Source organism: Melospiza georgiana, chromosome 5 (assembly GCF_028018845.1).
Source record: "Melospiza georgiana isolate bMelGeo1 chromosome 5, bMelGeo1.pri, whole genome shotgun sequence".
Taxonomy (NCBI): domain Eukaryota; kingdom Metazoa; phylum Chordata; class Aves; order Passeriformes; family Passerellidae; genus Melospiza; species Melospiza georgiana.
In genome coordinates, this window is record NC_080434.1 from 13,551,198 (window position 1) to 13,695,376 (window position 144,179).

Genomic DNA, 144,179 nt, shown 5'->3' on the forward strand with positions numbered 1-144,179 from the left:
TTCCTAAGATTTCTGTGTTCTCGCATTTAATAACCTTTTTATGGATTCTGTGACTCCACAACCTGCAGCAATGAATTCCATAACTGAAGTACACATGTGAAGGAGTATTTCCATGTGCAAGTTTCAAACTTCCTGACAAATAATCAAGTAATTTTCATTTTTGTTTGGTACTTATTCCTGGCTAATGAGAAATAGGTGCACTATACCTTTGTAGTCCCAGGCACCCTGTTCTGCATTTGTGCAGATTCTGCTGTGACCTTTGTGAGACAAAGCACTCAGAAGGAAAATATCTTTTCTACATACAGATGTTGCATTGGTAATTTCATAAAACTATAGTGATGAAATAATTTTGATAACAAACATACAACTATAATAGTGAAATACAGTGCAGCAGCTGCTGTTCTGGTTGACAAAGTGCAACTCAAATTGTAGAGGTGAAGCCCCCAGTGTCCTAAGCCAGAACCTCACTGTGCTGGCTACTCTGCTAGTGCTGAACAAAAACCACTTCCTCACCCAATAATAACAACAGTAAGAGATATGTGAACAAAGACACATGAAAGGAGGGTGAAGAGCAGAAGATAAACTTGGAACCAAAATGTGTCCTCTGCATGTTTTATGATTTTCCAAACTGGACTTACTATCTAACCAGCACTTGAAATTAAGTTGGTTTTAAGAAAACTAAAATTTGGTGACTCCAGGCTAAAACAAACAAGCTTAAAGTTGATGCAATATTAATAATCCAATCAGACATTTGTACCTGGGGGAGGAACAGAGATCAAGGTCTTGCAAACTACAAACAAAGAGATGAGATAGTGCTGGAGAGGATTTTTTTTTTCTTTCTAAATACTGCATTTGTTCAAATTCCTAAACACAAAGAACTGTGTCATCACTTCCCAGAATACTTTTAACTTCCATTTATGTTTCACACATCCCAGCACAACCTTCCCCTCACCATCTCTCTCTCATTTGTGGCTCAGCAGAATGCAGCAGCATTTCTTTCACATGCTGATAATTTTTGACTGATAATTATTCCCCAAGTATGGAGAAAATGTTCTTTCACTTCTATTGCCCAAACACCCTGCTTTCCTCAATGTAAATGGATCAGTGCCAGCCAGAACCGTAAACTTAGGAGAAACAGCATATCTTGAACACATTCCGCAGTGTTGTCCCAAGGCAAACCTATCCCTACTAATGCCTTTCAGCCACACATTGCAGGGTGCAGTACTTTAGTATATAAAGTATATAATCCTTTGGGATGCTTTTCCCCTCCTGAACACCCCAGTCCTGGTTACCTGTGACGTCCTGTGAAGCACAAATCTGGAGCCATGAGCTACTCCCTTGCCTCCACGTGGCTCAGCTCGTGTTGCTGTTTACTCCACAGCTGGCAAGTGCAAAGGGCTGGTTTAGGACAAACGTTGACAAAAACGTGCTCATCTCATCCCATTCAGCATTATTATTAACAGATGGGGTGATGGAATAGGTTGTGCACTTCTTGAACTGACAAATGAGAGCAGCCTGGAAAGTCTAAGAGCATGCTGGCAGATAGGAGCTGGAATTCAGAATTACCTTAATGCACTGAAATTAGTAATGTGCAGGTTCTGTAATGCAAAGAGCAGTACTTTTGAACTTCAGCCATGATAACCAAACTTACAAATAGGAAGTTCTGTAGAGAAAATCTTATACTGGAATTTTTAAATAGCAACTTTCTACATGGCATGGAACCCCTCATTTCTATCCAGCATCAAAAAGACTTTATCTATTACATTATGTCCTGGGCACCGCTCTTCAAGACAGATGAAGACAATGTGGAAAGGGTTCAAAAGAGGATGGTAAGAACAACAAATGTTTGATGTAGAAAATATGGCCCCTTAAGAAAGATTGAAAGAATTGACCTGTATAACTAAGGGAAGATTGTAGATAGAAAAGTGAGAGATACTTTCCTATCAAAAGGAAGGGCAATAAGCAACTTCCAATACACCACAGGATGGGAAAAGAAGTAACCAGTTTAAATTATGTCAGGATAACACTGGCATAAGAAAACAAAAAATAAGGAAATTCTAGTATCTTAATCATTAGAAAACAATGAGGAGAGCTCATGATTTCTCATCAATGTAGAGAGAGACTCAATGAGTCCTCAAACTCTCCTTGAGCACCTCCTGTGGCAGCCCCTTCTGCCCCCATTGCTGAATCCACTTTCAGCACATGCTCTAGGGAAGGAGCAAGACAGATGCTTGCATATACTGTTAGTACCAGCATTCCATGGAATGGCAATACATTACAACAATCCAGGCAGTGTGTTGTTTTCCTGTTTTGCCTTTTTCTGCTAATATTTTTGTATGAATTGAGTAAAAGTATTTGTAGTCTGCCATATTAGTAAATGCATTACTTTGGTCTTAAAAGCAGAAAATATTTGAGATGCTTCTATTAAAAGAGAGAGCTAAGCAAATGAACAGAAGCATTAATATCAAAAAAGCACTTATAGAGGGTGATACAATGTAACAGGCATTGGAAAGAAACACTTTAATATATTCTAAAAAATACAATTTTGTCCAAAGAAAGTTAAATATACACCAAATGCATAATGTGTACACATGCATTTTATCTCAGCAACCCATAAGAATTCTCAGAAGATATTTTGCTGCAACTAGGCTATAAAGAATTAACTTTATCAGAATCATGTTATCTATTTGTCTCAGGAAATAACTATGTAGTTACGCTGCCTGCAGCATTACTTTTTAATTTAGCACCATAACAGCGGAACTGAACAGCATGTAAGAGTGACTTCAAATAATAATTTGAGTACAAAATTAGCATTATGTGTGAATGCAAAAAACGGTGACCACCTCTGTTAACAGTTGGTTTTCCTATCTTTACTGCATTGAGTGTTAGGGAATGTGTGGTTTTAATAACCAAATACATATGCTAGGAGTGAGTGGCCAGAGCAAGCTGCCTGTCACCAATTTACACCCTGGAACCTGTTTGTCCAAGCCATTTGGGAAGGATGAACAAACATAAGATGGTTGGTCTTCATCCATTAGTATTTGCTTAAGAATTAATATAAAACAACCATAAAAGAAAGAAATTTCTCAAAATCAATTTCTTATGTAAAACACAAGTGGACAACATAAGCCTTGTTCATCTAAAGTATTGCATAAGCATAACAACTCTTTGTAAGGCAGCAATACAATTTAAAAAAAAAAAAAAGTTGAATCACTTGCTGTATATAGAGCCAAGTAACTTACAGTTTGTGCTTCTTAATTCTATACACATAACAGTATAAAAGATTAACATAATTTGTTTTATGAACTCAAGCAACTCGGGCAAGAGGTGTTGTCTGGGTTTTGTGAATTACAGTGGTTTGCATTCATAGGAGTCAATGGATCTGCAGGGCTCAGAAACTGCTCAGCAGAGCATCAGCTGGGCTCGAGTTACCAACATCTTAAAAACTGCTTGTGTCAACACAAGTGCTGTGCAAAACTTGTCCTGGCAGAGTCCCACCAGTGAGGCAACAGTGATAAATGGAGCTGGGAATTCCAAGCAGTAGAGTACAGAAACTTGTCAGCCAGGAATAATTAAATGGAGTTCAGTGCTTTACCTTGTTGCTTGTAGCATTAACAACACAGCCAGAAACTAGCAAACAACCAGGCAGCGAGGCACCAAGGACCCAAGCTGATACACTAACCCAAGAATTCTGTAGATGACCAACAGGACAACAGAGGGAAAGAAGCAAAGAAATCAGAAAGAGAATGTGAGGGGGCTTTTTTCTTATTTTTTCCTAAAGCGTTAATGAAGTATATCCCAGGTTTGAATTTCTAGTATTTTTATTCACTTTTATTAGATGTTCAGCTCTTTTCTTGAAATAAATTTCAAACAAGATAATTTTGCACATTAACAAAAAAGCAGCCTCTGTACTTTTGCATAAGGCCTTACTGGAATGATTGACCCTGTGTATATTCATCCTTGCCTACAGGGTTAGTTCTTAGAAGTAACAGCTCATTTTTGCTGAAATGTCTACAAGAACAAGAAATCTGGAGCTGGTTATGAAGACAGCAATTCAAAGTGTGGATAAACTGCATCCTGTTCCTGCTAGCAATCTAGTGAGAGACATTTTACTGCTCTCCAGACCAGGAAGGGGCTTATTTATCTCAAGAGAAGCTATTTAATTCTGAACAGCACAGTATTTTAGCAAAGATCATAGGCTTTTCTAAAACAGAAGGAAAATATGTGAAAGAAATTTGTAAGGTGATACAATACCCAAGTGCACTTGTGCGACTATGAGCATAATAAATAATTATATATAAAAGTGTACATCTGATCCTGTAATCAAAATTATCTCCTTCACATTGCAGACTGTGTTAATAAAAGGCAAAACATAGCAACCCCAGCAGGTAAATTACCCAGTCCCATGTGTCATTGAGAATCACCTCCCATTTAGTGTTCTATAAAAGCCATTACCTGGCAGTGATCACAGTGGTAAGGCAGCTTCTTATCCATCCTTTCCTTACTGAAATCAGCACGGCCTCATGGACCAGCTCAGGAGATTCATTCAATGGGATGCCAAAGGTATGTAACTAGGTATGTTAGAGTACTTTACCAACAGCTTTGTTATTTGTCATCTTGTCCAAAAGTAGCAATAATGTACCTTTTCAAGATACAACAAAGAAGGGAGAGCTCAAAAAAGCTTGCAGAAAAAAATTTGTATGCTTACTTAAAAAATGTTAAAAGCCTTTAGCTATTGGCCCTCTGTGTATTTAGAATAAAGCTAATACAGTTTTAACTAGGGAATTGCTAAATAGCGTTTTCTACAGAAATCTGGAAGTAGAGTAAGAATTATTTAAGACACTCACAAAGTAGTGCTAATGAAAGCAGCAACATGCTATTATTAGATTATCTTATACATTAAAAGCAAAACTTTTATTGATTTTTTTCTCAGGTGAAACATAATTTTTACTTACTACTATTTACTATACTAGCTATGCACAGGAGGAGAAATTCAGCTTAGCTTAATTTTTGCTAGATTCAAAGTTACACCTCTGCTGATTAAGGCAACTATTGTTTTTTGATGGCACTTGGCTTCTATGTAGGGACATGCTATCATTCTTATACTAGCTCAATGCATATAAGAGAAATAAATAGTCACAGCATTGTCCTTGGAGAAAAGGATCTGACTTGCCTGTGATCTCTTGTTGCAGTCTATAGGCTCCAGATGCAGAGATGTAGGAATGTAGGAATGTACTTCTCCCTCTGTTCTGTTTTGGGGAACAGGAAAAGAACTCATCCCACTGTCCATGTGCTAGTGAGAGAGAAGCCTACAGCAAAACCAGAAATCTTCTCCATTCCAGCATGATGTACAAATCCACACAGGGCTGAACAGATTTGCAGTGGGCTCCAGCAATCACTAGAGCTAGGAGAGAAACTTTTGAACAGTTTTGCAGCGGAAAACTGTCTGAGGATAAAACAAGGTCAGAGTAAATTACATAATATTGATCAAAGTACTTACACAAACCTTAAAAGAGCAACATGAAGTAAATTCTTTCCCTTCAGAAACATTTTGAAATCCAGCACCACCTGGGATTTCATTATCATGGTCCAGAGACTGTGGGCCAAAGAAAGGCCCCAGAGCACTGATGTGGTCACGATGTGGCTCTGGCAGACGACTCTTACATCCTTTGTTCCTTTGCCCAGCTGTAATAGCCTTGAGTAACTCAGCCTTAAAAAGGCTATATTCCCTACGTACCACACATGCAAAGAATTAAAGCTAATTTTTGGATACAAACAGAAGAGAAGCATTTAATTGCGGTTAAACACTGATCTAAAGAATACATTTTTAGATATTAAAAACTGTCTCACAAACTTTCTTGATTTACTGTTCTTATGGACTTAATGCCAAAAAAAAAGTAGTGGATGGCAATCTGTGGAAGCAGCACTTTGCAAAAAGAGAGATCCAATTTTGACAAGGTACAAAAAAGATCTCATCAAGTTTCCTTTATTTGGATATTTTGGGAGAGAAAATTAAGTTTAAATCCATGTCCAAAAGGTTATTAGGCATTAAGCACAGTAACATTACTGCAGTTCCAGATATTGACTACATTCATTATTGTTATAGCCCTTTTTAAACTTTAAAAATGGTCTGGTTTATTTTAATATCAGTTTATAGAAAACATTATGCAAATGAAAATTAAACCCATCCCATTTCAAAGTTATGGAATCAGACAAGTGTGAACCTAAGGAAATGAGATTGGGTATTCTTTTGAACCTGCAAACCTTCCAATACTTATCTTGAAAATTTTAATAGTGAAAGAGTGAAATTCCCTTTCATATAATTCCATATCGTTCATTTTATACCTAATTTGTCAGAGCATGTGTGAAGGACCAGTCCTTTATGGAGTTGTTGCTGTAAAAATGAGATGTTTAACTTTTCACATAAGCTCACAGCAACCTATGGTTTTAGACCCCTGATGTATGTCAAAATCCTATCTTTCCCCCAAAAGTGAAACTACTCTTAAATTAAAGTGCTTAAACATTTGTGGGCTTGAAATACTGCAAGATATACTTTATACTCAGGGCAACACTGAGCCCATCTCTTCCCACACAACCCTTCCATCCTCAGAATCAAGTTCATTACTTAAAGAGAGAATTTACAATTAAAGGGAAAATTCACATCAGAATTATGAGGATTCCTTTTTTTTTTAGCGATGGTTAAACGCTAATTTTTTTTGAAATTTTAACTTTGTTCCACATTCAGGAATACTGGAAAAGATACGATTGTGTTTGATAAAGAAACTGCTGCCAGACTGGGAAGACAGAAGGAAGTACCACGAGGAGTTTGCCTCATCCACTTCGTTCCATGGCGTGCACAACATTGTGCACAGGCGGAGCAGGGCCCGCCGGGCGCTGTGGCTGCTGGTGGTGGCGGGCTGCCTCGCCACTGCGGCCTGGCAGATCTGCAGCCGCCTCAGCTACTACCTCAGCTGGCCAACCACCACGGCCGTGGTGGTCCAGTACGTGGAAAAAGTCAAATTCCCCGCCGTGACCTTCTGCAACTTGAACAGGTACAAATTATGTTTGTTGTTTGCTCTTGAGACACAGCACATCTTCATCTGAAAGCAGATAGGTTTCACAACCTGTTTGGACAAATCGCATAAACCAAGGATAATATGGCTATGAGGGGCATGTCTTCCACATGTCCCTCACCACCACACGATACTTAAAAGAGGATGAAAATACAAGAATCAAGAAAGGGAGGCTGCTTTTATAAACTTCCCCTTCCTTCAGATGACATGATTTTTAAGTTTCACAACAGAAGTTGGAATAGAAAAACTCTGGTAGTAGTGTTCTGTGTATCAGTGTTGCTTTTCAGTGTAACTAAGGGGCAGCCATCAGCCCCATTCAAGTTAAAAATAAAAGACAAGATTAAAAAATTATTTTAAACAGGAACTTCATGCAAAGGTAAAAATCTTAGGTAAAACAGATATTCCTTTCTCAGAGGTGCTCAGCCTTTATGACTCCTGCTGATGTCTGGAGGTTTTGCAGGACAAAAACATTTGGGTTGTTTGGAAATTGTGTGTCTAAGCAAGAGCTTCACTACAAATTTCTACATTTGAAGACAGTGTCCAACATTCAGTGCAGCCACTTCAAAAATAATTTAATGAAATTGTGGCTGATTTTTAGAGCAAAAACATGGAACAGTTTTAGAAACACAGAAAGCTTATCCACATTTTTTTCCTCAAAAATTAGTACATTTTCTCATTTTCCACATTCTGCTGGCAGAATCAGCCAGAAGCCCAAATCTCAAAGGCCTGGAGTCGTTCTGCCTCTCTCTGCCACTTCCTCATTACCTGCATAAAGCTACCCTGGGTTGTACCACACGATGGGCACTGCAGACAGAAGTCTCTCTGGCTGCAGTGGGCTGGCTGTTATAAACAAGCCTCAGTTCTTGTACCTATAGCAGCAGCACACCATAAGGAGCCAGCCACTGAGCACAGCATTTTCCCATCTAAGTAACAGTTTGCTGCCATATCCATCTGCCAGTGACGCTGTGCTTATCCTCCCCTCCTGCTCTTATTAACTGGGGTTTTTTCATTAGCAGGACAAAGAGCCACAGCACTCCCTTTGTCTTTATTTTTTGACTCAAATTTAGTGGTGAAAAGCTGTTCCTACTAACCTTCCTCAAACTGGGGCATGAAGATCTCTTACACAAATATATTACGTTAATACATTTTTAAAAATAACTTTATAACTTCTGTAAAGCCTTACTTTACTTCAATAAAGAACTTCAGTGCTGTACATAAGGTAAGCACCATCAAAGTCTCATCATGTTTTTGAGTCTTTTCTAGTGGATTCAAAGAGTAAAGATCACCTTTGATTAAACCACCACGCCACCAGCTCATGGGAAGGTACACTGTCTAGAGTGGGGTGCAGCGCCTTAGTAAAGCAGGCACATGAGACTATTGCACATGTGCTTAGAATTCCATTTCCAAATTAATGAAGACAGCTTTTTTTCTGGAAGGGACAGCTCCTCTCAGCTAGTTTCCCACCCGTAAACTCAATTGTTCAGCTTGCATCGGTTCTACTAATCTGGTTGTTGGTTTACGTGAATGGTTCATTTTTGTATTTGCAAGGTTTCCAGACAAAGGAAGAAATGATGGATCTAGCTTCCCAATGGAAGGAACGTGGATCTAACTCCACGTTCTTAGAAGGCTAATTTATTATTTTATGATACTATATTATATTAAAGAATACTATAGTAAACTATACTAAAGAATACAGAAAGGATACTTACAAAAGGCTAAAAGATAAAAATAAAAGCTCATGACTCCTTCCAGAGTCCTGACACAGCTTGGCACTGATTGGCCAATGAGTGTAAACACTCACACCAGAAACCAATGAAACAATCACCTAACACATTCCAAAGCAGCAAAACACAGGAGAAGCACATGAGATAATATTATTTTCCTTTTTCTCTGAGGCTTCTCAGCTTCCCAGGAGAAGAATCCTGGGTAAAGGGATTTTTCCAGAGAATGTGACGGTGACAGTTCATTTACTCAGTGGTTTTTAATGTTTAGTAAATAACCACACACAACAGAAATATTTCCTATATGACTGACCAGAATAGCCATGGGAAGGTGGATATTTGCTGTTTCCAGATATGGAAATACAATCCTAGAGATAGGGACTATATTGTTTGTTCATGTTGCAGAGATCGAACTGCAACCTGTTGGGCAAGAATCACTCATAGTTTGTGAGCAGATAGCAAATTTGTCACAGTTTTGTCAAAATTAGCCTTGAGATCAGTCCTATAACTACAGAATCCCAAGAAATTATTTCCCTTTCTCATTGGCAGGTTTCAAGCTCATGCTGTGAGCAACCTGAAAGTAATTTTTTTAATTTGGAACACTGTATCTGCAATTTTCCAAAAATTTGCTATGGAAGAAAAATATTCCCAGGAGTTAAATGATTTCCTTCTTGGGAACCAGAACTTCAGCATCAAAGACTTCACAAGGCAAAATGGGTTTTATCTGAACAGCAGCACATTGCTTGAATGTGATTTTTTTGGAAAGCCATGTTACCCACAGGTAAATATGTTTATTTTATTAAAACAATAGCACAGAGAGGAAGGGGATATATTCTTTATACTCAACTTAAAATATCTAGCTTTGCCACTGCTCCCCTATTGCTCTTTTACAGTCAGAAAATAGAGAACAAAAGTCCTGCTCTAAATTATCCTGAGGGTCTCAGTTCTCCCACTGACTACAGAGGCAGCCTGCTGGACTCTCTGAGCTGTAAGATGGGAATTCAGTTTAAATTGCTCTCTGCCTGATGCCACTTCTGCACAGACAGCAGCCCTTGAAAGCTGTCACACCCCCAGGCTGTATCTAACAACCTTTTCCATCAGTGGCCTAAATGAAGGACAGTTTGAACCAAGTTTTTTTTACATGACGTGATTCTGTGGTTTTGTTCTTGAGGTCAAGAATACAGACAGCCAGGGTAACAGGAATTTTAAATCTTGCAAAGAAAATAGCCCATATTTGAGAATTTGGGATGACAGCCAAAAAATATGATCGTCCCATTTTTATGTCAATTATTCTGTAAAGGAATTCCCAACTTAGACAGAAATGTGAACAAAGTCAGGTTTATATCCTTTCAGATTAATCTAACCTTTAGATATGCTGTAGATTCTAAAATTAGGCATTAGAGACTTCTCTTAACTGGAAGACACTAGTGCTAAGAACTAAACTAAAGCAATGAGATGCAGTCGTATTAAATTCCGAGGTGGTTTCAGGAAAAAATGCAAATATTGTACTTTCATATGTGACATGACATTTATTTTTGAAACAGTCTGCACTAAGCAGCTAATGGAAAAAAATTAAAATTTATTTTTGAATATATAATTTCTATATAATGTAACAGGTATAGAAATAACACAGGACCTCATTAAATTATTCTGAGCAGCTCATTAGTATTAATAAAGAATGTGAAATTTCTCCTTTAAACTTCATTTTCTATAGAAAGGGCTGAAATACTTTTGAATATTTCATTAAACGTCTCTTTTTCTGATTGTAATATTGAGCACTTTGGAGAAAAAAATAAAACTAAATAAGTCAACAACAACCCCAGTAGCCCCTTTCTTGCATTGTAATTAAGGAAACTACAAGTGTTCTTTCTTTCATTTCACCCTTTCCTATTTTCCTTTATTGAAGGATTTTGAACATGTGTTTACTGAATATGGAAACTGCTTTACTTTTAATCACAATGATCTTTCAGCAAGAAGAGTGAGTTTGTCTGGAAGAGGCTTACATTTGCTTTTTGATGTCCAGCAGGTACAGCTATCTTAAGGATTATAAGCAATGAATCATGTACTAACTTATACATTTTTGTTTGGTTTGGGATTTTTGTTTGATTGGGGTTACACAGGCCTCCAGAATTTCATGCACAAAATTCAAAATCAAGACTATTTCCAAGTGAGAGGGTATTTTAAAGGAAATACCAAAATAGAGCTTTAAAAAGACAGAATTAGTAGTGACTCTGTCCCCAGCTAAGGGGAAGAAGGTTGTGAGTGAGCATACACATACACTGCTCATTCAGAACTGAAACATGTCATCAGAAGAGTGATTTAATTTTATACAAGCAGTTCATCTTAATAAAAGGCCCAGAAGGGAAGGTCACCTGGTGCCAGTTTCTATGTAGCACCAAATTTTAGTTAGAGCAGCTGCAGCAGCTCAATGCCAGCCAAGACCTTTGCACTGTAAATTGTTTCTGACATTAGAATTGTCTTTGACCAACAAAAAGGCAGAACAGGGAAGAAAACTAATAGATTGATAAATTATTAGACATTGGCTTTTGTTCTCTAGGAATTATGAGTCAGGAGTGAAAGGTTCTGAAGAGAATAATGGAAAGCTTAGTGAAATGTGATGGGTAGTTGCAAGTAAAAGGAACAAATCTCCAAGTTATGAGTAAATGCTAACCTATGACTTCTTGCATTTAAAATTGAGGTTGCCAAAAAGAATAAAAAGGTTAAAAGTTTATAGCAACTGGAAGGAAAACCACAGAGGTAATGAACAAAGGAAATTCAAGTCAGTTTGCTTCTGTACTTTCCTGTAAATTGCCAAAAATATTACCAAACAGCACAGTACCACAATAAATATAGCTAAAAGATCAGATGGCAAGCAAAGCCAAAACGATTTAAACAATTCTTTTTGTATCAGGACAAATTCACCGATGAGCCTACCCTTGGTTATACTGACGCTGGAATAACTTTTGTTGTGCACTCACCCCAAGAGCTGCCGCGCTTTGATGGGTTGGGTTTGCTGACGCCCGTGGGCACGCACGCGCAGGTCGCAATCCGCCAGCTGAAGGTGAGGGCTTTGTTACTGGAAGGAGTGTTTGTTACTGTCTCCTGTTCTCTTCTGAAGCACTAACAATGAATCAGACATTTTGGAGTGCAAAATATCTATTATGCCTTAGTGAGTCCAAAAAATAACATTTCCTCCAGACGCAAGCGAAATTTGGGAAAATATCACTGCTTTTCCAACTTTGTCTACCAAAGTCAGCCTTATTTCCTGTAACTTTACAACCTCATTGACAGATAATGATAAAAAGACATCACAGAATTTCCCCTATCAACACATTCTGCTATCATTAAGGGGTTCTCAAATTTGTAGCAGAATTCAAGTGGAGTAGAGAACCATTTTACACTAAGCTGTCTAACCAAGCCCTACTTTTGCTTTGAGAGAGGGGACATGAATTTTTAATCCCAAGAGCATGTACTGTAATTGCCTCTAATTAAATCACAATGTTACAGCTTGTGTCTTCAACAGGCTTCCTGCAGCACTTCAAAATGTGGAAAAGCAATACCAGTGCTTAAAACAGACCCCGAAAAAATTGTATCTTTTGTTATTATTATCCTACAGTCGATTATCCAAGAATACCCATGGGGAGAGTGCAAGCCTGATATAAAGCTTCAGTACCACAAGATTTATAGTACTAATGGATGTTTGCTGGAATGCAAAGCCCGGTACATACAGGACTGGTGTGGCTGTTTGCCTTTCATTCTTCCAGGTATTTCTCAGGAAAATCATTATACCCCACGCTGATCATCTTCCTGGAAGATCTCATGTGTTATTGAATAGCCAGAGCTATTGCTATATACTGAATAGATAAAGCACACATCTGAAGGAAATCTCCAGTTGATGTTAATTAAAATTCCAAGGAAACAAGCAAGATATTTGGTCAAGGCTAGACCTAGCATTGGGTCATTGTCTATTCTTAGGATACAGTCCAAAAAATAGAAAGAAACAATTATGCCTCAGGAGTGTGAGACAGGTCTGTAGTCTTCAACCTGATTTCCTAAGGAGCTGGAACTAAACCCATAAGAAGGCATAAATTTTCACACATAATCCAGGCAACTTACTTTGCAGGCAGGTGTTCAGTAACCACAGCAGAAGAGCTGGCTTAAAGACAGAATCTCAGGACTCCTACATGAGCCACAGAAAGAGCCTGGCAGCAGCAAAGGCTCCACAAAGCCAAAAAGGCTGTATGAAGCCTTCTAATCAGCTTCAAATGTGGAGCACCAGGTGCATGCTGTAATACTCCCCTAAAGTATCCAGGTTGCTTAATCACTCTAGAAATGTAAGGCAGTAACAGTGAGCTCTCACACCTTTTCAGCATTAATGACAATACTGTCACCTAAAGCAACCCTGGAACCCAGATCTCTGCTCTTGCACCTCTTTTCTCACAACTGGTGGGCAAGAAAGCCACTAAATCACAAGAAAGCCTGTACTGACTCATTGTATTTTTTAAATGTGCTCAAGCAAGGCAGAAGGCTCTTACTAAATCAGACCCCCTAATATGTAATCTCTAGTCTGTTAGTTTGGGAACCCCTGGGAAAGGAGGTTGGCAGCCTTCTGCAAACTGTCATGGAAAAGGGGTTGCCAAGACAATTAAGTCTGGGTCTCCCATGCCTGGGGTGACAGCTTTATACAACTTTATACTAGGACAAATAGATAAAGGAGAGCAATGCCTTCTGGAACTGTGTGCTGAACTGCTACACCACATTTCCGTGTGATGGAAAAAAAATTTAAAAGGGGCGAAACTGAGGCCAACTGAAAATTTTGCTCTAGTTCAGCATACTATTTTACATCCTAGATCTCCAAAAAACTCCTACCTTCGTTTGGGTTTATTTTTTTTCATTTCCACTAGGAAAAGCAGAAATTCCTGTCTTTAGCAAGCTAACACCAAGAGTGAGCCACTCTACAGCTTAAAGGCAGTTCAGGCTGGTACACATAATGAAGGTGTTTGCTCCATCAGCAGCCTCCTGGCTTGGTCTGTTGTGTCTCTTCAGCCTGTACCCCTCCTGGTGTTGGCAACTGCACTGTGCCCAGCCGAATTGATTTCTCAGTTGTGTAATCATTAACCTGAAGTGATGAGCAAGTTTTGATGACATTACATTTCAGTTTAGTACAAATAGAGCTAAGGGTTAGATGGTTAATTGAGGCTCCTAATACTTTAATTTATTTTTAGGAAATGGAACAGAATGTGACTTGCTGAAGTTTTACAAATGCGTTTATCCAGCAGTCTGTAAGTAAAAACTTCATATTCATTATTTCCAAGCCAATTACAAATAGAAGACAATATCAATAATGAAAATAATCTGAAATAGAGTACATCCCAGTTCATTTAATATTCTGAAAACAGACACCAGACAGAGCATGAAATATATGTCCATTAAAAAAAACCACACAAAAATACTCAAAAAAAAAGTGTGTGTATGTATGTGTATATATAAACTAATAGGAGAATTCATTTTAGCAATCAGAAATGGTTTAAAATGGAAGAACATCCAACTAATATGCTTTCAATTACCAAGCCTCTGGCTAGCATTTTCACATCTTCACAGCATCCTTCTAGATCCAATGTTATATTCTTTGTGCAAGAAGAGTGAACAGTACAGTAATAACAGGTTTGTTAACAGGTAAAACAGAAATCACTAGCTTTAAGATTTCATCTTTTTAAAAGTAAAATATAAATTTTGAAAGCACTTGAAATGCAATTCTTTTCCATAAACAAATAATCTATGCACAGTGGGTATGAAATTTGTAAGTCACTGCAACAGACTGGAAAATACATAAAACAGTAATCTGAGAAGTCACTTTTTATGAACCTCAGAAAGCTTTGTTTTTGAATTGGATTGGTTTCTATTGTGTAATGTGACTCTGAGTGATTAGCAGACTCAGAAGTTGGTGGGGGGGACTGTTTTGATAAGGTGTGTGCAACATTCAGGCCAGATCTTCTACTGTCAACAATTACTTGTTTCCCTGTAAGCTATTTTAAAATGGATTCCACTAAGTTCACATTCTTATATAACCATGATCCTTAAAAGCCTGTCATGAGGGAAGATGTATATTATTTTACTTAATAGATATTCAGTGACTGAATGTCAAAGAAACCACAGAGCAATAAGCAAAAATGACCCCAAATTCCTCTGAAGGATGGCCAGGATTCAGAGCTGGATACCAGAAGGTTTGCAGATTGATGGTCTCTGGGATCTCATTTTAGGGGCTGACCCTCCTTTGACAGTGTTGGAGAGGTAAGATAACAAAATAACAAAATAGATCTGATAACAAACTCCCAAGTAACAGCACACTTATCCAGTATCTGCAGGACCCACTAAGAGCATTATTTTAGCAGCTCTAAAGGCTGCCTCTCCAGAATAAAACCCACAACCCCAGCATCCCTGGAGAGTATTTCAAGTCATGAGCCAACAGGCTGAGATATCTCTTCCTCTGTGCTTTGCAAAAGTGAGAAGCCCACCAGCAGAATGAACAGACACTGCCTCTGCCACCCCACAAACAGGACAAATAGAGCATCACAAGCAGGAGATCACAGTGCTCATCTCACAGCGATGGCTTATGATTTAGGAAACATTTGTGCCTTACAATTTTTCATCCACATTGTTTTTCTCTAGCTTTGCCAGATTTCTATAATGATTATTTTCTGTACCTCTTTCTGTAATTCCTTGTTAAGACAAATGGTTCCCCATTTTCATGGCAGCCAGACCTGCAGAATTTTATGACTTCTCTTCAGTGTTTGAAGAGGCAAAGCTTTCCCTAAGCCTTCTTAGCTGTCTTGAGCCCAATTATGAAATGGCAGGCAGAGGTTAAGGTAAAGTGAACTTATCTTACCAAGGTTTTTACAGTTATCAGATGATAGCCAACTGCAATTGGAGCTGCTCTGGAAGATGTTTCTGTGCACTGAAATGAGCTGGGCAGGCACTAAGGCATCAATATCAAGTATATATACCTAAGTATTTAATTAAAAAGCTAGCACAGAACATGGAAAGTTGTCTGTTGTCTTTTTGTTTAACTGTGGGTGAGAAATAGTAAGCACATAAAGCCCCAATGAAGACAGAAAGACTTAGAGGTGCTGTATTTCTTTGGAAAAAAATGAGAAATATATCTCAACCCTTGTTTTTGTGCACCAGTTTCCCAAATGAAAGTTGCAAACACTTATTTGATCCTTCTGGTATCTGGTAAGTATCCACTTTTCTTGGGATAATTAATGCACACATTTATGAAAGACAATTAAAAGTAATTTAGTAAGTAATTTTTAAGTTTTTAATCTGTGTGCTTTCTAAGAAATATTGTATAAAATTATTTATTCTGAAATTTCAGATAATATAGAGATAAAAGGATTATGTACAGTAGGAACACACAATTCCACTTGCCCTGCCCCATGTGAAGAAACAGATTATCCTACCACTGTCACCTATTCAAACTTTGGAGGAGAAAAAGCCATAAAATATTTTTCTACAAAACTGAAGAAAAGCCCAGAATACATCAGGTAATCTTGCTTAACACCTTGTCTAATAAAGAAATTATCAATTCCTTTTAACCATGGTAGCAGAGTGTATGATGACAATATGACCTTAAAAAGATATTCTTATGTGTGGTATTAATAACATGGCCTGTGAGACAACATAATCTCTTGGACAAACTGGTAAAGATTTATACTAATTCATGTCTGCATTGATGTATGTATGCATTATACACATAGATACATATATATATGTATGTATATAATATACTAAGATACACCTAAGACTGTATAAAAAAGAATAGAAAATGCAATTACAATGTAATATTCTCAATTACCTTCTCTTTCATTAATCTCTGATGACAAAGATTTTTTATCACTGTTTCAATTAGGAATAAAAAAAGTAGGGTTATCAAACATATTCACAATGGATTCATTAGAGAAAACCAATCTTCACACTTCCACAAATTAGGGCAATGAAAAAACACAAATAGATGCTGCATAAAGTTTTTCTCCTTTTAGCCTATTCCCAAAGGAAGTTTTGTAAATACTGAAGACCTGGGTTTTATTGTAGCAGCAAAGCTAAAAATTTAATAACATTTTCTATTGCTAGTAGAATTCCTTAACACTATTTATATTATAGAAGTTATTTAGAAAATCTTTGGTACCACATCAATTCTCACAAGGTAGCAGAAGACAGAAACAGGTTGGTTGTGTGTGATTGAAAGCACTACTCAGAAAAAGGAGGTGGAAAATTTAATCCAGTTTCATACACTGAATTGCCTCTTTCTCATAGCCAGAGATGTCAGTAGTGCAATTAAGTATTAAGGCAGGTGCTACATGAACTCATGGTATATACAATATCAAAGTATGTTTATAAATAACTGTAGAACATTTGATTCCTGAAATATCTATGAGTTTCATTCTCTCAGTGACTTTGGTTTTCTCACTTTTGAAGCCATCAGTCTGCAAATGCTGACTGATATGCTGGCATATGTTTATACATGCACAGGAACTATACAAATCATAAAATGGTTGGGCTGGATGGGACCTTTAATGGTCAACTAATCCAATTCCCCTGCAATGAGTAGGGACATCATCATCTACATCAGGTTGCTCAGAGCCCAGTCCAACCTGACCTTGAATGTTTCCAGGCATGGGCTAGTCACCACCTCTCAGGGCAACCTGTTCCAGTGTTTCACCGTGCTTGTTGTAAAAGATGCCTCCCTTACACCCAGTCTGAATCTCCCCTTAGTTTACAACCATTACCTCTTGTCCTATATCTGCAGGCCCTATTAAAAGTCTGTTCCAAATGAACATTATGAAAATGAAACCTGTTATATACAAACAATAATAATCCCTTCAGGACATTTTATCTTTGTTGATTATTTTATTGTCTGCAAACATTATGCACAACTCAGTAATTATTCAATTACATAAGGGAACATACAAGAAATTCCCCTGTAACCAGGCCTTAACCAATAGGAATCCTGCCAACACATTAATGAGTACACATTTCAAACTATAAAACATAGAGATGTAATTATTTCTGAAGATGTTATGAAGAAAAAAGTTAAATATTTATTGATAATTCTGCTAGCAAATCCATTACAAGGGCAGGAGCCTTACTAACAGAATCTAGGAGAAAAGGATAATTTTTATACATTAGCACTACCTGAATTTTAGTATTTTCACCCAAAGAGATAGAAGTGATGATTTTGTATAGAAAACACTTTATTTTCATTAATATTGTTAATGAGCTCACTGTCACTGCCAAAACAAAAACCTGCAGCTGTTAACACTTCTGAAGAATCACAGGAGGGTTTGGATTGGAAGGGACCTTAATGATCATCCAACCCGTGTGGACAGGGATACCACCCTCTACATCAGGGTGCTCAAAGCCCCATCCAACACAGCCTTGATCACTGCCAGGGATGGGGTATCCACAGCTTCTCTGGGCAACCTGTTCCAGTGCCTCATCACCCTCACAGTAAAGACTTTCTTCCCAATATCTAATCTAAACCTACTCTGTTTTGGCTTAAAGCCATTCCCCTTGTCCTATCCCTACATATCCTTGTAAGAAGTCCCATTCTGTGGTTTTTGTGAGCCCCCTTTAGATACTGGCAGGCTGCTGTGATTTCCCTCCAGAGGGTTCTCTTTTCCAGGCTAAGCAGCCACAAGTCTCTCAGCCTGTCCTCATAGGTGAGGTGCTCCAGCCCTCTGATCATCTTCATGGCCTCCTCTGGACTCTCTCTACATCCTTTTTATGATGGGAGCCCCAGAACTGGACAAAACACTCCATTCTGCCCCTCTACTTCACTCTTCCCTCAGTGTTCTGGTCACTCTTCCTTCCATGCAGTCCAGGCTGACTCCAAGGGCTCCAAGTGCACATTGCTGGTTTGTGTTGAGCTTCTCCTCAACAAACAGCCCAAGTCCCTCCACTTGGGGCTGCTCTCATTCGATTCTCTGTTCTACCTCCACCTGTGCTTGTGCTTGCCCTGATCCAGGTTCAGTGCTTAGCACCTGGCCTTGCTGAACTGTGTGAGGTTTGCACAGGCTCACCTCTCAAACCTGTCCAGGTCCCAGCTCCTGGGATGGCAACCCTTCCCTCCAGCATGTCAGTCACACCACACAGCTCAGTGTCATCGACAAACTTGCCAAAGAAGCCCTCAGTGCCACTGTCCGTGTCACTAAAAAGATGTTCAACAGCACTGGTCAAAATATTCTACTTGGACATTGAGCCATTGACATTATGTGTGCAGTCAGTTTTTGTGTCAGTTTTCTTCCAAACCCATTGTTTTTATATTCCATTTAAGATTTAGGCAGAGTCTTTCTGTAGACAAGATACCATAAAGAGGAGTTCTTCACTCCTCTTTATTACCTGAGTTATTACACAGGTCTTGCTCAAACTGAGATTTACCTACTCTTCCACTTTTGCAGCAGGCAAGAATATAATTAGATAAGTGAAGCTCCTTGCAGAGGGTAGAACTGAATATCCAAGTTTAGGACAAGCACTGCTCTGCAAAAACATCCCAATTGAATTAAGCACAATTAAATATGCAGTTGCATGTAATTAAGAGTGGTAGGCTACACTTTACTTGACATGTCCATTCAAATTTCTCTCAGTGATCCCTAAAAATAATGAGTCTATCCCACAGTACAGATCTAGAGCTACCTTTTCAACACAGTGGGGAGATCTACTCCTGCTAAACTGCTGTTGTTATTTGGATTTAGGGGTTTCTCCTTCTCTCATGTAACTGATTTTGATAAAACTCATCTAACTTCTCATTAAAGACACCATCCCTCTCCCTGGACTCAGACCATGCTGACAAGATGTTGGTAAAAATGAGCAGCACTCCTGACTGTCTCAAGTAAACTCTGTATTTGTCATTAGGCAAAACCTTGTGCGTATTGAGATTAAATATCATGATCTGAGCTACAAAATAACACAGCAGCAGAAGGCTTTGACTATCTCTGAGTTGCTTGGTAAGTGAATGCATAATATTTATTATTGATTAATAATTAATCTAAAAATAATATTAAAAAAAAAAAACAGACAACAAACTCCCCCCATTTTTAAAATTCTCCCACTTCCTGAATAAAAAACTACTTCTGAACAAGAAGCACAATTTTTATATGTAATAGTAATAATCATGTCTGTCTCGTGGTAATTTTTGATACAGTCTCCCATCATTCTACTAAAGAAGCCATGGTGTGGACAGCAGCTGAGAGTAAGAGTTAAGTTTGGCACTAGTTTATGGTTCTGTTACACACAGGACTGTAAGAACAGTGACATTGGGGGATTTGGAGAGGAGAGGAAGAACATGGGAATGAGAAGCAAGGGAACAGCTAAAAGGGCATAGAAGTAGTAAATATTTTAAGTATCCATTTCACAGTAGGATGTCTTGTGTTGTACTTGCTTTATTTAGAATTTTCAAAAACACATTAGTCCTTTTCAGTAAACTTTCTTAAGAATATTAATTCTGTTTTCCTAAAGTGATGGATTATGTATACTGAATTTATGCAGCACTTGAGCCTGGCAGGGTTTTGTTTGCTTGCTAGACTAAACCAGATGCTTTGTATGACACATGTTTATTTCCTTCTATTACAGCTGATGTAGGTGGCCAGCTTGGATTGTTTTGTGGTGCCAGTATGATTACAATCATAGAACTGCTAGAGTATGTTTTTACTAACTTCTGTTGGATGTGCATCTTTCTTCTTTTGAAAGCCCCTGAAATGCCTCAATGGAACAATCCATCCCAGAACCAACCAACGCAAAAGGGAAAAAAGAGGAGAATACAAGAATGTTAATGGCTTGTGGAAGTCTGGAACTAATTGGTTTTGCAAATTCCCTTTCTTTTTAAGATACAAAGGAGACTGTAATATTTTACACTGCTCTCCTTATTCTCCCTATTATTCCCTAAAATGATTTAACTGTGCTAAATAACTTTAAAGAGCGCATTTCACAAAGTCTCACTTTCCTTCTCATATAAAGAAAAATGTAATCTTTAAATTTGATTTAAGAAATTATTTTTTTTAAATATCATGGCAAGTGATGCTGACATATGATGCAATTTAGCATTCATAACCCAGATTTTATCTTCTGTGTTTTGAGTGATGAGAAGTAATACACATGCCAATTTATCTCACAGAAATTTCTTGACTACCATAAACATGGAGCATTGCTATTTCTAAAATGCTGGTTCCTTATTAGCAACTCTTCTAGTATGTTATCATTGTAACATATTCCATTGAAGAATATGGTAACTTCACCTAGAACAATTAGGAATGTGCCTAATAGCAATAAAATTTACAATACTACCTGTGTGAAACACATCAAAAAATCTCATCAGTCTGCCAGCTATTATGGAGAACAACAGGGCATCCAAGTGGATGGCAAGTGGGCAAACACAGGTCAAGTTCAGTGTTTAATGGCATGAAAGATGATAATAAAGGCTTCATCTAAGTCTTACTAAATATGAGTCAGTGTAAGAATGTTGTGGCTTTGGTACTGATTCAGGCTTCCTGAACATTTATTTCAGTGTTCAGAAAAGCTTCCATGATTTCCTGCATCTGTTTGGGCTTATAGAACAGTGGTGGTTTAGTCTTCTACTTTTTTAAGACTGCAATGATTAAATAAAGTAATAAGTATATTTACTGAAGAGCCAAGTCCTTAAGGTCAGATATAAAGTAATGAAAATGCTACCACTTGGCCATCATTGGCAACAGCTTCCCTTCAGCATAAGCCCTAGGATTTGCAATTCAGGAAACACAGGAAATGTCTTTGCTACCTAGAAAGAGTTGCCTTGATTTTTGTCCTCTAACCTTTTTTCTCAATTCTTATTTATTGGTCACTCCACTTCTGCTGGGACTTTCCCCCCTCACTGTTACCAAGCACAGGCACATTTGGCTCAGCACTGCTATAAAAATTGTTCTAACCCCACTGTTCAAGGTGTGCATTAGCCAACCCAGAGGAAGAATGGAAAGAACAGAGCAAACATACTGCAATATTTCTCCAAAGCCTGCCCCCAGCCTCAAACAGTTTCTAACTGTGGAATTCTCGAGCCAAAAGAAATTATAGGTTTGGAAGTAGAAACCAGGTATTATCTGACTTATGGAAAAAAAGAAAAGCAGGGTAAAGTTTAAACACAGTAATCAAGCACATCTTGTATTTCAGAGATCAAAGTGTTTTGTAGCTATCAATCACAATGATTTGTTTTGTTTGCTTCTATTAATAAGAGCTGAATAAAATAACATTAGTATTGTAAGGGCTAAAGAAAACAAAACTGGTATTGTTTCTGTCCAAAGGTTCACGTGAAATGAGGCACAGAACATCCTAAAAAATCAGCCAAAAAAGCACCAGTTCCCAGAAAGGGAACGTACTGAAATCTTTGCTTTGTTTAACAAGACTAAAATGACTTTTGCTTACACCACTGACTTTGGACAAGGACAGCTGAAATCACAGCTTGGTTACAGATTCTTTTAACACACGTGGCAGAAGGAGTTGTGAAGAAAGCACAAAGACTTGTTTTGCCCAAGGTCAAGTGACAGACTTGGATGGGTTTTTTTTTTCAGCAATGGTTTGTGATAAGATTATATAAAGCAATTGATTCCCAGCACAGCTAAATTTAGCAAATGTGCTGTGCAGCAGAGCAGAAGTAAGGGTGCTTTTGTATTTTGATGTATGACTACTCCTCTATTATGGCAATAGGATTTTAAAAAGTGTTAAAATGTCTGGCTTTACTGACTGGGTGACAATGTCATATCTGTAATGACAGCAGAAGCAGGGTATTTTAACAGTTTGATCAGATCATCTCCTACTTTAGCATGACTTTGTCGCTTATTTATTCAGTTTTCCTTTTCACAAGTGCACATCCATGCTCCAAGAAAACATACTGGCAAGCTCTTCCCATAGCAATTGATTCTAAAATGGTAGTCTTAACAATGAAATTAGTTTATATGATTGGAAAAGCTCCCTTAAGCTTCTCTCAAGTATTTTTCTAATATGCAATATAGAATTTTGTAAAAAAAATTAAAAATACATTTTAAAATGCATTCTGTAGAAGCCATTAAACTTTAATGCTGTAGAGAATCTCATACTCTTGCATAAATTTTCTGAAGAACCAAAGAAAGAAATTTAGTTACGTGGATAATGACCTGTGTTTGGGAGCTCTGGATTTTATAGAGTGGTGTCACATTCACTTATGAATTTTATAAGTATTTTTCATAGAGTATTGTTTATACATAGAGTATTATTTATACATAGTATTCATTTTCAACTGAGTTCCTGGTATGAGGAAGACAGACAATACTATCAGAGAACTTGCCATGAGAGAATGGGGTGGGGGAAAGTTGGGGATAGCTAAAGACATGAATCACACCTTTTGACAAGTTTTTTAGCTCATTTCCCTTCTTCTAACTGTCTCACAATACTACTATTGCAATGTACATGGCAGCCATCTCTAAAGGAGTGCCAGAAAGTAAGGAATTATTCAAGAAATAATTTCCTTTTTTCCCAGAGTTCAGGAAACAGGTCTGGCACTTGCTTATTTGGCACAGCAAAATGTAGAATGTACAGAACAGCCTGTGCAGAAGGATTTGGAACAGACTCTCATGGCGTAGATGAATTCACTGCAACATTTCACCAGTAGATGCCCCACTTACCTTAGGCTGCTGTTCACAAGGCTCCTCTTGCACAGTTGATTTCTCAGCACTTCTTAGAGAATTTCTCAGAGTAGCTGAAGTCAGATTGTTTCCCTCTGGTTAATGATGTATCAGCTGGGGAAATATTTCAAAGGAGCTCCTGACAAACCTGCCATTATTTAAGGGACATCATCTTTGCAGCATTATGTTTAGATGGATTTCTGAGGAAAACAAACAAAAAAAAAGTACACAGCCATCCCCACTCTGCATCAAAATAACCTACCAAAGCATTTCTTAAGGAGCTTAAACATGCCAGCTGATCTAACGTTGCTTAAGAAAGAGTTGGTTAAGGTAAAATAATTATCCTCACCAACTACTTTAAGCTGAAACTATGGGGCGGGGAGGAGGATTATTTCCCTATATAATCACTCAAGTTTGAAGGCACTTAGCTGTGCCTACACCCTAGCCCAAATACAAGTGATTGCACTGTGTGTGAATCTGGTGCTGGCAAACCTTCAGAAAAGAACTCTTCCTCACCTGAGTAGTACCTCATGGCAGTTGTTCAGTATTTTGGAAATCCAAACATGATCATGCAATTCTAAACCCTCCCAGACCAACATAAACCATATTGTTTCACTCACACTGTCTCTCAAAGTATGAAGCGTTTCCAGAACTTCATACTTCTGTACACAGAAGTGAGTATCCCTTATGAGGCTATAAACATTAGTACATCTTGTCATACTAACTGTATCCAGAGTTAAACACATTTTTGTGTTGGCAGTCAGTGTGCTCAATAAACTCAGGATACAGGAAATATTTCCAACTTCGTACCATATTAATTACTTGTGCAACGTTGAAACATGACAGGGTGATAAATGATAAATTCTGTATGGTGAGGGTACTGCTGCAGATCCAGGGTTATCATCACATCTTGTTCATGTTGCTTATGGCCATCCTGCACTGTTAACCCTCTTGCACTCTGTCCCTTCATCCAGCAGGAGATGCTCACCTCTGTTCACTCCTCACTGAAAGCAGTCACCACGAGAAGGAAAGCTTCTTTAGAACACAAAAACTTCCAAATGGCTCTTGCCACTACACACACAATTGATGTTTAAACAGGGAACACCCACGCATCTCTTGTCTCAGGACAGAAATGCCCAAGATGGTGGGGTTTTGTGGTTTTTGGTTTGAGTATTTTTTAGCATCTTTTGGGATCAAGACTACTTCCACAAAACTAGGAGAAAGAGGTTCACACATGCAGCCATTCTTTCTCATGTGAAATTCTAGAACACTTATATCTACAGAGAAGAATGTCATTTTGCAACAGGAAGCCTGCTTAAATGCATATCTAGTTTTGCCTTGCTAATTCTTGGGGGATACTTTCAAAGAAATAACCCTGAGCTTTAGAAAATTTAGTACCACTTCCAGTACACTTAAAGGTCCTTAACAGAAAGACTGATAGCCCATATTTGTTAGTATTTCTGCCTATTTTGTGACACTCAAAGCCACTCTCCCCTTAGCCAGTCATTTTGAGTTAAAGAGATGAACACTAAATAAACACAGGTTGTGTCCCTGGTGGATATCAAATCTCAGCACAGCATTGAGTTCCCTTTTCTCATTCTACCTATTTAAGAACTTGGCAAACAGGTGTGCAAGGCAGGATTGATGATTAGACACTTGACCATTCCTGCTACGCCCCTGACACACTGTGTATCAGCTGAAGATAAGAAATAGGAACAGTTACAACAAGGAATGCTCTCATGCACAAGCTGTAAAAAACGTGGGTTTGTCAGGGCTGCACACCCACCACAGAACATGCAAAAAGAGTTCATTAAAAATGAAAATTTTCTTCTGGTGTTTTTCAACTGAACCCATATGCCTCCCACAACAATGACTCATTTCTTATGCAGTTTCCGTAACTGATACTTCCAATAACTTTAGCTAAGAATTTGAATATAACCCTTTCGCCTGGGGTAACCAACAGGTCTTTGTGTACAGTAGCTACAAAGAGAACATCAAAACTTAGAAAGCCTACTGTGAATCCTCCCTAATAGGACTAGCCCAAGAATATTTTCCTGTTGGTCACCTGGCCTGCTACATGTTTAATCCTGAATTGCACCTAAACGTTTCTAGCCCCATTGCGTAGGACTCATATTACATGCTACACACTTTGATCCAGAGTTCAGCAGAAATTTTCCAACCTTAAAATGCCAACAACTTCAGACCATGCCCACGTAAATATACTGTTCACTTATAGATTGTGCATGCTCTAGTCTGGAAGTGCTGCATCACATCTTCATCTTCTCCTGTAATCTGAATAAATGGAATTTTCTGAGGCTGTTTTACTCCAAACATCTAAGCAATGTATGAATAAAAATGGCAAACAATCTCCTACATGAAACAAACCAGGTATGAGAAAAAAAGCCCTGTTTAACTGGAGAAACATCACAAAAGTCTGTTTTAAAACTAATTATAAGAAGCTGCTCACTGTTTAAACATGGAAGTCAAGCAAACAGTAACAAGTAGGAGGAAAATTTTTTTAAAGGCCATACTGTTACTAAGAGACCTACATAATTCTAAAAAAAATACCTGAGAGAAGTGAAGTCATAGAGTGCATTACAGCACCAGATTTTAGAGAATTCATTTGTCCTCAAGTGTAAGTTGCTCCTTGTTCTTTTTTTCCCAGTATTCCAGTTCAGACAAGGACTCTGCTGTGTGAAGTACCTCACAGACCCTGTTCCAAAGAAGACTGTAAGGCACCTGGTTTTCTCCTCAATTCAAGCACATGTGTGTTTGGGAAGCCACTTTACATGGTCACATAAGAAAGTGTGGTTCGGCAGGCAATGGTAACTACCTTTTGTCTCATTCTTACTGATTGCACAGAAAACTTAAATGTCTCAAAACAAATGGCCTAGCAAGCAGAGAACAGCAAGAGCGCTGTCATGTGATAGACATGACTTTTCCTGAGCTTCCCTTGTGAAGGCAAAGAGGTTTTGTACCTGGTGTATGAAGAAGGGTGGAGAAACAATGCTTTTGAGTTGTGGACAGAGCAACTTCCTGTCACCCAGTTGCTTTGATGACATCTTTGGGTTTGCTCCAGAAAATACTCACCCACATAGGCTCTGCTGGTGACACTTGCAAATACTGCATTATGAGGTTTACATCTATATTTGGAAACAATCTATTTATTCTTTATTGCTGACACATGGCTGAAATCCCACTGGCTGGCATTGCCAGTTTCTGCAGACTCCATAGGAGGCTTTTAGTACAATAAGCCAATAAGAAAACATTGCCAGAAAACTCTGTCTGGAAATCAAGAACATTTTTAGCAAATTAGTAATGGTATTCAATTCCAAAGATGCATCCAAGAGTGAAAACCATCTCTTTAGGGAAGAGGAAGGAGTAGGTTCCCATTGAAGAAGAGAGTACTTCTCATGATGGTATAGCTCATATCTCTGAGGAAAATCAGGAGAGCAGAGGATTCAAACAGTTGCTGTGCTAAGGGAAACGCTAGACTTTTGCTTTCTCAACCTCTGTGTCTTTCACAATGCCCAACAGGAAATAAGCCTTCTAAAGGCATAATCTTCTACTGAATGTGCACCCATCAATGGAATTCAGCTCTTCAGCTCCATTAATTAACCCCTACATAAAACACTCAACACATTCCCACAGTGTAAAGTCAATAAAAAATAGTTCTGAATTCAGCTGCATAATTCTGACATTTTTGCCTTAATAAAGAATATAAACAAGTCCACAAAGTGATCAGTAATTTACATGATATCAAGATCAGACCCAGGATGCCCTGTAATGAAAATATGCAACAGCTACTTATCGATATGAATGCCATTAACAACAAACTATACAATAGTGGTTAAGGCTAGCAAAATTCTCCAGGATTACATCAGGGACAAAGTTTGACTACTTCTTTTTTCCAGTCTCCCCATCTTAATTTATAAATACTATGTTACTCAAAAGCATTCTACCTTTAAATAATCAGCAGAAAGAGGTTGAGGGTTAATTTCTGAGATTGCTCAGCAATCAGCTGAACAGAATGGCTCTCCTGCTGAGAAAGCTACAAGTGGAATGGATTTCTAGCATGTATTCTGAATGCATGCACTTGGTTTTGTATTACTAAGAGCAGGTTGATGAAATAAAGCATATACAGAACTTGGTAATTAAAATGAATGCACACTTCACATGCATCAATAGATGAGTATTTGCCCTAAGGAGGTGAAGGACAGCAGAACAGAAAACAGATGGCAGGCAGCTCTCAGATCCATGAACCAAAACAATTATTTTGGCCATGCTTACAGAATCTGTTAGTGCCCAAATTCTGTCCCTCTTTTTCTTGTTAAAAGTGGAAAAGGAGCAACATTGCTTGGTACTGTTGTTTCTTTGGATGCTGATGGAAGATAAAGTCCTCAGCAAGGTCTTGGGTCTCCAGCACCTTGCCCAGGTCCCCTGCACCCACAGAGCCACACTGCCTCTGCTCCAGGGCAAGGCAGGTGCATCTCAAATGCTGCTGCTTGTGCAAGTGTCCAGACAAGGAGAGAAGCCCAAATGAGGCCTGGTGCTCAGGAAGCAACAAGTCTCCTTTTCTTCACCCTCCTGATTATCTGCTCCACCTGCCCCTGCAGGAAGGAAAGAAGAAGAGTTGTAAAAGCCTTGGCAGTGCTTAAAGTTATTGCCTGACTAATCTGTGTGCTGGTGGGTGGGGACCATTCCTTTCATAGCCTAATTTCCCACTCAGAATCCTGTTCCACTGATTACTACTAATTTTTTTTGCACCAAGCTGTGCACTGATAGAATTCACCCACTTGCATACCAGCCAGAATAAAGCTGCTTTTTGTTTTTCCACAAGCAGGGAGCTTTCCTGCTTGTTTTTTGTTTAGGAGCAGGAGATGTTCCAACCTGACCTAGTGACTGCTATTAGTAACTCTAATGACCTGTGGATGTTTTCAAGCACTTGACTGAGCAAGTAAAACAGCTCTGATAAATGCAACCCAAAGTTCAAATCTGCATAACTGAGATGCACAGAAGGGGAAATGTTACAGAAACAGATGAAGGAAAGAAGCAAAGACTTTAACATCAGTCCTTCCAGTTTGTCCACATCCTCATAATTAACAATGGAAGTAGTTTGAAGGCTGCAGAACAGAATAAAAGCAGATGCAGGGAATTTTGGCATACTCCAGGTATAAGCAACAGCCTGGAAATAATATATTAGTTCTTCCTGATTTGCAAGTATTTTTATTCCTGCCTTCAATTCAGAGACACTTTCAGTAGCACTTTTCTCAACAGAAATTTTCCTGTGTATTTACCAGAGAGCTGTGGAGAAAATGAACATAAGGAACAGAAAGAGATGTGTAAAATGGACTATTCTGCATCAGGAGTGACACTGTTGGTCAGCAGGAAGTCCTAGCAGAAAAGTGAGCACTCTACAACAGAAGCCAGTCCTAAAGTGCTGACGAGCTCTTTCAAATACTTAATTAACAGACCAGACAATTTTTTTTTTTTGCAGCAGCAGTTTACAATTGCCATGGGCCTTCATATTCATGGGGACAATAAAATCAGTAATGCAAACAGAAATAACCCAAAAATCTTTGTATGAGAAACTACACATGAATGAAGAATTTGAATGTTTAGAAAGACCTGTCAATGCAGCATCTTTGCCTTGTAATTTTTAAATAGTTTAAACAAACTATCTCTCAAATATGACCTCCTATGATGGAACAACTTTAAGTTATTTGTAGGATGCTTTTCTTCTAAGAGCCTCATGTAAATGCAGCTATAGGAATGCTGGGTTCTGCTTGGGCAAAGTTGAACTTTTCTTGAACAACACTGTTGTTACGTAATCCTTCCCAAAATGTTACCAAAGATCTGTGTCATTGTAACCGTGTCTTATGTTAGATGTTGGAATATTATATCTTCATATAAAACTGTAGCTTATGTTACCTGCTTTTACACATGAGAGATGTTACAATTCAAAGTACTGATACATCCATTGTGGGATCTCAGCACATCAGTCCTGATGTGCAGAGACACCGAGATAACCCTTGGGGGGCTCGGAGGTCCTGGAATGTTGCCAGAAGTGTCTGGTGCCTGGACTTTGATCCTGCACAGGAGACAACACCTGTATGAGGATGGGAGGGTCTCACTGGGATAAATGGTGAGGGGATAGGTTAATTGTAGTGTGAAACACAGGGTTTAGGATTTCGGTACAGGGGGGTCCAGAGAAGTAAGATGGAGGAATTGGGGCATGTCCTGTCCTTCTTCTTCTTCTTCTTGGCCTCCATCTTCTGTGGTGGCACTTTGGGATTGGTTCTTACTAAAAGTGCACTTGTCAATAAGGGTGAAAAGCATTGGGGAAAATAGGTAAATATCTTATACGTAGTTTTGGGTATAAAGATAAGTGACCGCCCCGGGGGCTCTCAGTGTGCTCATGGCTAGCTGCTGTGCAGACCTCTGTCGGGCTGAGAGAAAATCTTGTAGATAAAAATTAATAAACACTGAAGACCGAGAAAAAACCTAAAGACTCTTTTCATCCTTTGGAGCGTGGGCTGCCCAAGGACATCCCGAGCCTTTCCAGGCCATCAAAAACAGCCGAGAAGGGACAATCCATCAGAGACACAACATTTGATTTGTGCATTCCTGAACTAAAATGTAATGAGCTACATGATGTATGGGTTTTGGGTAGCATCAATAGCACCAGTAATAGATGAAACAACCACAAATATTGGACTGACTTCTGAAGTCCAAAGCAGTCAGCAGTCAAGAAGGAAAAGGCTTTGATTTTCTTCAGAGTGCCAGGGGCAGTCAAGGGTAAGTTGAAAATTTAGCACTTAGTAAAAACAAAACCAATGAACTAAAAGGATGGACAGTGCTCCTTGACAGCTATGCAGCATGGTTTGGAAAATAAGGTTCAAGTGAAAACTGAGATTGAGTCACTCATAAAGATAGAAATGTTATCATTAACCCCAGCCCTTTTGCCCAGATAGCCTCTCCTTTCAGACTTATAAAATGAGCAATGGAAAGAAGCAATTGCTTTCAAAACTAAATACTTATCTGTATAAACAAAATTGATCTTTCTTTTCTTCCAGTGATGAAAGCAACATAGTAATTATTTCCATGGTCTTCCTTTGGAGAATTGAGCGCTTCAGGAAAGGAAATTCTTCCAACAGCTGCCAACTGTAGAACTTGCAGTCTGTACACCACTCATGATATTCTATTCAAGAGCATGCAGCACTCAAATATGTGTCTGTGTATATACACATGGCATCTATAAAGCCTGAAGGGTAAGATAATGTAGGCAAGGCTGTGTGAAAAGGCATGAATCCTTATTTTGTGGGCAAGTTTCTTATCCTTTAGATCATTACAAAACTGCCCAGAAACACATATATAATGTGACAGAAAGTGAGGCTTGGATTTCTTGTTCAGGTAGTTGAAGCTCTGAATGCTTCACTATGCCCTCTGTGGAAAAAGAATACTTACACTTCAATCTCCTTATATGAGGGTTTTTGGTTTTTTAAAATAGGTTGTTTCTGAACACTTTGTATAGGAAAGCTTACATTTATTAAGTTGACTTGCACAAAATATCTGAAAATAACAATGCATAACAAGCTGTCTTTTCTTTCCAGGAACCTTAGACCCAGTGTTTAGGACTTGTAAGAAATAGATCTGCATTTCTTCACCTAATACACTGCATATTTCAGTGTGATTTATGAAGGTGGTTTATTTTTCATACACTTCATTAGAGCACTGTGCTCACACTGACACAGGGGCTGAAGACAGCCTCAGAGTTTTACTCCTTATCTGCAAACTATGAACTTTTAGTTTTTGTGGGAGGTATTATTTGGTTTTATTTTTAAACAAAGGCTCAAGGACTATTGGCTTAATTAGTTCAGGATTATGATTAACACCTGCTAGGAAGTGTGAACATTTTTAGCCATTTGCTGGGGCTCAGCTAAGTTCTGTCATTTTAATCACAAGTCAGTTTTTAGAGCACTAGACAGGACAGCACATTTATCAAAGTGTAAAATCAGTTGTTAAGGGCTAGAATGACCCTGACAACCCACAATACAAAAAGGCACACAGGTTTCCTGCCAGACCTGCCTAGCATATGAACAGATAGACCCTCGACCCACAAAACTGCTGCCCTTGAAAGCACAGCTGCTCTGTGGTGTTAAATCTGTATTAGGTAATCACCTCTGGAAAACAATGCCAATGTGAATGCTGCATGTGGGAAACAGTCTGGGACAAAACCCTTATAAACAGAGATCCCACATCTTCATCCCAGAATAATAATCAAAATATTGTTTTCACATTCCACTCTTGTAATTATCTCCAAACAGTTATATTGGCAAAAAGACCTGTTGATTATGATGAAACTGAACATTAGCCTTTTCCTGTTAATAACAAAGAATTAATTGGTAGAGACAGCATGTGCTGTTGCAGTTTTTCCAAAGTCTCACCCAAAGTCAGACAGACGGTAGAAAAAAACTCAGTGCCTCGTATACATGCAGCTGTAGACTGGGGAATGGAACCTCTTTTTTTGTTCTTTTTTTGTTTTGTTCTGGTTTTGGGGGTTTCTGTGGTTTTGGGGTTTTTTTGCAGTTACATTAGCACAGCTCAGTTTACTGGCTTATTACTTGCTCCCCTTCCCATGGTCAGGTCAGTGAAAGGATCTTGTTATAATGAGAAATAAAATCCTGTTAAAATAAAACAGGACTGTAAGTCCAGTCACTTCCCTTTACTTGGATGTGATAAGCCAACACATTGACTGGCAGAATTAATTTATAATTGCCAAAAAAATCCCATTTCTACCAGTGTGCTGATTGCCTGGAGAACATGAATACTACATTCTCTTCAAAGTTCTCACAGTGCTAGAATCTCATGACCAATTTTTTTTTTTTTTTAATAGTATTTGATGGCTCTAGAAATGCATGGAATAACCATTTTACAGTTTGTGACAATACAGCAAAGTGTTGACCTGTCTACATGGTGAATGAAAAACACATTTTAGGATACAGATACCTCAGACCTTTCTCTGGCTCCGTGGAGAGAGGTGTTGCTGACAAGGCCATAGACATTGCAGAGTACAAGAATGTACATTGTAGTGCACAACTGCCTGCAGCACACTCATTGATTAGCTTTAGATCTTACTAGAGGTTTGTTCAAAACAAAGGTTCTGGGGCCTCCAGCACCACCCATTCATATCAGATGCTAGCACATCCCATCCTGTTTCCTTCTTGTGCCTATGACTGTCTTTCAAAAGTGAGCTTGGAACCAATCAGATATGATTTGCACTACCATCTCAAATACTGTAACCAAGTAATGAAAAAAAAATCTCACATAACCTTATCAGCTTTGTCTTCATGTGTCCCTCCTGGAGGATTGCCTTTACAGAGAATCCTGGTTTGGAAAACAACTCTTAAGACCATCAAGTCCAACTGTTAATTTAGTACTGCTGTGTTCACTGCTAAACCACATTCCCAAGTGCTGCCTCTATTTGCCTTCTGAACACTTCCAGGGATGGTGATTCCACCACATGCTTGGGCAGCCCGTTCCAATGCCTGACTACCCCTTCACTAAAGACATTTTTGCGATAATCCTGTAAGCAGATATCCAAACAAGCATCTCATCCATTGTTTATCATTCTGTTTAAAAAAAAAAGTCAAACATGAAGTTATGTCCCCAGAGGTTGCTCCTACCAAGGACTGGCCCAGCAGTTTGGAAGCCAACTGCAGTGCCCACTTAAAGACAGCAGTAGAGGCACAGAGCCCCCTGCACAGCCAAAGCACAAACACCACCAAAAATCAGTTTCCCTTGCCTGTCTGATTTCACAGGAATGCATAAGATCCAGGAGATTCCGAACAACTAAGCATTCCATAATTTGCATTTTCATGGCTGATCTCCCCTTTTTTCTCCTTGTTCTAGTTTTTCTTTTTTAAACAAAAAATACCAGAATAAAATACATTTATAAAGACCTTTGAAACAGACTTTGATGATTACTCTGCCTCATGTTTCAGCTAGAGAGCCTCTATTGAAAAAGCAAATCATTATAGTTAAATAAAAGAGGCAGTAGAACACACATAAAAGAACTAAATACCTGCAGAAATGTTTAACTGTCAACTGAGAGTAATATTTAACCAAACCGTAAATTCAATAGTTGAATGCAACATTTAAGTGGAGACCAGTTTTAGTAACAGAAGTGGCTAAGTGCCTAAACTGTACTGAGATAAAAAGCTCTTACATGAACACAATATGAGCTATTATTCTATGCTTTAAGAAATTTCAAAATTTTAAAGCTCCCATAAGCTTTAGATGTTATGTTACAAGGTAGCTTAATGGGAGCTTTAATATTTTGAAATTATTAAGAAGATACAATATAAACCCAGAGCATTATTTAAGTTTTCTGGCATGCCATCTTCTACCAGCTTGAAGTGTGATACAGAACTTCATTTTCTTCAGAATCATTTGCATATGAGTTATATCAATACACAACCACAGCTGTCACAAATTCCATGTCTTTCAAAGGCACCATAAAGTTTTTGTAAGCTTGAACAACTTGATCAGTCCACATTGCTGCTGTGGACTTACCTGAGAGAGGGCAACCTCTGCTGATGTCTTGGGGTGTGTTGCTGTTCAGCAGTGAGATGATGCAGAAGAAAATATGAGGTTTCCTCCCTTCATTTCCCATTCCTAAAGCTTGGGTTCCTAATGTACCTCCTGCTCAATCATACAGCTAATAATGTTCAATCATAGAGCTAATAATGTTTGATTGTTAAATATTGCCCAAGGGTTTCAAAGGAAGGTTTTATACATTTTTGTCACCTCATCTACTGTTTTTGAAGCATCAACCTCAACATTCTGAACATTACTTTAATTTGAGGATGTGATCCATTAATGTGAATATGTGAGACATTTGGACATTTGCAAACATTAGAACAATGCCTCAACAATTTATTTAAATATGAACTGCAAATTATTTAATGGAGAAAATATTTCTTTTGTATCAAGCAATGAAATAAAGTTTTCTACCAAAAGAAAATCACAAGATTTCTAGAAGTCCATGGAAAAAATAATTTATTGCAGTTTCTTTTGCACATTAACATGAAACATTTATACATATATATTCTGTGCTAATAAGATATACTAGATATAGACAATTTTTATACACAAAGTAATTGCACTATTCTATTTTATAATGCAAATATTCAGAAATGATCAGTCAGATAAGAACAGATACTATTCACATAAAAATGCACTATATATTAAAGTTATGGAAGGTCTATGCATCTGAAAACTTGTCCACTTTTACTGTGTTATATGATGAAACACACTATGACCCTTTCCAAGCTTTACATCCCTTAATTATGTCATGATGCCTAGAATATAACCAGGTCCTCTCAAGGAATAACATAAGATCATTTCTGAAATTAGAGAGACCAAACCAAAAGGCAACTGTATCAACCATGTCCCAGCAGCATGCCTTCCAACTCCAGGGGCTACATCAGATGAGCATCAATGCACTACGAGCCATCTAAAATTGTCCAGCAATCTATTAATAATATGACAATTTAATTTTGTTTATATAAATCAATGAGAAATACATTGCAAGTGAACAGCATTTCAGTAGAAGTACATTGGCACATGCTTCAAATGGCAGTATCAGAAAAACAGCTGCCCCCTCCCAATACAGAAGATGTTTACAGTGTCCACAAAGGGAAAATGCAGGATGATATCACATGAGAAACCTTTTTCTAACCAGGAGTTTACAGAGCATCAAGTGTTATTCACAAAATGAATGAGAAGCATGGTAATAGCAGAACTAAATGTGATACCATATATGCAATAATTTTCATAATGCTGCTTTAAGTTTTTTTTTAAATATAGTTCCTTAGGTTCACTGTCCTGCCTATCAACTGAAATACCTATCTTTCAAAAGTGTCATCAATTCACATAACCACAGTACTTCAGAGATGAAGATGAAGATGTGAAGTATCAGATTGAAGTGGTTAGCTGTGGCGTGCATACTACATGGATTCATTCAATATTATCTGGTGGTAGGAATGGTCACATGACTGACATGCAAAAATGCATATCAAAAAAAGGAAAGCTTGAAATACATGCTCATAGCAGAGGTATAACAGTACCAAACAATAAGGACAAAAAATTAGCAAGCAAGCCTGGAGAAAAATGGTAAGTATGACTTCAGGAGTAGGGCAAAGGACAATGGTATTGCACATGGCAATGGGAGATATAATGTGAAAGAACATCCATAACATAACCTTACTGCCTGCACCCTACTTGGAGACAGCATTGCACCCTATTCAGCGTCCTCTTCCTCCTCCCTCAGCTCAGAAAGCATCTTGCTTTGTTTCCTTGAGAGCATGCAAACAGAATTTGAGAAGTAAGGAATATTTTTTGAAGCAACAACACGGTGGGTTAATGCAGTGACAAAATACATTTTACAACTTGCAACCAGTATCAGTAAATAGTAAAAACTAAAAAAAAAAAACAAACCAAAAAGCACAGGTAATGCTTGTATTTCTTCCATGTGTATTGTATGTAGGAATGAAACAATTCCTACATGTCCTGCTGAACTACCAGCTCTGCCTGAGATATTTCAATTTGTTCCCACCAGTAATGTGGGAACAGGGCAGAAGAGAAAGATATTAAAAACTAGAGAGGGAGTAAAATTGAAGTCATACATCTGAAGCTCTTGGCAAGATTTATTTTTTACAACAAATCTGTTTCTCAAGAAACTTCAGCTGAACCTCTGTTAAAACAATGAAGCCAGCAATAATTAATTTTATGCAAACAAGCAGATGCAAAGTGATTAACTGGTCACAGTTGCTTTGTTGTATGTGTATTTCTGATGCAATTCTACTTATTACTGTACTGGTATCATGGAAGAGATATCAGAGAAAAAAGGTGAAGGAGCAGCACTCCAAACCAACACTTATTCTTATAAATTAGGTCTTTCTCAGAAGTAACTGCTGCTCATGGGACTGATATTAGAGATGTCAACCCAGGAATCAAGTTTGAGGCATGCTGAGCTGCTTCAGCCCTATCATTTTCTACTGGCCCAGTAGAGAAACAGTGTATTTTTAGCTTTGTTTTCACATCTCTTATGGCATCTGTGAACATTTTGTCCTTTCTCCTCACCATGTTCTTATTACTGGTCTTCAGAGTAAAATATGCTGATAGATTTGAAATGCTGAGCTAATAACTCTCCACTGAATATAAGAAAAGAAAAACACATCACTAATGTGCATCAATCCTAGATTGAAGATACTGGAGATAGAAAACTTCACAATAAAAGCATAATTAGCAGAAGTGTCTTCAGGATTATTTAAGAAATATTTTCATGCTTACTTCTATATGCCACTTCTTGCAATATTCTGCAGTGACCTTTCAGGAAGTTTACCATATAGTTTCTAAATATATTTAAACATGCTTTTATTTATTGTCATGTACAGTAGCCCTGTATATAACAATAAACAGCACTGCACAAAATAATACATTAACATTCTGCAAAAAAATTCTGAAAAGGAAACCAAGACTACATGTTGGCATAAAGCAAAGTGATTACTTTAAAATGATCAAACATAAAAAGTTGGTTATCTGATTTTTTGCTTTTGGATCAAAACATATATGCACAGCCTATAAAGTGCCAGAAAAAAACACAAAGAGTATGTTCACAGGAGAAATAGTTCAGAAAATCTTAAAGGAATAAAATTTTGTGCATTTTTTGTGTATGGACAGATGAAATTGTGCAGGCAGTAGAAAAGAATCAAAAGGTTAAAGGAATATATTCTTTCACTTTTCAAAATCACTTCTAACAAAATGATTATCAGTTCATCACATCAGTGTATATTTCTATTCTCCTGTGCTCCCAAACTTAGTACAATTTAGAAGATATACCTGTCTTGGGAGAAGTCCTTCTGTCTCTAAGAATTACATCTATATCTGAATTTCAGAATTAATAAAAACTAACAAAATTAGAAAGGCTTTTTCAGTGTGCTTAAACTGTGAGTCTTAAATGCTCCTGAAAATCAGGCTCACAATACTTCTCAGTCAGGTTTATTCCTGCCCCCATGTGTCCCTCTGTAAAGCTCCATTACTGGATAACAGTATCAGCAAGTGTCTCTCAGGACTGCTGTGAGGATTAACAGAACCACCTGTTGTACAATATCTCTCAAAGTCTTAAACTACCTGAACCTTTCATACTAAACATATGTTAGGCTAAAACAAGGAAAATACTCATCTGACTCAGTAACTGTCTAAAATTTACATTTAAAATTATAATGTGTCTTGAAACAAATGATAGGACATTTATAAGGCAGAAAAAAAGTGAAAGGTGTTTAATTAAAATGTATTTTAAATACAGATTTTAAATAATGGTAGCCATGTGAAGTTATCTTACTGTAGAATAAGAATAGAAAAGTATTCTCAAAAGTGGCATCCACAATATAATTGTAAATAATATATATTCAAATACAGAATTAAAATGCAGAGCTTAAGTACAGAGGGTTAATACTGGGAGTTACCATTAAAAAGTCAATATTCATATACTTGGGTACCAGTGGTAATAAATCTGGATTAGATCTCCTAAAAAGCCTAAACTGTTTAAGAGCCTAAATTGAACTTTCAGAAGTATATGAGCATTCAGACACATAATTAATTTCCTCTGACTTACAAGAATTACTTCAGCCAAGGTGACTGATGACTTTCATTATTTTAGTCAAGGGTGTTTTTAAGTTTAAATACATAGTAGAAAACTCATTCCTTTTATATTGCTTCAGGGCAAAATTCAAGCTATGTAAATTACTTCTATCTTTTTTTTTTTTTTCTTCCTGTTGACATATTGGATGGATTGTATGCACCTGTTCAGCTATGGCAAAGCAGCTGGCATACTGTAGCCTCATTGTCTAAGTCTGTACCACACTTTCAGTCTAGACCTCATCGGCTTTTACTGAAATTCTGGATAATACATGCCCAGAATTCTGAAACTGAGGCATAAGCTTAAAGGTCCCTCAGTTCTTGAAGAGCTCTACCCCACCTCATTTTGAGAAGACAACTTAGGCTGATATGTTTGTAATTTACAAGAATTAGTTTTCACCCTGTGTATTTCTAAAGCAGGACCTCTGCCATGCAACAGTGTCTGAACAAGCAGGGGCCATCTGGGGTTAAGAGACCACCACACACATCAGGTGTGAACCTGCTTGCAAACAGTTGCTTGACTGTTGCCTAAAGATTTGAAAACACTTTTTTTCACTCACTGCAAGAAAGCAAATGGGAAATTTTGAAGTGCTGGTAACCAGACATGTCAGCTAAACAGAAACCGACATTATATTGCAAAATCTAGTACAGTGCAGAAATCTGTAAGAGGGAGATATAAATATTTAAACACTTGGCATTCCCTCAAGGACTTTATGAAATCAAAAGTACTCTTTCAGGAACTGCACAAACTGCAAAGACAAATAATCAAGTATTTTCAAGTACTGTCAAGATAATAAATGTGTTAATGAAAGAGTGTTGCACAAAAGTCGTCATTTTTTTTCTGTGGAACATTTAGTTTTGCAAATGTAAACGTATCTCCATGGTTTAGATTAAATTTTTTAATGTTTATGTTTGGAAAAAAACAAAATTACACTCTAGTTACTCATACCTCTGTCTCTGTACTCTTTCTGGACAAAAACCAAACCTGCATTGGTTCTTTTTTGCCCTTCATAGAAACTGGACCTCTGTACTCCAGGTGGAACTGAGGATCTGAATTTTCTGGTGTCATAAGACACCTGAAATTGAAAGAGAAAACATGTAAATGAATGGACTTTGCATGCAGGCCACACACTATGCAAAATATTAAACATGCTACATGTACGTGAGCAGACTATCAAAAGATTCAACTCCATCTCTACATCACTATTATACTTGCAGACCAATAACTGTGTACCATAATGCAGTTTGCCATACAGCTCCATGAGAAGTCACAGACTTAAATGATGGTTGCATGAGGACTGTCACTTTCAACTCCAAAAAACCTTTATGGTATGCTGACAAAGTGATTTATTTTAAGATGTCAATACCAATAAAAATAACACATCACTCACCTGTAAGTGTATTCAGAGACATTGATCTTTCCCTTTTCTCCAGTAGTTTCTGTTCTGCTTGTAAGATTGACGGTATTTCCAAAGAGACAGTACCGTGGCATCCTTTGACCTATGACACCTGTGACTACCTCTCCAGTATGGATTCCTATGGTTATCTTTAGAGAGAAAAAATTAAGTCTGAATATTCAAAAGTAACATAATTCATCTGATGCCTCTGACTAAACACAGGCGACATGCTACTCATATCTACTAGAGTTTATTTTCCCAAAATGCTACTCCTGCTTCTTCAAAGCCTTGCATTTTGTGGGTTTTGTCACTTCTTTGTTTTTTAATTTCAGTACAGTGTCATGCCTCTGCCTTCCACATGAACAATCAAACTCTGTAATTTTCCAGCATCCACCCTGCTGTTATTATGTACTGTGAAAATAAAGCGGTGAGCAGAGAGGCACACTCTGCAGGTCTGTGCTTAATGACTGCTCAGAAGGTGCAGAAAAGGATGGCATGGGCCAAGAAAAAAGATGTTTCTCAAAGGAAAAATCATGGTATTTTGTATTCAGAAGGTCAAGAGATAGGACAGAGGTTTGGAGAAGCTCATTCTAGTAGCACATTACAGTTACTTTAAAGCCCCAAAGCTGAAGTACACAGCTGAAGTACACAGCTCTGAGCTAGGTGATAGAACAGCAGCATTCATGTAAATAGAAATATGCATTGCACTCAATCATTTTCTGCTCACAGCCTTCTGATGAGGACAGTCAATGCTGCTTGCCCAGTTATGCATCAGTGCTACAGCATCTCCAGAAAGTCCCACAATGAGTGAAATTCCACTAATATACACTGGTGTCAGTAATCATTTCTATATCTGTCTATGACACTGTAATTCTCTTTTTAATGCAATAATGTCTCATTCTGACATGAGGATCTGAGGTGTGATGAAAAATATCAGGGAGGGAATATTATTTTTCTGCTCATTGAGTTGAAGAAGACCCAACAGACTATACTTGATGCACAATAGGAATTCACTGATTATATTGAAATTATCAGAAAACAGACATAAATGGTGTGGACTTAAATGAGTCCTTTACCTTTTAAAGCATAATAAGCATTTTAAGGTCTGGGACCTGTACATGTCACAGCTACATGTGACTTCTCATATTATTTGTATATATCAGTCTCAAAATTTAACAATAACAAGGCCCATCCCCTGCATGGACTGTGACTAGAGCATTATCTTATTTCAAAACATTACCATGCTGTCAGAGAATGGGTTTTCATTCAAGCCCTCATTTACTAACCTGTACAGGCTCACCATCTACTTGAACTTGGCCTGCAATTTCCATCATATCCAAAGCCAGGTGGCAGATAGATCGTGCATGATGCATGCAGGGCTCTGGCAGACCACTCACTGTCATATACTTGTCCCCAACTGTTTCCACCTATCAAGATAGATATTTTTCAATTACTTCATTATTATGGTTTTTAGAGTACTAGAATCGATGTAGTGTTTCAAGACTGCTTCTCCTCTAAAAGAGTTCCCTTTCCCTTTCATTCAAATCACCCTAATTACTGTCATCTCTGCTTGTTATTGAAGGGGATTTATCATAAACCCACAATGTAGCAACTTACAATGACTGTGATTGTGTAAACTTGAGTCTCTCTTCTGGTGTCTTCTGAATGAAACTGAGCTCTATGTTTGTTCTGACTCACACTCTTAATTCACATGGTACAGGACACAAAATTCAGTTCTAGCAAGACCTAGGAATGAATCTCATAGATATAAACACACAAGCAAACACATATACATATTTATGGGATGCATATGTATCTATCTCTGTGCTTTCCTGCTACCAGCCACTTGCCAGCCATTTGCAACTACACCTCACTCCTGAAGTGAATGAAGGCATGAAACTCACATTGAGTAACTGAATAGTAAGTTATAATTTACAATTAGAAGACCCAGGAATAGAACAGAAAAACTTAAAGCACAAGGTCAGAAGAACCACAAATGGCTTGTATGAGTTCACATCAGCTAAATGTGGAAGTACATTTATATGTCCACCTAATGGGTGACTGCAGAAATCATGATGAGAACTTAGCACTTTATGTTCCTTCAGACATTTAGAGAAAACCAAAATACTCTTCTGTAGCTATCTAATATCAGATAGAACAGTTCAGAATGAGAACATAAGTTTTTTTTTTTTAAAGCCTAAAATCCAAGAAGATTGGAAAAGAATGACACCATAGCAAATTATAGAAAAGTAACAGATTAGATTCTTCAAAAATCTTATGCTTACCTTATAAACAAATGGATTCCTTCGTGAATCAGTCAGAATATCAAATCTTGTGTAAAGATCATTTAAAAGATTGACAATTTTCATGGCTCCCTCTCCAGAGGCATGTTTGCTACAAAAGGCATTGAAGCCCACAATGCCACTGAAGAGAATGGTGACGTTGTCGTAGCGCTTGGCTGGCACGGGGCGCTTGTGCCTCAGCTCATTTGCCACTGAGGGCGGCAGAACAGAGTACAGCAACCTACACAGGCAAGGAAAGAGAGGCAAAAGTGAAAAAAGAGAATCTGGAGAAAGCTGTTTACAGCAGCACTCTTCATATATTAAATTCCTAAACCCCCCAGAGGGTTTATAACATTCTCCCACCATCAACAAGCAATAGAAAAAGTGCTTACTGAAGAATATGTTATTTGGAAAACAGGAAGTGATCATACCATTTAGAACACATTAGTATACATCTATATTATCAACAAAATGAGACATGTATTATTAATTCTTCTGACATGATTTGTTAGTAGTGTCTAGGATTCTTTTTACTTCTTTCTGCCACATCCTCAGCTCATGTAACATGGTTTTTCTCACAGAACCACAAAAACTGAAAAAAGACTATGAAGAGATCAAACAGTTTTCTGTCTCTGATTAACTCATGCATTTCTAAATGCTTGCTCTCTGTTGAGCATGCTGGTTTTAGGGTCTAGAGAGTCTTTTTAATAGTCTATATGATGTATTAACACTTGTTCATATTACAAATCACATATACAGACCTTCACCCTATTCTCATGTGTCTTCCTTCAACTATCTAACTCCTATCTTAAGCTCCTTTTCCCTCTCTGACTTTTTCACAAATCCTGAACATCATTTTGTACACAGCCTCCTGCACAATCCCTCATTAGTTGCATTTTTGGCAAGTTCACTACTTGAGTTATAATTAGTGAATACTTTTGGCACATCACACAGTACGTGACACTATCTGTTCCAGCAGCTGCCATGAAGGCAAGAATTCCTGAAGATAAAATGACTTTATAAAGTAAGCCACCAGGAATAAAGAGAAAAAATACTTCTTAGGCTTTGTTTTCTCTGGTTCTCCTGTCCATCCCTTTCAAGTATTTTTAAAATAATTTCCATTACTCCACTACAGAAAAAACATATCTGTCAATAGAATTAATACAGAGATGGGACTGTGTTTTATAAATAAAAGTCAATCATGAACTCCATGCTACTTTTCGCAAAAGCTTTTTTTTAATTTGCCAGTCATTGTTGAGCTGAAATGCCATAGACTAATGACTTTGAAATTGACATTATAGTTATCTGTAGTACAGGATTTGGGGCCCAATGCACACTGTTATGAGTTATTTTTACGTACATATATCTAGATAAACCCAAATTCATTTCTACAAGTAACTACTACATCAAATTCATAGCATTAAGCTATTCCCAAGTTTCAGCCTTACACAAACTGCTTTCAAGGTATGTTTTTCTGTTCTATTATCCTGTGCCAGAAAGACAAAAGTTGGTTTACTGAACTCTGTCAAATAACACCACTTGGGCATTCATCAAATTCACCTCCGCTACAGTGACCGCATGTAAGTTTCCAAAATTTTAGGTAATTCACAAGTAAAAATGAATCGTCAGCTCCTTTTTTATAACTTTTCTTGTCAGGGAGGGAGCCATCAAAACATCTAGGCATATAATGGCCTAGACTGTGAGTGACATTTGACAATCTAAATAAAGACATACCCTATTAAATGTTCTTTCTCGACTCCAAAATTACCAGTCCTGATTATCTCTGATATTTCTTACAAGATTCTGTTATTCTTTAAAGAAGGTAGCTATAAATAATATATCGCTCTGAGTGTTTCAGCCCAAAACTGGGATTTGGTTCTTACGTGTCTGTCTTTTTCTTTTCATCCTCCAGTGCACGCAGAGTGTGCTGCAGTCGGTCGGTGAGGATCTCAAGCTCCTGGGTCAGTTTGTATTCCTCTCGGAACTGCTCTCCCAAAAGAACCAGATCACGGGTGGCATCATGCAGTGGGATATCACTCAGATATAAACCTCTCCTGGTTAAATCATCCAAGTTCATCACACTGCAAAGCAGAGAAATATACACTAATATAGGCAAAATGAAACTTGACAAAGGAGCATTTAAAACTCAAATAAACAGCAGTCTGCTGAATAACAGTAGAAAGATGAAGCTTCTGAAATTGTGATGAGCTGTACAACATATTCTAGGAAAACCTTATTTGTGATCATCCATTTTAACCCACAGCACTTGATTTTTGTGTTTAAATACAGAATTCTCATGGAACTCTCTTGTGAAAGAGTTCCATGAGCATATCAAACGCATGTACTTCAGCACACAAAGTGAGGTTATGTAAAGAATCTTCCCATTCAATCCTCCATTCCAACCACTTTTTTATCACCAATCTATTACATTAAAACTACTGCAAAAATACACGAATCCACATAGAAAACCAAGTCACTGTCATATTCCTTAGCATTCTCTGAGTAAAAAACAAAACTTGCTAAAAAAAAAAAATTAATATGAGGAATAGCCATTTGTACAAACTGGGCAAGAGCAAGCCAATGTTTCTACTGAGTATTTAATACTCAGTCAAGTTCCAATGTTTAAATGCTCCTACCTCTTTTCGTATAAACACATCAAAACCAATTAAATCAATACTTGAACCAATTAGTCTCAGTAGTACTACTCTCATAAGTGTTCTTAAAATTAGTCATTGTAAAATGAAAATCAATATCATAGAACTCTAGGTTTGAAGTACCTTGGTGAACAAAGAAAGAGAATGCTGTCTGCTTCAGGCAAGTAGATCATTTGCCCTTTCAGGCGTAGGCAGCTGATTTCTGTGCCAGTCAGTTCATCTTCACACTCCAACTTTTCCACATCCAACAGCCCCTCCTGGTGATGAAAAGTCACCACTGTGTAAGGGCAATGGTGTGTTATGCACCAGGCCTAGTCTGTAAGTGCATTCACTACAAAGGCAGTCAGAATATTTGGAACAGACTTACAGCTTACCCTAAGCCCTGATTAACTTCTCGTTTGAACACCATGCACTGTCTGTATTTTAATACTACATTTTGCTACCTTGAAGACACAAAGCATGGTATCTTTCTTTACATTCATGTTCCTAACTCCTTGTTTTCCACATTGCTCCTTAACAATAGTTTTAACAATAGTATTGCCTGTTCTGTGAAGTTCTTTCGGTGCCTGAGATCATCTCTAAGAAATCATCCTAGTTTCCCTCAGGTACAGTTTTCATTAAATAAACAGGGTCCTTGATGTAGTAGGCATTACTCTACACACTGCATCTGCTCATATCACACACCTTGTCTCCCGCCCTCTTTAGAGAACAGGACACAGACCTTTGTATGAACATAGGAGTCCAAGCAAGAACACATTTCATATTTGTCTCCCACACTCTTATGAAGTAAAGTAAATGTAATTACGTCTCTACATTTGCTTGGATACAACACCATAAACTAGACTGGCACCTTGCAGAGAAAGCATGAGACATGAAGTGTGTTTACTTCACCATTCCTACAAAACACTCTGCTTAACAGCTATTCACAAATTCATACCTGTGACTCTCTCTTGGCTCAAGACGCAAATAGGTCTGAGCATACTACAGAGAATTTTCTCTGAAGACTTCTGAGCTTTCTGCACTTCTTATCTCTCCAAAGCACACATCCTTAAAGAAAAACAGGGAAAATATTCTCTAGTTACCTTAGTCCTCAGTACAAAGACTGTATTGATATGGGAGAGGATCCCATGGAAGCTAATATCAATATGAGGCCGGACCAAGGAGAAAACTGACAGCAGACTGCAATTTCCTGGCTGCAGCTACAATATTAAAAAACAGAAAAGAGGAAAAAAACCCCAAGTGTTATGCTTTATAATAAAAATATACATAGAGTAATTATATTCCATTTTATTAGATGACAATACCAAATAGAAGAGAATTTATGCATCTCTTCATTGAATAACAAAGTTTTTTAATTATTCTCTTACTGCATATGGACATGACCATAAGGAACAAAGCTGTTGTAGAATTAGGTTATTTTCCAGTCCTTTTTCTAACAAGAGAAGCACAATTTAGTAAATATTATACAGTTACATTGGAATGCTGTTTAGACAGAGAATCCTAAATCTGTTTTATTCATCTTTATAATTAACCTGTGAAACATCTATCACTATGAATTTTCTATGGCTATCCATGCATAAGAATCATCTAACCTGTGGAAGGACTCTGTATATAGCATTGCCACATTGTGTGACCACCAGATCTCTGTCAAATATGATGTGGAAAGGAAATGCCTTGCAGAAAGTGTAGGGACTGATGCGAGACTCTTGGGTACCGTTTTCCTCAAATCTGTCAAGGTCCTCATAGTAGTCCTCTTCTTTAGATTCTTTTTCTTCAATTAAAAATTGAATGTGGTCACACTCCTCATTTCTCTGTTGAATAACCTAAAGAAATTAAGAAAAAATGAAAAACTGAAAACTGCTACTCAATAGTAACTGGACTGCTACTATGGAGACAGGAATGTATTTAGAGGAGAAAGATAAATTCAGGAATTATACTGACATCTTGAAAAATACCTTATTCTAGTAAGAATTTGTGATTTCACAGTCTTTGTAATTACAGGTGAATAATTATGCCTTTGCTTAGCCACAGTTGCTCTCTACAAGAGCAACATAGTGAAGATCACTCAAATACAATTTATTAAGCCTGAGTGAAATGCAAATCCTGAAATGAGGGGTCAAGGCTCAGGTTGTACTTGATTTTTTTTCTTGCCAGAAAATAGGGTGGCCCCTTCCCCTGAAATGAACCTGTGTGAGCTTTGAATCCCACAGAACCCCATAATCCTTATTTTGATCAAAGATGTTTGCAAGGCGTATAACACAACAGCAAATAGTGCTGACTGTTTAGTGATGACTACATAGTGCTAAGAGGGTGGATGTGTCACTGACAGCAAGAAGGAAAGTGGATGGAACACGTTAGGATATACAGTCCTTATACATTCCAGCAGACTGCAAGATCAGAGCCAACAGACAAAACTAAAAGCAATCCTATCTGGGCTGTATTCCACATTAAAGGAAATAACAGCAAAACTAGAATCATCTACATCAGTGGAATATGAAAAAGGTGTCCTTAACACAGCATTACACTCTTCAATAATTTTACTCAAAGTTAGTAAAAAATATGAAATTAATAGGGACTAGTTTATTTGCAGCGAGAGTCATGTATGGCAATATAATTTAAGGTAATAACTACTAGAATAACATCATTTACCCTGAGAAGCCAAATTCACCTCTTTTCAAATTTAATTACACTTAATGATTGGGAAAGAACAATTCTATTTACATAGTATTGTTTAGCAGCTTTTTTCTGGAACATGTTCCACCTGATTCTACTTTCATGTTGACTCTGATCCTAAAGTCATTGAAGCAAAAAAAATGATTTCTTAAAATTTCTAAAGCATCCTAATTTTGCCCTTTACACATATCTTAACCACAGAGATTAACAGTTACAATTTGAAAACAGAACAGATTTGCACAAACACTGCAACTGACCCCTAAGATGTTAAGTTTATTAAATATTTGATCTCCAAAACTGCCAAAAATAGTACTTGATGGGCTAGGGAGTGCTGATGCCTTTTTTTGTTCGTAAACAAATGGAGGAGTGTAAAACAACAAAACAGTATTTTATTGTTAAATGATGATTAATTTAAGGTGGCAGTGTTCTTTGATCTATAAATTGACTGCTCATTTGAAGGAAAGAGGCTTTTCTGGAGGACAGTTTAGAGCATGAGCCCGATTTAGGTGCTCTATAGCTGTGTGCTGCATTATTCTCCTCTTTCTTTTGCTTATGTAAGTAACTTAGAGAAAGAACAGCCTACTAAATTTACCAGCTAATGTAGTTACCCAAAGCTGCATGTACAAATAAATTCAAATGTTGATGATGAGAAAACCTAACTGCCTCAAAAACTGTACTGGTAATCCACATCTCAGTGTATGACAAAGATAAGTGGGAAAATATGACCTAAGAAGGGGTAAGCTTCAGAAAAAATAAATGGTGGCCATCTGAGGAAAACATATTAAGTGGGTTTGTCTAGGAGAATGGAACATAGTAGATGAAGACCTAGTTTTCCTCTGAATTCAGAATTTAAAGGTTTTCCACATCTTCCTTTTAAATCATTATCCCTGCAATTGTGAGAGACTGCGGTCATATTGAAGATTATCAGAAGGCAGTCAAGAGTCTTAGCTCTTACTTTCTATCATTCATGTACACTCCCACAGGTTTTATTTTAACAGTACCATTATTGTGGCCAGAGATGGCTGAGATTACACACAGAAACCTTTTTAAAATTGTGAAGATTTATCTCTAGAACTGATCTATGCTTCCAGATTATTTCCAGTCTTGGATCCTAAAGTGTTGCTCTTGCCACAAATGGAAAAAAAAAACCGTGCATATTTTGGATAAAAACTTTCTTAATTCAGCAAAGGTGATTTTAAATAAGCTAATAATTTTTAAGGATATGTTCATATTAACAACACATCACCTTCCAGACAGATTATCTCCTTATAGCCATCTTAGTCACTGCACACTAGTATTCTGTTACCAACTTGTACTTACAGACTTTTTCCTGCAGCATTTAACAGGTTGCTTTTAATAACTTCCCATTTTATTTCATCTATTATAAATGAATGATGCATCAGTGAACAAAACTCAGGCTTAGATTAAGAAAACTACCTATAAAAATAGAACTGCTACATGTTTCCAGACATCTAGCTAGTTTGAGCCATGACCCTCTGCAGATCCTACAAGCTCACACAGTGACAAAGTCAGTCCTCACAAATGCTGTGCTATTTTCCTAACCTTTACAGATTAGAACTGTGCCAGTAACAGTGAAAAGCTGCAAATTTCCCAAGCATCTTCAAGTTCATTTGAAACACTATTTTTGACCAGACTCCAGGGCATCTAGAAATGCCTGCTGTATTAGTGCAACATGCTAGTACAGCAAATGAACACCAGGCCAAACACATGGACATGTGTCAGACCTACAAGACAGACACAGAGCCAGCAGCACATTCCTGGTAAACATGATATGCTGTGGACATGGCTGGTTTATGCAATTTTATTCTGATCATTCATGCACAGACACTTATTAACAGATGCTTTAATCATACCCCTCTCCAGGCTACAAAATCCACTGATGCATCCCTAATTAACTTCCCAATGGATATGCAATTTCATTATGTCCTTTCTGCTCACACAACTTATGAACTATCTAATCTTCCTATCTCATTACGTCATTCAGCTGGTCAGCAAATTCAAAATTAGCACTTTTGACTGTTAATATAAGATGTTAAATTCTGTTCCTTCACCCTTACCCCTATAGATCCAAACTAACTGGCCAGGTATTTGTTTGGCATAAGGACCTGCCCTAGATACTCTGATAAGCTTAAGTAGAATAGAACTTATCTACTGTTTCATCCTGCAAGCAAAGTTTGCGAGCCACACAATTTCAGTATCATTTAAATATTGTTGAAGAAGCCTCTGATAAATGCTTGACAAATCAAAGTTCAGTCACAAAGCAACAAAGCCAGCAATCAAGTCTAATTCTTCCTCCCCCTGCAGTCTTAGCTGGTGAAGTGACATCAGTTCACAATGTCTAAAGAGCTCAATCACCATAGTAACTGCAGTTAAAACTGAAGGGAGAAATCATTCTCTTGGTTTCAAAGAGAATACATAACATCTTACTGCTAACCTGCCTCCTGGAAGGCACACCTTCCAGGAGATGTAGCTTCAGAATTTGTCCTTGCCTAATCAAGAGAAAAGTCACACCAATATTTCAGGGAATGACAATTGAGAGCAAAGTTATTTTAAAATGAGTGTGGTTTAATGTATTTGGTGAGCTTCACACAAGATATTAAATCAAGAAGTATTGCTGTGATACAGAATAAATAATGAGCACATGCTATCTGTTAAGCTGTCACTATGTGTCTACAAGACTCAGTTCTGTAGATCTGAGCATATCCCCAGGACACACTCATATTTCAGCATGGCAGGACAGAATGTCCTTGGACAGGGCTCTTTTTTGATGAGATTGTGAAAATTAATACAAAAACAGGGGGGGTTTGCCCTTTAAAGGCCAATACAGCATGAAATTCTTGATCTCTTCTGATCAAAACTGACTGTGCAATGCTGCTTAACAAAGTTCACTGTAGTTGCTTCAGAATGATCCCAAGACAAAGGAGCTCAACTGTGGAAATGGCAGTGAAAAACTTTCAGTTTTGCATACCCAAAGACAGAACCATGGGGATATCTGTCCCTGGCAGCTGGCATCAAAGCAGACTGTCTCACTTCACCAAACCGCTGTGCCTGGAGATAGTGAAGTTTACAGCTGCCCCAATACCAAAATTAGAGACTGACCATGCTCCATGACTGACTTATCTTCACGCACAGTTGGCATTGTAATGTGTGGACCAGCATCGCTTGTCTTCCATGACAAGTACCCAAGTAATTTTTAGACCAGCTCTCCAGCTGGTCACATCTTCACTTTGTTTTTTCACACTGCCATTAGTAAGCCTGAAATTATCATCTTGTCAAGGACTTTCCCTGTTCTTTTCTCATTTTATATTGTAAAACATCTTCCCTATGTAAAAGATTGTGACAGTCTGCTCTCAAATAACAGAACTGCAGAAGTCTGCTCTCCCAACAGATTTTTGGGCTCTGCTGGATTATGTACAACACTCTTTGTTGTCCATACCATTAGTAGCCTTGAGGAAATCCCTGTCCTGACTTCACTTTCACAGGTCACCCTCATTTATATACAAACAACCTCTGACAAGTGAAGCAAGAGAAGGCTTAGCCAGTAGGCTGCTAACAGAAATCTCATGACAAAGTTTGGCACCAGCACTGTGATGATTTTTCAGTTCTCATACTGAGACTGGCAGAACATGAACAGTCTTAGTGCATACACAAAGTCAGCAACAATTTTAGAGACAATACCTGCTGCAAAAATGATTCAGTCTTAGCTCTATTTGCTAAAAATGGATTACCATATCAGAGAAGATAAGGAAAACTGGATTTGAACTAATTAATCAATTAATGTCAACTTGGGCTTTCCTGAACTATTCAGCTGGAATTTTGAATCCATGTTCAAAACAAATTGGTTTCCTTTCAATCTAACAGAAACAAAATTACACTTTCCCCCAACCCCATCCCCCCTTTCCTTCTGCGCACACACACTCTAGGTGTTAAAAGAGAAAGTAAACTTCCCAAAGGACACCATTCTGGAAAAAGGAAGCCCTACTTTATTTCAAAGATGTATAGCTTTAGATATATATATATATATATATATATATATATATATATATATACACACATACACACAAAATTGTTCTGTGTGACTCTGAAGAAAGATGATAAAATGAAAACTTTTTTTTTATTCAGCTACTTCTCCACCCCAAGAAACAATGTGAGACAAAACAAGAACAATAGTTCTTTAATATTTAGTTTCCTCTTGCGATCATTAGTTGGTTTTCTCTGCAGGTTGAGGAAGGTTATCCTTCCCCTCTCCTCAGAACTGGAAAGCCACACCTGGAGTGCTGTGTCCAGCTGTGGGTTCCTCAGTTCACGAGAGACACAGAGCTACGAGACAGAGTCCACTCCCTCTAGGGAGGGCTGCTAAGATGACCAAGGCACTGGAGCATGTCTCAGAAGAGGAAAGGCTGAGACAGCCAGCGCTGCTCAGCCTGGAGAGCAGATGGCTCAGCAGGATCTCATCCATGCACACAAATACCTGAAGGGAGGGTGAAGAGAGAATGGAGCCAGGCTCTTTTCAGAGCCTGGACAAGAGGCAATGGGCACAAACTGAAACACAGGACATGTCTGGACATCAGGAAACACTTTTCTCCTATGAGAGAGATGGAGCACTGGCACCTGTTGTCTGAAGAATTTGCAGAGTCTCCATCCCTAGAGATAGCTGAAAGATGTCTGAGCATGGCCCAGAACAGCTGGCCCTAGGTGGCCAGGCACGAGCAGGTGAGGTTGAACAAAATGACCTCCAGAAGTCCTTTCCAACCTCAGCCATTCTGTAACCCATGAAAAAAAATCTAACCACTTAATGAAACAAAACCAGCATTATCAAAACCAATTAATCTCTGCTACCACCTATACGGAGACTTGTAATATATTAGACAAATTCAACCAAAGTTTCATGGAAATACAGAATTAGAAGCATGTATTCTCTCAAGCAGATTTATATAAGCATTTCTTTAAAACAGATGGAGAAGAAAAGTGGATAACAAAGTATTAAACATCAAATTGCAAATATCAACATTATACTAAGGACTGTCATGTAAGATGTTTGGATAAAGACATTTGAAAGGACAAGTCGGAATTTTTCTGCAAGTCAAAAGATGACTCCCGTAATAACATTGGAAACTTTGAGCTGGGCACTGAGGTTTTTATCAGATTTTAAAAAACCCCGTTCTTCCTTAAGCAAAATGATAATTAGGTTCAAAACAAAAATTTTACCATAGAGGCACTGATTGTTCCACAAAACCTGAAGGAATTAAAAGCAATTCCATTGTTCTTCTGGGCTGTGCTGTTTCAAACAATGCATTGCTGACAGACTAAAACACAAAAGCATTAACTCACTAAATTATGAGGCAAAGAATGGAGATGAAATAAGTTGGTCTATTTATTCTCCTATTCTCAATATTTTGAACAGTGAAGCTACCTACTTATTACAATGCCAGACTTTACTTTAAAACCTTCACTCCATACCACTCCTGATTAATATCTGACCTGTGGAGTAACAGAGGAAGGCTTCAGCATCTGTGGATAAGCTGCAAATTTCAGGTTTTATTTTTTATCATTTTTAGAGAATAAATTCTCTCCTTATCTACACTGAAGTTTCTGAGTACCTGTGGAGTACAGCAGTGTGCAATGTCCTAGAGATGTCAAGACACAGGCTTCATTAATCAGGAGAGGCATGAAAATGTTCAGGGTTAAGGGTACATTCTAACAGGGAGAAGTTTAAAACTGGGGTAACAGACAAAATAAGACAATATAAACTTTCTTAAGTTTAGAGTTTAATACTATTTTTAGGCACCTATGTGCTTCTACCTCAGACAGTCTAGAAGAACAGTGTAGGTTGAAATTAGACTTTGCATTCATTTACAGTAGGTCTGACTAATAGTATTAAATACCTATTTACTTACAGTACAACTGTAAAATTTCCAGAAAAGCCTAAAACAGTCAAATTAATATAAGAAGTAAATACATAATAAATATTTAAACCTCTTTAGAACACATATTATTTGTGAGAAGTTCTAGGATATTAATACAATTTTCTCAGCAAAGTAACCTTCAGATTGAGAGGACAGTTTATCAAAAGTTTGTGCTGCTAGATGCTTTGGACAACCCAGATTTCTCCTCTGCCCCATGGATCACTTTTGCCTCTGTGTGGACCTCTGAGAGACAGAACACTAAACCATGTAAAGGAACACATAAAGGTAAAAAAAAATATGAGGAAAAAACTATACAGAGGAAGTGAACCCAGTTCACTTCCTCAGTATAGTTTATTTTATAACTTGACACCAGCTGGAAAGCAGAGCTGAAGAAGCTGCTGAAGACAAACCTGAGCACTGAGAGAACAGGGACTGCTTAAGCTGCTACCAAAAGAAATGCTTGTCAAGGAACAGCTTCAGCACTTTTGCAGCCAACTTTCCAACATGGTGCTCCTTGTCTATCTTAACACTTCAAATAAACAGGGAACTAAAAAGAGGATTGTTTTGATTGTGTTGTATCCCTCTGTATCTGATTACCAACACCTGCTGCAAAGTTTGAACTGCGGCTTTCTACAAAATAGAATCTAAACAAGGACACAAGTATATCACCCACTATACACAACTAGACATGTACTATAAACTTGAGCTAGCTTAGAACAGGAAATCTAAAAGGCAAATACTTCAATACAGCAGTAAAAATATCTTTGTTATTGGATTGCTTGCAAATCTCTTACCTGAGCAAGATCATGTTTTTGTGATAAAATAATGAATGGATTTTCTCAGAGAGCATACAATGAAACTGCTAGAAATGTAGTATGACTAGGGAATATTTAAAAAACCCAAAGATTGATTGGTGTATCTGCTTAGATTCTTTTCTACTTGATAAAAAAAATTTATATTAGTTTCAATAATTCTAATAGAAAAAAGCTTTCATTTTCTGTTTCTCCCCCCACACCTTAGACCAAACTCTGATTTTATATTATTACATATACAGGACCTGATTAATCAAATCTTTCTGTTACTCTATATGGGCAAAGAAGAAGTCTCTTTCCCATTTTACCAGCGAGAGAGCAATCATGTCATTACATTAACTCTGTCACTGAGGAACATTTTTTTCACTTCTGGGGCTCTAGGTGCATATCCAGTCACATTTCCATGCAATGACAGCAAGAAACCGACAAACATGTTATTTTTTCTGGCCAGAACTTGGCATGCTAGCTGGGAGGAAAACAGTGCTTGCTGCCCAGGCCTCACCAATGAAGATCAGCCTCACAGTCTGCACATAAATTAAGAATATAGGACAAAGAGGAAATGTCTGTGTTCTCAGAGAACACAGTAGACAGTAAGAAATATATGCCAAACATCAAAAAAAGGGGGAAAAAAGCACCCTAAATGAGCCAGTATTAATTTCTTTACATGTGCTTTTCTGAATAAGGGGATATTGCTCTGTACTGTTCCCAGTCAGGTCTGGCTGCCAGTTAGAGCTGGCCTTCTCAGCACATAGCTGTGTCCTTCAAGCAACACAAATGATGATGGCTCTTCCTTAGAGTCATGCCACTTCTTCACAGAAGAGAGCAACAGTGAAAATTACTGTTTGCCATCACTTCACCTTTAATTTTGTTGTTTTTTTCCTATTGACATAAATTTTCAATGAGTATATATCTTCAGACATTACCTTCATGTCTATTTCTGTACCATGGATCTGTTGAGCTACTGTTTTGATGATGCCAATGACAATATCCTGCAGACCTTCTCTTTCAGAATAGTAATGCAGAATGAGTCCCTTCCCCTTCTCTGCATCCGTGCATCTGAAGGAAGGGGCTCGCATACCCGGGTAAATTGTAGCAAGGTGGTCATGCAGAGCATCCAGGTTCTGGAAGAAGAAAGTAAAAACATGATTATAAGGCATTCACTCACTATTTATGAAGAAAGTAAGCACATATTTTGTCCAATCCGAATGTCCCCTTTCTCCTAGTGCTCATACTTCTACACATTTGCCTTATTCTCTGTAGACCTGCCATCACAGCAGGCTTTTCAGGTAGCCCAAAATGTTCTATCCACCATGGCAACATTTGAACAACGAATGGCATAAAAATAAGGACTACTATAAATTACTCCAGATAATAGGAAGTCATGCTTGATTATGCTGTATTTTGAAACATTCAGATGATTAAAGACCTTCTGTGTGTTTCTCGGTCTGGTACCTCACCCAGTTTCATTCCTTCCAGTTCTTGTCTCTATAATCTACTCTTCAAATATGAGTTCAGGAGCCAAATACAAATAAGCATGTCTGAATAAACATAAATCTTTGTCCTTATTATCAGTGAAAAAGCCTAGGTCTGACACCTTAAAATCAAGTTTACAGGGCCTGACAAATTTCAAATTTTAAAGTTAAGATTTAAATGCTTGAAAGACCAAACTTAAATATATCTTTTCTTTTGACAATAATTGAAAAATTCCACAAAATAAACAGAAATAGCACAGCTGTTGTAATAATTTATCAGGAAAAGTTGTTTAAAAAAGGGAAGAGATTTTTTTTCCCCCTGCTATTCTCCCAGATATCTCACATGTTTAACTTTAAATTTCAACCAGACAAATTGTGATATGGAGAGGAAAGCTAAATTATAAACTTAGGCATACCTAATCAGGATATTAGAGAGAACAGTGAGATCAAAATTAGACTTACAACACTTGATTCAACTTTGATTGTGATGCAATTATCAAGGATCCATTTACTGTACATTTAGCATAGAAAGAGAAACCTAGTTTGCAGGATAGAGCTGCAACCCACAATTTTTTATTTATCCTCTAAAATTCACACAACTCTTTGCATCTTAAGTCCAGAACATTACTGCATATTTTAAATGTTGTTCTCTCACTGCCCTGCAAGTGACTGCTACCACCAGGCTTTGCATATTGTTTTCTGCCAACATAGGAAGTGAAGTGAAAATATTTTCAATGTGCTGTCTGGGAAATTCTCCACCTTTCATGAGCATCTGTCGATCATCAATTTGTGGAGGCACACTGAACTTGATTTCATGTGAGCTGTGAGGTGCTTGAACAGCTGCCTTTTCTCTCGGAGACCTCCAGACAAAATGACACTCTTAGCAATGAATTCCGTGGGATGCACTTAGCCTGGAATTTCCTCCTTCAGTTTTTCAGCTTGTTTCAAATTCATGTTTTTGTTGCTATATCAACATCTCCAAATTAGAACATGAAGAGGCAACAATCTGGGTGTCAATTCATTCCAGCTGTTAGTGGGCACTGACAAAAAGACATAATGCTTGAAGGCAAATTCTGTAAGAATTTTGCAGGGTTCAAGACAATGAAATTGGAAGAGACTGCTTTGAAAGAGTGTGGATGAGAAAAGAGCAAGAGAGATGACTCTGAAAGATTGCCCCACCATCTCCTTCAATGGATGCAGAGCTCCAGTTTCAGCAGATATGCCTCAGAAACAGCTGGGAAATATTGACCTTTTGGAGAAAAACTCCCAGGGAGATACATGGGAAAAGACAATAATCTTTCAGTTACACAGTCACCAGCTGAAGAATTTCAAACAGGGAACAACCAATGTCAAGGACAGGATTTTTGTAAAATGATTGCCTAAGTATCAACATTTAAAGTAAAGATTTGGCACAAGTGTGACTAACAACTGGAAATAGCCCCATCCTGCAAAACCACTTTGCCACCCTTCCACTCCTTTATGGCCAACTCTCTCAAAGCAGTGTCACAGGTGAAGTCCATGTGACGTGTCCTTCAGCTCTTACTCTCTAATCTTCCAGAGTGGGGACTTACAGCTCACTGTATTCAAAACCTCTCTCCGAGACATAACCAAGGAGAAGACAGATTTTTCCAGATCATGGAGCTGAAACCACTCCTAGACCCAGACACTGTCATTGTTACTCCTACTCCTATTTCTTTTTTGTGCTCAATCCATTTCAAATTGATATTGCAGATTCTGAAAGAATGAATGTCTTTTTTTCCTGTATGTTCACATGCTGTGGGCCAGAGGTGAGGTCAGGTACAGATCATAGTAGGCCAAGCTCTCTCCCTGAATTCTTGGCTCCTAGACTGCTCAGATGTATGCCAGAGCTTGTGCTGGGACCAAAGAACAATTCCAGAGCTATGAGTGATCAGAACAGTGATCAGCTCCATGGAGAAACACAAGAGAATCTCCAGGAAAGAACAAGCAGTCAAACTAAATGGGGCTGATTCTGGTCTGTCTAAAAGTGAGAGCTGTGGTTGGCACCTGAAATACAAAGATAGGCTGTTCAGTGCTGTGTGGTACACAGCACCTGGAGACTTATCTAAAGGAGGAGTTAATCCCCTGAATTTCAATGCACTGCAAGTATGAAAGTCTAAACAGCCATGTAAACAATTCCTTAAATGGGAGAACTAACCACTTTGATTTTCATTCAATAGAAAGTTACTAAACTGAAAATAAATCACACTTTGGGTTTCTTAGGGGGTACCTCTTTTCACATTGCTTCTCTTTGGCACAGTGTCTTTCAACATCATTTGCAAATTTTCCATGCTTGAGTTTTTCACATAAAGTATAAATATTTGATTTAGTTGCCCTTTTTATTTTCCTCTTTCATGAAGCTTGAAGTACCTGTGTTTCAACTACGAATAAATGAAATTTTCTTGGGATGTCAAAGGAAATGGAATATAAATGTGAGATTTATTTTTATATCTTTTAAAAAGCTGCAGTTCTCAATTATTTTGTATATATCCTAGACTCCGTATACATTTCAAGAAGCACGTTTTGAAACTCTACTATGTTAAGAATCTGAGAAAAGTTTGGGACATTAAACCCAATCTGCACTATTTTTGTAACAGGTATATAAAGTCGTTTCCTGACCTAATATGACTGCTGGAAGATGCAAAAGTAATAAATCACAGGTAGTGTTGATTTTCCATTGCAATAAAAAGCTAAAAAAGTACACTTCTGGCACAGCTACTAACACATTAATCCTGTTAACATTTAGAGAAGTATATAATAGCCAATGTCATCTGTTAGCACTGAAATTCAAACAAAGCAACTTAAAATACTGTCATTAGAAGAATATAAATGTAAGCTGTTTCCACTTTTGTAGATGTTTGGTGTGTATAACAACCATGTCCAGTCCTTCCACCAGCACACATGGTACGGAATGAAAAGAGAAGTATCTGGAAAAGGGCATGAGGGAAAGCAAACAGAATCTGTATTTCTGGCCCATACATGAGCAACCAAAGTTACTCCTGTATAAAACCAAAGTATCTGAAGGCTTGCTTTGAAGGCAGCCTGTGAATGAAGCTATGAAATATAAAGGATGTCACATCCCACAGTGGTTTACAGATTGCTCCATGATGTGTTGGAACATCCACATACACTGTTCTGCCCCGCAACTACAGTTTGTGGGATTTGTACAAGAAGTCTGGGTTGACTGCATCTAGGATGCTCTGGAATGATGCAGGTTTTGGGGCAGTGAGACACAGAAGTAAATATTCAAGTAATCCAACAAACTATGATTCTGCTGTTTCCTTTAATGCTGGAGAGATTTTAAGGGTACAGATGACAAGAGGCTCCTATATATTCAGAGAAAATCAAGAATTTTGATAGTTAGCTTTTGGGCACTCTCCAGTTCAATTCTTTTAACCTCATTACAGTAAACAGTTCTCTCTAAGAGTCATGTAGATCACAAATCTTAAATACAAAGTGCTTACAGAAGCGAACAATCTTCAGGTGACAAAAAGGCCATTTTTCTACACCTAGAAATAACACTCTAGAGAAGACTCTACATTTCTTCCATGCTATTAAAGAATCATTTTAATTTTGTGTTTATAATGCAGTATCATGCTGTTCTGCAGTATCCCATCCTCAGTTCATGGATGAAGGACAATATCAAGAGATAAGCTGTTATGAGCCCTTGCTCTGTACATAACACACTATTAGAAATATCCAGTATCTATAATAAATCAGAGATAACAGAAGAAAGATCATAAAACCTGAAGATCACATTTTCTGTTACAATAAATAAGGTAAGTCTACTTATCACAGACCACCCCTGCAATCAGTTGCATATGAATACTCCTGATGCAAATTTCTCTTTGGAATTTCAAATTAAATTTCTTTTGACTAGGCAACAATTCTGTCTGGTATATGAAACATTTTTGCAAAAAATTCTTACCTGCAAAAACTCTCTGACATTTGAGCCCAAGACACGTAGAATTGTATCATAACCAGATTCTTGACAAAACACAAAAAACATCTTCCCAAACATTTGAAGAATTTCCCCAGCATTTAAATCTAGTTAAAACAGGAAAATATGATTCAGTCCAAACACTGTATTTCATGCACTTATTTCCTTACTTTTGCATTCAAAAACAAGAAAGACAGTACCTAAACACTATCCAGATCCAGTAGGTCAAGAACAAAGCAAGATTCAGGGTTCATATGGCAAATAAAGAGCATCCAATAGAGGAATTTCATTAAGATTTGCCAATTACTATTACTATTTCACCACACTGTGCATTTCACACATGTACAGCATTTAGATTTTGATACAGAAAAATGAATCACTTCCTGAAAATAAAGGAACTTGGTTGTTAGTAGTGCTTGCCTCAGCAGAGTTGATTCCAATTTACAATAGCATGAAACCACATCAGCTGCTCCAATTCAGCATTACTACAGTCATCAGTCTTATAGATTCTTGGCTAATTACTGATGCAGAACAATTTCATACCGCACTTGGGCCTGCAGATAAAATAATGCTGATGGGCATAATTCTATCTTTTAAATTCTAGACCAGAGTTGCAATGATTGAAAATGAATGCAACCCAAATCAATGGCTGATATGCAACTAAATGAAATGTGTCCATGCCACAAGCATTTCTGTGACTCAGCACTGTTCTTCAGCAGAGATCAAGGATTCATTCACTCATTCATACATTTATTCATTCACTGCTCTTGCAGCAGTGGTTGAAAGTTGCAGTTGCAGCAGGATGTTGTTACTTCACGACTGCTCATTACACTGCCCATGTTGTGTGGATGAGGTATATTTCTTCAGTTTAACATGGAATACTTTGGAAATAATAAAAATAATTTCAAGCAATAAAATAAGTACATTTTTCTTAGAGATATACAGAAATACAATTCTCTCTCCTAAGATTTAAAAAAAATTTTGTGACCAATACTCCATTTTCACTTCCCCTGTGCTAAATCCTGTTCCTCTCTGCTGCACAGATTTGGGGGGCAGGAGGATATTACCTTTTTTGTGATGAATAGGTAAAGAAGATATCTGCATTACTTACTAAGGACCTTGCTTGCAGCTGCAACGAGGTCATAGGTTTTGGAATCATCGTAAATTATTCTGACCAGAAACTGTCCCTCCTCATCCAGCTGCGCCTCCTTCCTAAAAAGAAAATAGAATAAAATCTTTTTGCTTGAGGGAAAAGCACCATATGGATAAAAGTCTTTTAAAACAAAGAAGCCTGTATAGTTATTTAAGACAGAAAATTAGAAATAAATTTGTTCCATATCCCAGTCATTAGTGTACAATACAAATATTTCAGACCACAAGTGTTCTGAAAATAATAATTAGCTACAAGAAAATAAACATGATTTTTCAGTACAGAGCCTCAAAGAGAAGTTGCTGTACTAGTAAAGACACAATCTGCATTTTAAAATAAGAGACTATCCAATAATGCATCCCATGATGGGCTCTTTAAACACTTTTTGCTTTTTCATTCCATCACATTTTAATTACACTTTATTTACAAAAGGTGTGGGATGTTTCTAACAACCATTTGCACATACATCCAAAGAGGAATTTAAAATACAGATGCAGGTACCAAATCAAATGTCTTTTTTCAGAATTCTGCACACGCCAAGCAGATAGGAAGAAAAAGGATGCTAGGATTTTGCAAGGCCTTGTTCTCATATCACACATCTATTCTCACGTGTAAAATGTCACCATTTAGCTAAAGCAGAATAAAAATACACATTTCTTCACTAAAGGAAACAACTCTCTACCCTAGGTTTAAGACAAGACTCATATATATGTCCTGTGCACACTTACTCCAAGTAAAAAACCAAAACAAAATGACTGCTTTGTTTTTCATGTCCTTTCCTATTCTCTTCAACTTGAACATCAAGTCAGCAGCTTGTCCAAAAGGCAGCACAAATCTGTAGGGTTTGTTTTTTTACTGAGGAAAACAAGTTGATCCCCCAGACAATGAATGTGCCTCCCAAGCTTTGCCTCTGGCACAAGTGAGTTCCTAGGGAGGACCCACGTGTGCCCTCCTCCCTGTTTTACCCTGTGTGCACGGCACAGGAGCCAGGGCACTGGTGCTGCAGGAGTGGTGAGTCCCAGCTCCTGGAGCACCTCCATGGGCAGGCAGAGCCCAGGACACTGAAGAGGCAGCTCCCATGGGGCTGGTCCTGCTGTGCACAGAGCATGCCAATGGACATGGCCCTGGCTCTGCCCAGTTTCATGTAAAGCAGCATTCTGCATTTGCTCTTATGTCCCTTGCACGTTTTTCTTCAGCAAATGAGGAGATGTGCAGAGAGGCCTGCCGTGTTCTCTGATGAAGTCGTGCCGTGTTTGTTGAAGTCCTCATCTGGAAAATGAGCACAGCCTCCTTTCTCAGTGTGCTTTTTAAAATAGGTGCTCACTTCCTGTGGTGTTGCCTACCATGACTCTCTACAGAGATAGTGTGCTTTGGAGAAATAATGATGAAGTGAGACATTTGTAAGTACTCATGCTCTAATTGATGTACTTAGAATATATTTTGGCTCAGCAAAACTAATATGATCACAGCATCATTACTGTATTTGCAGGTGGAGGGTCACAGCTACCTCATTAAAAAGAAATTATACCCTTTCATCTAAATCTATCTCTATGCTGCAGTTCATTTCAGGAAGTCAAAAGAAGGGCAAAGACACAGGAAAGCCTTGAAGTGAATTATTGAATCACATCTTGCATCACACCAAAAAAAAACACCAATCAGTATACGATGTTGCTCTTTAGAAAAATACCCTCACAATTAGAAAAACTATAAAAAAAGCAGATTATGAGGTAGGTTCTTAAAAAATTCTAAGGACAAGGGATGCAAATCAAGACATTCCTCAACTTGGTAGTAGTATAATTATTTTTCTAATGTACAAATTAAAGAGGACAATGAGTAAACAATTATTTACTAGTACCATGGTAATGAAGACCTTTTACCAGAGTATGACTGGTAAATTGAGTAAATACAAAGAAATGCTCTTTGAGATATGGCTCAAGCCTACAGAGCCAGTATTTCTAACTTCTGAATTTTTCTGGGTCACCAGAGGAATTATAAAGACCTATAAAAAGTAGAATTCTAAATCTACTATGTAAAATCCTGCATCCCCTCTATATCAAACACTTTCTCTCCATTATCATAACATAATCACCCATAAATTAAAATCAAATTATTTGACTGTAACTCAGGTTTTAATTTCCTAAAATGGTGTAATTGATTTTAAAAGTAAATTAATACAAAATAATAATGCTTGCAGAACAATTCAAGCACTTACAGATGTAGTGGAATTATCCATCCATAGAAATAGAAATATCTCCTGAGGTACTCAAAGGGAAGAGGTCTGAGAATTAAGTACTCTGGTTGATCTTAAAACTGCTAGATGGCAAATGGTACTGCTGGGAAGGACTGATTCCCATCTCATATGGCAGTATTTTATTGAATTAAGTGAAATGACTTGTCATCTAACCCTCCAGTTTGTAATCATCAGTCTTTGGTAATCTGTTCACTTAATGGATATCTGGAACCCATTATTTTCTTATTCCTCTTCATCTTCCTTTAATCTTGCTCCTCACATTCTTCCCACTGTCCAAAAATTACACAACACTGTTTTCATATTATTTTAAAAATATATAAAAATATATTCTTTATTAATACCAGAAGTATTGAAACTGTTACTTGACATAATCATTTTTATACTCACTCCAAGAATGATGAACTGAACACAAGCTAAGCAATTTTCCTAAAGAAAAATGACAAGGTTATAGGGGAGGTGTGACTAAATGTACCTCATCATTCCACCTAAAAGAAACATCATTCTCTATCCAATGACATGAAAAATATTATAATAACCTTAATTAAGCAGGGTCTTAAGCAGGAAGAGAGGTGGGAAATGATGTCTTGAAACATGAGATCAATCAGGGACAGGAAGGTAAAGTTTACAACTCCTAAGAACAGAACTGAAATGAATATGAGAAAAGAAAACCATCTTGATTTTTTGGTTCTCATAACATGGTCTGTAACAAGCCAGCTACAGTTTGGAGGGATGTTTGCAAAGGGTGAACAAACTTTCCCACATCTCTGATACGTGCTGTGCTTTCTTTTAGTCTCTCTGATCTGAGCCAAACCACAAAGGATAATACACACATCTGGAAAAGCAATGAACATCCTCAAAAATACTGCATACTTACACAGTTCAGTAGACACAGCTTTTCTGTGTGAGAATTTTCTCTATGAAAAATTTACCCAGTTTGATGTTGGTATCTCTTTCAAAACTTCTTGCATTTTTTTCCAACTACATTGACTGGAACTTTTCCTGTTTACTTCTCTGTGCCAAGCCATGCTTCTTTTTTTCTTATTTTATTTGTCTTTAGTTTACTTTGTCAAAGTTTTTCTTCAACATTTGCGATTTCTCTGAGACACCACTTTTTAAAATCACCCCTGGGTGTTTCAGTTATTTCATTCTATTCCATTTAATTATTTTAACTATTTTTTTACTAGTTTACTCTAGACGCTTTGGATCACTCAGCAGCCATCTTCTCTGTAGCCTTACTGATGTATTTCCCACTAAAAATACTTTTAAGTTGAGCAAAATTTTCTAGAAAATTTGTCAAAGTAAATATTTACTCCTGCAGGGGATTACACTTCTTAGTTACTTCTCATGCAGGAAAAAATTTCTCTGCTTGTTCTACAAATATGGCAAATATCATGACAATGGCTAATCAAAGACCACGTCGAAAGATAAACTGCCTTTTTAGGATGCATAGTTGAAAATTACTAAATTTCAGAACTTTCTTCTTCCATTCCAAGTCCATTCCTTCATATTCTGAGATCTGTTGTGCTGGGGCATCCCAGCAATTTAGACACATGTTGAGCTGAAATAAAATTCAGTTAGACATCTGTTTTTCTGTATTATTTTTCTGCTAGATGAATTTCCCTGTCTGCTCCATCACCTTTTCACAGAAGTTGCTCTGCATACAGACCACACATAGGCACAGTGATTGTGGACAGGCTTCTGAAACCTTTCTGCTTCCCTCAGTAATCTAACAGCAGTGAGAGCTTCCAAAAGTCTTTCTCTCTGAAACACTACTCTTAAGACTATATGTGATGGGAAAATGCTGCTGTGAGTTTATCCAAAATGGCCACTGCAAAGTGAAAGCAATCCTACTTTTTCAGAGGCACTGCTCCTTCAGCAAGGCTTCAAAACAGCAGGGCCTCTAAAGAACTTGTGTGAGAGAGCATCACAGCCACCAGCACCAGAGGCTGACCGTGACCAACCTCCAGCAGCCCAGGACACCGGGCAGTGTCATTCAGGTGGACACCTCAAATTGTTTCCCCAAGGCTGCAGTTTTCACACTTAATTACCTGACCCTACCTGATTTCTCAAAGCTGCCTGCACTTGCTCTAAGGAAATGGTTTTATAACACGGGCGAGAGGAAGAAATATATGATAGTGTCATAATTAGAATTGATGTTAAGAGTGAGGCTGCTTTTTCAGCTTTGCAGAGCTGCTGGGGTCAGCTGTCCATAACCTGTAATTCCTTACATTTGTATTTGGCTGACCACATTTTAGAGAAAACTTCACAATCCATAGCTTTACAAAAAACTGTAGCATTTCCCTTGAAATGTTTTGCTGCAATCTTAAGTTACAGTTTTTGACCAGATAAAATTGTGGGAGGAAATTAGCATAGTTCTAATGTTTTCTGCAGACTGTGGTGTTTGATCACAAAGACATTAACAGCAATAACATGTTGGTAGCTTTCTTAAGAACTTGACTGGAAATGAGCCAAAAGCAACAAGCTCTGGCAAATTCCCAAGCCCGGCTTATTTCTTTAGTGAAGAAGCAGTATTACAGTAGCAAACTCCTAACTTTTATATGGCTGTTCTTTCAAAATAAGTTCCAAGTCAAATAGAACAGAATTTACAATTAATGTCTCATTTACATTTATAGAGACAAAAGTGTAGGGTTTGCTCCCCTATAAATTTATGTTCAAAATGTTGAAATACCCCAGGATTTTAATGCTCTTCCCAAACTGATTCCTGTCACACGAGATGGGATATTTCATGTTAAAACTTACATCCTATGACATGCCTGCCCTAACTTCTACAGTCTGGCAGCCCTTTTATTTACTCTAGACTAATTCTGAATGATTACTCAGAGCTATTTCAATTGTGGGAAACAAAGATTCCAGCACAGACTTTTCTAAAATGCTTTGTTTTCCTCCAGAATGTTTCTATTATCCAGGTTAATGTGAGGCAGTTTACTTGGGCAAGAGAAGAACCTTAACCATTGCACCATGGAAAATAACAGCTATACAGAGGATATTTTTCACATAAAGATTTGGCCTTGAAATCAGTGGAAAAATTCCCATTGAATAGATGAAAGCAAGATCAAGTCTTAAAGCAGCCTTTCCTCCATCAGTCATGCTAACACCCCCAAAAATTTAGCAGCACAGAACAGCATTGCAGGTGATACATCTCTGTACAATGGTCTCTTTGAAAATCTTTCCCATTGTGCAACTAGTTTAGTATTTGTAAACACGCTACTAATGTTCAAAGGTGATGTTAATAATTCACAGAAATGGCTGAAATGCTATGTGTGGACAAGCATTCTGTGAAGTACTATTCCTAAAATCAGAACAGATGCTGCACTTCAGATGTTTAAACCATAGGATGCACACATTTTTATATCTCAAGAGGTTTGATGTAGAAAGGGTTTCTTTTGCCATTTTTGGAGATTTTACAGACAACACAGCTGGGCAAGATGTCACATCTGCCTGGTCTTACTTATACATAGTCCATTCTGCACAAGGTGAGTTTTAATGTAGTTTTGCAGTGAGACTGTAGTATTTAAAGTGAATTTGCATAAATCGTACTCAGGAAGATTGCTGCTGACAACACTTTTTTTTCCTGTGAAGTCATACTTGCTATCCTGCCTCTGTAACCAGTCAAAAAGGTGAAATCTTAAGAAATTCTTAAAGAAGAAGAACCCTTTCCATTTGCATGAGGCAAGTATTGACAAATATGTGGTAGAAGCCTGTATGAACAATTATTTTGCATCCTGAAAATGCATAGGCTTCTCTCTGATATAACATTATGGCTTAGAAGCTGCTGGTGTCACTTTAAGAGATCATCCAGTGTCCCAAAAGCTCAACTGGATCTCTTCCTACCAAAACTCAGCCCAGAGTGTGTGCACTGGGTGTGTCACCTTGAACACACCAAAAACAGCAGCTACTTCCAAGACCACCTCCAGGACTTCTTCCATGATTCATATTGTTTCTGCTGGGACTTTTGCCACCATTGTGCTTCAGTATTCTTGGTGTACCAAGGATGGAAAAGTGCTCGTTAAATTGAAGAGATCAGTCAAAACAATCTTAATGACAAAATAACTCCAGTGCACTTAGAAACCCAGCATGGTTCTGATCTCACTGATAGGAGCATGTCAAGTTTAATTCCGTTCCAAGAGTAGCACTCTTAAACAGGATTACATGGGTCAGACCCAAAGATGGTATCTGTGGACCCAGAATCATTGCCTTTGCATCTCGTTTACATTAAAATGGCAAACTCACTGCTCATATTACTTCACAGACACTTGTTTTTTCAAACTGTTTTGAGTCTTTTTTTCATGTGTTTCACAAAGACGCTTTACAAAAGTTATTAAAAATATTGAGCCTCTATTCTGAAAAGGAAAAAAAGAAAACAGGCTTGTACATGTTTTGGATGGTCCAAGGATATTTTAAAATACCCAGCTGGGAAGAACATAAATTATATTAAGTTACAAGATTAAATAAAAATGGGAATCTGTCCAGGAAAATGATGTTCTGGGTAAAATAAATAGGTGTATTTATAGACTTCACAGTTCTGAGCTATTTCCCAGTTTTACAGGCTGGATATGGGAGTGTTTAATGTAGGTTTTCAAAACAAGATAATACTAGAAGATACAGTTAACAAAAGTACAAGTTCCTTGCTGCTACTACAAACACTAAAAATATTATTAAAAATATAAAGCCAGTATTATTTTGCTTCCTTTTACGTAAGTGGAATAAAAAGAATGGTATTTACAAAATACTCCTTCGTGCATTTCATTAACAAGAGTGAATGATGTGTTTATAACACCTGTTATCCTGGCACATCTAAAAGCACTTAATTCTGGGAAAACTGCAAAGTACCTGAGAGATTCTGGAAGAACACACACACCAAGTTTCATAACATGCCAGTATTTCATTTTAGCCAGCCCTTTCCCAGAGGAATTAAATAATTTGGCATCCACTGAGTTTAACTCCTGACCTTCAAGCAGGTCCTTCCGCTGTGAGGAACTGAAATAGCAGGAATTATAGTGTTCTGACCCTATGAAGCTTGTAAGTATTAACCTCCCTACCCATGAAGAATCATCTAGTCAGAACCACTTAAAAAAATCTTAAAATACTGATTAGAACTTTGGAATAGTATGAAACAAGGACTTTAAAACAGAAACAAAAATAAATGTTGTTTTCTGGATAAAACCTCAATAATGTTAAAAGGGGTATGGATTAAAAAGAATCATCTACTGTGATTTCACCACTAATGGCTTTCCAAAGTGTCCTTCTCATATCTATTTGTAGGAAATCTGTATTTTTTCAAAATTTTTGAGATTGATCGAACAGAACATTGCCTTCAGCACTGGGTAAACCCACATGGTACTGAAAGAAGCAGCAAAACCTCCATTTTCTTGCTTTTTAACAGATCACTGCAATTATTTACAAGTGAAAACAACATGATCCAAAATAAGAATGGATTCACAATCTAAACTATAGTGAAACAGTCAATTTCTTTCACCAGCGTGCATTGTGACAAGAGAGCTAAAATAATTAACACAGGATGTCTGCAACACTTGAGCATGAAAGAACCAGTAAGTTCAAGTAAATTGTAAAGCACAATAATTAGTTGTGGGCTGGGAAAGGGAAATATTGAGCAAGCTCCTAGCAGTTCAACAAAGAAGGAAAGAGGATTCACAGGGACTGACTGCCCCCACTGCAGCACACGGGTATGTATGTGGGTCTACATGGTACACTCCAAAACTCACCTGGTCACCACCCAGAATTCTACAGTTCCTGGGGGGAGAAGTACAGAAGAAACGAACAGGAAAGGCAGCATTTTGATGGGAGAAATCCCAAAGGCTTTAATTGGATAAATAAAAAGGCTTTAATAGGATAAAATAAAATTGAAGTCTGAGACACACCAAAACCTACACCTAGAAATTTACAAGGAGGTTTGCACTGAGGTTCTCCTGCAAATCAACCCCTTGACAAGAAATACCAAAGAGAACTGGACGGCTTTGTCACTTGCTTCCACTACAGATGATTACTAACTGAAGTGCCCCAGTCACATTTTGTACAGATATTTGATTCTTATTTGCTGTTTAGTTTGCATTTTTATTGCATTTTTATTGCCCAGGCCACATGGTGATTATGTAGACTTAATATGCACATACACATGCACATCAATATTTATTTGCTTATGTACCTAGAGACACAAATAGATTTTCTCCAAAAATTTTACATTCTAAGCTGTTGATTATCCAACTTCTCTGCCACCAGAAGTGATGCTGTTATCACTGCAGACAGACTGTTACAGACTATGGCACTGTTTTACATGCTTTCTAAAGGGCTGCCCTATATATAGAAACTACAGTCAGCTCAAAACTGGAAAAACACTTTCCAGAACAATTACAAAGAAATTAAACACATCTCATAAAGAGCCTTAAGCATCTGGTGAATTTTCCTTTGCAGTTTAGTGAAAGCAGGAAAGATGGACTCAGGCGCACTCAGCACCATGAGAGCAGCTTGCTCCAAGCAACATTTCCCTGCCTGTTCCCAGGCCTGTGTGGCACAGCATCCCACCCACACCCAGGAGCCCACAAGAGCTGCTCCTCTTCCTGCAGGCCTCCAGCTCCCTCAGTAGAGGCTACATGCTACTCCACTAAAGCATAACTATTTTGTGTTTTGTTTTATCCCATTCCTCAATATATAATCTCAGACTTGATTTACAGCAGTTTTCAAATCCAGTTCTGAAGAGAGAATTATTCCTTTCTAATAAGTTTTCCTGTGGAATTGATCTCCACTAATTGCATGCAGAAGCATTAATTAGGTCTCCAACAATCTCATGAGGCCAATTATACCATTTCCATTTAAAATAGGCAAGAACACCGCAGATCAAAAAGGTTTAATTCACTTAGGGTGCCCAGTATGTGATCAATGGTTCTGTTTTTTTAAGATACTCAGCACTTTTTATGCTTAAAACACAACATTCATGGACTTTACAGCCTGCCAGCATCAGCCCTACAAAGTATCTAAATTCCCACTAATTTTAAAAGCTTGCTATTGCAACGTAAAAGAAATTTTCACTAGAGCTGTTGTGCATATTTTCCTAGGTTTCTGAAAAGCAATCTACACTATAGTAGGAGCTATTACTACACCTGAACACCGTGCTAAGCAATAGCAGTAGGTCAAAATCTTAATTCTCACAGGATTTGTCAAGAAATATAAGTTGTGTTTTGATATAATATTAAAAAGAAAAAAAATCTCTGACAAAGTGACATTTTGAACACAGCATAGAGACACAGAAAGCCAAGCTAAGGCCTTCACTCTGCAACTAAAGAAGGTTTTTATTATTTGCTTTGTTTAAGTAGTATAAAAATGGACAATTTTTGCTGTGAGAAATTCCCACAAAACAATGCATTCCAAGTCCATCTCCTGTAAAAAAAAGTATAAAATATTTTTTCAGAGGCATTTAATATTAATTTTATATTATTTATTAATATTATTTACTATTTTAGAATTGCAAATTCTAGATATATTACAAATATATTTAATCAGAACAGCACATCCTGTCAATGAGTTCCTAATTACCTAAATGCTAGGGAAATCAGTGGAGTACCATTTTTAGATAGGTAAATTAACAAAAGCATCCACCTTTCCTGACTTAAGCAGGCAATTTACAACACTACTAATAAACCTAACTGCTAGGAATGCCTTTGAAAATTTACCCCATAATATGCACTCTTAAACCACCTACATTTCACTGCAAAAGCCACACCAAGTCACTACAGTCTGACCTATGTTAACCTTCACCAATGGGATGTGGAAGTTTCTGTCTGTTTAGTTTTCATTTTCAGGCCCTGCAGTTTCTTTCACTTCCCCAAATGGTACAGCTTCTACTCCACCTGAACCCAATTTGAAACTGAGCGGTTTTCCACTTTCCTTTTCCACATTACACCAGGCCAATTACTCAATCCTCAGTGTTTCACCATTTTAACCATAACAGGAGATTTACAGAAAAAAAAGCTTTTAAGAGGCTGGAGCCTTGGTAGGTGATAATCTGTGAAACTTGGGGAATGAGTTTCCTTCCTCCTAGGAGAAGCAATTGGCTTTTGCTCTTCCATAGTGTGCACTTCCAGACCACTGGGTCCCTGCAGAGTCTGTGCTGGCCAGAAGGCTCCCCAGACCTGGAGTCTTGGCATTTAACAGTGTGGAGAGCACATGCCATCCTAACCCCTCCAAAGGACAAAGCAGGGCAAAGGCAGGAGCAGAGGCCTTAATTCTACATTAAGCACCAGGGATGTAAGACTATTACTTGATTTATATATCCCTATGCTAAAGTACAGACAGCAAAGGGGCAAAAATTGCTGATTTTTCTACTGTGTAAGTTTCAACACTTCTCCAGAACCAAAATTAAAAGTGTTTTCACCTCTATGTAGCTACTTTTAGTAAACACTGAGTTTCAACTTCCAGTGGAAAAATTTTTTCCACACTACACATTTTTGTGGGAACTTCTACCATAAAAACGGATGAAGATGAAGGAAGATGAAGGAAGATGAAGGAAGATGAAGGAAGATGAAGGAAGATGAAGACTGTGGTCGACTGGTTGTGCCATTTCATTTCCCAAGTCCTGATATTTCATATAGCTGTGTGGGGAAAATATTAATTTACTCTACAGGTTTGTAATGAAGCATTTTAATGCATTTCTTTATTAGATTTTTGAGTTCTCATTCATTTTCTTGGCAGTATGTTGGAAAGTGTCACAATTTGAGCATCTAACCTGGCCTCAATTCAGATTTAGGAGCCCGTGGGAAAATCCTCTATTCATTTAATCAAACACAGAGGAATAGTGTTGGGAAACACAGGAAAAAAGACTCTGTACATATTCCCTGCTGACAGCATTGCTCTAGCTCCCACACATTGACCTGGAGCTGTTTCAAGAAGACATCCCTGTCAATGCTTGTCACACAATTAAACCCTTAGAACTGCTGAATGGAGTGATCAGAATTTCACATACATTGGCTGTTCAGCTCAGCCATAAGTGATACCTGTTGTTCAGATTTTATGGTAGAGGCCTCTTTTCAAAAATGTACTATCACACACCATAAAAACATGCCCGCCATAGAAACATAGTAGGGAATACAATTTCTTAAGCCCTGGAAATTTTCATTTATTTTGACAATGTGAGTAATCTCTCTGCATTGTTTTGGACATGGACAGTAATTCCATGTGCACTACTTACAATTGTGTGCACACACTACCACACCACCCAGCAGTACAAATTTGGCCTTAAACAGACAGGAGCCACAATTGCATGTATGTGGGAACGGCCAGGCCTGACAACTTGGAGTTTATGTTGGCTGCAGAGGACTTGAAGATATCTAATGCCAAAGGAATCTTGAGAACCACCCTGAGAACCAGCCATTGCAACTGTGGCCACACAGTCTAAACCAGCCCTCTGCATGGAACAAGTACAAAATAAAGGAGTCACAAGAGGTTTTCCCTTAAGCATGGAAGGAACAAATGAAAACTGTTTTCTCAGCAACAGTGTGGTTAACAGTTCTAGGTTAACTGTTGTAACTAGTAACTCATCTTCACTTTCCACCAAGAAACTTCTGCTACTGCACAATTCAGAAGCTACAGGAGGACTTTCCTCTCACTCCCTGTTGCTCATCCAGCTTTGCTGGATAAATCCTCTAATGATTCTAGGGCTTCATAACAAAACCCCTGTTTATTAGTTCAAATTCTTAATTCTGCAAGTGGCAGTCAGAGAAAACCCTAAGGAGAAGCAAAAGTTTGAGACTCTGCTGTTGGAAAATGAGTAAAGTCATCATAAATCAAGATTAACTTTCATTACTTATATGCCAGCTTTCTTAGTCTTATTTTAAATTCAACCTGTTTGGGATCCAGAATGCTGGTTCAGAAATAGAAGGCTTTGAACCATTTTGTGTGTCAAGCATTTTAATTCTAGTTCTTTAGGAAAGTCAAGCCCTGTATCAAAGTATATACTGTAATTTTTCCATTAACTTAGTTAGCTTTTATATGATGTGTAAAAGAGTATTTTGTTCAGTTAAGCTTTTTTTTTTGAAGTGGGTGAAAATAACATGGAGAACTTTCTATCTAACTAACTTTCCCAAGAATTCCACTCTGGGTCATTAAAAACCAGTGAATCTTTTTCTGATGAGATCGTGGTTTTACAATAATGCTGAAAAATGAAAAAAATATCAGGCACAGAGACTTGAAATCATCATGCTAACTCAGGTAACAGTAAGTGATGGCACTGAAAACACCACTCTTGTAAGAGCATCAAATTCAACTATTTGGGTATCCAAATTCTCTATGTAAGAACTTCATTCAACACCTCTTTTGACTGAACAAGCTACAAAAGAGTTTCCATGTGTCAGATGGAGAATACCCTTTCAATTCAGCATTTAACTTTCTAAAATTCACTTTATTTGAAGAATGACCATATTTCATTAGTTCAGTTTATTTAGTTTCATGTTTTCTTTCCCCTTCTATCAACACTAAGTACAAATTCACCTGTTGGCATTTCAGAATCACTCAGCAATCATGACCCACCACTCTGCAGTGCTGATTCACATCTTCTGTGCTGACTTCAGAGAGAACAAAATAGCAGTATATGACCAGCTCAATATTGAAAAAAAACCAAAAAAGTTTAGATAAGAAATGTACTGAACTACTCAGAGGTCTCTTTATTTCACAAAAATGATGAAGTTATATTGCAAATTCAAGCTTACTAACAGTGAAAAGTTCCTCTTGGGTTTTTTTGAAACAGCCAAGGACTGTTGACTTCAATAATTATTTCTCCAGTCATCTGTGATTCAACTGATCCAATTCAGCATGCCACAACCCTGTTCTGTATTTTCTTGCTGTTTCCTAAATGATTAACAGTTCTAACAAAAAAAGCCTTTGCAAGAAGTTTGTATTATCTTATAAAAGGTAAAACATCCAAGTTTTTCATCAACATCACTTGGCTACCAGCTGACACTACCATTCCCTAAATCAGCAGCACCAGAATGTGTTCCAGGGAGGGTTGGCTTACTGGTTTCTGAACTCTGGATACACAACTGAGGAATCCTGCTGAATAAATACCCCATGGTGACCAATTCCACACAAGGAGCCATGGCAGCTGCTGCAAATGCATTGGCTCCTTCTTGGGGATCACATTCCAATTTTCTGCTGGGTGGTGTCGTGCTGGTTTCCTTCCAGAGAGCCATCTTCTTGTGAGCTAACAGCAGAGCCTACCTGCTGGGCTGCCACAAGACACAAATGTTTCTCACTTGAAAAGCAGAAACAGGAGGTACCAGCTTCCTGAATTATCACAGCTGACCTTAGAAAAGTATTTTGTATATTTCTATTAGACTTCTCCAAAATGTTATATGAGTAATATTCCTCATGGGCTTTAGTTATCTACAGTATTCCATCAGGTGTTTCCAAAATCTAAAGAGACAGGACGCATCAGGAATTATGGCTGTGCTCTGGCAGTCTGCAGTACGGTCTCATGCTAGAAGATGAAACTCTGTATCTTCTCTGATGGATTGATCTTAAATACAAATACATATTCAGTGAGTAATCTGGACAATAAGTGGTTCATGATACTTAAAGGCATCTTGGTAAGGGATGCCATGGCAAGAAAGAGTGAACATCATATTTTATACATATTTTTCTTCTATTTATTTATTTTAATTTTCATGGGAAATTATGCACGTGTCACTATTTTTATCACCTCCTAATTAATATATGTCATTTTAGAAAATCAAACATTTTCAGGAATTCAAAGTAGATCACTGTGTTTAGAAACATTTAGTATGTAAGGAAAATAAATGTCTTACTTATAGCACAAAACTCTGTGGCACACACTGAAAGTTCATCTGTGCTATGCACAGAACTGTATTTGCAAACAGTAGTTTACAGAATACCTGTCAGGGATCAATAGAACAATGAATGCCTGCTGAACCACAACTGTGCACTCACCTCTGGTCATTTTAAAGACTTGGCTAGACAAAAGTCATAGCTGAGCCCTGATCTAGTGCCGGTGCCAGTCCAGGCTGGAACAGAAACTGGACTAGATGACCTCCAGAGGCCCCTTCCAGAGAACATTTCTATGATTCTCTGATTTCATGGTACTGTGCAAGGTTACCACACTCTTAACAAATGATTTTATGAAAAAAAATATGTCATGGTAACAAAAATATCACAACCAAAACTGGCCTTTTGAATTGTATTAAGACAACAGCAACATATCATAAAATCAACATCAACACTGACATATTAAAATAAATGCAACAGAGGCATATAGAAGGCGTCCAGCTGAAAGAGGAGCACTTTATCCAAGTTGGATAATCGATTTCTGCCTTATTAAGAGATCATATTAAACCATTTCTTCTGACCACATGTTGCCTAAAGCCTGATGAAGTAAGCCTACAATTCTGTAAGCTTTTTACAACCTTTCAAAAATTTTTGTTGTAGTTTTGCCCAGTGGTTCGTACTACTATTTTTAAGGTAAACAGAATTTTGTTTGCACACTCATTTAAAACTTTTAGTGCAAGCTCACAACTGATCAAAGGTTTAAAGTGAAGGCAGTCAGCTCCTTAGAAAAACATTATACCACCAGAAAAGCAAGGGTTGGGCTCAAGAAACCAGGTTCAAGAAATGAAGCCAAAAACCATTCTTCTACCTACATCCTTACATATGTACATCCTCTTAAATAATCAGTGACTGTTTTGATTTCGAGCTGAGGACGTTACCAAAACCCGACACTATTTTCACACAGTGTTTATTAAACAAACACTGTATCTTAGTTCCTTCAGGGATGCAGAGGGATGCAACTGTTGCACGTTTCACCTGGTGGCCTGATGCCAGGACAGCACTTCTGTCACACACTCCCTATCTGAGGGAACCGGGGGCTCACTGCCATCCCCGCTGCGGCTCCTGGGCACCGGGAAAGATGGATCGAGGCGGGTCTTGGAGGCGTTAAGGGAGGCCGTGAGCGGGACGAGGTGCGGCAGGAGCCGCGCTGGTTTGTCACGGCTGGGAGCCGCGTCCTGGGCGCCGCTGCCGGCCCGCGGAGCTGCGGGTACCGCTGCTTGTTGTGCCGGTGCCGCTGCCAGCCCCTGCGGCCCGCTCACCGCCCGGCACGGCACACGGAGCGCTGCTACCCGGTACTCGGCCCGGCACACGGAGCGCTGGTACCCGGTACCCGGCACGGCTCCCGGCCCTGCGCGCCCCCGCGGACGGGCGCGCACACAGACGCGCATCCACAGACAGACACACGGACGGACGCGCACAGACACTTACTTGATGTCCTCCCAGACGGCGGGGCCGTAGTTGCGGATGACGAGCAGCTCCAGGGCGTGATTGACGAAGCCGTACTGCGGGGCAGGACGAGGCGGCGGCACGGTCAGGCCCCGGGCGGCAGGGGAGCCCCTTCCCCCGCCGCGCAGCATCCCACCCCACCCTGCCCATCACCCCGCCGGGAAGCGACCCCACCGAAACATCACCCATCTCCCCCGAAACAAAGCTATGGGGCCCGGCTGCCCGCTTCCCAAGGGGATTCAGCCCCCTCCCTCCCACCGCGGGCCCGGTGCCGGCAGAGCGGACGCGGCCCGGCCCCGGGCAGGGCGGGCGGCCCGGCGGAGCTCACCATGGTGCCGCCGCCGCCGCCGCCGCCAGCAGAGGATGGGCCCGGCCGCCTCACCGCCTCCCCCGGCCGCCGCAGCCCCGAGTGGCACCCGCCGGCAGCCAATGGCGAGCGCGACCGCTGCCCGAGGGGCCAATGGCGGTCGCGGCCGCCGCGCTTTCCGCCAATCAGAGGCGGAGGCGGGGCCGCGGGAGCTGAGGGCCGCGCGGGGGCCGCGGCCGGCGCCGCCCGGGGCTGAGGGGCGGCCGCTGCCCGTGCCCGGCCCGGAGCCGGGGCTCAGCCCGGGTACCGGCTCGTTCCTGCTCGTGCCCATCCTGCGCGTACTGCTTGCGTGGGAACCTGTAGGGCACTTCCCCGTGCAGCGGCTGCCTTCGCAAGAATGCTTCAGTTGTTCCTTGTACCCATGCAACCACTTAGTTTTTAGGGAGAAAAATGTCCCCAAAAAACGGGCGAATCTGGGCAACAAAGTGATCCCAGAGATTTCTGCTCTTGTGCGTTCATTTCTCAAAGGCAGTGAAGTGCTTTCAGTAATGGGGTGTTTTTGTGTGTTTTTGAGTCCTTCCAGGCGTCAGTGTTAATAAATACAGTGCTGTATCATTAATCTCCTGAACATGGATTCTTAGACAGTTCTCTAGGTAAGGTATGATCTTTACAACAGGGGTCTTGAGCAGAGACAATATGCCAAAGCCAGTTTGGAAATAACACAGTCCATCATGCTATCATATACAAGGAATAAAAAAAGATTATACAGCACCATGTATTTTAAAGCCCTTTGTACAATCGAAAGACCTGGCCCCAGTGTGCGAAATAAAAAATCTAAGGAGACCAGTAACTTTTAAAAACTTGTTTAAGAAGAATCACAATATACTAAAAATATAGTTAGTTTATCTAGGAGAACAAGGAGATGAGTACCTAGTGGACTACCAATGTAGTAGCTCTTGGGCAGAAACCTTGCTGCATGAAGCCGTAAACACTAGTCAGACCAGATCAATTCTAAATGTAGGTAAAATCACGGAAGTTCAGACCTTAGTAAAATAATACAAAATAAGTTTAACATTTGAACTGTTCACACAGTTCTTGAAAAAAAAAACATGAATCATTGATGTTGGAAGTTCCATGTAAATAAGTTTAAAAATGGCAGCATGTAAAATCTTTTGAAATTTCAACCACTGCCTGGTCAACTTTTGAATCTGTGTTAAGAGCTTTTAAAAGTTCTAGTAAGTGAGGACACGAATGGATGGGCATTAGAAATTTAGCAAAATCATCTCAGTAGACATTCCAAGAACAGCAGAAGCAAACTCTAGGTTTAGGTTTTGTAGGCATAGTCATCAGTTCTACTTAACACAGTCCAAATCTACTGGGAAAACCAATTTTAGGTTTTTTAAAAGAATGACCGAGAACAAAAGCTTTAGTATAACCAGTTAAAATCATACCAGTAATATGCTAATTTTCAGGGAGAAAGAAAATATTTAGATAAATTAACCAAACGGTTCCAAACTACTGGTTGAATATCTCTGTGTAGAAAACCAAATAACAACTGAAGAGATGTAAATCTCTAAAAATCTTTTCAATTTCCAGGAAACTGGCAACAAAATAATCTAATAAATCATACTGCTGGAACCAGACCAAAGGCTGTGCTTTGCTGTAGCTTAAGAGGGGTTGGCACCAGTTAACTAAGATTTGAACGTGTCAGGTCACTATCTACTTTTTATGTTTTCGTAGGAAGTAAATTTTGGGAAAATGGGAAAATTCATCCTACCATACAACTGTTGTAGTTACATCTTTGTGTGCCTGCTGCTGGTAATGAAAAGACAACACCTGGGACTTTTGCCCTCCACTGGGGTTGGTCTTCTCCCTCAAGCACTTATAGAACAGTTTTGAGGGTACAAATGTCAAGGAATTCCTGGCAGCATGTCCCAGGCAGGAAACAAGTTGACTCTATGGAGAATAGGTGTAAAAAACATTCTTCACAGCTTTCAAGGGAATCCACTTTGTATATGGAGTGAGCCCTCATGCTCATGAAGTATTAGAGAGATTAAATGAAATATTTTTAGTTCTGGTTTTCAGAGGTGGATTATCTGGTGATTTTGTGTACCTGAGTGGCACTTTTTTGAAAGTGCTGACATCTACAAGGGTCAAAATTGCCTGAGACAAATATGAAATTGCCTTTCTTCTGATTTGGTTCAGGCTTGGTAGGTTGCATTTACAGGCTGTTCTTGAGATTAACTCAATATGATACAAATGGAAGTTCTAGACAAGGTGAGATTTGTAAAATGTGAAGTGAAAATGGCATGGTCAGAGTAAAAGCAGGTAGATTTAGTTTTCTAAAACAGAGGTCTCGTTTGGAAGACGCTGAATTAAAGAATTCAACCAAGTGATTTGCTGAGAAGGGCTAGCTTCAATTCCAGATACCTGCTCAGTCAAGACTGTCTGGAAGTCTTAGGCAAGAAGATCTGCTTTCATCTGAAGGAGAGGCTCAATGTCAATAAGATAAATTATTCCATCATAGCATACAATCAAATTCCCATTTGGTGACCCTCATGCACTAGGTACATGTTATACATGTTTTATTTTAATATGTTTCTTCCTGATTTGAGATGCTGACTTCATCTGGCAATTCTTGGTGAGATTCATGAAAGCAAAAAGTAGCGTAAGATCCTTTTATGCTGTGTGAAAGGGCAGCTGCTGAGACAGTAACATTCAGCTCAATATGGTTTGTGTTAATGCACAAGCACTATAAAACAAAGGAAGTATTTTAATAAGTTGCATTTTTTACTTTGGACTTTGCTTTTACAGTTTATTTTGTTACTGAAGTCCTGAATAAAAAGACTGCCTTATATGGTACTGCTGGATTCCACTTGCTGAAGATGGAGTTACTCTACTGACATGGACTGAACTATAGGTATTTTCTAGTTATGGTCTGAGACCTGACACTTGGAATTGTCATAACAATACTTCTCAGGTGCAAAAACATCCTTGTAAGTTCACTTCAGCAAGATTCATTATTTCTACTATACCACTATATAGTGTTCTCCTAGACAATTCCATTAATTTTTCAGTCCTGGTATTGACAAGCTATGATGAACCAACCCTAAATATTCCTATGCTGTTCTGTAATGCAGTAAGATGTGTACATTTGAGAAACAGAGAGCTCTATTGCATCCTCCTGTTAGAGGAATGTAATCTTAGCCATGCAGAGTGAACTAATAATATGTATGAATTTTTCCCAACATCATCTGCAACCAGTGGAAAGATTTCTGTTCGTTTTCATGTGCTTGTAGTCCAAAGCCCCTGGGAATGCCTTTGTCCTTGATAGTTCTTTGGCAGGTTTTGTTTGGGCTGAAAAATCAGAAGGGTGAAAATGTTTCTGTGTCTGAATCCAGCTCTTTTCACATCCTTGGGATGCTACTGCATGTATTCTCTCAGTTATTTCCCCACTGTGTGCTGCTGTGCAGGATATGCATTTGCCGTAGTAGAACAAAAAATTGTAATTTTCTACTGCTCAAAAAATGAGAAGCAATTTTAGCACAGATCTTCAAAGGCCATCTTATAACGAGGCTGCAAAGCAATGTGCTCATTTACATTTCTGTTAGGAAACCACTGGCTTGACTTTGCTTTCAGCATCAAAAGTCTGCTGAGGCAGATGAGACACACAACTTTATAAGGTTGTTTACTTCATTTCAGATTCTTTCACAGTTTATTATTTCTTTGACTGGCTTTCCAGATTACATTCCACCCTAACTGCATATTTAACATTCAGATCCTACTGCTTGTGCTCTGAAGAATATGTATCTTTAAACTGCTACATCTGGACATAGCAAAGGTTCCAGACTCATCGATTATCTTTCTTCTTTTATTTGTGTTTCAGTATCAGACCAATGGTCACTAACCTAAGACAGTAGCTTTTACTCTCCCTCCATGCTCTGCAGAGAAGGACTGCCAGTGAACATATGCAAATAGGATTGGAAAATTTAAAATAAAACCAAAACCAAACAAACCTTATATCTGATTATTTTCTTCCCATGCAGTTGTAAATAGCCACACAATCAGAGGTGGCTTTAGAAGTCTCAAAAGACTGTTATGGCACACACCTTGCAGACTTTAGAGGCAGGAAAGCAAGTCCTAGCTCTCATTTTAGAAAGTTATATTTGGTTTCTGCCAAGCTGACTTAAGATAAACTGGAGCAGAGCTTTGAAAGCAACTCAGTACCTTGTACACTCTGTGGCAAACAGCCACAAAAGTCTTTGCTGTTGCAGGAAGCAAATCTCCCACCGCTATCGCAGAACAATGGGCAGGCATTAAAAAAATGTTAGCAGATGGAGTAGCCTGTAGGTTGTAGGATGGGTGGGGTTTGAAAAAGGGTCCCCTTGCCAAGATTCAAGAGCAATTCCCTTAATTCTGATGGCCTTTTGTTGGAAATACTGATTTTGCCCCATGTACTATTAATTGCAGCTGTTTCTGGAAAGATTGCAAAAGAAAATGATGAGAGAAATAAACTGGGTTTGGGGGAGGTCTCAATTGTGCCTTCACAAGTTTTCCCAGGAAGAAGCAGATCTGTCCCAGGAGCTCAATTATCTGTGCACTTCACTGTTCTGTCAGTTTCCCTGACTCCCTTTGCTCTGGTTTTGCACAGTAGTTCAGAGAGAAGGAAAGCATCAGCTCCACACTAATTGCACTTCCTCTGACACCAGCAATGCAAATTTTTTCTGACATCCCCCTGAAATCTTATCAGGTCATGCCTGAATGAAATAAAATTAATTGAATTCTTTTGGTATAGCTTACAGTTTAGCTATGTCAGTGTTAAGATTCAAAGGACCCACTTTTTATTTCAAGGGCCATTTACACCTCTTTGGCAAAGAAACTGCAGTGATAAAAATGTATCTTCCATCACATAGTGTAAGCGTGAACAGGAATCAGCTACAGAGAATCTTCATGAACTAATAAAATAAAATTTCACACGTAACAAAACTGTTTCTGGACATAATACTAAGGTATTTTTATATTCATATAAATAGCATTGCATAGCCTCTGAACATTTTCACAATATCATACACTATACTACAGAAGAGATCAACTTAAAAACAACTCTATTATTTTCTTCCAAAATGTCCAAGTATTGCGTCAGCTAAACTGCCTTTCTTCTGTTTATTTCAACAACTTGCTCATTAGCTTTCTGATTCCTTTTGTTCAATTTAAATGAAATTATTAGTTAAAAGGTGAAAAGAATATTTTAGATCTAAGTGAAAAGATCAATTTGAATATTTGTCCCTTGTTAAATACATATTTATTCTGCAAAAGAATTTAAACAGAGGAGCAGTTTAATTTAGGTCTCTCAGTGAGACCTAAATTCTTAAATTATGTTTAAAGCTAAATGGACTTATGAAGGATTTATTTACAACACGTCTGAACACATGCACCTTTTAAAGCATTTTCATGAATTGTTGTCTTAAATATGTGCCTAAATCCTGTTTAATTCCCTTAGACTCAAGTATGTTGCTTTCTGTGCACACTAAAGCACTTCAGCAGAATTCCTCCTGGAAGGCTGTCACCTAAGGAAGGTTATCAAGAACTGCCATGATGAGCATCCTATCTGATGAAAAATTTACATGGAATTTGGCTTTGAGCATAGCCCTCATCCAGTCAGCAATAGTTGTCTTCTAGGAACAAAAGGCAATTCCCTCCTAAACGTAATTCCCATTCGGTCTGTGAAATAAATCCTTTTTATTTATAAGTCTACTTATTTCTTAACCAGGATGGATAGATTCATACTGACCTCAGTAATTTCTGGTTTAATAACATAAGCCTACTGAACTGTCAGGAGTCAAATACTCCCCTATATTCTATATCCAGGGGTACCCACACAGCACTGCTAGTAACCTCTGGGTATTTCTCTCAATAGAACAGAACTATCTGACCAATATAATATTGTAAAGATCAGTTTCCAAGATTTGCATAGTTCTTGTTTGCATAGTCCTTGAAACACTGGGGTCCAAAGTGTTACAAATACATGTGCCTGTATATATGTATATATGTGTGTGTGTATATATATACATATAAATATGCATATATATACATATATATGCATATATATATATATTTATATATATCTAAAACTTTCTGGTTCCATTTTTGTGCCACAGAACTATTTCTAAGCATCTTGGATGGATATAGTAGACCTGAGAAAGGATTCAATGGTTCAAGTTTTGTTCAAATGCTCCTTACAGGAAATCTGAATTGAAATATGTCTTTAAAACATTTTTAATTCTAGTCTCTTTTAAGGTCTTTTCTCAAGATTCTGATGCCACATGTATGAGTTTCTACCAAACACTAGTAGGATTAAATGGTTTATTGAGCTTCAGAATGTACCAGTCAAGATCAGAAAATGAACAAAATTGTATCTTAGTCTAATAAAATTGCTCCCTGTAAATATTAAGAGACCAAAATCTGATTTAGTGGTTTGAAGAGACATTTATGGCTTGATATGCCAAACGCCAGGAGCTGAAGAAGTCATAATAATAATACCTGATACAAATGGGAGTAGTAGTGTGTGCATAAGTGATGCAGTTCTCCAGCCTGTAGTTGGGATCAAACTGTACAGCACAGAGGAATTTCTGGGCAGATGGATGTGCTAATCAGAGGCAGAATCCTCAACTCAGAACTCTTAACTAACTCTATTCTGCCAGTTCCACAGGCAAAGCCTTTAGGATTCTGCACTCATATTCCATCAGCCACAACAGAAAAGTTTGTACTGTAGTAGTACTAATCTTTGTAAATGTGCTCAGATGTTTAAAAGCATCTCTTTTCACCTGAAAATTCCCCTGGCAACTTCAGACCGAGTATGTGATGGGCATTTCCATAGCACCTCACACCCACATTGCACCCTCAGATAAGGATCACAGATTTAAGCTGGTGTGCTTCCATTCCATACAGTCTAACTGGAATTCCATTTCTAAGCAAACATTCCAAAGCATATTTTATTACACTTCTGTTAAAACATTTCAAATTTAATTGACAACAAAAAGAAAACATTTATTGCTGTAATACATAATAACAAGTGGATAGTATTATTTTTAAGTACTTTAAAAACCCTAAGAACTAAAATAGCTTGATGATTACAGAGATGTTAGTATGTGATTATACAGTATTTTAATCTATATTCATTTTATACACAAAATAAAGTTCATGAAACAGTAAGCAGCAACTCTGCTATGCATGTGTATTAGCTACAATTATCAGCCTGATCCAGAAAATGCTGAGCACCCTCATACTTTGACCAGCCAGTGTGAGAAGATGGTCAGCAGCCTTCTAGGATGGGGCCCAAATGATGCACTAGGAGTATGTGATGGCAGTGACATACTTTAATATTTTAATGGACATTTTCTTATGGAATCTCTAAGAAAATACATTTTCATAGTCATTGATAAGCACCAGCTCACAACACTGCATGTGGCTGCATCACTTGCACATCACATTTCCTGACAAACTGCATATACAATACATCTAGAATTCTCAGTATAGAGAGAACTGTAGCACTTACAAATTACCACAGGGAAAATACAGTTTATAGTAGCATTTCCAACAGTGACATTGCAACATTACTTTAGCGATTATGTTCCTTATGCAAAGGAGAAATAAAAAGTAGTCAGTGACACACTTCCTGAAATTTTAATACTGGCTTTCAGGTGTTAACAATCTAAAGTGCTTTCATGTTTCATACAGTTTTAAAAATTTTCAATTTGTACCAAAAAAAAAAATCCAAATATTTATAAATTTATTCTATACATTTGTGAATGTACAATTTAGTCTATTCCTGTTTCCTCACCAAAAAAATTGGCATTGCCATCTCCCAAATCTCTCTTTTGAAACCAAGTCTGTGAGTTTGTTCCTTGATTATAAGCATCCAGAAAATAGCAAATTCCAGGGATATCACTTGGAAAATTTGGTGGAAGCTCCTCTCTTGAGCGTGGTGTGAACACAAAACCTGGGTATTCCTTTAATAACCTAAAACAAAAATTAAACATATTGATTAAAATCAACCAGTCACTAAGAACTGCAGATATTCAGTAACTCTTCATATAAGGCAGGGAGAATCCAATTTAATTTTTATAGTTATTTACTGGAAATATAAAAAATAGTGTTTACTTGGTAACCTTGAAAACCTATTAAAGTGTGCATCAGTGCAACTAACAGTTTCTCCACTTTTTTTTTTTTTTTTTTGTCTTGGTAATGTTTTGCACATAGGTGCTATGTTTGTTGTAATTTTTTTCAAGAATTATTTAGTGCTAAAAGCTTGCTCACATCCACACATCAAATGCACCATAATTAGTATTTCAAAGAAGGGAATACTGTGAACCTTATTAAACTATTCAGACCCTCTTATCAATTCTAATTTTATTTGCTTTTTCACATGTTGAAACAGAGACTGCTCTCTGTAGGGATAAATGTTGGTTAACTCATACCAAAGCTTTCAAACAATTACTGACATATACAGCAGTTGTGCAAGGTGCCAAAACGTTATGCATGTGTCTTTAGAATTAGTGAATGAATCAAAATTTTAAAAAGACACCAAACAAAAAGGAGGTTAACACCTCATTCAGTCAGAAAAAAAAAGAAACTCCATAACAACAATAGTTTACAAATTAATCAACATGCCTGCTTTTTAGGGGTATGATTCAAAATGATTTTCCATATGAGTGGAATGGAAAAACAATCACTGTTGGCCAGCACTGCTTATGTTGACATACACAAGCACTGGTGATGCTAATGCTCTCTCTGCATTTTCAGAGTGCATGAGCAAAAGGGTTACTTTCTCTGTGCTCTAATATCTGTGCTGCTTTTTCTAAATCACCTATCCAAAATCATCTTAAGCTTGGCACCATCTATGTCACATAACACATGCTGCAGGGGATGTCAGGAAAGATCCTCTGCCAAATTCTCTGTCTGATGCTGGATGCAGAACCTTGCCACAAGGCACTATCAGATATGTGGCAGTGGGTACAAGCTAAGTAAGAAAAACAGATCACAATCCAGGCCACACTGAGGGTAGCAGAGCTTCCTTAAAGGTAATAATAATTTATACTTTTGCTTATTTTCCCCAGCCAAAAAAACAACAAGAAGATAACAGGACTACTACAGTAACTACTGCAGGTGGACATTTTACATACTGCACTGTACCTGTAAGTCGTTGGGCTGACATTTATTTTTCTAGGTATACTGCAAGATTCAAACTTATTGGCAAGGGTCACATTATTTCCAAAAAGGCAATAACGAGGCATTTTAACCCCAACAACTCCAGCAAAGACAGATCCAGAATGAAGGCCAATACGCATCTTTAAACAAAAGAAAGAAAACAGCACTTTTAGGTAAAATAGAACTGGTAAAGTCAATTTTATAAATTATTCTTCATTAAAAAATATAAAGAAAGAATGAACTATGAAAATAAACAGGGTTAGCAGAGTCTCCTTAAAATATCTGTACTCTGGTCATTACTGCTCATGGAGAAGGAACTAGCTGAAGTTTATCTTGTTCTGCATTTTTAGTCAATAATCCTACCATATCAAAATGTGAACTGCTGTGAACTTAGCTCATACTCAGATCTTTGACTCTTACTTAGCTGCTGCTGGTTTTTTATGGTTCTTTTTGTTAGTTTTTTTTTTTTTTCTGAGCTGTGTTCTTTTTCTCATGTGCATTATACATGTGTAGAGGTGTTTTCTTCAGAACAGCATTCTGACTAAATAATGGTATGATGCCAGGAACCTTGTATGTCTACTCTGCATACTACTCTTTACATACCAAGAGAGTATCATACCAGTACGAAGAAGTTGCAGTTTCTAACTTTGAGTGTAAAAGTAGAAAAACCTGCAACAATACCAAAATCCACCCACATTGAAAAGATGGCTGAAATATGTTCATCAAAATGCAAGTCTGATTCAAAGTATGCCATTTGCAGTCACACCTTTTTTTCTTGGCAATTGATATGTAAAATGACAGTAGATTGTGTGACAAATGTATTGCTTTGCACAATATACAATGTTTTCATGAAGCATTTAATTAAAATAGATGCATGCTTTCATTAAAAATATAGTTTCCTTCTTAGAAGCTTCTGGTTAGGTACTTACACAATATTACATTTTATACTTATTTTAAAATAGTTTCAAAAATGTAGTACTAGCATTTGCATGTAAATTATACACCTGTTATAACATCGTCAGAGTGTTTCCAGATTTTTTAAGTGTAACTTAATTTGATACTGCAAAATACAAAAAGAACAATATTTATTTATAATACAATACTGCTGTTCTGTGTGATAAATGTGGAGCATATAATCCTCTTAATAACCATTTTCTTTTTCTTGGAATACAAAACGAAAACCACTAAGCTTTCTGGAGGAACAATGAACAGATAAATGTTAAAAATTAGGAAATGAAAGACATAATGAACTGAGACACCTCTATTAAAAATAACAGGATGGCTATTCCAGGCCATTTGAACTACATTGAAGGTCCACAACATAATTTTTCATGCACACAGACCTTTCTTTTTCTTTCTCAGTAGGACATAATCCTATATGAAAATTTCAATACATGTGTAAGTTCTCACTGAAAGGAAGCCATAAATATAATTACCACTGAATTTAACAGTTGCTTTGACAGCATTAACACCATTATCTTATGGTGGTTCAGTATCTGACTGTGAAACAAGAGCAGCAATGGAATCCTCCAAAGCTGTGTGGATTACTACAATCAGAACGTCTTTGGGCATTCATATTCATAGCTTCTGCGTCAAAAGACCTGCAGTCTAATTTGGAAAGAGGATTAGTCATTTCCTTAGAAAAGAGACTATTCCATGCCACTGACAGTTTTATTACTACTGAGACAAGAACTGCAGCATGTCAGATTGCACCTATTCACTTCACTGCATTTGTCTTTTAAGTTGATTTTCATATCTCTATTTCACCTTTACCACTCTACAAAACTCTCATCCACAAATCTAAGAAGGTCAGCTTCTCCAGCCACAGTCACTTGATTCCCCAAATTCCCTAAGTTAATGCAATGATGTGAAAATTCCTTGAGACAAAATCCCAGAAAGCAATTAAACAAACAAAAGAGCTCAGTTTAACCAAAGAAAATACAATAAAATATATGACCTTGATTGGCTCTCCATGGGGAGACACCACCTCGTCTGACAGTTCCATCATCTTCAGGGCCATCAGTGCTATTTGAACAGCATGTGTTTCACTTTCTTTGTGCAAGCCTCCAGCAACACAGTAGGCATCTCCAATAGTCTCCACCTAAAACAGACATATTTGTTCCTTACACTTAGATTGTTTGATAAATATAAAAGAACTGCCTAAGTTCTTTCAGTAAGAATGTAGTAAAACATAATTCTTGAGTAAGTCTTAGTTTTCCTGCAAAATTATTTAAGTACTGGACAAATCTTGCAGTATCATGCAAAAGGAAAAATTACACAACTTTTATTTATTGCTGGGCATAATTCTAAAATAGTTTTCCTTTTTCATTTACAGTCAGGCACCCCCAGCTACATTAAACACCTGTTTACTCCAGAGTCACAACACTGTCATTGAAATTAATTTTTAAAATTAACTCTTAAGTTTTGATGGTTTTTTTTTCTCGGCTGAATTAACAGCTGTTTGTGTTCACCATTTTTGTTTGTTTGTTTTGTGATTTATTTTGTCTTTCATTTGAAAAAGGTTTATAGCAAAATAATTTTTGGACTTCTGTTATCTTGTGTCCCACTTATTCTTAATTTCCTTTCCTGCCCCAGAATCCCAAAGAAAAGCAATGAATGGTGTACCTTGTAGACATCTAGCTCTCCACATTGGTAATCAAAGCGAGTATAAAGCTCATTAAGCATGGTGATAACCTGCATAGGTGAGCATTGGGAACAGATGGCAGTGAATCCAACAATGTCAGAAAACAGCATTGTGACATTATTAAATTTCTTGGCTTGTACAACTTGTCCCTGCCACAGCTGCTGAGCAACCTCTCCAGGAAAAATTGAAAACAGAAGATCTACAGTCTTCTTCTTCTCCTCTTCAAGTGCTTGATGGGCCTGCTCAAGGGTTGCTTTTAGCTTTCCTAACCTCTTCTTCAGTCCATCCTGGGCTCTGGCCTGCTCTCCTATCAGAACAACATCTCTTAAAGCATTGTGAATGGGAATATCAGAGAGGTACAATCCACGTCCTGTAAAATCTTCTAGTCTGTCCACACAGGGAGATCCCAAGAATAGAATGGCACTGGATTCAAAAATATAGATCATTTGGCCTTTAAGATCCATTACCTGAAACAGTTAAAGAAACAAGAATTCACACAAAACAAGCAAGGCAATGGTCTAGAAGTGAGAAATTTTAGAGAAAATACACTTTGCTAAAATGTAAGAAAATCAAGACTGGCCCATAATCCTTACATTTTTATTTAGTTGCTTAGAGAAAACATGGGGTGCTGAATCACAGAGCCATCAAGTAAGTTCATTTTTATTTAGTCTTCTGGTACAAGAGGACCCCAACTTAAGGGTAAACCCCTAATTATGTCTGAATATCAGTTTATCTTAGGGAGAAAATAAAACTGAAAAGAATAATTTTGCGTATTATCAGCAATTGATAAAATGTGCTACTATAGTGGCCTCTGAATTTCTACTGATAACTGGTTCATGCACCACTTTCTCCATAAGGTAAAGTGAGAAAATCTGCTTCAGTTTTATCACAGGATGTTCAGTACTCACTGAAATTTAAAATTAAAGGCAGAAATGGCAGGAATATCCAATTTTAATAGCCTAAAAAAGAAAAATATTTTATGTGAGGTGTTTTTATGTCTCTTCTTTATTCAGTTGTGTAATGTGAAAGGTGCTGCAGAGCTTAGCTTAACATGGCTCTGAAAGACCACTTGTTTAATAAAATCTGTTCCTTACTAATAGACATTTGCATATGCAAGTACATGCAGAATCAAAGCCAACTCTACTACCCCTTGTAACCATTCTAGTGCAGAAATGGATCTGAGATGAAGTAGCTACAGCTTTTGATAGTAGCTACATTAGTAACTGGGTAAAACTTCCTAACTGTTCCTCATTGAAGTTTTTGGAGTGTTGAGTCTGAGTTGGTAGTTCATCCCAGAGTGCTTCAGATGTAGAGAAGCTGGAATTTAGCTGGGACCAGGAACAAATAAAAACAGTCATTGGACACAAGATGTTTTTTACTGTCCCAGGTCATTTGTCACAGACCCAGCTTCAGCAGAGATAGTTGAAATCCCATCAGCTGAAACTAAGTGGAACCTTTGGTGATTCTATCTGATGAAAACATCAGAGTATCAAAGATTCCAAAACACCAAAGGCTGAATGAGCACAGAAAACATCTGTTTATTTTCCCCAAACCTAGAACTGTTCCCAGATAACTCAGGGGCATTTTGTTAAAGCTTTTCCTGCCACTGTCTTTGTGCTGAAGATGCCCTTACTCTCAGCAGCATGGCTTTATCTCAGTATTTCAAATTACTGAAATGAATCAAATTTGCAGTCAGATTTTACTTCTGTAAAAGTCCTAAAGCAGAGCTTTGACTGAACACTGGCTTCAGAATCTGAATTACATTTGACTACGCTAATTAAATCATTATTATGCAGTTGTATCAGATGTAGATAATGCAAAATGCACCATGTTTTGTGGCTATTTTAACTCCATCTGAAGAAAAAAAAATTCCTGGTAGAAGTAATGGTGATATAAAGTCTCTTACCATGGATGGTTTCATATCAGTATTATCCCATCTTCTAACTCGTACAGTAAACTGCATATTTAGCATGGTCATTATTGCACTAAAAGTGCAGCTTACTTTGGGGGTAAGAATTTCAAAATACTCTTCAAAATTTGGCTTAGCCTGGAATTCTCTCCTGGTCAAAAGTCTTCTTATCCCATTTCCAATTTGAAGAACTGACATGTCCTTGTCAAACATAAAATGAAATGGGAAAGTCTTACAGAACACAGAGGCAGGAATCACAAGTGAAGACTGTGGTTTACATGGAGATAAGGATGGTTTTGCACTTTTGACTTGTATAGAATACAGCAAATAAGGCTGATTAGCAAACTCAGTGCAGTCATTATGGAAACAAGGAGGCATGAGCATCACTTCCACCTCAGTTTCATACAAAATATGAGCTGCTGCTTTAATGATACCAGGTAGAATAAGACTTGTGATTTTCTTAGGAAAGAAATAATAAACATTTAAGAAGTCCTGATCTTTCTCCAGGCATAATATGGAGGCATCTTCAAGTCTGTCCTTTTTTCCTGCTTCTTGGCTGTGGCTACTCTGCTTCAGCAGAGTAGTGAAACTATTCAAGAAGTCCTTAAGGGTGCCTCCAATAACCCCTAATATGTGTTCATCCTCTTCATAGCATATTTTGAATAGCTCTTCACCAAGAGATTCCCGTAGAGACTCCACGGGAACACCTGCACAGAACCACATTTTAGTCAGAGCTGCACTCATCATCCTGAATCACAGGCTAACCTCCCCATTTTTTTCCAAAACAAACAATCAATACCCTTCCCTGATACAGCATTGACACCTGAAGGCACTCTCATTTAGGAGTCCTGGAAACAAGGCCTGGAAATGGGGGGATGATTGGTTGTGGTTTAGAAAGACCCAAGATTCAGTGTACTTTGTAGAGATGTAAGACAAAATGGATGCAAGTTTTGGCACAAGATTTAACTCAACTCCCTTAGTTTGGTCTAAAGGAGTAAAATAAGTTTAAAAACTAACACACAAATAAAATAGGATCTGCTGATCTAAGTACTATGTGTAACCCAGTACATTAAATAACCCTGGGAATATTCTGGAGCACTGAGGCCAATTGGCACTGAATGGCTCACATCATTGCTAGTAAATTTGTTTTACCCAGATAGCTGCATGCAAACTGACTACTGGAAATATTCCATTTCTCCAAATGTTACTGGGAATCCTTTGAAAAAGTATTATCTCTCACAGACCAGCTGTGTGCCTGGACCAGTTAAAAAGTTTAAGTGTACAGAAGACCATATTCAGTTCCAGGAAATGTTAACTTACTATTACAGATGTAGCCAGAGTTACATATTAAAAATTATAGAGTTCTCTTCTGACATACAACAGTCCTCAGAATATGAAGTAACATATTAGTAACAAGACTAATTTATATAAAATATATATTATATATATATATAATAGATACTCTATTTATTTATATATATTACTAAACAAGCTTAAATTACCTGCTGCATTAGCATGATCACTGATTATTTTTTCAAAATCTTCTCTATCACCAGTTTTTCTGCAAAGATCATAAAAATATAATAAAACCCCTGAATTATCAAGATAAATGTGGTAAAGACAATAAGTATAGAAGTTACCTTGTCTTTAAAGTGTATAGACTCAGTTCTGCTGATCAAATAATAAGTTTTTAATTAATTCAAAAGGGGGTCTTGGTAGGATCTTAGATTATCCTATACATTTCTGGTAAATTAAAAGTTTTGTGGTCTGATAAAAGTTTTGTGGTCTGAGCTCAAATTGTGGATTTCAGTCAAATGCTATTGCCTGTCATTGTAACAGTCCTGATTTTTTGTTTGGTTTGTGTTTTTATCTTGAAGCCAAAACTAAATTTCCTAACACCTTGTAAAATATAATTGGCATTCATATTCAAGCATTTTTTGGAATTACAGTGTATTTAATTCAAAAGAGGCCAGAACATATTTTTGCATTGAGAGGAAAAACAAATAACAACTATTAACTCCAAAATTACTTGTTCATTGTTAGTAATGAAGATATGTGACACAAAACTGCAGCCCTCTGAGTTCTCTGAGGACAATAAATGTCAAACTGAATGTTTGACTCCAAGTTATGAGAAAGACTTATAGCTTAGATTAATCTTCATATAAGCAATAAATGCCTGATACATGCCTTCTGAATTTCTTCACTTGGAATATCATAGGTATATTTATAGGCAAAAACAACACAGACACTTAGATTTGTTTTACATTGGCATTATTGCCTCCTTCAGAATATCACAGTAATTTTTTCTTTTCAACTGATACTCCAGGGAAGCAACACATAATTAAAGAATGGGAAAACATTCATAGCAATAAGCCAGTCAGCAATTGCAAAGCACATCTGACCCGCTATCTTTGGTTTAGTCAATGTATGTAAAGTGCTTTAAAAATATCAAGTATAATTTAAAAGATACACTGCAATTATCTATTCTTATCATGGTGAGCAACAGTGTAGTTTCCAACTTGATTATTTTTCTTCACTTCAGAAAGCAGATTTATACTGATGGTTTTATTTTTTCAGATGCATTCAATAAACAGAATCATCAGAGTATCATGAGATGGAAAGAAATTCTAACTCCCTACAAGGCTCAAATGATTAATATTGGATACTAAGAAGTGCTGAAAATTGAGCTGAGTTCCTCAGAAACAGAAACCAGAAGCCATGTGAGCTCAGGAAAACATCCAAGTCAGTATCTGTAGTGTAAGAGTGTTCACTGTATCAGAAACCAAATTATTTTGTATAATACAAATAGTATTTCAGAATCTTTCCCCGGGATCTTAGAAACTCTGAGCTAGATCCATATACAACCAATCTATTGCTCCATCAATGCCAAGCTGTCTCTGAGCTCCTCCAAAGTCCTAGCCTGCTTTGCTTCCCTGTACAATTTGTCCATTAAGTCAACTTTGTGAATGATGTCAATATTTGTGAATATTTTATAATAAACTAAATCATTACTAGCTTACTTTAACAAGAAATGTTACACACCAATTTGACAAGATAATTGAATATAAATTCCAGAAGTCTTGATTCCTGGTCACCACCCCATTCCTGTCTGAAAAACATTATTGCACTGATACAACATTATTGCAGTGTAGTTACAAACCCATTACACTTACATACCTGGTTTCTTTTATTCTGTGTTTTGCAAGTGTTCTCTGCAGTGCAAGATTTAGCCTTTCAAACTGGGGAAAAAAATAAGTATGTCATATGTATATATGTCATTGCTGAAAATTTAATCATGAGGTAACATTTTTATACACAGAATTTCTTTGCCATCCTTGGGACTAACAACTTTCATTCAAGACAGTATTGTTGTTAGAAACAGCATGTCACTTCTGTGGTTATGGGGTTTACTTTATGTTCATCTCTTCAGCTCCAGTACCACTGTAATTAAAATTAAAAAGTTAAGCACCTCAGTAATTAAGCCCCTCACTTCATGTGTTTTTAAAATGTAGTGTATTTTAAAAACAGTGATGTTCTTCAGCTCCAAGTTTTCAGGTGGCAGTAAAGACAGTGCTGCTAAGAAATAACTAACACAGCTCTCTATTATTACAAATCCCAGCCCCCAAAAAAACACAAAGTACCATTAATACAAAATTATTTTAAAGAAAAGAATGATTTTTGCTGTGTATGCCACGACATCCTCCAAATGAAAATCTAGTCATTGTAGACAGCCTTTATTAAAGGATTCTCTAATAAAAGAAACTTTAGAGCATAACAAATATTTGCCTTAAAATACTTCAATCCCATGATTCCATATCCCTTTTGCAGTTCCTAATTGGAACAGATGGAACATTTTCCAAATATGTGTATTTCAAATTGTTAGGGCCAGTAAAGCTGTCATATGTATGTAGTCTCTGATATTCAAACCCCAAACTTCCCACACAGACAGGGTCATAGAATAGTACTATACTGGCATGACAGAATTCAGCTGTGAGGCTTCCTGTGGCCTGGCTTTTCTTTGGCTCTCTTTCCCTAAAGAAACTAGCAGCTTTTACTGCATCTTTTACTTTTTGTATTTCCAGGAGGAAAGGTTGCACAACCAAAGAAAATATCACATGAAAGAAAGACATATTCTGTAAATGTTCTCCAAGGAAAAATCTAAAGTGAATTAGATGCATATATACATATCTATATATGAATATATAGAACACGTATATGAACACAACGTAAAATACATCTGTGTAGAAACCACTACAGTAAGTGGAATGCCATCCAATCCATTACTTACACATGAGCAATGTTCTCCATATTTCTGTAAAGAAAGAAGCAAATTAAACAACAACATGCACTACATTATATCCCAAATTTAATCAAAAAGTTGTCTGGAAGCACTTTGTCCTGGACTTCCAAGCACAGCTCACTGTCTCCATGAGAAGCACACAGTTCAACAGAGGTCATGATGCAGCTCCATTTTGGAGTTTCCAGTTGGAAGGAAGATGATGTTACTCAATGACATTTAGGTAAGGTAAATTTTCTAAGCAATGAAAAATATGTTTCTAAACAAGCAAGGCCCTTTTATGGAAAAATAGGATTAGGAAAATGCTTAGGGCTTGAACCTAAATCAGCATGAGAACAGACTTGGACAAAGTTCTGATGCATATGACTTGAATAAGTGTAAATAATAACAATGATAACCTTGAATTTCAGTGGTTCCTAGGCTACATGGTCATAGTATCTTTGCTTTGCCAAGCTTTGTCCCAGATGATGAACTAGCCTATCATAATTCTGTAATAGGCAACTGCATACATTTATACCACTCTTTAAAGAGGAAAAAAATACCAGTTATTAAAAATCCCATGAACAACTATATACTAGAAAAGCAATGCAGCAATCATGACATCCTGGAAAGGGTGCTTTGCCAGTTCATTTTTGGGTTACGAGTATTTTCCTTTATAAATTTAGAGATCAGTTTAAAGGTTTAAAGGGATGCATTCCATCTGTATAAATGCAGCAGAGGTAAAAAGATCTGCATAACCAGATCTGCAAATAGATTTAAAAAAACTCCAGCAGTTTAAGTAAGATACACCAAATGTCCAAGTAATGGAATTGTAATTAAATGAGTGTACAGAATTGTCCATTTGCTATTTCCAGGCCCGATATGTCAGTCAGTTCCTTCAAACCTCCCACTGAATTTGAGACAAGGCCAAGAGCTGGATGTCAGAGAGCTGCATTTTTCATGTTCTTTTTACAGAGATAAACCATGGTATTCATCTCCTCTCAAGCAAGCCTAGGCCTGTTTTCAGTTAAGTTGAGCAGAGACATAAGAATATCTTTGTGGTAAATACGAACAGTAATGGTTTTAAAAATAGCATGACAGGAGGTTAGTATCACAGCAGATGGAAACATCTATTTTAATTTTTTTGTGATAATGACTAATGCACTTAGCAGTTTGGATTCAGTTAGGTGAACTGATGAGATGACCACATAATTTACATAATTAGGTAACAAGGCCGAATTACTATTACTATATCTCTATGTTAAAAAATGGTACAAAAATAGATGGATTTAAAAAGAACAATTAAAAAGATCAGTGTAAGGGTGCAAATGCAAGGCAAAAATAAGGGAAATACATTGGAAGGAATGATGTTTATGACACAGATTGTGGCAAAATTATGTCCAGAAGGAATGGAAGTGGATTTAAACTAGGGAGAACTACAAAAGAACACAAACTTTTAAGTTAAAGCAACTTTCTAAGGGCTTACATCTAAAGGCAGGCATAGAATGCTTTTTTAACATTTATAGTTAAATGCTATTAAAGTTTTATTTAGTACCTATTTACCTCAGGAAAGATTAGTTTGCAGATGCTTTCAGTTAGTGTGTGCAGGTACACTCTACTTCTGCTCGTTTTCCTTTGTGGAAGGTTTCCTTGACCATCTTTTTCATGGACTTCTTTGCAGATGGGCAAAGCTGCTCTAGAGCTGTTTTCTGTGCAGTCCTTGTCATGTTCCTCAGTAATGTGACCTTGAGTCAGTAAGGAGAAAGGACATTCTCCTGTGATCTTCAAGTCTTTCAGTTTTGTACAGAACATACTGTACAAAGTCTCTCTCTTGAGATTAGGAGTACTTAGCTCTGTGTTTACTAACAAGAGCAGAAGATGCCAGAATAATAAGTTGATAAGGCAACCGCTGTGGAAGGTTATTGGTAGCTATAAATCACCACAGGAAAAATTTTCTGCCCCTACAAAACAAGAAAGAAAAAAAGAATTACAAACATTTATTTTCTCTTTTAAATTCTTACGATGTGCTGGTTTTATCTTAAGTGCATTAAAATAATGGCTTTTTGAGGACTTAGCTCAGGAAAGCACTTACTCTTGTCCCATTTTAAGCATGTAGTATCTACTGACTTTAGTGCTTTGTGTAACTCAAGCTGAGTGCATGGTTAAGTTTTGTACGAGTTGGGACTCAAGTGATGAAGGCAGAGGACTTGTCTTACCCGACACATATTTGGTCACATTGATGGATGAGGTTTCTGAAAGTTGAATTCCAATGAGGAAACCTTTTTGATTCTTTATAAGTAACTATTAAAAACTATCTCACATGAAACAGATTAGTTATGAATACTTAAATCTAAATTTACTTGATGTCCAAGATATCCTTTATGTAACAGAGAAACATATGACTTAAGTTAGTGTGTATACTTAAACAGTAAACCAACCAAGACCAAAGGTTAGAGTCTCTTGTAAAAACAACTGACTGGTGACAACTCACATCTTGGGAATTTGACCACACAACTGCAGTTGCTTGGAAACACTAAGGGATTTTTATGCTTTTGAAGGTGGTATTTTCCAAACAACACATTAAACTTTTAATTTTAATAGTGGTTCCATTTGTTACAGGGCCAAAGCCCAGCTAGAACTTAATCTGACTACTGCTGTAAAACACAAAAATGTTTTTACAAATACATCAGCAACAAAAGGAGGGCTAAGGAGAATGTCCATCCTTTACTGCACGCAGGAGGAAATATAGTGGCAAAGGACAAGGAAAAGGCTGAGGTACTCAATGCCTTCTTTGCCTCAGTCTTTAACAGTGAGAGCAGCTGCTCGCAGGACACCAAGACCCTGGGCTGGAAGACAGAGACAGAGAGCAGAATGATGCTCCTATAAACCAGGAGAAAATGGTCAGTGACCAGCTACACAATTTAAGATACACAAGCCCATGGGGCCAAATGGGATTCACCCAAAGATCTAAAGGCAACTGGCAGAAGAGATCACCAAATCATCTTTCATTTACCAGCAGTCTTGGCTAATTGGGCAGGTCCCAGTTGACAGGAGGTCCATTAAGATAATGTCCATCCACAAGAAGTCAGAGGGAGGATATCACCTTGCAGCCTGACTTCAGTCAGGCTCAGTCAGCCAGGGAAGGTCATGGAGCAGATCATCTTGAGTACCATCACACAACACATGCAGGACAACCAGGGGATCAGGCACAGCCAGCATGGGTTTAGGAAAGGCAGGACCTGCCTGACAAGTCTGGTCTCCTTCTATGACAAGGTGACCTGCCTAGTGAATGAAGAAAAAAGATAAAATCTACCCAGACTCAATTAAAGACTTTGACACCATTTCCCACAACATTCTGGAGAAACTGGCAGCTCATGGCTTTTACAAGAATATCCTTTGCCAAGCAAAGAACTGGCTGGATGACTAAGCCCAGAGAGTACTGGTGAATGGAGTTACATCCAGTTGGCAGCCAGTCACTAGTGGGGCTCCCCACAGCTCAGTATTGGGGCCAGACCTGGTTAATATCTTTATCAATGACCTGGACAAGGGGATTGAGTGAACCCTCAGTCAGTCTGCAGGCAGCACAAAGATGGGTGGGAATGCTGGGGGATCTGCACAGGATGGATCTATGCTCTGAGGCCAATCATATGAGGTTCAACAAGCAAAGTGATTGTCCCTGCCCTTGGGTCACAAGAGCCCCATGCAGTGCTACAGTCTGAGGGAGAGTGACTGGAAAATCGCCTGGCAGAAAAGGACCAGGTGCTGGCCATGCTGGTCAACAGCAGCTGAACATGAGCCACTGTGTGCCCAGGAGGCCAAGAAGGCCAGTGGATCCTGGCCTGGATCAGCAATGGTGTGGCCAGCAGGACCAGGCAATGATCATCCCTCTGTACTCAGCATTGGTGAGATCACACCTTGAACCCTGCATCCAGTTCTGGGTCCCTCACTGAGATGCTGGAGCATGTCCAGAGAAGGGCAACGGATCTGGGGAAGGATCTGGGGTAAAAGTTTTATAAGAAGCAGCTGAGGAAGCTGGGTGTGTTTATCCTGAAGAAAAGGAGGCTCAGCCAAGACCTTACTGCTTCTAAAAGGAGGCTGTAGCAAGCTGAGGATCAGTTTCTTCTCTCCAGTAACCAATGTCAAAGAAGAATCAGCCTCCAATTTTAACAAGGGAGGTTTAGACTAGATATTAAGAAACATTTCTTCAAAGAAAGGGTGCACAAAAATTGGAACAGGCTGTGCAGGGAAGCAGTAGAATCATCATCCTTGGAGGTATTTAAAAGATGTGTAGATGTGGCACTCAGGGACACAGTTTAGTGAAGATGATTTATTTCAGTTAGGCAGTCTGAAAAAGGCTCTTTCTTTAATTTTCTATTGACTGTATCTCATTGAATCAGATCCTCTCATCCTCATATAATACTCTTAAAAAATAATCCTCGAGAGCTTCTGGCAACTCTGGAAGCAGCTAAGTATTACATTTTTCTCTTTGGAGATACAACAACTACTTCTCTCAAAGGCACTACGGCTTTAATAAGCCTGTGGATGACACCATTTGTTTCTGCCCCTGAGATACCCTAAGGGCATTTGGGGTCACACGGCAACTGTATCAGGGTTAAAAATAACTAATTCCCTGAAACAGGTTATCAGCTCCTGCTTTTGAAACAGCTGGAATGAATGGCACGGCAGAGGAATGCTGCAGACACAGCACAAATGGCACGGAAAAAAGGAGAAACAGACAGGGGCTACTTTGATTGGACCTGCTGCTGAGAAAAATATTTGGCAGAAAAGCCCCTTTAAAGCATGCTGTAATACTGATGGTGTCAGGCCAGGCTCTAGGGGACATCTATCAAAATTAACGTCTTATTTTAAGAATCAATAAACACAATGCTAAGAACAAGAGGCTGAAGAATGTTTACATAACATTTTATATTTCTGATTTCAGTTTTTACACAGAAACTCATTTGTTTCTCCTGCATGGACATCAGCAATACTTCATTTTTTTATTGCTGAATAGCACTGGGTAGCAAATAAGGCAGTGAAAAATTTCAAGCAAGAACCATACTCCAAATACATAAATATACATAATACTTTATACTGTAAACATTGTTATGGATACATAGATGGATATTTTTATTCAGAAGCCATTACATACCCAATATTACTACACTAAGAAATAAAAGCAGAAAAGAACCATATTTTTTGTAGTTGGACTGATGTGTGTACTGAAGTTAAACACACATATATACATGCACAATTGTCAAACCTAAAAAAATTATGGCTCTGATGGGTCTTACATTTACACTCAGATGCTTTGCTGGATTTGGGCCTTAAATTTCAAGATAAATTTTGAATTTACAAAATAACCACTGAAATTTCTTAAGTCAAGTATATCAGCAGTTTGAAAGGAAAAAAAGACTCTGAAATATATTTTTGGAAAAGAATGTAGAATTAAACATTTTAAACATCTCCCAGGGAATGCAACACTGCAAATGCATATGCTGCTATTTAAACAGACTTAAAAAAATTTCTGAGTGAAGAATGTAAGAGTGAATTAATGGCTAGATTAGACAGAAACAAATATGTACTACATTTGCACTAACCTAAGAACAAAGAAAGTGAATGACCTTCATCAGTTACCAATGAGTTTTCCGTTTCTTTGCATTTTTTTCCTGCTGATTAAGTTATTTCTCTATTTTTAGAAAACAATAATCTGGAAGTATTTGGGGTTCACTTCCATGCTATAATATAGTATTTTAACTATATCACATTTATTGTGATAGGAAAAATATCCAGGCAGGTAGAATCAGTTCAGAAAAGGAAGTGATGCCATTGTTTTACACCTGAAAGTCTCCAGAAGCTGTCAATTGAGAAGAGGTCCCAGAAGATGGTCATGGGACAAGACACTGTCAGGGGCAAAATGGACACTAATGTGAAGATTCCTGAGTTGATAAAGCTGCTGGACATGCAGCTACTGCGTCTGCAGCTTCTTTTTGTGAAGCCACCCTGTGTGCTGCAGGACACCGACACTCAGCCTTGTCCTGCCCTGGTGGGGACTGGAATCTTTGCCCTTGATCTCAACACTACTTTGGGCTCCTGCCAATTGCTATTTATGAACATATCATAATTGATTTGGAAGAATGTGGATATCCATGGTGTTTCTAGCAATAACACTGTTGTACAAAACCAATACCAGATCTTTAAAGTCCAAATAATGAAGACATAGAGAGAGTTTTCTGAAAAACCATTTTCAAAGGATCCTGAAGTTCTTGTTTTCCCAGAAACAAATTGTATGGCTCTTTGATAAGAGAGATCCCAGTTCAAAACCATTATCAATTTAACAGGTATAACAATTTTCAAGCAGTGGTCAGTTCAAAACTCTTCCTGACCTCTGCAATGACAAAATCCCCTAAAATCACATCTTTAAATAAACAAAGAGGAAAACCTAAATCCATTACACTTTACAGGATTCAAATACTGAAAAAAACCTCTGTCTTCTTTAATTAAAACATCAAGTTTGCATCTGGTACCCTAAGTGTATCTTGCACTCAATTTAAGTAATGTTCAGAAAAAAAGTCTATTGTATTACAGGAAAATCTGTCTCACTCATATAGTAATTAGACATGTTAAAGGTCTGACAGGAGAAAGATAATGAATTCCCAGTGCAGAGATTACAGAAGCAATTTCAGCAGTATGATGGACCTTAAAAAGGTACGAAAAACATGATACCACACATCACAGTTTAAGTCAAACATCTGCAGATGTGTTTCAGGAATGAGGAACACAAGCCCTCCAACTGTTCACCATGTCTTTAGACATTTTCTGACCATAACAAAAAAACCCAAAAAGAAACATGAAAACAGTTTCTGTTTTTGATTCCTCTCCAAACATGGTTTGAGAGAGCTCATCCCAGGGGAGTAGCAGTGTCTAATGTGAATTCTCCATCTCTGGCATATTAATTGATGTTGTAGTTACCTTGGGAAACAAATTGAAAATTAAAATTAAATAATCTGCTGTGAGATCAAACTACAAGGAACCAATTTATTTAGTGTCTGACTGAGTACAAGATGGCACTGTGCCACTCAGAAAAATGAAGATGACTTTACATAGTATAGCTGCAGAATAACTTAACAGTGCTCAAAATGCTCTGTGCAAACATTTCTAAGTTTACATCTATACATGTCTCTATAGATCCCTCATACTCATCTATACAAGTCAAAAACACATTCCTCTATGTTTATGTTTACTATCTGCTACTGAATACTTTCTTTATTACAACATTTATTGACATTGTCATGTAATACAGATCAATGAATCAATCATACAGTAAAATCCCTAATATTAACACAGCCATTTATAAAAATCAAGCAATACCACTTGTCAACAGTAGCTAAAGGTAGTTTATAATCTTAATTTATGGATATGGCACAAAAATTAAAAGCAACATTAAATACTTTTTATCTTATGACAAGCAGAGTCCTTCACTCAGAATAAGACAGAATATGGTATGATGGTATGTCATTTTTTAATTTTAAATCATACATATCACTTTGTTAGGTGAACTGCTGCATGTTGAGCAATAATTTTAAAAAAATAGTCCATTTTGCCAGAGTCAAAAGATATCACTGACTGAATCTAACTTTCTCTAATACGACAGAGATTGTAGCACTTGCAGGAGTGATGTGGAAGCCTTTGCCTCCACAGAAGCAGCTGTTAACTTCTGCCTTTATGTAAGAAAGGGGTTTGCTGTTCCCACTCAGCTCTAATCTCTGTGGGGTTCAGAAATCATTGCCTTTTGCCCCTTGCCAATCAGTGCCTCTGAAGAGAGCAAGGCAGGAACTGTTCTTTTTATGCACAGGCAAAATGCAACCAGCTCCTAGTGAGACACGTAAGGATCCAGCACCCTCCCTATCATGAGTAGCAGCTCATTTCTATTTTAGCTGCTGTGTCTATCAGCTGACAAACACAGCTAAAATAACTAAATATTATAATTTTTATTAGTAATATTAAGCACAACATGTGCATATTATTTTTTTCTACTACAAGTGCTGTAGGTAGCAACAAAATCAAAGCCCTGGTGATTGGTCCATTTCCAAGGATCTTGAGGTTGTTTCTAAAATACTAAGAAGAAAGCACCTCAAGTCCACATCAATATATAAGCTCATATTTTAATAAGTCAAAGCAAGTATTTATTATCTTATTAAATCCTGTACAAATAAGTTAACCTTTCATTGTTTGCTTCACTGTTAGTTTAAACATGTCCTGGGTACATACACCTTCAAAGCATTAATTTGTTTGGATATTGCAAAGCCAAGGAGTTGAGGTCTAGAAACCCCTTAATAAATGTGACCATTCAATCCTAAATCATTACCACCTTGTGTAGACATGGGCTTTACTTCATTTACAAAGTGGTACTTTCCTTTCCTGAAAGATTCTAGGCTTTTTCACAGCACATATTTCTGCTACCGGAGCAAAGGCAAAAACTGATGAAAAGGTTGTTACCCTCTCTACAGATCAGGATCAGACACGATATGGAACAGTGGACTCCACAATAATTTACTGGTGCCCAAGAAATTACTAGAATCAGCAATCTCAAACTCCACTCCAGTTCCCAAAATGAATATGCTTTGCCAGGCATTAACTTTCCTTCTTGTTCAGTCAAAATTTCCACCCTCCTTTCTTTCAAGTCAATCCTTGTTCCGATCCATCTTTACCTCAGAGTCCTTTAAGTCTTTTACCATTTTTTCTTCAATGCACTAAAATTGCCATTGTGTGCTGTGCAAGCCCAGTTCCAGTGTTCTCACCCTCTGTTTAGGGCTATTTCTAATACAAAGAGAGACAAAATTTTTCTGTAAGTCACAGCATACCTTTGATAATAAGGAAATACCACAACACACCACAGAATTTATTGATTTAATAAAATTACAGTGATTACCAAACGAAGTAAAATATAGTAAAGCAGCTATTAAAAATAATACAAATCACACCAATCAATTATTTTTTTAACAGTCCAAACATTTTAGTAAATCCAATTTCAGTGTTGTAACTCATCCCAGCGACTGTCCTATATTACTATATGACTGCTTAGGGCAAGTTAAAAATCTAGACCTTGCTTACAAGAAATCTTTCTCCCCACACAGTGTGGAATTTCCTCACCTTTCTACCTTTATTTTTCCTGTATAAATTGTTTTAAGAGGCAGAGAAACACAATCAAATGTTTCCTCTGTGCTCCAAGTTGAATAGATTGCGATTTGCAACATTAGACAGCTACCAAGCCAGGAGATGAAGAAAATAATTACCTTTGTTTTCTGAGAAAAAAACAAAATGATCTACTTTTCTATCTTGCCATCTATCTTGAAAACAAGTTTCACAGAATACATGTCAACTTCAAAACTACTAATATGTCTTATTTTAAGGTCACGAGACAGACATTTCTGCTGCTTTACAATATTAGCATTTGTGTAATAACACCAAACACCATACCTTAATATTGAAACTAATGTTCTTGAATACAGGGCAGAACCCTCATTTTAAAGTTACTGAGATTTCTTATACTCGTTTTGCGACTGACTCATTTCCCTGTAATGGTCTGAAGCAAGTCCCTGGATCCAAATATACCCCTGGGAGAACCCCAGACTCCAGATGTGAAAGTCATATTGCAGCCACATCTCTGGTTTCAATTAAAAGCACAGGGGGAACCTTAATTACTACACCCATGTTTTGGCATGTAGCTAAAGGAAGAACCGATTCCCAAATGCTGCTGATAAAATACATATTTGCCATTTTAAGTATCACATTAAGTACTTTCATAGGGTAAATATTTTCCTATGCTAGGACCAAATAACAGGGAGGCATGCTGAGAAGGCAGCGTGGGAAAAATATTATTTTCCTGTGAGTCAAAACCTCTGTGAAAACAGTCCCCAGCGAGCCCAGCAGGCAGGCTCACAGCACCTGATGCTCTGCTCAGGATGAGAAGGAGCCCTGGACTGTGACACATCCGCAGCCCCGGCCCGCAGCAGGGCTGGAGCCCCAGCTGAGCAATCCCTGACGGAGACCCCCGAGAGCCACGGCCCCTGCACTGCAGGAGCGCTGGAGCTGCTCTGCCCACGGCCACTTGCACCGAGGCAGCAATAAAGATACCTCAACAAAAACTAGAGACCTGCTCTGTGTAACCGTGATGCATTATTCAGGGTTTGGGCTTGCATTTTGGTTTGGTTTTTTGAGAAATCCCAATACTGAACTGACATAACTGACGAGACCTCGAGTGATCCGGGTGCCCGGATGAGGAAGAATTGGAAGGAGAGGAGCTGCTGCAGTGAGGGCAAGCAATGCAAAGCATCTGGAAATTATTCTCAGATTTAAAGGAATATATTTTTAAATATAGCATAATCTACATTTGCAGTCCCTGAAACCACAATACTTCCATAAAACTTGTACGAGAAAAGCTATGAAAAATAAATTTATGTCTTCTTTTTAAGAATTAAAACTCATCCTGAGGACATGCAGTGGTCACAACAGTCTGCAGGAGTTAAATGTAAAGATCAAAGTGTTGCCCACAGCCAATGGAATTTAATTAGAATCCACAAAAGGAGAAGCACTGATGGTCTAGAACATGTAGTCATTGTTAATTGTTGTGCTTACTGATTCCTTCCAAATGCCTACTTACAGCTCAATCTCTCAAATTTAGCAATGCATAGCACTTTACTATTTAACTTGACCTTTAACTTTACATGTCTGCAAAATCTGATTTTTGTTAATTTCATAGACCAAAAATGCTTTTAAGGAGCAAATAAACTAAAAAATAATAGTAATTATTTTGTGATTAAAGTGAAATCTAGTAACCTTTTATCCCATACCATTAGTGAATCTTCAGCTAGCATTCATGACTTAGCCAGCATTGCTGCATCTCTTTTTTAATAAATGAAACAACAAAGTGTTTAACAACTCCAAATTTCTAAAGCATGAAGTAGCTTCTCATTTGAGTACCATGCTCTGGATTAACTGTGAAGCATCTTTCAGAGATGATAAAAATTTCCTCTACTTCTTGCAAGACACTTATCTTGCTGAGATTTGTACCTGCACGTATTCTTGCTGAAGTTGATGTAACAGTTTATGCAACTGACATACAGGCTTTCATAAATATTATTTTCCCAAATACGCTGGAGCATGGTAGAGCAATATAAAACATTGATTGTAGTGTCTAAAGACAGTGCATATAGTTAAATATTCCCTTTGTGTTCCCAGCTTTAAATTATAATGAACAGCAAGTTTTATAAATAAAAGTATTATAAATAAAATGTACTAAAAGTTTCCATGGACTCCACAGATCTTAGAGAAGTGTCTGAAAACTAGGTCTGTAGAAAGAAAAGTGTTTCATTAGCAGAGTTCAGTTGCAGAGTTTTCTGACTGGGTATTTGCCACCTGTCACTTCTGTTTACAATGTCTTCAAAATCATTTTCATGCTGAAAATCACTGACAACTACCTTTCATATTTATTCAGGGCTAAGCACTCACGCCAACTCCTGTTGAAGTCAACAGCAGGTTTCTGGATACAGCAGGAATAGGATTAAACCTAAAAGGTCTGTCACTGCTGTCACTGAAATACTGATTTGCATGTTTTCTTATTTTTGAACCAAAATATGACCTTGGCTTTTTAGTGTTGGGTTTTTGCAGCTAAGTGTGCAGATGCAATAATCACAGAACTGAGGTCATTTGAGATTACAGAAAGGTTAAAAACTGTGCATGGGAAGGTAATAACAGGAACTTGTAATTAGCAAAAATGGTTTGTCCTGCAGCATTGAGGTTATGTCCTTGTACTTTTTCTAAAAAAAATATTGATTTAAGATGTGTACAACCCAAATAGATGGCTGAAGGGGTGTTTTCACAGCCATCATACAGCTACTGATTCTGTTTTAGGTAGGTCCCTGCAAAAAAAAGCAAGTCTGAAGGAGCAGAGAAATCAGGTACTTTCCCAATTGTTCTCTTCCATGGTATTTGCAGAGCAGGACCAAGAGGCACCTTCCTTTTTGATTAAATGCCTACAGATGGTTTCTGCTACAAAACATGTTTAAAAATAATTGGAATTGCTGATTTAGTCCATGTGCACTGTAAATTAGCACCTTCCTTTTTTATGTCACTGATTGGCCTGTCATTTTGCACACAATGGTGCAGGCTCATATAGTTATTCATAGCCACCTCTTTCAAAATCTGCTCTTCTAAAAAAGATTTGAATACACAAAAGCATCTTACCTTTGAAAAGATTATCAGCACATCCAGAGAGACTGAATGCTCTAAGAATACATTACAAAACCACTCTGAGTATCTTGTTTAGGTGCTTTCTAATACTCTTCTGCAAAATACAGCAGATATGCATTTAAAGCAGAGAAAGCTAGGTAAATATAAGAATTTATATTGTCCTTAAAAACACAGGCTTCCCTTTTCACTAAAATGATGAAGCAAAGTAAAGATGAGAGCTTCTGTAAAATATTGAGCTTGCACGTGTGGTATTAAGAGAAATTAATCTTGTTAATCACAACAAATAAGCACTTAATGACTTACATTAGCCTGTTGTTAGTGTACACCATGTGTGTAACGAAACTAAAGATAAAATAAATCCAGAAGCAGATTTTGGCTTCCTGTTGAATGTTCAATCTGAGATTGTTTTTGTCTCCAGTGCAATTGCTGAAGTTACCAGAGCTATTGCTCTTTCAAATCCTTCCGTTCCATTTATTCAACACTTCTTTTAAGCATGTGAATGAAATCAAATTGCACAGAGTGTTTTTCAGATTACTTTTGCACAGGAAAAGTCAGCACATATAAATGAGAGCAGCGGGGAGAAGGAATGCAAGATTAACTCAGAGAGAACTGCCATGCTCACCATCTATTCTGCAATATCTTCCCCTTGGCCCTGGTGGCAGTTTGAGGGGAAAATGTGGCCCTATGAAAAAGTGAGCTGAAAACATTTATGGGAGATTCAGCTTTGACATATCTAAATCATAGCAAGGCTAGTGAGATGTAGAAATGTGAGCTCCTTTATAAAGAAACTTCTCAAGTCATTAAAATGTAGCTTCTTGTTTTAATAATGGACACAGTGAAAATCAGAGGATCACTGAGGTATTGATAATGACACCAAGGAAAAGAAAACGTTCATAATGCTACATTTCCAAATCCTCACTAGTGATAAACAATTTAAAAAAAGACACATCCTTATAGGTAAAACATTTTAAAATAGTAGAAGCCTTGGTCAGTGCTGCTCCTCCAGTTAGAACAGATACATTTAGAAAGATTTAGCATGTTTCAAGCTATGCACTATACAGGTTCAAGTACATTAGCTGTTGAATTGCAGCCTTTTGTAACAATACCAAAGTTGAATATTCAAACAGAACAAAAATAATACCATCCAGTTTTTTGAAACTCTGTTTCAGTTTTGGATATTTTTGTGCCCAAGTGCTGGTTACAGACTGGCACTTCCAGAAATAGATGAAATAGATGCTTAGCTTGCAATGCTTGCAAATTCCACTGAAATTCACCAATTTCTGTGGCAGGTGTTTCAGACAGGGATTAAACAGTTTAAGAGATACTGAAAAATGGAAATCCAAGAAAAGGTTAACAAAGAACAATTCAGAAAATTTGATCAGATGTATCAATTGCCAGCCTCTAATTCAAGGCACAAATGCAAGGCTTAATTATTGAGGCAAATTAAATGTATTTTAACCGTAATTCTTCTGCTGCTTTTTTGTGACTTTTTGTGCAAGGTCCTCAGGTCTTTCTCTCATTGGGTAAATACAGACATTGTGCATTGCATGAACCACAGGGTAATCTTCCTGGACTTATTCCAGGCAGGGTACCTAGAATCACCCACATTTCTTCACTTCACAACCTGTATAACTGCACTGGCTGCAATGATGTTAACATCACAGTATTCTTACCGAAGTCTGAAAGATCAGAGCTTGTCTCCACTCCTCAGATTGCAGTTTTCCTATTTTTTCTAATTTATTTTGCTGTTCTTTATTATGTGAAAGACAAAGAGAGATGCAGACAGAATAAAGGATCATGGAGGAAAGAACAGAGGAAAACCTATAGAAAAACCTGAAGATCAAAAAATCCATAAGAAATAAGGAAAACACGGCCAATAGAGCAAAACTATTTGCAATTGAATGGACAGTTCTCTTACTGATAAAGTGCTTTCTCTCTACTATAAATCCATTGAAGTTTGGTAGGTTCTTATGCAAATAATTTTTCTGTAATCTGTCAGTATAGCCTATAGAACATGTTGACATGCCAATTTCATGGAGTTTTCCAGCAGTATTTTAGATTTTAGGAGAAATTTTTTGTTTGTTTTTTCTGTGTTTCAACCAGCTCTCCTGGCTATGTATTACTCTCTGATGCACAATTAAGGAAAGATACGTGTTTATTACCTTGATTTGGCCATCGAGATTCAATTTCTAGTTTCACTGGTTCGCTGCACTAGCACCTATTGGAGAGCTGGGAATGACATACTTTGTTTTGCAGCATTGTTTAATGAGGCTGCCCTGTGTTAATAAAGAAGTAAAAACTTCCTGTGTTATTTTCTAGTATTTTGTTTTAAATGGCATTGATTTCGAACATAAAGGTTAAATGTCCATTGTTACCAACTTAAGGTTTCATTTCATAATTTTACATTTTCTTTTTTTTAAGGATATTTCACTTGTGTTCTACAATATGTCCATATTGTACAATATAGACATTTTGTTCTACAATATGTCTATAAGAAATCCATCAGGCCTTCTGAAGTACCAGTTAGTGCTGCACGTGTACCTGAGATGCCAGGATGGAAGCATTACCTACCTGCTCCCTTCAAGGCCCTGGCCTGCACGGCAGCGAGGCAGCATGGAAGTGCACTGGTGTCAGCAATCACCCATGACCACAAGCACACCTTCCTCCCACTGCCACCACAGAAGGGAAGGAACTGTACGGGCATCCAGTTCTTAGCTCAAGGTGTGGCAATTTATGATTCAGCGCTGGGAGGCTTTGGGCTTCAGTCCTCAGGCAAAATGAGCACAGAGCACATCTTGGTCTAGAGGAGCTCTCAAACAGGAGCCAAAGAAAAGTAGCAACAGAGTCGTCTCAGATTTACTTTATTGAGAACCCAAACTAAAATCAATTGTTATTGATAAACATCTTTGTCTCAACACTTCAGCTGCCCAGAGACCTAAGGCTTACTTGAAGTGTAGGGGCTGTACCACCACAAAGGTCTTTCAAGTACAATTTCCCACCAAAATGTTAACAAATAACATATGAATTCCACATGTGCTGTTTTTTTTAAATCTGTAAAATGGAAATCCACCACTGAGCACCTGTTTTCTTTTGTCATATTAAGAAATTATGTTCATTTCAAAAATGGAGCTACCTAACAGGATGTCTCCAACTTGCTGTGTTGCATACTAGTTCTGTGAATAACAGCTCCAAGCAGAAAAGAACACAGTTCAGCTGTTTCTGAGGTGAAAGAGCAGAGCAACTGGCTAGTGAACTGAGGCAGAAAAGCTAAAAACGAACCAAAATCAAATTCCAGCCATATCAAGTGGATAGGTACTCAAGAGTAGTACTTCAAATAGGTTTTGAATGTTATTTGAATATTATCTTGAAGAGATATGCTCCTTTGCCTGGACAGTTAAAATTATTGTTCACTGGACCCTTGAAAAAAGAAATCATGTAACAAATAATGTGTTCCACTTCTGTACTTGTTTATGTGCTCAGAAAGAGAATGCTACATAGCAAGCTTCCCCTTTTCCAAGGGAGTAAAGGCTGAGAAGCCATGAGAATAGCTGGGGCAGAGGGAGGGAATGTGATGCACAAGTTGCTGGAGGATGTAAACCACAGACTTAAGTTTAAGGATAAAGAAAAGTAGTATCTCCTTCACAAGGAATTTCCTGCCAAGATGAAGACAAATTTTTTTAAGCATTTTGGCATTCTAGAGCATTTTGAAGCAGTGCGAATCTTGCAGAGTGCACTCTCAACACGTAAAAATAACACAGGGAGGAAAGAAAGGCTGCTGCACTGTGTATAGTCTTCCTTTGTATGGGGTCAGAAATATTTGACATTTCTGCTTACACTTTAGGTGATGTGGAAAATACAAAACATTTATTTTAAATACTTGTACCTGACAAGCTTTAACGAGACACAAGCACTAACTTTACAAGTATCTTGTGGAGAAATTAAATTCTCACAGTATCACAAGTATCATTGCAGTATATTCACATTGTAAACCTTTGCTCTGGGTTTTCAACTCTGTTTATAACAGGCATGTAAATCCCATAATGCCCATACTATGTTTAACTGACATTAGGATTGCATCCTTAAGTAATGCAGCTTCTTTGCTAAAAGACAGAGTGCCAAACCTAAGTTTAAAGATCAGAATGCATTTATTAATATTTTACTCAAGATCATGAGCATTTTCCATTACTGCAGTGTAACAGCTGGGAAAGAAAACACTGAGTATTTGTCATATAAACCCATATAACTGCCTTTTTTGGCATATTTATTCCAGCATTAAACTGATCAGCCATTTACAATATAATAGCTTACAACAGTGGCAATAAAATCTAACTAATTTTTTAGATGCTTTTCTGCCACTCCCACTTTTTTATTTATCATCTTATTTTTCCATCTACCAATTTCCTACTAACAAAATTCTGCCATAACACGGGCAGGGATAGATATTTTGTTTTCGTTTTTGCTACGGGTAAAGCATAACCCTGTATCCTATCAGTAGTCCTTGTTTTTCACTGTTTCAAAGCCTATTTGAAAAGATACTTTTTCCTTTTAATTCCCCTCTATCGTTTGAACCCATTTTTGCTTAGAACTTATGATTGCTTAGAACTCCAAATAATTTTCAAAGAGAAACTCAAAGGAAGATACCATGAAACCACATTTCATACATTAGGCAACAATCAAAGCCAGTTTTTACTTGCATTTCTCAGTGCCTGTCTCTAATCTGCTACGAGAATAGTCAGTGACATGATGCCCACCCACCTCTATCTCATGCATGGTATAGCTGCACACTTCAAACTGTGACTAGCCATGCCTCTGTTGGTTCTAACATTTACTGTTGTTATGGTCAGTGACTTTTTCCACATATAGCTGACAATCATGCTGCCTCTCCCACAGATCAGGAGCATGTGACATTCGGGGCTAAGTCCGACCCTGATCGAAGCTGATACTAATTTTCAGATCAGCAACAGATTTTCAGTGTCACGCTACAAATGTGGTCTCCGTCTCATGACAACATCAAAAGGTTTTGCAAACTGTGCCTAACTTGAGATGAAGACTGGTCTCCTCTCTGTTATTTCACTGCCACAACACAACCAAATGCTTTGTTTGCAAAAGGAAATATTTCATTACCTTCCAACATTCATGAAGGTCTCACTATTTAGTCAGCAAGATCACAACTTGTGAAAATTTTTACAGAACTTTTGTTTACGCTTAAATACTGGTATTTAACCTTCTGTGAGGTGATCCTTGGGCAGGCTGCTTAGCAGAGAAATAGTGCCACTGATACCCTGCATACTGCTCTCTCTCTCTGCTGCTGTTGGTAGGCCTATTACGTGCTTATTTTAACCCAGAAGGCTCCAATTAATAGCAGGGCCATACAGAAAAATATATAGCAAAAGATGATGTCTGACCTGAAGGGTTTGCCCTCTGAATGGCTAAAACAGAAAAATGGGATATGAAAGGAGCATAACCATGCTTCCTTTATAAATGGGGAAATAAAGCATGCTGGAGATCACAAAAGGAACACAGCAGCCAAGCTAAGAAGTGTATCCAGATGTCTTAGCAAAAGTTAAGAGATTGCACAAGTTTGCTGGGCAGTTTACTAGATCTGAGTGATTTAGAAAAGTTATGTTTGACCTTATAAAAACTGGCAGCCAGATCTTAAAAGCAACAGTGGGACGAAAACACTTTACACAATAAAATTCTAACAGATTTTGAAGATAGGATTCATGAAAGGATGCAGGGGCTAAATATACATGCAGAACAAGGAAGGTATCCTCACACTAAAACCACATGGCTAATACACAGCAGGTTTATTGTCATTCTCTTACTTCTGAAGGCTTCATAATGCCTTAAAGAAAATGCATTTCCCCTTGGCTGGTTTTTAGTATCATGCAACTTTTTTGGGAACTTTAACTGTATCAAAATAAGCACTTCATTCAAGCTATAATTAATTGTAATTATTTCTGTCACAGTTTTTGAGAAAAAAAATTGGTTCCCCATTGACCAAAATCCTTGCTAAGTTACTTAAGCCACCAGACTCTCCCCCTTCATAACATTCTAATGGGGAAATTCTAAAATCCTACCTCTAAATATGCCTCGTGAGCTCTATGGACTAATGGCTCCATTTTCACTAAAATTCCAGAAATTTATCTGTCTGCCAAAGATTTTTCTCATCATGAAGGCAAATAGTTTTGCACTTTCAGCTTGCCAGTGCAAAGAGACAAGAGACAGCTATGAAGACAATTTCAGCAAAAACAACAAAAAAGGAGATTTAAAGTTAGATTGATACATGCTTTCTCTGAAGACATGGAAATTTTGCCATTTTTAGCAGTTCTATTTAAAACAGGAACTGCAACGAGTATTTTAGGGTCCTGGATGCCAGCAGTCAGGGCTGGGGAGAAACACAGACATTCGTGTGAGCAGATGCCCCTCCCTATTAACCAGAAGGCAGCACCTGAGCATATTGTCTTGTGTTTTCAAATCATAGAAATCATTATGAGCAAACATAAAATCCCAATTTTTCCCAATAACAAACTAGAAATATTGCTGAGGTGTTCTTCTGTTTTCAGGCTTTTACTAATGCTCTTTTGTGTGTGAAGAGTTTCTGCATTTGCCGAGGAGGGCAATCAGCTTTCCCTGAACAATTTTTGCCAGTCTGTATCTGTATCAAGTGCCAAGTGAAATGCAAGGTTAAAATGAAATTAAATACACATTTACTTTGGTCAGCATTAGAAAGGCAGTCATTGCTGCACAACACACTTCTGTCTAATATACTATTGAGAAACTTGGTGTTGCGCTATTATTTATTAAAAATGGAGAGTTTAGCAGCAACTAATGTACATGGCATCACAGAAACCACAAGTTTTACTGCACTGTCTGGAATCAGTGACATTCAAGAATTACACCGGGAGGATTCCCACAAAATACATTTTCCCCAAAAGCATGATGTATTTTGGTTCTGAATAACTCAGAACTGGGCTGAGGAACAGATTCACTTCATAAATGTATGTTTCTTTCAACTTCCATTTGTGGAGGGGAAAATAATCAAAGAATCTTAGCATGCAACCTTCTAACAAGATATTTAAACTTTAATCATGGGGAGGCAATTGGATGACTTGCATGGGATATTCCCTGCAGCTCTCTAACACAAATAGCTGTACAAGTGCTAGATTCCACAATGCTTGATAACATCTTTGGAAGTGGTTCCAGTCTCCTCCAAGATGATACACACGTCCTGTTTCTAGATTACAACTACACAATTGAAGCTCTCTTCCTGAGCCACTGCATGGCTGACCTATTTTCTATATGGACTTAGCTGAAACAATCAATGGGCATAGCCAAGCGTGAAGTGCAAGGCACAGCCAAGCCATCCCGAGGGAGGGTTCCAGAGTGTGACCCACAGCCCCAAACCATCCCAAGGGAGGGTTCCAGAGTGTGACCCACAGCCCCAAACCATCCCGAGGGAGGGTTCCAGAGTGTGACCCACAGCCCCAAACCATCCCAAGGGAGGGTTCCAGAGTGTGACCCACAGCCCCAAACCATCCCAAGGGAGGGTTCCAGAGAGTGACCCACAGCCCCAAACCATCCCAAGGGAGGGTTCCAGACAGCTCCATGCCCCACAGCCCCTGCAGGAGTGCAAGCCTCCAGGCATTTCTCCCCTTGCCTTAGGGCACAGAAAAAGTGGCCTTGTCACTCAAGCAGGGACAGCACAGCATTCTGCTCACAGGCAGATACATATGCATAGGAAATAGAGATGGGGGCTCTCATGAAGGAAATACCCTCTAAGAAATAACACAAGGTCACAGCTTGGTTATCATCTGGGCTTAGTGCCCTCCCTGGAAGGAATTACCCTCCTGGGGTCGACTTGCACAAGGGATTTCATTTGAATGCCTCTGCTAGCAGGGCACCATTCTCTTGGAACAGCTACTTTGAGTGTGAATAGTGAATATGCAAGAAGAAAATCAATTCACAAATTGACTTTAAGTAATACAAAGGAACTAATTTAAAGAGTCAGAGCAGTAAAATCAAGAATAATGTGTACCACAATACTGCCACTGGGAGAGTGCTTAAAAGTAGCAGTAAAGGCCTGAACCATGGAAGGGGGCATTTGAATGAAATGAGAGTGTCAGTTAGAATACAATTAATCTCAATTAAATCTGAAAGCAGTAATATTCTTAGCAAGGGCATCTATTCCACTTAACAGAACTATCATATAACAGGAAACATTAATAAAAAAACAACTGGAAGTGAATATCACAAAGTACTATGCTCTGACAGGGTGGAGAGACTGAAGGCCTGTGCAGGCCCTGAAGCTCAGAGAGGTGCCTGGGGTCAGAATCAATGGACAGGACGTGGTGAGGCCTCTCTGTGGTGAGGTAAAATTAATCTGTAGGGAGCACATTTGCTCTGGCTTAGGTCATGAAGCAGCAGAACAGTGAAACGTGCACTCCTGCAAAAAGGTTGATATCAGCTTGCTCTCAACACCACATCTACAGAAATAAATATCCTGTGTGGTGAGCCACTTCCTAGCACTGACCTACAGCTGGCATCACCCGATTAGGACAACCAAAAATATGGAAGACAAGCATATCACCAAATGAGCTGCAGTCAGTACCTATGGCACAAATAAAAGGCTTAACTATAGATATTAACATGTTTTTTTCAGTTGTCTCAAAGCATGAGAATCTATAAACAAAAACCTTATACAAAATCTGCTTTTTTCTAGCAAATTTTGCTGCTTTTATTAGTAAAAATTAGTTTGTTGTTTACACCATAGCTAGAAGTCCTAGTCAATTTAAGCACATGCTTAAATCCTATTGTAAATTTAAAATTAAATAGATACTAACGTTCTGCCCTGAGCAGTGTTGCTTTGTTGAACAAAAACCAATGCCTTGAACTGACTTAAAAATATAATATGTTTAATGATAAACTTGAATCTCTACTTGTCATACAACTATTCATGGAAGACACACTGAATATACATCATACATACAGCCGTACAATATACAAACATCATACAGCCATATCTCAAATGGTGAAGACATGCTAGAAAGAATGTTGAAAGTAATGTCAAATATGAGATTTGGCCTAATTTAAATTTCAAATGCTAAAAATCTTAATTGTAATGGCAAACATCTCCATAAATGCAGTAAATTTTAGGACACGTAGACAATAAAGACCTTTAAAAATTAAATAGTACAAAAAGTGCAAGGACTCCCAGCAAAGAAACTCTAATGGCAGGTCTCCAATGGCCCAAATTTCATTTGTTAATAAAATGTGCCATCTGAAATGCAATGATTTCTAAATAACATTACAATAAAATACTTTAAATCACATCCTGCAGTTTCCAAGAATTTTTTAAAATAAGATTTCTTTTTCCTTATGCAGAACTTTTCTTAAATGACCAAGCTTTTATAAAGAAAAAATATATTTTTTTCTTTATAAAAACCTGTTGCTAGTCTGCAAAGTAGATACAAAATACAGCCAGTACCTCCTCACACATATTTCCTTGTGGATAATTTACAACATGGCATATACTTGCTTAGATTACTGAGGTGCTTGAATTTTAGTTCTTGGAGATTTTTGAAAGTACAATACAATTTACAGGATTTTTTGTTGAAAACTCATTTCAGTTAAGAGGAAAATAGCTGTGTTTGCTACAAATTCTATCTTGGTCTCTTGGATAACTTATTTTGAGTCTTGGTAATTTTTTTTTTTTTTAGAATTTTAAACAGATGGCATTCATACTCATAATAGCACTGATATTTTATCTTTTATAGCATGACATAACCAGGTTTTGACTGCTACTGATATTTGGCATATTAAATTTTATTATCAACTCTTACTTATGTTTTGATTTCACTATGGGATCTGTTTTGAAACAGACTGTCATAGAAGGCTAAGAACAGATTTTTTTAAAGAAAGCATTAATCCCAGTAAGACAAATATACTCGAGTACTTACTTTTATGGATCCTGACTTCTCATTTTTAGTGTTTTATTAAAAATTTTATTAATTTGAGTACTCAGCAAGTGAACCAGTGGAAGAGAGTGCAGCGAGACCTTGGTGAGACATTTTATTGATGTCAAAAAGGAAAAAAAAAAACACTGTAGAACTAAATTCCTTACCTTTTCCTCCAATATCTGCCTCATGATCTTGCATTGTCATGACTCATAATAGCTGCAAGCTACATATTTCCACAGAAAAAGGAAGTACAACCAGGAAATCTGAAAATGTGCTCTCCTTCTCTCTCCTTCCATACTTTTCCTGCCTGCTTTGGATCAGCATGATTCCAGCAAATGCCTTTTTTTTTTTGAGAATGGGAGCACAAAGTTTTTCTATCACTGCTACAGTACTCCTCCTGCTTCCTTACAATCACCTGGTTCATTTAAGGTTCTTGCTACTGGCAAAGCAAAGAGAACAGTCATCAGAACGTATGGCCGGATGTAGCACCCCAGAGCAACACAATCCAAGCAAGAAACTTCACTACAATTCTCTTTCCTACAAAGAGAACATTTGTAACACATTTGCACACATTCCTGGGATGCCTGAATTGCTTATCTTCTCTGATTAATTATGTAAAATGGTCTGTTACAGGAATCTCTTCCCAGTACAGCCTGTCACCACCTTTTGTTCCTGACCCTAGGAAAGTAGTAGACCCATTTATATGATTTAAAGTGTATGTTTCCTTAGGACTCCTTTTTGTAGTTTGGAAACAAATCATCTCAATTCTAACTACAAGAAAAGGGAGTGGCTCCATTGGGAGTTTTGTCTTAGGAAAAATTCTAAGATTAGACCACTTCCAAGTAAGTAAAACACTTTGTTCTATTCATACAAATATAATTAAACTCTTACACTTGTTATGAAAAAAATTCCTCTGTTACATTATTCTGCAGCTCTGTATTCTCAGACTTAATAATGGAAAATCCAAGTGAATAAAAATGTTGGTTTTCCTACTAGTATTCCATATAGCAAATGTCTGATCATCTCTCTTTAGAGCAACCCACATGCAGCACAGCGTAACCTGGAGTCCAGTGGATGTGAAAAGCCCAAATACAGCATTACAGACACACTGCATCCTTGCTTATCACTTGTTCCCTGTTAAATCATCCTTTGAACTTAGAAAGCCATCTTACTACATCCCCAGAATTAGTGACCAGCTCTGAAAATAGAGCCATTTTAGAGGCAGCATTAGATCAAGCTTGAGACATGACGTAAGATGTTTAAAAGATGTAGGAAAGATGTACAAAAGCACTCCTTTATATATGAGAGAAAAAGTTTTCAAGTGTATAATGATTATAGATAGTGATGATTTTATAAAGGGAATACTAAATGTAGGCTAGTAATGCCCACTGGGCTTTAGCCACAGAAACGAACCTATTCACTCAGAAAAGGGATTATGAGCCTAAAGTCTTGAAGAAATGGAAAGAAGAGGGAGGAAATTGACTGAAAAACTGCTAATCATCATGAGTGCAACACAGTTTGGCGGTTCATTTATTCTTCCTAGGAAAAAGAAGCAATTGGAATAGCAGATGCAGAGATGAAGTTATTGTTAGAGCATCAAGTATGTGATGAAATATCAGGTTGGTGTCTCATTCATGAGGTGGCATGATAGAAATTGCTCTGAAAACCGAATAAGAAACCTTACCTAAGCATAACGCAGTAACGCCAGCCTGAATGGGTTTAATTAGCTCGACGAGCATCGGCAGGTCGCGAATTCTTAGAAAGCCTCACAATGCACAAAGGCCGCCGGAGTACCGCCCGTGGCTGGAGCCCTCAGCGGGCTCCCCGAGCGCTTCCAGCCCCGAATCGATCCCTGTTCCGCTCACGCCCATGTCTGCCTCGGAGCAGGGCGCACAGGGGGCTCGGGGCGCTGAGGGGAGAGCGCTTCGCTCCCCCCGCCCGCTGCCGGGCTCAGCACCGACCACCGCCCGGCCGGAGAGAGCCCCGGCCCCGGCCGCGCCCCGCGGTCACGCCGGGCGCCCCGTCCCAGCGCTGTCCAGGGTCCCCGCCGCCCCTCTCCGCGCCCCGGGCGCCGCTCGCTCCCTCCCTCGCTCGCTCCCTCCCTGCCTCCGTCACGCACTCACCATGGCGCGGGGTGCCCGCGGCCGCAGCCCCGCCGAGGGGCTCTGGGCAGGCGCCGCTGCCGCTCCCCGGCGCCGCCAAGGTGTATTTGGGGAGCGGGCGCGGCGCGGCGGCGGCGGGGCCCGGCGGGAGGAGCCTCCCCGCGGGCCCAATCAGGGCGGCGGCGGGGCGGGGGCGGCGGCCGGGGGCGGCGCGATGGCCCCGCGGGCCGGGCCGGGCCGGGCCGGGCCGGTCGGGCAGAGCCGGGGCAGAGCCGGGGCAGAGCCGTGCCAGACCCGCCGAGCGCCGGCGGCGCGGAGCGGCCCCTGCGCGGGGACCGGCGGGGGCTGCGAGCGGGGCGCGGGCTCCCCGGTACCCCCCCGCCGCCGGTGCCCCCTCGCCTTGCGGCCGCCACGGGTCTGGGCTCGGAGAAATGTCAGCCTGCGCAGCCGGGAGCTCCTGTCTGCGCCTTCCGCGCCGGTGGGAGCCTGTGTCACTGGGGGCACGGCGCTGTGCTCACTGACGTCTTTTCCACACCAGGATCCTTCCACATACCCTTCTGCTCGAAAACGTGTGCTGCCATATTTGTTTTATTCGCGTTTTCTCTACCACGGCTTATATTTACTTGTTGCTAGTGATATTCCGTGCAATATGTGATACACACCTTTTTTTACTGTGGCCTTGGAGTGTTGCTATTTAAGCTCATACCTAAGCAGTGAAAGAAGGGAAATGCCTTTCCAGATAAGCACAGAATAAAGGAATCGTTTACTCAACATGAGCATATCAGATGGCCAACTTCAATTTAGAGCACAAATTCATAAAACGCTCCTTGTAGCGTTGCCCAGGTCTGAAATTGTGCTCTTAATTTGTGCATGCCACCAGAATGATAAGTCAACAAATTTTAAATCTTTACCAAAGCCTTTTTATGGTAGATTCACTGGATGGAACCAATGGATAGTTTTTTGGAAGCCCAGGAGAATAAATAATTTTGTCGGGCTTGGACAATTAATAGTGACTGAGTTCACAGTAGGAACAGTTGCCTTAGTAAGTCACATGGAAACAAACAGAAAATTTCACCGGGAAAAATGGCTGTTGTTAGCTGAAGGATGAGTTTGGAGCAGGACCATACCTACACAGCAAGGGGAGAGTGGCTTGTGGCTGACTGACTATTGTACTGTAATAAGCTTGTGTGAAAGCAGGTGTCAAAATCAACCAAAACAAAAGTAGCACATCTGCAAGTGGTTTTGAACAGACCAACTTTAGGCAATAGAGGGTATCAAACTTAAGGTGTGAACGTTTTGTTGCTTCCCTGTCAGAACTGGAAGATGGTTTAATAAATATATCTGCTTCACACCATACTTCCCTGCCTGCCATGTAAAAAGAAGAGAAATCTGTCAGCCAAAGAAGTGATTAATTCCTTCAGCCACCAGTTAGTCAACTGAAAATAATCTGCCAGAGCCCAGTCTGCTGCCATTTCTGAAGTCATTGACAAGCAATATGAAACCTGAGTGATAAATAGCATAAGACTTTGTGTACCTCATAAAGCTATTGCATCAATAGATAATGCATTGATGCAGTGTCTTGCTTTCAAAAACAAAAATTAGTCTCAAGGCAAGGTGTGGCCCTGCTAATGTTTGCCCTCATTTGCAAACTACCCTAACTCTCACTTTTCAGTCTCACTTTTCTTGCCTCGGGGAACCAGACATTTCTGGAAAAAAAAAGTAGAAACAGCTTTTGAGCTACTGATATAAGTGAATTCCATTATCAGGTTTCTGTACCAAAAGAAGTAAGAGCTTCTGTTGCACAGAGAATTCCTATTCCAGGATGTGCCATGCAGATTTAGATATGATGATCACTGCAGTGTAATCCTGCTGTGACCAGGGACAAACAAACGCTGGACAGGAACGGCGAATTTGGACATTTGGTGAGGAGCTGAATCATCAGCACACCAAGGTCTCCCAAAGTTCTTGGAAAGCCACTGTTCATCCCTGTCATTTGTTATGTGTGTACTCGCAGTGACTTGCAAACTTGCACCAAATAAAACAAAGAACGTGCTTAGGAACAGGAACTTTGCAGTGAGTATTTGAAAGAAGAGAATAGTATTTCAAGTTATATCAATTGAAGTATTAATTAATACAAGGCAGTATTCATTTTACTTTAGTCATTGGAAAGTTAGTGCTCCAAACAAAATTAGATTAGATAAATTCCTTCCATAAGATCCATAAGATCCTACAAATACCAAAAAAGATATCACGTTTTATTTAAGGAACACTTATGTCACACTTAAAAATGGCAACATTTTCTTAATTTTCTTCTATAAAATCAAGTTCTTTTTTTTGACCAATAAGATGGAAAGATTGTAATATATGTAATGGTGCTAAGATATATGTATAATCAAATATAAGGGCATCATAATTCAGAGCATAATTAGCACTCCTAAACTGCCATTTACTTGCATCTGCTGTATTTAATTCAAGTTCCCAAATCAGATGTCTTCAAAGAAGCACCTCTCAAATGTATCATCTCCCCCATGGCAACTGAAATTTCTGAAAATACAGAAAGCTGCAACCCAGAGCTGTGGTGCTGAGCAGCTGATGGCTCAGCCTGGATGGCTTCAGGCACCGTAGGGCTGGAGATGCTGGTAGATAATGGCAGAAAGAATGAGGTTGGAAGTTACCTCTGGACTTGAGCTAATCCAACCCTGCTGCTCACAGCAGGGTGAACTAGAGCACATTGTTCAGCATGGTGTCCAGCCAAATTTCTAGTGTCTTCAAGGATGAAGACTCCAAAACATTTTTAAACATCACATTGCAGTGTTTGACAACCTTCACAGAAAAAAAAAAAAAAAAAAAAAAAAAAAAAAAAAAAAAAAAAAAAGTTATTTTCCCATATTTAAAAGGAATTTCCTGTATTTCAGTTTGTGAAATACACATCCTCTTGTCCTCCTGTCTTTGCACAGGATGCCACTGGGAAGAGTCCAGCTCCCTATTCTTTTCTCTTCCATTAGATATTTATACCTGTGGATAAGATCTCCAGAAGCCTCCCTTTCCTTAGTCTGAGCAACCACAGCTGTGTCCTGTCCTTGTACATGAGATGCTGCTGTCCCTTAACCATTTCAGCAGCCTTTGCTGCACTTGCTGCAGTCAGTCCATGTCTCTCCCTCGTGCTGGGGAGCCCAGGCTTAGACCCAGAAATTCAGATTCTCCGCCAGTACCGAGTAGAGGGGAAGCATTACCTCCTGCCACCTGCTGGCTGTGCTCTCCCTAATGCAGGCTCTGTAATGTTTATGGCAGCCTAAAATGATCCTATTTGCATTTACCACTGACAGGAGAAATTGCACTGCTGCAAATGTGCTGTGCTCCAGGTAGAAGTCTGCTCATTTGTGTTTTTGCTTGTGAAGTCAATGTGGTCAATCACAGTCCTCATGGATTCCCTGGCTCAGTTCACCTCTAATTGGTGGATTATTGAACCAATAATAAAGGGGTGATGTGGCTGTGCTGTGCATCTTTTTTCAAGGCATGGACAAACTTAATTCTTGCCTTAACTATAATGCTCGGCTTTGTAGCTTTGATTCTTTTTATTTTTCTTTTCTTCTTCTTTTTTTTTAATCATGCTTCTTGTTTGTAATTAATTTCTATCCCACTGTGTAATGATGCATTTTCAGGACTGCCATGTAATGGTGTTTGTTGGAGTCTCCCATGAGAAACTCATTACCTTTCCACTCCAGTGCAGAGGAGATGCACACAACACAGAAAGGTGACAGTCACCTAATCCATGGCACTACGAATCAAATCAGGGGTTACACAACAGGAGGTGAGAATTAAGCTTGAAGATGGATGAAAATTTGAAAAACTGAAAAAAACTCTGTATCATTTACTGTGCCTTTTTAACAGCCTTCTAAGATCAATCTAGGTGCCAAAAGGTGTGATGCCAGCTGAAGAGTGAGTTTAGTGTTGTACTATCTAAAAAACATATGAACTGAGATTAATTGTGGGGCTTTGATATCTCTGCCACCTGGTTAATATTCTCTTATTGGTTCTTGCTATAGGAAGTTGAAAACACAGTGGAGGACCTACTACCACTGATATATCTAAAGGCATCTTACCAAATTACATCAAATTCAGAAGAGGTTTCAGTGATTTATCCACACCTAACTCAATATGTCCCTTTCTGGACAATATTAAATCCTCTCAGTTAGAAATCACTTTTATTTAAGGTTCATAAATTCCTTCTTCAGGAATGTGTCTCATGCTGTTTGAAAATATCTGAAAAGGGTACCAATGTTAGATGTTTTACCTTCAGTCTTTTTCACTGAAAGACTCCCTTTTCAAATAGTTCCTGTCATTTTTTCACAGTTATTCAGCCGTGATCAGTCAGATCTGAGTATTTATCAGGATTAATGTCTGTATTTTCAACAAAGAAAGGTTTGCACAATTTCAAGTCTGCCTTGAAGGGGAGTTTTTTCAATTAATTAATAAAAGCACAGGTTCCCTCTTCTTTCATGGACTTCATACACCTGCAAGCAAGCTGTCCTGGAACAAATACTTTCTGAAGATAGAAAGAATTTTTTGTTTCTACTGAAAGTTTTCTTGGTAAACTGCTGTTTCCTGGAGGGTAGATTAGATTTACTACGTGTGTTCTAACAGTATGTCTGTATCTTGTATACAGAAGTACAATTTTGTGAAGTTCTCACGGTAAATTACCATGGAGAGTCACAGAGATGTTACAAAAGTTGTAACAGCAGTGACAGATAAATAGGATTCTTGGTTTTCATTTTCATTGGAAGATAGAGGCAGTCAGACTTCCTGTGAAACATCTTCCAGCTGGATTTGCTTTCTTGCCCAACATTCTTATTTTTAGTTGTAAGATGGGTGTAATGCTTGTTTGTACTGATCCTAATACCTCTTTTTAGGCAAGGAAGCAGTGATATTTGGCCAGATGATAAAATTATTTCATTTATGAAGTCATATTTAGGAAACTATCAATTTTAAATACAAGTTCCATCTTGGATAATTGAAAAGATCTTTGCATTCTCCTCTAACTTATATTGTTATGGCATCCTTCCTGTCCTGAGTGAGTTGTTATGAAATCTTTGTCCTGTGTTGTACTAAACATTGGCTATGCTTATGATGTGTGATCCTGAATAACTTTTAAGTTCCCTGCTGCAGGTGCATGACCTGGCAACACCCTGACTTTGTCATGGACGAGCTCTGCAAATGGATTCTTTCCCACTGTGGCTTGATTTCCATGAAAGGAAGCCTAGGCAGGCAGGCAGGCAGGCTGGCAGCAGGAAAGGAGCTGCAGTGCTTCAGAAGGGAGCACCAAGCTCAGGGAGTAGGAGTGCAGGGAGCAAACATCATAAAGTGCATGTGTGCTGCAGCATGTTTTAGCCTTTTTCACATTTTATAATCACATTAGGGAATTGATTCTTGCAGGCATAAGAATTCAAATCTAGAAAAAGTTTCATAACTAAATAAGCTCAGTTTTTGAAATGTTTGATTCATGTACTGTAGTCCACTGCTGTGGACTTTCTCTGCTACCCTTTCTTCACAGTCTCTGAATATGAGCTTCATTCAGCTGTGAAAATGATGTGAGAAGAAAAAACCCTGTGCACAAATTGGCATTCAAATTATATGCTGTTTTAGCAATATTGAAAATAAGTTCAAGTATAATTCCTGTGCATAAAAGTAGTTCTCATTCAATATTTCAGTCTCTGATCTTCTAAATCAGATAAAGTTTTGTAACTATGTAATTATAAAAATTGCTTGTTTGTTTTTATTAGGAAGGTTCTTTTTGCATTATGTTAAGTATGATGGATTCCAGCCATTTTTTACTTGTTTGGATGCTGTGAGAGGACAAATATATGCTAACATTCTAGTTCCTATACATATTCTCTCTCCATTTTCTATAGAAATTATTGCTCATGAAAATATTCTTGAACAAGCTCAGGAAGTTCCTCTTTTAGATACTGTTATGCAAACATCTGGATCTACCCTTGATTTTGTGAGGAACTATTGTGAGTAGTTAAAGGGATACTATTCTGGAAATCCTACAGTGTCAAAAGAAAATGGAATACAGTACTGTATTTTCATCACTGGAAAAGCAAGAACATCTGCAAATAAAATTATTTTGACGTCTGTTTTGCAAATGTTAGTTTGTATAGATAAATATTTCTCCTTTATTCTAATTACTTACCATGACAAATGCTTACTGACTGGCAAACCAGTACTGTAGGTATGGGTTTCTTCTTTTTAGATTTTATTCCTGGATCATTTTGGTTTGCAACTTCTTAGCATGGTCTGCACAGAGTTAAAATATAATGGGCTACTTACAGGGCAAAGGTGTTATCACCATCAGAATCTAGCTCTCAGCAGTTGCTACTGAATACTGGAAATTTTGAATATACTCATCATGCCACTAAAAACTGATTGGAGTTGGCTCTCTAATTCATCATAAAAAAGCCTGCAACCCCTCCCCTCCACTGCCCTGTTAAACTGTGTTTTTTGATATTAATAAATGCAAATAAATATTAAGCTACAGTGACTTCATTTATCTCAAGTTATCTAGTCAGACAAATCATGACTAGAAAATGAAAACTTAGCTCAAAATTCATTGGGATTTCTGTTCTGTCTTTTTCATGTTGGGATTTTGTTTTGTTTTTTTTTTTGTTTTGCCTTGTTTTTTGGTTTTATTTGTGGTTTTTTTAGGAAAAGTAGAAAAGTACTAAAGAAGGAACCTCTTTCTTACAGGACTACACACATGCAGGCAATTATCACCTGAATTTGTCATATTAAGCATATCTAGAATTGATTTCCTACAAAGTAAAATGTTGATTTCTTACTGCCTCCCCCCCAAATATATGGGTGTCTTTTCATCACTCTCAAACTTCCTACAGTAATTTTTTTCTACATCTTGGCAGAAACCTTCTATCTTATGTTAAATGAGAACATTTGTCATTATCCCTTCACCTCTCACTTGTATTCATAACAAAGAATTAGTTCCTTGCAGAGCATATTGTCCTATAATGAGCCTGACACTCCTTTTGTTCTGTAGACCTTTCCACGGAATAAGTCTATGAGTAGATTCTTTGTATTAAATCAGTACAAAGTAGCATGTTCTCAGTTTTGAATAGCTAAATATGATAATAAGACAACAAAAGAATGAAATCTGAAATTGACTTAATACAATGACTAGAAACAGAATAAGAAAAAGAGAAAAGAAGCCATGTTCTGAAAAGCCAGCAAAAAAGCTACCTGGCAAAAGAAAAAAAATATATGTAAGAGTAAAAAAATTTGTGAATTTCATAAAAGGGAAGCTCCACTGAGTGATTTTATTCTTTTGCCCCTGAATTTCCAAGTCCATACTTACTAGCTGTTCTGTGAAAATTTCCACTGCTAGATTACACCAAGTGCCACTGCTCTTGCTGCCAGATAGGCATTAATAACTATGTGCCAGCACTGCCTAGGCTTGTTCTGTTCAAACTAACACTCATAAAGTTGATGAGGAGAAATTTAAAAGCTCCTAAAGTGGTTTTTGATTTTGCTATTCTAATAATAACTAGTTTATGAGAAAGGTCTTGAAAGTTAGAGCTCTGTGATAGAGGAGTTTTGCACAGCTGGATCATGCATCCTTAAATCTGAAGTAAAAATATCCTTCAGCCAGCAGAGTAAAAGGCATTCTTCCTCAAAGAGTAAAGATCATGTGCACCTGTTAGCTTCATCACTTCCCCTAGCACTTATTCAGTATCACTAGGTTTAACATGGTTTTCTTGAGGTAGTTCCTTAGGTGGAAAGATATTAAAAAAGCAGAGTCAAAAGTACATTTGACTATGTTTGTAAAAATTTCAAATTACTTACTTAACATTAGGGACCAAAACCCCACAAAGCACATGCATGGTTTTGCAGACACATGCACCAATGCTCACTGTTCTCCTACACACCCACGTGCTGCCATCAGCATCACCAGTGACATTTCCTCTAACAGAACCACAGCTCCTTCACCACGAGTCTGAATCAAAAATAAATAAACAAACAAAAAATTATTTACTCTAAAACCTGTTTTAAAAGTGACAGTGTGGATGGTGGAAAAACCCTTTGATGGGTATTCAGGAAGGGTTTGTTCCGTTTCCAGTTGTTAATACTCCCTCTAAGGAAATGAGCATGCTTCAAAGACATCATGGGCAGCATCACTGTGTACTAAGTTATTTACAAAGCTGTGGATTTTTCAGTTAGAAAGGAATTATATAAATATCACTGTAGCTTAACTAGTATTATTTGTAGTGGCATGTTAAAGGTTGACTCTTTACAAAAGCTTTTCTAACCTCAGAAGTGTATTTCATTGTTTTTCCTGATTAAGAAAAGCACAAATACACCCCAGAAAACAAACTATCAAAAGCTAAGGCAACAACAAAAACAAAGCCAGAAAAAGATAAAAATCATTTTATGGTGCTGATCTGTCTGTCCTGGTCTCCTTCAGTTTGATTTTTCAGACAAAAGACTAAAATAGACCTTGTTAATAAGCCTGTCCAAAATGCATCCAAAAAAGAAAGAATTTTCAGGACCAGGGAGAAAAGATTCAAAAGATTGCTTACCTGCCATTTTTTCTAAAAAAGATGGCTTAATTTAGTAAGCTTTGGGATGAAACATAACTTCACATCTTCTGGAGTTCATTCTACTTCTGTTTGAACAACTGCAGCAACATGACCTTGTCACTGATTTAATTTTTAATTTTTCTGGTTTTAATATGTAATTGAATTGCAAATTGAATTAAGCCATAAATGTTTCATTGTGAAATCTAAAAATGCATATGTCTTGAATGATAATAAAAAAAAATTCTGGACTTGCTAGAAGGGACTGTTCTGATTAAAAAAAATGCTTGTTTTGGTATAAAGAATGGCAACGACTTATGCTGTTGGTCTGAAATGTTTGGACCTGGTTCTCTTGCAAAAGAGATTTTTGTATTGTTGGGTTTAGATTGTATACTGAAATAGCTGAAATAAAAGATTTTCTAAAGTAGTTTGAGAATTTTTATCCACTTCACTTTACCCAGGTACTCTATGCTTTATTTATACTCTTTGGTTGCATTTTTAAGTTGTTCGTAACTACTCTGTGAATTTTCCTAGTTAACATCGGATTGAACTAGGCAACCTTACAAGCCAACCTGCTTGTGTGTGATGGAAACATGCCTACAGTCAGATTACCATTTAAATAGTATATTACCTACACTCAGGAAAAGCCTGACAAAATCTGCTCTCCCCGTTTGTATAGCATACACTTAGCCAAGCTCTTGTTTCTTTACTCACATGTACAGATAGACAATCCAGTTTCTGGACAAGTCGATAATGGATAGATTATTTATAACAGCTTCTAAATGTTCGTGGGTAAAAATATTATCTACTTACTGCATTCATGAATGAGCTGAAAATCTGAACATTTACCATAATCATCCTTTTTTCCTAGCAGCCATAGTTTTAGAACTGCCAAAACTGAGGTGTTGTTTCTTTTTTCTTCTTTTCTGCGTTTCTTCTTGTTTTTCAATCTTAATGTTGTCAAAGAGTTGACAATAACAAAAAGATCTCAATGTTAGACAACTCATATGCATAGGAATTTAAGCAGGAGTCAACTTCCCTCCATCTGCTTTAATTCTATTTCAGTTTTATGAATCACCTCAATGCATTAACTGCTGCTGTCCCACAGGTGGACTTGTCATTTGTGACATGAAAGAGCCTCTTCTTAATATCAGAAAAAGAGGTGTTGGTGTCCTGTTGTAGGAATACATGGGAGGCTTCTGAAGGAGGTTACTGGAGTAGGCTGTGGCGTGCAGCTGGGAGCCAGCCTCTCTTTGAGGGTCTGCAAAGCAACCGCTGGAACGACTCACTGGCTTCAGGAGGAATCTCAGAGCATCCACATGGACTTTCCTGCCCTGGGTCCAAGCACGGCACTGACTTATTCATTCTCAGTAACACCAAGGATTCCTACCAGGTCTATTCGCACACGTGGAGTTTAATGTAGCATTTCAAGAGTTTGTTAGTGAAGGAGGCCAACACAAGTCTCTTTACCAAGCCAGGCTATTGCAAAGCTCTTCATTGAAGCTTCTGGAGGATTAGAAGAGCTAATTGTTGTGGCCATCAAATATATTATCTCTTAGTATACCATGCAATAATAGAAGAACTTTTCATTTCAAGTAGTTATTATATTAAATCAACAAGAAATTTATTTTAAAGAGCATGATAAATTTTCTGGAACTTATTCATATTGCCTTTTTGCAGGCAATTCATCTTGCCCATATTGCAGACTGAAAGAAAAACAAATCACAAACCACTGAAAGTTTAGCAATCAGTGTTGTTTTTAGGGCATGTGCCTGCTGATCTCTGAAATTTACAAACTTTGTGTCTTACCTATAGAGAATACTAGGTTTTATGGAAAATACTGATTACCTAATATGTGAGTCATAGCTTAGGTTTCTGTTAAGTAACAGAAATTTTTATCCAGCAGAATCTTTATTATCACTAGTATACCAGAACAAAAAAAATATAATTGTCAGAGCTTTGGCTGAATTCAAAAGGACACAGATTTACTAGAAGCAGAAAAAGTAGAAATTAAACAGAACTGACAGAAAATGGGAAGTGTGAAAAGGAGGGAGGAGAAGAAATAATTCTGATTATTTTTAGTTATACTCTTTCATCTCCTCTATTGACTCTGTCAAATATCACCAGCAGAAAAATTATGTATAAAATGTCACAGAAAGAAGAAAGCAAACATAGGTTAAATATAGATACAATGTATAAAGGGAATTTATTGTAATTTTTGCTCCCTGCTGTAGTTAACACATAGATAGACATATTTTGAAATGTTTTTGAGAAAGGGCTGCTTTATACAGTTTTATGGTCACTGAACTTCTTACATATTAGAAAAGCTCCATCTCTAACCTCCTGAGGGAATGGCACATAGGCAACTACTTTTGAAACATGATTAGGGAAATACATTCAATTGTGTCATGGAGGTTTAGGAAATGCAGTTGTGCATTTGGGACAAATCCTGGTTCTTTACAACGCAGCGGATTATCCTGTGATTGTGGCTGCCTCACCCTGGCTGCTCTGTTCCCCTCTTGCCCTCCCTTGCCTTGCACCTCTCAAGGCTTCTACCCACCAGAGGAACATTCTCCTTCTCCAATCCACATCTTCACAGACATCTCTCTTCTCATCTTATCCGGGTGAAAGACTAATGTTCTTCTCCCTTGTTTCCTCTAGAGATATAGGATACAAAATGATAACAGTATCATATATTGCAATATCATGCAGCAAGGTTCCAAGTAAAACAATTTTTCCATATGAATTCTGTTTTTCCAAAAGGTAATTCACTGTGTCTTACTCTCATATGCACTGACTTGGAGCAATGTTTACATTTCTTTTATGCATGAGAATAAATATGCACATTGTAATGTGCTTTTTTCTACGTAAAGGAATGTTTCACAGGATTCAATGTAGCTTATCTTATGCAATGGGTTGACAGGCATTGTCTAAAGCAATTTAACTTCCCTGTCCCTAGATGATACCAGAAAAAATAATTTATTTGTTATTTCAAAGGAAATATTTTTACTTCTGCAGTCCTTAATGTAGATAAACCATTGCTTTTATCATATGAAGTGGAATAACTTGAAACATATTTGAAGTACATATGCTGATATTGCTCAGTATTTTGTAAATTAATTGTATACACAAATGAGCAATGTAATATTGCTGATGTGATGTGTAGGAGTGGGTACTGGGAGCTATAGCACAGGATGAACTGTGTCACAACCAAATGCTCACCCTGGCTGCTGTTTAATTTCTGCAGCTTTAGATCCTTACTTAGGAACTTTGCATCCATTTTTCTGGCCTCAGCTCAGGTAATGACACTACATACTGAAAGCAATAAAGACTGACCATTCATTTGTGTTGCTCTCTCTCAGGCAGCTCTTCTGGACATTGCAGGCACATGAAATACATTGTATATAACATATCACTTGTTACTTCCATCTGGGTCTTTTGGAAAAAAAAAAAAAAAGAAATTTCTGGTACATGAAAAAACCTGCTGCTTATGGACTGAGCTCACGTTAGTAGCCTAGCTTCACACTCAGCTACCATTATCACTATATCCAAAGGCAAGAAATGCAGAAGGCTGAGGTGCAAAACTCTCTTCACACTGCTGGCATGCTGGCTTCAAGGGCAGTCATGACATACACAGATAAGGCAAATGTAAGGCAACATGTAAATTCAATATCTACTCTCACTATTTGATTTCTACTGGATGCCATTCTTCATTCCCTTCAGTAGGGCTACTCCTGGGATAGATGGATGGTGCACAAGAAAGATTATCTCTTAGATAATAATTTATTCAACAGCTTTTTTTAGCTTTTTACCTTAAATATTAAGGAAAAAAGTTTACAAATGCTGGAGAAGTTAGCTTTGTTACAAAGCAAAATTGAAAATTAATTATTTTAGCTATTCAATATATTCTCTCTATGCAAACTTGTGAAAACAAATTTGTGCCATCCAAATTTCGTTATATTTTTTTATTTGCTGATCTATTTATATGTTAATTAACATGCATTTTTATGCCTGTAAAAATGTTGGTGACTATAGAAAGAAATATTAGTCTCCAATTTCCATAGATCCTATTAGGAGTTGAAGTTAAGGATTTCTGAGATTAATGCTTTCTCCTTCAGGTAGTCCTATCTTTTGTTCCCTATCTCAGTGCTGGAACTCCTAAAATCCCCTTTTCATGCTGTCCACATGTCCGCAAAACATGGCCTGTCATGGAAGGAGTATCCCTGTCATATTGCCTGATGCAAAGCTCTAGAGCTTCATGTAAAGACCTTTCCATCTAAACATCTTTCCATGTAAACAAAAATTGAGTACTTTTTCAAGCCTTGTATAGAAAAAAGACAACAAAAAAACTTGACTTCTTGACCTGTTTGGTAACAGGAGGGAGCATCCTTCTTGCACCAAGAGTTAATGCAGCGCTGCAGGCACTCGATGACCCCGAGACTGCTGGTTTCAGTTCTGTACAAAGCTGCAGTCAGCTGGAGCTCCTTCATTTGCCATGCTTGAACAAGTTCAAGGTTGTAACTCCTGCCCTGCTGAAACTGTGTCAGTGAGATCAGGATCAGACCTCTGTATTAGTATAGACTGGGAGAACGCTGGTGAGAGATGGAGAAAAAGAAAACAAGAAACTTATTTTCCCTTTTTTTTTTGATCGCTCAGTCAAATCTGATTATTTTATTCGTTATTTAGCATAATTTCACCAATTTTGAGCTGGTTTGGCATTTGTACAGGTGCCATATGTGTTTCCAAGACCTATAAATTCTAATTACCCTTGCATAGGGCATCTGACATAAACTGTTTCCAGCTTCAAATCAGGCTTGGCAGCTGGGACACATGCTCCAAATTTCTATCCCTTCTGGGGGCTAAAGGGACTATAAGCCCCCTAATCAGTGCTCTGAGAGATATCCCTGCCCTGCCAACAGGGAAATCCAAAAACTTCCTTTGGCCAAAATGCCGTCACTGTCAGCTGGCTCTTTCTGTATCTTCCTATAGTGCTGTGCTGGCTAAAATAAGTAACAGTAAGTTATGTAAGCTTCCACTTTACTAAAACTATGAAACCTGAAAATAAAGGATTTGTTCATAAGTTTTTAAGATCCTTGTCTAGAAGGCGATAAATTTCCTTTTTCTCCCAAGAAAGTTGTTTTGGTTACCCCAAAATGGCAATGAATCCAGTGTACAAGGAACAGAAGGAGACTGTCAGTCTGAATTCTTGGGTCCTGAGAACTATGCCAGCTTGACAGTCTGTATTATCCTCTGCTTCCTCACTACACTTGCATTTCTCTCCCTTTCCCAGGTAGAGGAAATGAATTAGGGGAAGGAGTGAATGTTTTATGTGGGAACGTAGTGAAAAATAAGAACTGAGTATCACATAAAAATTCAAAAAAGTAAGTTGCCACCAGTATTATATTCTCCTCCTCTTTTGAACATTGCAGAGTATTAACTAGACAGCATTCATAAAAGGTATTTATTTCTAAGGAAGAAAGAAAAAAACAAAAGACAGGAAATACTGTGTTAGTGTCTGTGACTGTTATGCATTCTGTAAGGCTTCAAGGAGGTTGAGTTAAAAATGGAGACTTATTTCCTTCCCTCAGAACAATGGAAAAATCTTTTGATATTCTGGTAAACCTGTATGAGATGAAAGCAAGAAGGAAATAAAAGAATTTCACTTTCTTGAGTACTTGGGTCCATATGGGGACTCTAATTTTTATTTGATAATTAATAGAGGGGGAAAATATATTGCAATATAAGTATTTTAGTTCACACCTTTCTTTCTTTCTTTCTTTCTTTCTTTCTTTCTTTCTTTCTTTCTTTCTTTCTTTCTTTCTTTCTTTCTTTCTTTCTTTCTTTCTTTCTTTTTTTTTCTTTCTTTCTTTCTTTCTTTCTTTCTTTCTTTCTTTCTTTCTTTCTTTCTTTCTTTCTTTCTTTCTTTCTTTCTTTCTTTCTTTCTTTCTTTCTTTCTTTCTTTCTTTCTTTCTTTCTTTCTTTCTTTCTTTCTTTCCTTTCTTTCTTTCTTTCCTTTCTTTCTTTCCTTTCTTTCTTCCTTCCATCCATCCATCCATCCATCCATCCATCCATCCATCCATCCATCCATCCATCCATCCATCCATCCATAAATTTCATGCTACAAGGTAAAGTAAAAAATGGAAGGCAATAGGTCAGATTTCCTACAATGTTCCAGTGACACACTGAAAAAAGCCTTACTGTTTATCCTTCTTACATCCTCCTGAAATAAATCTTTATTAATTGTCTGTTTGAAATAAAACACAATGTGTGTCCTCATAATGGGCCATATCCTGCTATCAATATTTTAACAGATCCCCTACAGACTGTAATGTGGAGTCTGCTAAAAAATTGATGGCACCATTATGCTCAACTGTAAGTATATTTATAATTAAATTATTTTTCTTTGAATTCATTCAAATTTCTGTCTATGAGAAATTAAAGTGCCCTGGTTAAACTAATTAATTGAGAACACATTGTGTTGTGTGTATTTTGGTAATGTTTGTTTCAGTCTGAAAACCTGTCAGAAATATTCATGCTTTCCTGCTGTGGATTAACACACAAAAGTTCAGCAACTTAGTACAGATTCCAAAGACAAATTACAGCAGAAGTAATTTGCTCTGATTATAGGGAGCAATTGTTATAACTAAGTATAATATATGTACAAGTCAAGCCTTGTTGAATAAAGCTGCATAAAAGAGAGGAAGGAAGGCTACAAATTGCAGTATACAGTAAAGTTATGATAAAAACTGAAATAAAAGAATTTATGAAAAATTCCTTTTTTTGACCTTCTGACTTCCATCAAGGTTCAGAGAGCTGGGAAATAAAGTATATGAAGTTTCAGCAAATACCATAGGATCTCCACTCAAGAAGTATGTGGTTTAGAAAATAATTCTCCATGTTATTTAAAAGTTAAACAAACAAATTTTTTGCAAAATACATACTCCAATTTATTTAAGGGGAAGACTTTCCAAAATAAGAGAGAGATTACGGTTCTGGGCTGTATTACATTGGACAAAGCTTTTTAGCTGCTGTTTTCCTTTATTAACCAGCTGAATTTCTTATTGCTGAGTATTTCCCACCACTGAGACAAGGAATTAGTGAATTGCTAGCTGAATTTGAGCCCATTCTTTGTGTTCTTTTTGAATTTGAGTCTTTCTTTGTGTTCTCTTTGTTTCTCTTGGTAGCTTTTTGAGGTTTTCTTTCCTTCCCTTCCTTTAGTGCTTTGCAGCTCTTGGAAATATCTTAATATACTCATTTCAGAAACCACCTGGAAGATAAATATTGGTACTATCAATGCAAAAGATGATCAAAAGCTTTATGAATATGATACTTTTAAAATTTTTTTTCATCATGTGTGCTAGATAAAATTTAGTTTTTTAGACTTTCACACTGCATAAATACATGTATAAATCTGTTTCCATTTTTTAAGTGTTCAGAAAGAGTATATCATTAGAGTGGATGCATATATCTATAAATAGGGTTTATACATACATTTTTAAGGACCTAATTTTGAATGGCTAGATTTTTATGTGTCCTTCTGAAAGTTTTTTCAGCCCATAACAAAGAGCAGGATAAGCCAACTAAGCAAAATAGAATAGAAGGAATATCACCCTTCTGCAGTCTTTTACAAAATATGGGAAGCTTTGGGTTAGGCCCCTTAAAATACTGAGTATTTCTCATGCAAACAATAGAGTGGAGCATTCTAAACTACTTGATTTTAAGCAGAAAATCTCTTCTTTCCACAAAGTTTCTGAAAGGAATGGAAAATGGCAGTTTATGAATGATGGTTTCTTGTAATCAGAATGGAAAACTGCTTCATCACAGCCTCCTGTCTTTACCATATTAAAGCTGGGTCTGTATATCCCTTCTTGTGTGCAGCAGGAGAACATGTACAGCAATCCTTTTTATGCTGCATTCACATCATTATTCAGTAAATATTGCTAGAAGGATCTGTTGCAGAGGCAACATTCAGTGTTCATCCATAGGGTGACAATCTATGATACAAATGCATTGGATATGTGTTTTGCCAAGGTCCTTACTCCCAAAATCAGATTTAACTTTTCTATGGAAACTGGCCTAGTAATTTATGAGAACAGGAGGCAAGCAAAATTCTTCTCATCTGTATTTCTCAGCAGTAAATCAAAATAAACATTTAAGTTTAGGAACTGTTTCTCTTGCTTTTTGCAATTCTGCAGGACCAGTTTTTTCTAAGTTAGTTGCTTCATTAATTCTTTGGTATTGCAAACCAGGGAAGACGCACAGAAGCTTAAAATGTTTTCGTATTTATGTGTAGAGTTTATAAATAAATGTATATATGTTTATGTATAGAAAAGTATCCAACCCATTTAGGCAAGTTAAATGAACCCAGTTTTCAACAAATTAAAGGATCCAATATCCCATAGTAGATGAAAAAGCTCTCTCCTTTTACAACTGCACAAATGTCAGCTGCTCAAAATGGGCAGAATGACTAAAGGATAATTCTCTGTTCCCCACCCTGGTGCATGAGAAGTGCTGCAGTGTGGGTGGTGTACTCTTGCTATGTATTTTTGGGCCACCAGTATGAGACATACCACTCAGAAGATTACAAAAATATTTTCATCGATGTCTTTTTATGGAGTCTTTATCTTTATATAGCTCTTTCAGTCTGCTGCTTGGTGTAAACCTGCAATATGAGAAAATTTCTTGAAAAAACTGAAAAAAAAGAAAAAAAACCAAACTACTAAAATTAAATTTACACAACACAGTGAGGGTGAACATGCCCAGTCTGGTTTGTTTATAATTACTTTCAGCAGATCTGCTTACAAGTGCTATATGTTGATATGTCTCATTGATAAGAGACATCACAATAAGAAAAAGAACATGCAGGATTTTTCATAACAAAGGAAATTTTTTCAAAAAATAGAGGACAGTTTTTCATACAAGAGGATTGAACTTAGCCTTGTCCCATTTGCATCTTTACAGCTTAAAGATGAACTTGGTGTTTATGCTGTGACAAAATGTTAAGTCAATAGATTAAAAAAAATTAATTTTAGTTTCAAGGCTGATGCACCAGAGAGTTTGTTATTGCTGAGACGCAGATTTTTCACATGTGCAAATTTTGCACTAACATAGTAAAATTTATTGAGAATGGTCTTTAATACTATTTAGGAACATTTAGGGACATTATACATTTCACATAAACTATTAGACTTCCTATCTTTAGTAAAGGCAATAAGTTTCTGGAATAAAGCTGATCCTACTAGCTGCATGATGCTAAACCATGCTTCAGTTTCATTTAAATGAACCATAATTACAGTTGCAGTTGAATCCCAACACCTGCCTTAGCTGATTACAGTAAAAAAAAATCAACAAATAAGCATAGCTTCAAAGGAATAAAATTAAACCTACCAAATCCCTATGACTGCTCCAGCAAAGCTGTGGAAAACAGATTAGAAAAGAGCTCAGTGAGATATGTTGTGAGGCAGACAATATAATATTCCTTTTGTATTACGTGGTAGAGCAGAGAAGCTTTAAAGCATGAGCTTTAAACTGGCAGTTCAGCTGGTGTTGAATTGTCCTTGGCTGGAGCAACACCAAGAAAACAGGTTTTGCATCTCTCCTGGTCCTCTCTCCCAAATATGTACAGGTTGACATGCCTAGAGTCTTCTGATGCCATCATGTAGACACCATGTAGAATTAGAAGAGGGCACAAAGAAAGCATCCAAGTTTCCTGTATTTACTGCCTCCTGAGACTGATTTTTGTGGTTTGAAGCAAAATTACATGCTTCAGGTGTGGATAAAGTAGAAAGAATCGTATTAACCATTCTTGTAATTGTTATAAGAGAGTTAACGCTAGTGTTATCTAGCATGCAATGTTAATTTATCGATAGCAAATGTTAATTTATTATGTATGTTAATGTTAATTTATTGATGTAAATAGTACATTTATCTTTTAATGCACCAGTCTAGAAAACACTATGGATTTTATCAGGGAAGTGTTCTTTTTTAAAGAATCTGATGCAGATTCTGCATATCAATCATGTCTTAAATTGTCAGCTCTTATTCTAAACTTAACATTCAAGCAACACAGCAAAACCACCTTTGTTCTGAACTCAGTGGGATGTGAAATGCCAGCATGGCAGAAAAATACGATTTCTTCCTGTAGAAACAGACCATCAGACCATCAAAGATGTCAGGATTAATATGAAGTGGGCTGTCAGAAGAACTATCTGCACTGAAAAAGCAGATAAACAGATTTCAAAATGGGAGTTAAATGCTTTTTCTTTTAAAGTATTAAAGACCAGCTATAAGTTCATTTCTATGTCAGGAGTAAAATCTATGCCATCTGGTAGAACAAGAAAGTTTTCAGGCTCTAGTCACAGTGAATGCAGCTGGCTCTGCTGAAGACTGTCTATACTGCACATTGCAGTACAATGTAGAATTTCCAGTTATGTATAAAAGGAGGGCCTTGAGTACTGGGAGGAATAAAGCCACATTAGTTAAGATTTCTGCTTGGATTAATACATACTGCTTTTCATCATAGGGTTTGTGTAGAAAAATTCCAGTTGGATTATCTTCAATGGAAATGTTGCTATAGTGCTTCTAGTTTCCAGTCTAGTGCCAGCATGACTGTGCTGGGATATCCTGAACCTGATTTCATAGGCAAAATTAATAGAGATCATCATCTTGAGTATGTGCTACTCCAGTTATGTAAGAGTCAATTTACCTACACACAAGTAATCTGAAGAAGTCTGTCACTTGTCACAAACCCAGACTGAGGATGTTGCAGAGGAACTGCCAAGGCACCATCTCATGGGAACTATTAGCCTTCCCTGCTCACAGGAAAAAAAATGTGTGAAAATGACACTTTTGTGCTTCCAAAGATATTGAAAAAGTGGAGTGTAAAGCCACCAGAACATTTGGCAGGCTGGAACACATAGTGTGAAAAGCTGATAGACTTTAATTTGTGAAGTCTGGAGAAGAGGAGGCTCATGAGGGTCTCACTGGTTTCTTTATTACTTCATGGGCATCTATACAGGACATGGAGCCATAATCTTCCCAGTACAGACTGCAATAAGTGTCAAGATAGCATAAACAAACTTAATCAAGGTCATCAAACTCAGGACAGTGAAAGGAAAACGTCTTCACAGCGAGTGTGGTCACAATCAGATGTGATCATCTAGGGGGGTATATCCCATCTGCATCTTTTACATGTAAACTATGTGAACAGTTTCTATGGTGTCTCAATTCCGTTAACAAACTTTCTCCTATCAGAATGTAAAGAAAAATTAGTAAATTGCCCCATAAGTATCACCAGTAGATGAAAAATAGCTATGTATGTCATGAATATTTAGAATTCTTATTCCACAAAAACTTCTCATGTTTTAATACAAATATGGAGGGAGGTTGTTTTCCTAAGGATAACTTGATTTGAAAAAATACTGTCTAAACAGAAAGTGTTGCAAGTAATTTATTTTGAAATACAAAGGCTTTTGGTACAAAGTATTTATCCACAAACTGGTTTGAAATCCTTTTTTGTTCTTTAAGTTGTCATAGAGCCAAATTCTGCTTAAAGAGTGAAGCATGTGGCTACACTGGAGTCAGCATATATGAAGTCATTGAAAGTTTATAAATTTATAATGTTACAATTTGGTTCAAACTATTTAGCACTTCTGCCTAGAATTTTTCAAAAATTGTTAAATAATCTCAATGCAAAGCTTTATTCTAACTGCTTTTTGATGCATTTTGTAGAGCAGCTGACTGGTGCTCATCATGTAACAATAATGAGTGGCTGACTTTGCAGTATGATCAGCAACCATTGTTTCTTGAGATAAAAGGCCCCTTGGGCTCAGCCTTGCAAAGTGCACAGCATTCTGGCTGCAGTTCTGCCAACTTGGTCAACACATACATGATATTAAACATCTGAGTCAGCTCCCAAAAATAATGAGGCTGCACTTGCATTCAAAGACAAACACACACTAAAACATCTCTCTGGGCACAGCACGCATCGTCCTGCAGGACTGGCTTTCTACCTGATGTGCTTATGCATGAGCATCAACTTGTCAGATGCTCTACTAAGCCACAGTTTTACTCCTAGCAGAATGGCTGACAGCAGCTTGGGAAATGTGAGGTATAATACGTGTCAAGAATTTGCTGAGAAAATGAAAGAGGCCATACCCACAGTTGGTACTGATGTGCAGCATAATCAATTGTCTGTATTGTAGATTCATGCAGCACTGATCAGGTCAGAGGCTTCCTGCAGGCTAACAGCTAGCTGATAGTCCAAGGTCATTTACAGTTATAGTGTAGAGATAAGTTTGATAGTGTTGCAGCTAGCTACAGGGCTAGAAATACATGCTCTGCAGAGCAATGCTTAAAAACAGAAACTCTGTGGTTGAATACTCTCTCACAGCCAAAGGGTGAAGACTGCTGTCCAGTGAAGATACAGTCAGATCATTCTTCCTTGGAATATATATATATATAAGCCGTGATTTTTGGTGCTTTTACAGAGCTGCAACTTGTTTTTCTTCCATTTTGATTTTGTCTTTTATTTAGGAGATGCATGACTGCATCAGACCAAAACAGACTACTTGGGCTAAAGTACATAAGGTTTTTTACTCTGTCATATTACTTGCTGCTCTTGTTGCAAGTGTTAAAAGCGAACCACATAATTGCTTTTCATCAGTTTATTTTATAAACCAACCTTTATTTCACATACAATGACATTGAAAGAACCAATGCAAAGCCTTATTTTTCATCAGGTGTTTCCAACAGGCAGTGCAAAGATTTAGAATATTTTACTGGCATTACTGAAATCTGTGTAGCTGATGAGAAGTAGATGATGTGAGTTGCTGCAGTACAGGGTGCAAGGGCTGGCTGGGTGTCCTGCAGTAAGGGTGAGGGCTGCTGTGCACGCTCCTCCTTTGGCCCATTGGCCAGGGCATGCTTCCTGAGGGTACATTATAAATGTGTTTGCAAATTTGAAGAGCATGGTGATGAATTAGGATATACACTACAGAAGAGGGTGCTGACTCTTAAGTTAGCAAGTCACAGACCTTTGCTGCTGACTCCACCATCCATTAAGAAAATGCTTGATCTCTCTCTCTCTCTCATCTGACATTTCAGAGTACACTGTGGGAAAGAGAAGTTCCAATTGAAATTCAAGCCAAGTAAAACAGAAGAGAAAAATGCATTCTGTGAACTGAAAAACTGGGTTAGAGGTTTGCGCAGATGGAAGGGGCTCCAAAGGGTCAAACTTTTGAAATCCTTCAAAATAACTTTTGTTTTAGTTATTAGTTTGACAAATAACTAAAAATAACAATGAACTTAAAACTTACATTTTGTTTTTTTAACTTTTGCTGTTCTGCAACATATTAAGATATTTGCCACTGTTTAAAATAAATAACTTTTCCATAGTATGATTTAAAAGAAAATAAAGCAAACTCCCAACAACCCATCTTAAGTCACTTGGTTAAGAAAACAGTGTACTTACTTATTTTAATGTAATATTCATATATTTCTGAACATTTTAATATCCCCAAGTACATTTCTGTGCCTATAGCTATATAAATAGCTAATAGTATAATAGCTATATAATAATTTATGCTAGCTAATAAATACAATAAATATTTAGCTAATAATAGTTTAATAGCTATATAATATCTATTCTAGGCTATTGCTGTGTCTGTAGTGGACACTGATGACAGTATTTGAGCACAGTTATTGAATATTACCAAATTAGCTGGAATACACACACTGAGTTGTCTGATACAAACTACCTAATAAATCTGTAGGAAATTTCATGGTGATTGCTAAAAATCTGCAAGGGAAACACTATAGCACATTTGTGGCAATGAGACATGTTGAATAATGTACATTTTGAATATTTTCTCTTGTGATTTGAAGCCTATATTTGCATTGACTAATTGTGAAGCAGACCTCAGAAATAGCAAAATAAAAAAAAATTGGTAGATTGCTAATGGATGGCACGCACAATCATTAATAGGACTTCTTTGGTTATTTTAATTTGCTTGTATACTAAATTTAAAACAGAAGAATATGGTTGGGTAAGGAATTCTGAATCTGCTAGTGTTCATTTAGGGTTGCAAGTTCAAGGGCAGTTATTGGGTCTTATTCCTTATTTACCAAGAAGTGTTGGATCAAATGATCCTTAATATCGTCCAACCTGGTATTCTGTTTCTATCATATGATTTTTCTATCAGTATATGACTCATGTGAGAATACTCCTGGCCTTGAAATGAATTGGTCTTTGTTTACACAGACAGCTATGACTGACCTGAATCTTCCTCCAATCCATATTCAAAGATCATTAATCTAAGAACTCCTCCACAGTGCCCCTGGGAAACCACCTGGTATCAGGTAAACAACATTCCTATTTGTCAAAATTTTAGAATTTATGTGTTAGACTTTACTGGAGTGCAGGATGTTTTTAAGTGTTAACACAACAGTTCAATCTTGCAGCACTTCCCTCCCCTGCCCCTTCTCAAAGCTGTTTCACGTGGACACAACCCAGAAAGGCAAAGGAGTTGCCCACCTTCAGAGTCATCTGAAAGAGTCTCACCATGAGAGTTTAACCATATCACAAAGAGGATGAGGGGACTGGAGACATCTCTCAAGAGGACACCTGAGGGAGCTGGGCCTGTGCAGCCTTGAGAAGAGATGCTTGAAGAAGAGGCATACAAATACTTTGAGGGCAGATGTTCAGAGACTGGGGCCAGACTCTTTCCAGGGGAGCCCAGTCAGAGGATAAAGGGTTACAAGCACAAACTGAAACACAGAAAGTTCCACCTGAAAATGAATAAAAAAAAATTTTCTTTGAGGGCAACAGCACTGGAACAGGCTGCTCAGAGGAGCTGTGGAATCTTCTTCCATGGAGATACTCAAACACCATTTGAATGCAATCCTGTACAACCTGCTGAACCTGCTTTAGCAGGATGGTTGGACTAGAGATCTCCAGAGATCTTTTCAAATCCCACCCATTCCGTGATTCACTGAGAAGGGACAAATGGAAAATAAAGTCTTTGCATGAGGGAAAAATGCAAGAAAACCTAAGCAAAGACAAATTTATGTTCACATAAATTTCCATTCAGTTAGGTACACAAACAATGCAACTGAAAAGAATTAAAAATAGTATTACCCAGTTAAAAATAATACTTCTTAACAAAACCCAGAGAACACAGCATTGAAATTGTGCTCAGAAAGACTACTTTCTCTGTCTTTTTTCATTTTTCATCAGGAATATCAAAACACTGCATTTCTTTTCCTATTGTTTGACTTGAATTGAAATACTGTATTTCATTTGATGGTCTCCAAATGTTTAACATTTGTCAATTCAGTACTTCCAGGGGTGAGGGAGAGGTCTGCAATGGTGCCACAAATATCTTATTATGAAAGCAGATGTCTAATTTATTTCCTCTGTCTTGGCTTTCCTGGTTGAACTACTGCCTTCAATAAATCTAGGGCAGATTACTGTCTGCCTGAGCATCAGAGTGCACAGGAGAGTCAGCACAGCTGACTGTGAGTCCTGGAAGAAGAAAACACTTTGATTTTAGTACACCTGGGCTGCCCAGGGGCTGTGGCTGAGTCAGTGCTCATCTCACCATCCTTGGTACAGACCCAATGTGCCTGTGGCAGCAGTAACTTGGTGCATGTTGGCATCGCCTGTCAAGCCCAGGAAACACCTGGGAGGGAGCACACAGAGTTGGTTCTCTGTTGCCATGGCTACCTGCACTGCCATCCTCTAAAACCAGTGTCAGTACTTTGGTCTTTTGTTCATGTCTGCAGTGGAATAAACCTGAAAATAATAACAAAAAGTAAAATTCATTTCACATGCTTGTTGTACTGTGGATTATAGGAAGTTATGAAACCATAATTTGTCTTAGAAAAAGCACTGTGGAAGGCACTAAAATGCCAGAGTTGATTTCCACTTTTGTTTAAATTGTATAAATTGTTTATTCAAGATTTGCAAACATTGTTTCTTTATTACAACTGTATTTTTCACTTGCAGCTCTTCCAACATGACATGATTAAATATAACAGGAGTAGCATTCAACCCACATAAAAATAATCATAATCTGACAAAGTGCAAAGTAAACTTTATTAGTCCTTTTGACAGACCAAGAGAGAGTATCCAGAAGCTTTCTTAAGATTTTGTGTAGTAGAACCTATTAAGGAAAGAATTTACTGAAGCTGATATAGCAATATATAGTCAGAGAAGGATATAGGGCCTTATGGGTGACATAAGATGAGAAAATATAAAAATATGCAACCGATTATAAAAACATGATAGAGGACCTGCCTTTTAGGTTGTTTCTTAAGTGTTAGGCTTTAACAGTTCCTAGACACATGGCAGGAAAGCAGCTATGGGAACATAAAATTTGATTAATTCTATAGAAAGCTGTCATCAGTGATCTGCATATTTTACAGCTCATTGATTTTTGTATTCCAAAACTCGAGGGCTAAGAGAGCAAGACTCTATGGCCAGGGCACAGAGACAAGGGGCCTGTGCAAGAGTGTTCTGCCTTCCTGGGAGCCCTGTGAAGCCGGGACAATCCCTCTCCTTCTGCAACAATATACTGCAATGTAGTCAATATATTTGTACCTGGTTTTATCTTCTTTAAACATCAGAAGTAGTCTGAAAATTTACATTTTTATAAGTCAGAATAAAAAATGGCAATTTTCAAAAATAAAAAAAATTCTCAAAACCTATTCTGGACCTGGTCTGTAACTTGCCTAAATTGCTGCTTTTTGAGTATTCATCTCTTAGTTAAAACAGTAAGACTCAATTAGATTGGATTCTATTGAGTAAAATCCTGGGAAACTGTGATTTTAGAGTATTATCGGTATACATAAAACAGCTCAGAATAAAACA

General features: G+C 37.9%; 3 protein-coding genes across 3 annotated transcripts; 1 reads left to right on the forward strand and 2 right to left on the reverse strand.

Annotated features, from left to right (window-relative positions):
* The first annotated feature begins 4,523 nt into the window (after window positions 1-4,523).
* ASIC5 (acid sensing ion channel subunit family member 5) lies at window positions 4,524-21,225 on the forward strand. The gene is made up of 10 exons (XM_058024824.1): window positions 4,524-4,563; window positions 6,746-7,052; window positions 9,344-9,575; window positions 10,701-10,820; window positions 11,706-11,855; window positions 12,411-12,558; window positions 14,020-14,076; window positions 16,170-16,338; window positions 19,706-19,797; window positions 20,423-21,225. The coding sequence occupies exons 1-10, from the start codon at window positions 4,524-4,526 to the stop codon at window positions 20,620-20,622; spliced, it is 1,515 nt and encodes a 504-aa protein (XP_057880807.1). The 3' UTR covers window positions 20,623-21,225.
* A 13,294-nt stretch (window positions 21,226-34,519) lies between these two features.
* GUCY1B1 (guanylate cyclase 1 soluble subunit beta 1) lies at window positions 34,520-76,472 on the reverse strand. The gene is made up of 14 exons (XM_058024493.1): window positions 76,397-76,472; window positions 76,051-76,124; window positions 60,465-60,565; window positions 59,342-59,460; window positions 54,847-55,044; window positions 46,104-46,334; window positions 45,594-45,710; window positions 44,635-44,768; window positions 43,741-43,938; window positions 41,861-42,098; window positions 40,862-41,002; window positions 39,570-39,724; window positions 39,128-39,254; window positions 34,520-35,834 (listed from the first exon to the last, which is right to left on the reverse strand). The coding sequence occupies exons 1-14, from the start codon at window positions 76,397-76,399 to the stop codon at window positions 35,811-35,813; spliced, it is 1,860 nt and encodes a 619-aa protein (XP_057880476.1). The 5' UTR covers window positions 76,400-76,472; the 3' UTR covers window positions 34,520-35,810.
* Window positions 76,473-81,320: 4,848 nt separating this feature from the next.
* Window positions 81,321-118,825, reverse strand: GUCY1A1 (guanylate cyclase 1 soluble subunit alpha 1). The gene is made up of 9 exons (XM_058023856.1): window positions 118,746-118,825; window positions 95,975-96,372; window positions 93,313-93,374; window positions 91,638-91,696; window positions 90,133-90,842; window positions 88,208-88,693; window positions 87,540-87,683; window positions 85,568-85,722; window positions 81,321-84,394 (listed from the first exon to the last, which is right to left on the reverse strand). The coding sequence occupies exons 2-9, from the start codon at window positions 96,221-96,223 to the stop codon at window positions 84,193-84,195; spliced, it is 2,067 nt and encodes a 688-aa protein (XP_057879839.1). The 5' UTR covers window positions 96,224-96,372; window positions 118,746-118,825; the 3' UTR covers window positions 81,321-84,192.
* Window positions 118,826-144,179: the final 25,354 nt, after the last annotated feature.

Excerpts from the sequence above, each read along its gene's own strand:
- ASIC5 (XM_058024824.1), top strand. The coding sequence starts at position 4,524 with ATGGACCAGCTCAGGAGATTCATTCAATGGGATGCCAAAG. Across the intron at positions 10,821-11,705 it reads TGCTTTTTGATGTCCAGCAG|GACAAATTCACCGATGAGCC; the intron begins GTACAGCTATCT and ends TTTTTGTATCAG. Across the intron at positions 12,559-14,019 it reads TTTGCCTTTCATTCTTCCAG|GAAATGGAACAGAATGTGAC; the intron begins GTATTTCTCAGG and ends ATTTATTTTTAG.
- GUCY1B1 (XM_058024493.1), bottom strand. Across the intron at positions 55,045-59,341 it reads ATGTCAGAGAGTTTTTGCAG|AACCTGGATGCTCTGCATGA; the intron begins GTAAGAATTTTT and ends TTCTTCTTCCAG. Across the intron at positions 41,003-41,860 it reads GGAATCCATTTGTTTATAAG|GTGGAAACAGTTGGGGACAA; the intron begins GTAAGCATAAGA and ends CTATCTTGATAG.
- GUCY1A1 (XM_058023856.1), bottom strand. The coding sequence starts at position 96,223 with ATGTTCTGTACAAAACTGAAAGACTTGAAGATCACAGGAGAATGTCCT. Across the intron at positions 87,684-88,207 it reads GAGAGCTAGATGTCTACAAG|GTGGAGACTATTGGAGATGC; the intron begins GTACACCATTCA and ends TGTCTGTTTTAG. Across the intron at positions 84,395-85,567 it reads GTCAGCCCAACGACTTACAG|GTTATTAAAGGAATACCCAG; the intron begins GTACAGTGCAGT and ends TTTTTGTTTTAG.